Consider the following 144,179-nt stretch of genomic DNA (forward strand, 5'->3'; position numbering starts at 1 on the left):
TGGCATAAACCTGGGAGGCGGAGCTTGCAGTGAGCTGAGATCTGGCCACTGCACTCCAGCCTGGGCGACAGAGCGAGACTCCATGTCAAAATAAAATAAAATAAAATAAAAAATTAGCCAGGCATGGTAGCACATGCCTGTACTCCCAGCTACTTGGGAGGCTGAGGCAGGAGAATTGCTTGAATCTGGGAGGCAGAGGCTGCAGTGAGCCAAGATCACGCCGCTGCACTCTAGCCTGGACATCAGAGCAAGACTCTGTCTCAAAACAAACAAACAAACAAACAAACCGTAGATTGCTTTGGGTAGTGTGGTCATTTTCATGATATTGATTCTTCCAATCCATGAGCAGAAGATGCATTTCCATGTGTTTCTGTCATCTACGATTTCTTTCAGCAGAGTTTTGTAGCTTTCCTTGTAGACATCTGTCACTTTTTTGGTTAAGTATATTCCTGGGTATTTTTTTTTTTTTTTGCAGCTATTGTAAAAGAGATGGAATTATTGATTTAATTATCAGCTTGACAGTTTTCGTTGTATCGCAATGCTACTGTGTACATTGATTTTGTTACCTGAAACTTTGCTGAATTCATTTGCCAAATCTAGGAGTCTTTTGGAGGAGTCTTTAGGGTTGTCTAGGCGTATGGTCACATCATCACAAACAGAGAGAGTCTAACTTTCTCTTTTCCAATGTGGTTGCCCTTTATGTCTCTCTCTTGCCTGATTGCTCTGGCTAGATCTTCCAGACAGAGTTTTTAAAAACAGACAAAATGTTATAGATCTAAATGGAAAATATTGATATATTTGACTAAAATTAAAAACCATTCATTATAAGACATCAAAAGAAAGTCAAAAGATATGCTAAAAGTCTGGGAAGATGATTGCAACACATGAACAATGAGGGTTAAATAAAGAAATCCTATAATCCCCTCTCCCCGCAAAGAGAAATTACCACCTGGAAAAATAGATTTGAAACTTGAACAGACCCTTTAAAGAAAAGAAAATGATGACCAACCACGTTTACAATCAGAGGAATAAAAATTTAAGCAGTGATGTGCTATTTCACCTCATTTCACCTCAATCAGCCACCTGATTGCCAAAATTAAGAAATCTGATAACGTCCAAGTATTGGGCAGGATGTGGAGCAGCCACAGCCCTATACACTGTTTGTAGGAGTGTCTATCACTACAACCACTCCAGAAAACAATCTGGCATCACCTTCTGAGCCAAACTAAACACTGAAGCTCCCCAGCCAACTGAATGGAACCCCTCTTGAGCAATGGGACCCCAGAGAACCTGAAAATTTTAATTCCTGGTCACGATGGGGAGGAAGATTGGACACATCTCATTTTACTACTCTCCTTTTGGAGTTCAGGCACAGCTGACCAGTATTCACATTGAAATAGAGATCGTAGACTGACAGAACAGACCCTTTGGCAATAAGACACCAGATTTCAGCCTGACTCTGTATAACATCACAGGACAGATAGCAGATCCTAAAGGAAATCAAAATATTTTACCCCAAAATATATTTTTTTCACATATTTTAAAATGGTCTTGCAAAGTTATGTTTTGTAGGGTAAATTCGCATCTGTAAAGAATCTCCATTAATGCAACCAGTCCTTTCCTGGATCTGGAAGAGATTAATTAAGAGTCTGACATCTTTTAAGGTCCAAAATGGGACATTTACCATCTATTTATCTGGAGCTTACTACCTGCAGGCTTTATCTGCATAACAAAAACCAAGGCTTCCATAATCCCCCTTATCTTGACTCAAGCATTTCCTTGTTCTTCTGACTTCAGTCCTTTAGCTTAACTGTTTCAACCAATTGCCAATCAGAAAATCTCTGAGTCTGCCTGTGACCTGTAAATGTAAACCCCACTTCCCTTGAGATGTCCTCTCTTTATGGGCTGAACCAATATATACTTTACATGTTTGATTCATGTCTTTGCCTCTAACTTCTGCCTTCTTAAAATGTACAAAACCAAACTGTAACTTGATTGCCTAAGGCACACTTTCTCAGGAGTTCCTGAGACTGTTCCCTGGGCCATGATCACTCATACTGACTCAGAATATACCTCTTTAATATTTCATAGTCTGCTTTTTTGTTAAGCGAATCTGTTAAGATGAAAATGTGTACACTCATTGACCAGGCAGGACCTACATATATGTTCCAGATAAACTTTGCACACGTACCTTAAGGGATTTGTACAAGAAGATGTATAGCAAAAAATTGGAAAGAATCTGAATTATAGACAATAGTAGAATGTATGCTTCAGTAGTGGTCTAATCATTCAGTGGGTTATCATAGAGCAGGGAAAATGAATAAACTACAACTACACATGCAACACACACTGATATAGTTTGGATCTTTGTCTCCATCCAAATCTTACGTTCAATTGTAATCCCCAATGTTGGAGGTGGGGCCTTGTGGGCAGTGACTAGATCATGGGGGTCGATCCTTCATGAATGTTTTAGCACTGTCCCTTTGGTGCTGTTTTCATGATGATAAGTGAGTTCCCACAAGATCTGGTTGTTTAAAAGTATGTGGCACCTCTCTCTCTTCCTCCTGCTCTGGCCAGATAAGATGTGCCTGCTTCCCCTTTACCTTCTGCCATGATTGTAAGTTTCCTGAGGCCTTCCCAGAAGCAGAAGCTGCTATGCTTCCTGTACAGCCTGCAGAACTGTGAGAAACACACACATACATGCTAGGTTTCATCCCATTTACATAAAGTGCAAAAAATGTGCAAACTTATATAACATATTCTTCAGGAATGAAATACTATAAAGAAAGGTAAAGAAATGATTAACACAACATTCATATGAAAGAGGAGGGAAGGGGATGGAATTAAAGGAACTAGAGAGCTTCCAAATCAAAAGGAATATTCTATTTCTTAAACTGGGTTTTGGATACATACGTGTCTATTGTAGTTTTATTCTGTATACCTTACATACGTTAGATTAATTTATATCTACTTGAGATTTAATAAAATATTAAAATATTTTTAAAAAGCAAATTGCAGAATACTACACACACCATAACACCCGTTAAGTAAATACATTCACACAGACAAAACCACATACATCTGTGAATATGTCACTGCATAGCAGAAAGTGTGAAAGGCTCTACACACACTGAAAATGGTAACTGCATCTAAGGAGACAAACTGGTAATGTTGACAGAGCTCAAGAAACATTTGGATATAGTTTTATTTTTGACTTTTCGACAGAGAGATTTTTTATATTAATTTTGTAATTAAAATAGGTTTTATAAAATTGAAGAAAATTTTGAAGAGAATTTGAAAGGAAGGAAGAAAGAGTGGAGAGAGAGAATAAAGAAAGGAAAGGAGGGAAGTAAGAGAGGAGGAGAGAGGCAGAGAGAAAGGGGGGAGAAGGAAGGGAGGGAGGAGAGAGGAAGGAAGGAAGGAGGGAGGGAGGGAGGGAAGGAAGGAAGGATGGAGGGAGGGAAGGAAGGAAGGAAGGATGGAGGGAGGGAAGGAAGGAAGGAAGGAAGGAAGGATGGGAGGGAGGAGAGAGGAAGGAAGGAGGATGGGAGGGAGGGAAGAAGGAAGGATGGGAGGGAGGGAAGGAAGGAAGGATGGGAGGGATGGAAGGAAGGAAGGAAGGATGGGAGGGAGGGAAGGAAGGAAGGAAGGATAGGAGGGAGGGAGGAAAGGAAGGAAGGATGGGAAGGAGGGAGGGAAGGAAGAAAGGAAGGAATACAGGAGAGAGAAAGAACTTCCCTTCAACAAAAAGCAGCCCTAGAAATCACTTCTTTTCTAACAAAGAGCTGCTTGAAATATTGAGCTGCAAGCATAGATAAGGAAGCTGGAAGTTTGCAAGACAGGATGCTGACAGTGGCACAGACAGAAGGGGCTACCTGGGACCAGGCATGTCCACCATGGGGGCTCCTCTTCCCCTCTTTTTTAGCAACATGGGGTAACTGCCCACCTACATAATAAAAGATTGAGGTGGAGGCTGCCAGAAATTCACATCTTATACAGATGACACATCTGGTCCTAACTGGCTTTTTACATCCTGTGTAGATCAGATACCGCTTCCCAACTAGCTTATCTATAAAAACCCTTGCATTTCACTGCGCATCAGCAAACCATTTTTTTTGGGACCTCTCTCTGTAACAAAGAACTATTCTCTTTCTTCCACCTACTAAAATTCTGCTCTAAACCTCACTCTTTGTGTGTGTCCATGTCCTTGATCTCCATGGCTATGATGTCACCCCAGACAACAAGGCTGGTTCAGAAGGAAGGAAAGGAGGAAGGAGAGAAAGAGGAAGGAAGGAAGGAAGGAAGGAGGGAGGGAGGGAGGGAGGGAGGAAGGAGGGAAGGAAGGAAAGAAGGAAGGAAGGAAGGAGGGAAGAGGGAGGAAAGAAGGAAAGAAGAAAGGAAGGAAGGAAAAAAGAAGGAAGGAGGGAGCGAGGGAAGAAGGAAGGATGGAAGGAAGGAAGGAAAAAAGGAAGCAGGGAGGAAGGAAGGAAGGAAAGAAGGAAGGAAGGGAGGAGGGAGAGAGGAGGGAGGGAGGTAGGAAGGAAGGAAAAAAGGAAGAAGGGAGGGAGGAAGGAAAGAAGGAAGGAAGGAGAGAGGGAGGATGGAAGGAAGGAGGGAGGAAGGAAGGAAGGAAGGAAGGAAGGAAGGAAGGAAGGAAGACAAGCAGGCAAACAAGCCATACGTCTGCTGGGCAGGCCTGGAGAACTGCAGAGCTGCTTCAAGTTCCAGCTCTGCCACAGATGACTTCCCCGTAAAGGGAGGATGCTCCAGCCACCTCTTGAAGTGACTGACCTTTTCTGCTTCCAAGGGCAGGGCAGGGTAGGGGTTGAGAGGTGTGTGGAGTATTTGAGTGACACAGATGCTGGGTGAGTCAGCTGGTCCCAGGAAAGGACAAAACCTCCATCAGACTCTAGGTACAGCCACCATTTTTTTGCTTTCAGGGAGTTTGTTCAAAAAGTATGCTAGTAAACTACCATGGTTTTAAAAAAAATGTGGAAACTTCAACTTTCATTATCAATTATCTGTAACATAAATTTTCAGAGCACTGAGCCCTTAAAAAATGGGTGAGATTACATTTTTGTCTAATATTTTCCTGCGATGAGACTTCACTTCTTCCTGAGCGTTAGGATCTGTCTCTTGACTCCTCTCCTTGGCTGGTAAATGTTTTCCCCCAAGACAGTAATCAAAATCACAAACGTCATGATTTTTAAAGGCATTTAAATATGTAATAAAATAAGTCAGTCATTCACTGTTTCCAAGTACAGTTTTGGTTTCAAGGCAGATGAGACATTAATGAAGTTAGAAAGCTAATCTGTAACCCAAACACTTTAATAAATAAAGAGAACAGCTTTAAAAGAGCAGAGAAAATGCACTGACCTTTTTCAAGCCTATCTGTAAATGCAATATTATTTATGACACACAGATTTGTAACCATAATAGAGGATTTCTAACCTTGCAGAGCGTCTATCCTAGGAGCCATGTTCCATTTGGCTGACTTTAAGACAGTGATTTGAAGGGCAAGGAAGAGTCATCTTTGTTTCATTGTCTGGAACAGTCCATCACATCTGTTAGAAAATTATGACAACTGATTGCTGCGTAGATTCTGTTTTAAATTGTTTTATTAGTGCTTTGTAAATGAAGCAATATATAGTAGGCATTTTAAGAATGAAACACTGTGGGGGTGAGGAGAAAAGAAAGGGAGGAGAAATAAAGAACAGAAATTGATGAGCAAATAAGAGATTCTGGTTAAATTTAAAATTGATGCCTCGACATTACAAATACTGAATGATTTTTGCTTATTGTGATGTATCACTATAAAGCAACACTTAAAATTTCCTCCTGCATTCCAACTTGACTTCCGTATTACAGTCCAAGTCGAAGAATTAAAATGTGTGAAACTCTGCCTTATCGTTGGTCACCATTGCAGCTTTCATGGTCTCTTCCCTTGACTCATTCATTCATTCGTTCAGTAAATATTTACCAAACACCTACAATGTGCCACCGTGCAAGATGCTAGGTGTGTAGTGGAGAGCGGGGCTGCTCTCTGGGAGCTGCCAGGGTCTAGAATGTTTCTCTACTTCCCAGTTCACCTCTTCTCCATCTTCATATTAATTGTTTCAAGACCTTGTCAAATGCTACTTCCTCGCCTTTCCTGACATATGTTCCAACCTCCACCTCCATCTACCAACCTATGCACCTGTGGTCTCTCTCACCTTGGAAACCCTACAGCTTTGGTACCATCTTCCATCGCAACCCACGTGATATATTTCCTGTGGCCGAGAACATGGTGATCAGGATGGCCAACTGCTCATCCTGCAGATAGGACAAACAGGCGGCCAGGTGGATCTCAACATGCACTTAGAGTACACAGAGCTGCAGTGTTCATTATGCAGCCATTTCTAGGTTTAAAAGCCATTTCTAGGTTAAAAAGCAAGAGCTGAAAACTATCTGTGGTCAATCCTGAGTGCCCTGAAGTAAGAAGCAGACACTCCAGTGTATGGAGACCACAGGAGAGGAGGTAAACTGATGATGAGCGCCCCGAGGAAGGATTCTGATCACCAGCATGTATATCTTTTATTACTCATTGTGCATAAGGATATGTGTTCTTATAACAGGGCATAGGTTTACTCATTCGCATAAACCCTTTGGCGGGCGCAGTGGCTCATGGCTGTAATCATAGCACTTTGAAAGGTCAAGGCAGAAGGACCGCTTGAGACTAGGAGTTCAAGACCAGCCTAAGCAACATAGCAAAACCCTGTCTCTTTAAAAATTTGAAAATTAGCCAAGTGTGCTGGCATGCACCTGTAGTCCTGTAACCAAGTACATCCATTTTTCTAAGAGGTAGTTTAATTATTTTTTCTTCTCTTCTGTTCTCCTTTCTCTTTTCCCCCTGCTTCCTACTTAGCCCTTTTTAAAATGCAAAATAACCCCTCACCTCCCTCTCACCAGACATTCCCTAGAGGGCAAGCGCATTTATGTGTCTCCTCCAGAGCTGACAGTCGATTTGCAGATCAGAGCATGTCTCCACGGAACTCAGACCTCCAGAAAGTCACCTTAGGAGGACATGTCAAAAGCATGGCCACTCGGCCACTTTTACAACTTATTTCTGCCCAGGAAGGCTCCGACTCAACTGCCCAGTAGAGTTGTGCCCTGGCTCCCTTCCCCTCTAACCTTATAAAAGTGTCCACTTTTTGCTCCTAAGGCAAAGTGGCACATTTAAGTCAGTGCACCTTGTGTCCTGCCCCCAAGCTAGCTTTGGAAATAAATTCACTTTTCTTGTACCAGGCCTCGCTGTCGTTAATCAGACTCTACATGTGGAGAACAACTAACCCGTTTTCCCGTCAGTCTCAGCTACTCAGGAGGCCGAAGTGGGAGGATCACTTGAGCCCAGGAGTTCGAGGCAGCAATAAGCCAAGATGATGCCACGGCACCCCAGACTAGATGAAAGAGCGAGATCCTATCTCAAAAACCAAAACATCCAAACAAAAAACAACCCACTCTTTCATTTTCATGAAGTCCCAAGTTGAAAGAACATTTCTGGCATTAGATAGCTGAACGGGGCGGGCCCTTTGACTATTAGAGTCGGAGTTCTGACGCCCAGAGTGAGCGATTCCAGGTTAGCAATGTCCTTTACGTAATTCTGTCTTACTGAATGGGCGTTCCTGAGGGAACCTTCCATGTGTGGCTTTGTGTTGTAATTACCTGTGTATTTAGTGTATTTCCCCCTGATAAATGCCAACTCCTATGTAGGCAGGGCTGTGCCTATCTCCACTTTCTATCTCCAGTAGTGCTCCGTCCCCTAATAATAGTGATGATGTGGGTGCTGCTGCTGTTGATTGCTAACACAGGCATTATTCTAAGTGTTTTTCACTTATAAACAACCTTAGAAGGTGGATACTATGACTATATCCCATTTTATAGATAAGGAAACTGAGGAATGGAGAGGTTACATAGAATATCCAGATGCTGGTATGTTTTTGGTAAATATTCACTAAATTCAATTAATTGAATTGAATTTTACCTCTTGGAAAGAGGCTCAATGACGTGAGTCTTAATCTGATTTTTTTTTTTTTTTTGAGACAGAGTCTTACTCTGTCGCCCAGGCTGGAGTTCAGTGGCACAATCTTGGCTCACTGCAGCCTCTGCTATCCGGGTTCAAGTGATTCTCCTGCCTCAGCACTCTGCCCCCAAGTCACTGGGACTATAGGCATGCACCACCAAGCCTGGCTAATTTTTTTTTTTTTTTTTTTGAGATGGGGTCTTGCTCATCGCCCAGGCTGGAGTGCAGTGGCGCGATCTCAGCTTACTGCAAGCTCTGCCTCCCAGGTTCATGCCATACTCCTGTCTCAGCCTCCTGAGTAGCTGGGACTATAGGTGCCCGCCACCACGCCTGGCTAATTTCTTGTATTTTTAGCAGAAAGGGGTTTCACCGTGTTAGCCAGGAATTTTCTCGATCTCCTGACCTCATGATCCGCCTGCCTCGGCCTCCCAAAGTGCTGGGATTACAGGCGTGAGCCACTGAATTTTTGTATTTTTAATAGAGGCAGAGTTTCACCATGTTGGCCAGGAGAGTCTTGAACCCCTGACCTCAGATGATCCACCAGCCTTGGCCTCCCAAAGTGCTGGGATTACAGGCTTGAGCCATCACAACCGACCTTGTTTCTTTGTTTGTTTGTTTGTTTGGTGGTGGGGAGACAGAGTTTCATTCTGTCCCCCAGGTTGGAGCGCAGTGGTGCAATCTCAGTTCACTGCAACCGCCGCCTCCTGATTTTAAGCAATTCTCCTACCTCAGCCTTCCAAGTAGCTGGGACTATAGGCATCCGCCACCACACCCAGCTAATTTTTTTTTTTTTTTTTTCATAGAGACAGGGTTTCACTGTGTTGGCCAGGCTGGTCTAGAACTCCTGACCTCAGGTGTTCCACCCACCTCAGCCTCCCAGACTGCTGGGATTACAAGTGTGAGCTACTACACCTGGCCTTAATCCAGTTTTGACATACATAGAAAAATTTTCTATTTTGACTTTTTTTTTCTTTTTTTGAGACAGAGTCTCGCGTCGCCAGGCTGGAGTACAGTGGTGCGATCTCGGCTCACTGCAACCTCCGCCTCCCGGGTTCAAGTGATTCTCCTGCCTCAGCCTCCCAAGCAACTGGGACTACAGGTGCCGGCCACCATGCCTGGCTACTTTTTTGTATTTTTAGTAGAGATGGGGTTTCACCATGTTGGCCAGGATGGTCTCGATCTCTTGACCTCATGATCCGCCCACCTTGGCTTCCCAAAGTGCTGGGATTCCAGGCGTGAGCCACGCGCCCGGCTGCTATTTTGACCTTTTATTTCTTTCAGAAATGGAAGTGTTTTCCACAATGTTTATGTGAAGTCTGCATATGATGGTTTCAAAACAACATGAATAGAACTCTTGTGCTACGTATTTGACGATTTCTAATGTTTTAGTATCTTTTTAGTGGTTTTGTCTCATCATAATTAATAAAGACATTTCTCCGTTGCTTTTCCACATTCTAAGCATAGTCTGTCTAGTGTTCATTGGTCATTGTATTTTAACAAAAGCCATTAGTCTTTTCTCTGGAATCTTCTTTCTTTTCTTTTCCTCGTGGGCTGAGATTGCAAGGTCACTGTTCTTAAAACTGTCTGCTGTGTCACTTCTGAGTGCAACCCCTGGAGACAGGCTCTCAGAGTCACCTGTGAAGGCAGAAACCAGTTTTGGCTGCTCCAGTGGTTTTAGGGATGCCAAGTAGGTGGCTGCTGTGGATGAATCTCTTTTATAAGATAAGTAGGCAATGTCCTGCTTGCTGATATGTGCCTCAGAGAAAATGTTAAACCAGGTGGGGTGTGGGGTGTATGTGTGTGTGTTTATCTCTGCTATTGTGTCTTCTCTGACGTACAAAATTTCTTACAGGACAAGGCACTTAGCCAAATCTCTTCAGCAGATTTTCATAAAGTTTTGTGACTTCTTTGTGGTTAGACCTGTTTGAAAAATGTTTTATCCCCCACTAGCCTTTGCATAAAACACAGAAATAGCATATCAGCAGGCTTTTTATGCAGCTTGGCTATGATTCAACAGTTCAAAATGTCCTTATTTCAAACTAGCCTGAGGGAAGTCTGGCTAAAATCAAGACTTTTGGGAGACAAGTGACATGACACTAAACGAATTCTGAAGCTTGCTGTTTATCTTTTTTTCCATATTGGTTTCCATATGTGTATTTTTTTCCAGGCTGTCTGGAACCAAGATGATGAATTTTTTTTTTCTTTTGCCTTCAAGGAGACTCTGTAACATGGTACTTGGTGACAACAGCCATCAGGAGAGCAAACGGTGGGCAGACAGGAGTGAGGGCTGAGCCGAGCTAGCCCGGTGGGGCTTATTAACCCAGCACACTTTACCATGGCTAGAGGTGCGCCTTGACCTTTATACTAGAAAATTTCCTACAATCCTAGGCATGGAGCAAAAAAAGCCAGACTCCATTTTTAGAAATTGAAATATAAAGAAAATTACTTATTAAAAACTAATCCTAAAACAACCTTTTCTATCATATTTTAATTTCTATTATTCATAGACACAGATGCCACAATGCAGGGGTAAGGTAGCTTTTATTGATTTCAAACAAGGATTATTCTTTCATAGATATCGTCTGTGGCCTATATACATGGCAAACAGGTTTTCACAACCTGAAATGTGACATATAGTGGTATGGGATGGAATTTTTAAAACTGACACTAGCCAGAAAAATCGAAGTAATATGGTCCTTTGATTTGGGTTCCCTCAGAGGCAGATCCTGAGACAATGATCTGTGTACAAATAGTTTATTTGGTAGATGAACCCAGGAAACACTGGTAGGGGAGTGGGGAAGCCAGACAGGGAAGGGAAAATAAAGCCTATAAAGTCCCCCATTCACTGGGAGGCAGCATAGAGCATGCCTCAGAGTTATCCCAATGAGGGGTGAGACATTTGGGGTATATATCCACCAGCTGTTTATCAGCTTTTGAGGGCTGCTTCTAGAAGTTCCTCTTCCTAGCACTTTGACTTGCTTTGTAAGAGAGATAAGAGCTAAGTGTATTCCTGCCATCAGAAAAATAATCCCTCAGGCAGAGTTGCAGGTGTTCACGGTAAGCAGCCTTGTGGTGTGGAGGTGAGGGGTTGGGGGAGCAGGCAAGGCCCCCACTGCAGGGCTGCATATGACTGCTGTGCACAAGATGCAAGTCGTTGGCCAGTTGAAGAGACTGCTTCCTGTGGGCTCTCCTCTTCCACTCACTCACCTTTATGTGTTTTGTGTTTACTACAGAACCCCACAGCTAGACCACACCAGGGACTTAGGAGTTCAAACCAAGTTGATGAATGCATGAATGAATGAGTTAAATTGTATATAAGCTGAGAAGACTTTGCTTCTTTGGTTCTTCCCTTTCCTTCTATGGACAACTCAGGGATAATACTGGGACTCACTTCAGACTGGTCTAACAGCTACTGGGATGAGTATTTCAAAGCTCTCTGGGTCCTGGGGATGAGCGGTGCCCTCTCATCCTGCAGTAATTGTGGACACCACACACTGACGTACAGACATGGTGCCAGCGCCTCCCTTCTTTGGGGTCTTGGGAAACCCGGTGCCACAGCGGGATCTAAGTATCCTTGGATGAATACAGATTCGTGTTTCTCACACCGAAGTTCGGGGTAAGTTATGCTCAGATGTTTATGGGGTTTATAACTGGAGCACGCAGAAATGCTCTTTGGTGGTGACATTCAGGTCTCATCTGAACCCCCACTGAGAACCCACGGTGTGCTGAGCAGTGTTCCGGGTGCCTGCACATTGATGACAGCATTCAGCTTGTGAGGTTGCACAGGAATTTCCGTTCATGGGAAGGAGAACCATTCTCAGGGTCGCTGCTGCTTGCTGGTTGTTTGGAATGAGCTATGAAGACCAATAGGGTCTTAAGATGGGCAGTTAGGAGACATATTTTGATAACACAGAATTATCTTCATTGAATGACATCAGGCAGGGCATACCAGCTCCAGCTGGCCATGCTTCTCCACCTCCCACAGCGGGTGGAAGCCCAGTAACTCCCTTACCAAAGCTTCTCAGCTGGACTACAGGCAACTGGGTTTGCATCCTCTGACCTACAGCCTCCAGCAGTGTATGTCCACAGCAGTCTACAGAGGGATGTGTGTTGTTTTGATCAACTCTCTCGATGTAAACACCCTCGTCCTTTGCTGGGAGTAAAGTGGAGGGAACCTGGGGGATGAGTGGGAAAAGGGCAAAGTGGTGGGAAAAAGAACCTTGTAGCTCGTCATCCTAGCTTGAGGACCAGCCTAAGCACACTATGGGCCCAGATTTCATATTCCTTCTAGGTCTTGCAACTTCCACCCTTCCCCTCCTATCACTCCACACTTACCTAACTCCTAGATACACCTCTCAACCTCTCACTCCTGAAACTCTCCTCTTTGCTCTATCCTGAAATTTAAAACCCAGTCTTTTTTTTTTTTTTTTTTTTTTGAGGCGGAGTCTCTCTCTGTCCCCCAGGCTGGAGTGCAGTGGCCAGATCTCAGCTCACTGCAAGCTCCACCTCCCGTAAAACCCAGTCTTTATTTTGCTCCCGATTAAAACCCAGACCCAACTCTTACCCTGAACTCTACTCCCTGAGCAGCAGGCTTTTAATCACAGGAGTGTACTAGGGATATTTGGAAATAAATAAGTAAATATATATATATATACACACACATATGTAAACACACATGTGTGTATATATGTATATACATAGTGTGTGTATATTATACATATATATGTACATATGTGTGTATATATGTGTACGGCCAGTGGAGGGGCGGGGAGTCAGTTCTGGCCCTGTCTGCAGGGGAGGGGAGACTGTATGGGTCAAGAAAATCTAAGGGACCTCCACCTCTCAGGGATGGAGTGCGTGCCCTTCTTCTCTGTAGAATAAAAACACAACTTGTACCTTAGTTTCTGGATTTTAATATATCCTAACTGAAATGCAACAAGTTGTGCATCTGAGAAATTATAGGCAGCTGATGGGCAGTGGCAGGAACTGGGAAATCAACTGTATGTTTTGTTTTTGTCTGTTTTTAGTGCAGTTGAATGTGAAGAGGGGTATACGATTAATATAGGGATAAAGAATTAAAGAAAGGAAATATTTTGTAAGCATTGTCTGAAAGTAGCAAACAGCCATGCAAGCCTGTGGTGATCTGATCCTAAACAGGGAGTATTATATATGTCTTCACAATATGGAAGAGTTTACTCAACACTTGAAACTTTCCAACCAGCATGAGTTCATCCCCAAATCTGCTAAAGCAGCATTTCCTTTGGAGGGGCACATAAACCCTAGGATGCTATCATCAGGAAAGTGAGGATATTAAAACCCAATCCCCTAAAGACCTGTAGACTACCCTGCATAATTGGGGAAAGTAATCCAAGTGGCACACACGGGTGTCTGAACAAATTACCCAGAAATAAACTGCCTTTTGTGCAAACTAATTTAATCTTCTCAGAATTTAGCCTTTTTGGCTAAGCTATCCTTCCTCAGGGGAGAAAAAGCGAATTAAATAGCAGCTTTCACCAGGTACCCCAGCCTCCTCACTCCAGGAAAGAATCTATGGCTGATCAGCAGAAATAAAGGGATCCGTTTTACTTGTCTGGCAAGGGGCTTGGTGTTTGCGCTAGCTTCCCTAAAGCAGCCGTCAGCAGCAGTTGGCTTTATAGAGATGGTTACTGCAGAGAAAAATGACAACTGGTTGCAGGCAGCCAGCCACCTTTGAGACCTGGAAGGTTGTTCCTGAAACGCTTATTATGCTCCTCCAAACTCTGGCAGCTCCCAGGTCCCCTGAGGCCCTGTGGAAACAGTCACTTGAAGCGAGGTGGACCCTGGTACTACTTGCAATCCCTCCAAGGTGACATCTGCTTTTCTTTTCTTTGTGCACGAAAGACATCCAGAAATTAGCGTTATGCCTTATCATATTCTCCCAGAAACTGACACAAAAATATGAAGTAGCTAAAGAGTACTGGATTGTAGCAGTTGATAATAGATTCCTCGGTAACCCCAAAAGATGAGAAACTAAGAAAGTCAGTTGAAAGTCAACTAGTAGCTGATAAAGAAACGCTGGGCACATAGCTGTTTCAGAAAACATCTGCCCCTATTTTAAATATATTTTAAATATATTTTAAAATCTGCTTTTTAAAATATATCAATTATTTTTAGACAGAGTCTTAACTCTGTTGCTTAGTCTGGCCTTGAACTTCTGGGCTCAAGGGATCCTCCCACCTCAGTAACTGAGATTACAGGTGTGTGCCACCACAACCAACTAATTCTTAAAGATACAGAGTGGCTTTTGTATTTTTTTTATTGTGGTAAAATATACACAACATTAAATTTACCATCTTAACTGTTTTTAAGTGGATAGTCTAGTTGTGTTAAGTGTATTTACATTGTTGTAAAACAGTCCTTCAGAACCTTTTCTTCATGCAAAACTGAAACTCTGTACCTACTAAACAACAGCTCACCATTCCCCATCCCTCAGTACCTGGCATGGTACCATTTTACTTCCCATGAATTTGACGCTACCAGGAACATACCTCATATAAGTATAATCATACCGCATTTGTCTTTTTGTGACTGGCTTATTTTGCTTGGCATAATGTCTACAAGGGTCATCCATGCTGTAGCATGTCCATGCTGTAACATGTGTCAGACCTTCCTTCCTTCTAATGACTGAATAATACTCCATTATATGTAGAGACCACAGTTTGACTGTCCATTTATCTGTCAACAAACATTTAGGTGTTTTCACCTCTGGGATGTTGTGAATAATGCTGCAATGATCACAGGAATGCTAATATCTCTTTGAGCACTCTCTTCAATTTTTTGGATATATACTTGTAAGTGGGATTTCTGGATCATACGATATTTCTATTTTCAGTTTTGGAGGATTTTCCTTACTGTTTTCTATGGCATTTGCACCATTTTACAATCCCACCAACAATGCACAAGGGTTACAATTTTTCCATATCCTCACAAACACTGACTTTCTGTGTTTTAGAATAGCCATGTTAATGGATGTGAGGTGATATCTCATTGTGGTTTGGATTCAAATTTCTCTGATGATTAATGATGTTGCATATGCTTCCATATGCTTGTCAGGTATTTGTATGTCATCTTTGGAGAAATGACTATTCAAGTCCTTTGCCTGTTTTTTGAATTGTGTTTTTTTTTTTAATTGTAGGAATTCTTTATATATACTGCCTATTAACTACTCATCAAATGTATGATTTGCAAATATTTTCTACGATTTGCACAGAATTGTAGGTTGCCTTTCACTCTGTTGATTGTATCCTTTGATATACAAACGTTTAAGTTTGATATAGTTCCGTGTGTCTATTTTTGCTTTTGTTGCCTGTGTTTTTGGCGTCATATCCAAAAAATATTGCCAAATAAAATGCAGAAAAGCTTTCCCCCTATATTTTCTTCTAGGAGTTTCATAGTTTGGGGTCTTATATATATCTTTAATGCACTTTGTTAATCTTTGTATATGGTATAAAATAAGGGTCAAACTTCATTCTTTTGCAATAGTTTTCCCAATATCATTTGTTGAAGGGACTGCTTTTTTCCATTGAGTTGTCTTGACACTCTCATCAAGGATCATTTGACCATATCCATGAGTTTTATTTTGTGGGCTCTCTATTCTATTCTATTGGTCTATGTATCTGTCTTTATGCTGGTACCATACTGTTTCTGTTACTATAGCTTTGTAATATGTTTTGAAACAGAAAATGTGATTCTTCCAACTTCCTTATTTTCCAGAATTTTTTTTAGCTATTTGGGGGTCCTTGGGACTTCATATAAATTTTGGAATAAAAATTTCTATTTCTGCCAAAAGTGCCATGGAGATTTTGATAGGGATTATGTTGAATTTATAGATAATTTTGAATAGCACGAATACATTAACAACTAATGTTAATCTTCCAGTCCATGAGAATGAGACACTGTTCCATTTATTTTTGTTTTCTTTAACTTCTTTAGCAATGTTTTATAGTTTTTACTGTATGAGTCTTTCATCTCCCTGGTGAGGCTTATTCCTAAGTATTTTATTGTTTTTGATGCTATAGTAAATTGAATTGTTTTCTTAATTTCCTTTTCAGATTGCTCATTGTTAGTGTGTAAAAATGTATCTGATTTTTGTGTATTGCTTTTGTATTCTGCAACTTTGCTGAATTTGTTTATTAGTTTTAACAGGTTTTTTGTGAAATCTTTTGAGCTTTCTACATATAAGACCATGTCATTTGTGAACACATCATCAGAGATTATTTTACTTCTTTTGTTTCAATTTGGATGCCCTTAATGTCTTTTTCTTGCCTAATGCCATATCTAGGACTTCTGATACTATGTTGAACGGACGGTGGGAAGGGAGGCTGGACATGGTGGCTCACTCCTGTAATCCCAGAGCTTTGGGAGGCTGAGGAGGGAGGATCACTTGAAGCCAGGAGTTTGAAACCAGCCTGGGCAACATGGCATGACTGTATCTCTACCTTAAAAAAAAAAATAGCTGGGCCCAGTGATGTGCACCTGCAGCTAGCTATTTGGGAGGCTGAGGCAGAAGGATCACTTGATCCCAGGAGCTCAATTACAGTGAACTGTGATTGAACTGTTGCAGCCCAGCCTGGACAACAGAGTGAGATGCTGTCTTAAAAAAAGAAGAAAGAGGAGGAAGAGGAGGAGGAGGAGAAGGGGGAGAAGGAGAAGAGTGGTGCGAGTGGGCGTCTTTGTTACTAATCTTAGAGGAAATGCTTTCAGTTTTGTACCTTAAGTATGATGTTAACTTTGGGCTTTATCATGTTGAGGTTGTTTCCTTCTAGTCCTAGTTTGGGGTGTGTGTGTGTGTGTGTGTGTGTGTGTGTGTGTGAGAGAGAGAGAGAGAGATTGTGTGTGTGTTTGTGTGTGTGTTTCATGAGTGTGCCTTGAATTTAATTTACTAGTTTTTTAAGAGTATTTTTGCATCGATATTCATCGGAGATATTAGCCTGTAGTGTTCTTCTCTTGTAATGTCTTTGTCTGACTTTGATAGAAGGATAACACTGGCCTCATAAAATGAGCTTGAAAGTGGTCCCTGGTTTTCAATATTTTAGAAGAGTTTCTGGAGAATTGGTGTTAATTCTTCTTTTATTTTTATTTTTTACTTTTTGAGACAAGGTCTTAGTCTGCCACCCAGGCTGAAATGCAGTGGTGCAATCATGGCTCACTGCAGCCTCAACCTCCCATGTTTAAGTGATCCTCCCACCTCAGCCTCCCACACAGCTGAGAGCACAGGCATGTGCTACCACACCCAGCTAATTTTTAATTTCTTTGTAGAGATAGAATCTCTCTACATTGCCCACACTGGTCTCAAACTCCTGGGCTCAAGTAACTCCCCGACCTCAGCCTCCCAAAGTGCTGAGATTATAAGTGTGAACCACCACGCTCAGCCTAATTTTAAATGTTTAGTGGAGTTTTCTGCAAAGTATTCTGGTCCTAGGCTTTTGTTCGTTGGGAGGGTTTTGATGACTGATTCAGTCGCCTTCCTAGTTATTAGTTTGTTCAGATTATGTTTCTTCCTGATTCACTCTTGGTAGGTTCTGTGTTTCTAGAAATTTACTCATTTCTTCAGGTTAGCCAGTTTGTTGATACACAATTGATCATAATACTCTCTTGTAATTCCTTTTTATGTTGGTAGCATTCCCTGTAATATCCCATATTTTATTTCTGATTTTAGTTTTCTCATTTTCCCCTCATGATTTAGCTAAAGATTTGTCAATTTTGTTGATCTTTTCAAAAACACAACTTAGTTTGATTGATTTTTAAATTGTTTTCCTACTGTCAATTTTATTTACCTCTGCTTTAATCTTTATTATTTCCTTCTTTCTGTTAGCTTTGGTTTCAGTCTGTTCTTCTTTTACTAGATTCTTGAAGTGTAAAGTTAGGTTTGATTTAAGACCTTTTAATTTTTTGATATAGGTGTTTACAATTATAAATGCCCCTCTTAGCACTGCTTTTGCTATATTTCATACGTTTTTGTGTGTTGTGTTTTTGTTTTCATTTGTCTCAAGGTATTTGCTAATTTATCTTGTTACTTTTTTTGGGACCATTGATTGTTTAAGAGTATGTTTAAAATTCCACATATTTGAGGGTTTTTCTAATTTTCCTTGTGCTTTTGAGTTCTAGTTCCATTGAGATCAGAAAAGACTGTTGAAATTTTTTTCCTGGATTTATTTTTTTCTTTTCTGTTTTTTATTATACTTTAAGTTCTGGGGTACATATGCAAAAAGTTCAGTTTTGTTCCATAGGTATACACGTACCATGGTGGTTTGATGCACCCATCAATCCATCACCTACATTAGGTATTTCTCCTATTGCTATCCCTCCCCCAGCCCCTCAACCCCTGACAGGCCCCTGTATGTGATGATCCCCTCCCTGTGTCCATGTGCTCTCATTGTTCAACTCCCACTTATCAGCAAGAACATGCGGTGTTTGGTTTTCTGTTCCTGTGTTAGTTTGCTGAAAATGATGGTTTCCAGCTTCATCCATGTCCCTGCAAAGGACATGAATTCATCCTTTTTTTATGGCCGCATGGCATTCTATGGTGTATATGTGCCACGTTTTCTGTATCCAGCCTATCACTGATGGGCATTTGGGTTGGTTCTAAGTCTTTGCTATTGTGAATAGTGCCTCAATAAACATACAGGTGCATATGTCTTTATAGTAGAATGATTTATAATGCTTTGGTTATACACCCAGTAATGGGATGGCTGGGTTAAATGGTATTTCTAGTTCTAGATCCTTGAGGAATTGCCACACTGTCTTCCACAATGGTTAAACTAATTTACACTCCCACAAACAGTGTAAAGGCATTCCAATTTCTCCACATCCTCTCCAGCATCTGTTGCTTCCTGACTTTTTAATGATCGCCATTCTAACTGACGTTAAGATGGTATCTCATTATGGTTTTGATTTGCATTTCTCTAATATCCAGTGGTGATGAACATATTTTCATGTGTTTGTTGGCTGCATAAATGTCTTCTTTTGAGAAGTGTCTGTTCATATTCTTTGCCCACTTTTTGATTGGGTTGTTTGTTTTTTTCTTGTAAATTTGTTTAAGTTATTTGTAGATTCTGAATATTAGCCCTTTGTCAGATGGATAGATTGCAAAGATTTTCTCCCATTCTGTAGGTTGCTTGTTCACTCTGATGATAGTTTCTTTTGCTGTGCAGAAGCTCTTTAGTTTAATTAGATCCCATTTGTCAATTTTGGCTTTTGGTGTTTTGGACATTAAGTCTTTACCCATGCCTATATCCTGAAAGGTATTGCCTTGGTTTTCTTCTAGGATTTTTATGGCTTTAGGTCTTACGTTTAAGTCTTTAATCCATCTTGAGTTCATTTTTGTATAAGGTGTAAGGAAGGGATCCAGTTTCAGTTTTCTGCATATGGCTAGCCAGTTTTCCCAACACCATTTATTAAATAGGGAATCCTTTCCCCATTTCTTGAGTTAAGACCTGGTAGAAATTAAGGAATGAGCCAGACACCTGTTTAGGGGAGAGGCTTCCAGGCATGGGAGTAGAAAATGCAGAGCTTCTGCAAGGGGAGCATGCCTGGTGGGTTTGAGGAACAGGGAGAAAGTTAGTGTGGCCAGAGATGGTAGCATAGAATGAGAGCAGTGGGCAGTGATGTCAGAGTCGGGAGCAGATTATATAGGACCTCGTAGGCTACTGCAAAGATACTGGCTTTAACTCTGAATGGGAGTTAGTAGAGGGTTTTATTTATTTATTTTGAGATGGAGTCTCACTCTGTCGCCCAGACTGGAATGCAGTGGTGCGGTCTTGGCTCACTGCAACCTCCGCCTCCCGGGGTCAAGCGATTCTCCTGCCTCAACCTCCTGAGTAGCTGGGATTACAGGCCTGAGCCACCACGCTGGCTAATTTTTTTGTATTTTTAGTAGAGACGGGGTTTCACCATGCTGGTCAGGCTGGTCTTGAACTCCTGACCTCGTGATCTGCCTGCCTCAGCCTCCCAAAGTACTGGGATTACAGGCATGAGCCACCACACCCGGCCTTAGTAGAGGGTTTTAATCAAAGGAATGAGATGTATTAACCATTACGTTGAGAATATAATATAGAAGGCAATGGGGGTAGTGGGTGAGGATGCAAGTAGGGAGACCAGTTAGGAGCCTTGTCCTATAATATAGTGGCAACAGAAGGCAACTTGGACCATCATGGGAACAATGGAAGAGATGAGAGGAGGTGCTTCAAAGAGGACAGAGTGAACCACCATACTCAGTACTGCTGATCAGCCAAGCAAGTTGAGGCCTGAGAATTCACCATTGAATTTGGAAATGTAGACATGATTGCTGACTTTGACAATAGCAATTTTGTTGGAATAATGGGGCTTGAAATCCTAACGGAAAGACAGTTAAGACAGAATGGAAGGAGAGAAATGAGAAAGTGTCATACCACTTTCAGGGAATTTGCTTCAAAAGGAAGGAAAGAACTGAAGCAGTAACTAGAGGAATTATTGGGATCAGGAAAGGTTTTGTTTTGTTTTAAAATGAAATGATTGCTGGCCAGGTGTGGTGGTTCATGCCTCTAATCCCAGCACTTTGGGAGGCTGAGGCAGATGGATCACCTGTCAGGAGTTTGACACCAGCCTGGCCAATATGGCGAAACCCTGTCTCTACTAAACATGCAAAAACTAGCCGGGTGTGGTGGCACACACCTACAGTCCCGGCTACCTGGGAGGCTGAGGCAGGAGAATCACTTGAATGCGGGAGACAGGGGTTGCAGTGAGCCGAGATCGCGCCACCACACTCCAGCCTGGGGGACAGAGTGAGACTCCATCTCAAGAAAAAGATTGCATGTTTATGTTTATAACAATGGGAAGATTCAGTAGAGAGAGAAAAAGATGATAAAGGAGATTATATATTAAGGAAAAGGTTTTCCCAAAACAATACCTTTGGCCATGCCATGCTAGGCGTTCTGATGATTTCAATCCTTTATCAGTCTCTTCTATTGCATTCTATGCTGGTCATGCCATACTACACTGATTTCACAACTCGAGATTTGAAAAAAGCACTGGACCCATTATGCTGCTTAATTTAAGTTCCCTCCTCTTCCTTAGGATAGTCTTTCTTACCATGGAGGAAGCCTTTGCCCAGAAAAGTCAGGGCAGGATGCTTTACAGACACTTGGGAAACTGAAGAATAGTTTCCTTTACAGCCTGACTGTGCTGACAGCCTGAAGCTCAGGAGCTGCAGGATTGTTCAAACAGGACTTTTCAGATGATGAAGTGCTAATGCTGCCTCCACTGACTCCATTTGTCCAAAGCCGGCCATATACATAGGCACTAGCCACATCTAAAAGACCAAGAAAACAAATAAGAATTGATTAAATATTCATCTGCCTGATAATAGTGTTTGTTTTGTGCAGCTTTAGTGTGTGCTTTTGCCTCCCTAATATGAATCTTGGGCATGTTAACACACTAAATTGCGATTTCAAGATGAGTGGTAGGGTGAAGTGTTTTTCCTAAGGGAATGAGATTTTCTTGATTTTTATATGTGTGAGAATGTTAAATTAATTGTTCCTAATGGTAAAACAATAAAGAATAATGCACGCATAAAAACTATAAAATAACAGATATGTTAACAATTATAAGTATTTTTAAAGTATATCCTTCTCATGTACACGCACACGCACCCCAACCAAATTATTTCATAATTGAAGCCTAGCACTCAACAAATACTAAATACATGACGAAATGAATGAATGAATGAATGCGTTACTTACCTCATGAAAGTATAACATTTGACTTAACTTGTTCAGTTTAGGTTTTCTTTATTCCCTCTCACCCGAATCTATATAGAGAAAAGAATATTGACAAATCTCAAATGGGCTGTGATGTGAATATATATTATAAAAATTACTATTAACTTTAAAGAAGGTGTTTTTAGAATGCTAATACCCTTTTGCTACATTTTTGCTTCACCCCAAACCATCTAGTAAGGTGGCTAGTGATAACAGCAATGTGCATGAATTCTTATCTTAGACAAGAAATAAAACATTATTATTTAAATGGAATTGAATTTGGAAATGCAAAGATGTTGAACTTGAGTAAACTGGGTTATTCAAATTTACATCAACACTGTAATTTATTTATTTATTTATTTTGAGACAGAGTCTCACTCTGTTGCTCAGGCTGGAGTGCAGTGGTACGATCTTGGCTCACTGCCATCTCTGCCTTCTGGGTTCAAGCAATTCTCCCTGCCTCAGCCTCCCAAGCAGCTGGGATTATAGGAGCCCACCACCACGCCTGGCTAATTTTTGTATTTTTAGTAGAAACAGGGTTTCACCATGTTGGACAGGCTGGTCTTGAACTTCCATCCTCGGGTGATCTGCCCACCTCGGCCTCCCAAAGTGCTGGGATTACAGGCGTGCGCCGCCACGCCTGGCCAACACTGTCATCTTTGATTTCATTCCTCCTGAGGTTGAGACATCAAGATGACATTGCTTCAGAACAGAAAACCAAGTACACAAATAAGCACCAAAAAGTTTTACTTCCTGGGAGAACGCAAATATGGGAAGGGCTCCTAGGCTTGGACTTCCAGATGGCAGATTGGATTTCCTTCTTGTGTTTAAGGAGGGCTTGAGGTAATGCCACTGGGCCACCTTTGGTTGAACACCTTGAATTAATTTTCCAAGGAGGGATGTGTCTACAACGACCTGTCTTGCCCAGTTGCACTTGGGACAAAACCCACAGATTTCTGACATGACCTGGAGTAGGAAGTTCAGCCTACGGATACTGGGTCGAGTAAAATAAATGGATCAAAGTCGGCATCAAATGCACTCATTAAGCTCCATGAGCACCAACCTATCATCAGCTAAGTTAATTTGGGAGACACTAATCTAATTGTTACCTACACCTACAGGCCTATGACCTGGGAGAAGGCCAAGCCTTGCAGCTGGGAATGCAAGAAGGGAAGCAGGAATAGGAGGGATTTTGGATGAATATGACTGTTATCTTAGTTTATTGTGGCCAAGTGACAACTTTCCAGTTACTGCAGAGAACTGGATAGTGAACAAGGGCACATAAAGTCAAAACCACCATCATGTGGACACCAGACCTCTGGAGGGGGAAACACCAGTCTGCACTGGTCACTATTTTACAGGCAAAGCTTGATTGCCCCATTCAGGAGAATGCCTTTCAAAGGCAAAGTACTTGACTGAATAACTGGGACTTCAGTTCAGCCTAGCCAAGCACACCCATTCCAAAGCCTTCACAGACCTTTATAAGGATCAGCCAGCTTGACTTTTGAAGATGAAAATTGCAGTCGGAATGAGAATTTTATTTCTTTTATTTGTTACAGCGTGCAGCCAGCCCCACACATTTCATAGGGTCAGCAGTGATCCCCAAATTAACATTTTACATCAATACCAGCAATAGTGGGCATACAAGGAGACATAATGGAGAAGGCACAGCCTTCAGATGAAGGGAAAGCATTATTCAAATCTGCCTTGACTGCTTTTAGCAGTGTGACTTTGAACACATTATTACAATTCCTGGTTCTCACTTTTCTCATATGTAAAATAAAGACAGTATCTACCTGGTATGACTGTTGTGAGGAGCAAATAAATCATAAAAACACTGAAACAGCTCATAACTCCTGACTGGAAGCTTAATAATGGCAGGGCTGTTATCATGGTCCTGTATTTGTGAGTATTCCTTCCTCAAAGCGAGGCCTGGGGACTCTCCCACACCATCAATCTGGATCAGTGAGTCTTAGACCTGGCTGTGCGTGAGAATTGCCTGGAAGCTTTTACAAATACCCCTGACAGGTGCCCACTCCAGAATGATAGAATCAGGATCTTTCTGGGTGGGGCCCGCAGAGCTTGCAAAGCTTCCCAGCTGATTCTCATGTGTAGTCAAGATTAAGACCCTCTAGTCTAGGTTAATTAGTAATACTCCCCCCAACACACACAGACACTTATGTCCATTTCTTGAAACTGCTATCCCTAGTTGTCTTAGGTATAGAATCATATCCTCTGTGAAGGGAGATAATTTGACTTCCTCTCTTCCTATTTAGATGCTTTTATTTCTTTCTCTTGCCTGATTGCTCTGGCTAGGACTTCTAGTACTATGTTGAATAGGAGTGGTGAGAGTGGGCAACCTTGTCTGGTTCCATTTCTCAGGGGGAATGCTTCCAGCTTTTGCCCATTCAGTGTGATGTTGGCTATTGGTTTGTCATAGATGGCTTTATTATTTTGAGGTGTATTCCTTCAACGTCTAGCTTGTTTTTAACAAAGTAGGGTTTTGAACTGGGGTTTTTAACCTGAAGAGATGTTGCCTTTTAATCGAAAGTCTTTTCCATTTATGAAGTTATTGATGTGCATATATTTAATCAACGTTGCATCTCAGGAATAAAACCTACTTGATCATGGTAGATTAGCTTTTTAATGTGTTGCTGCATTCAGGAGAGGATTTTGGCATCTATGTTCATCAGAGATATTGGCCTCAAGTTTTCTTTATTCATTATGTCTCTGCCAGGTTTTGGTATCAGAATGATGCTGGTCTCATAGAATGAGTTAGGGAAAAGTCCTTCCTCCTTGCTTTTTTGGAATAATTTTAGTAGGATTGGTACTAGCTCCTTTTTGGTAGTACTAGCTCCTTTCTGATAGAATTTGGCTGTGAATCCGTCTGGTCCACGGCTCTTTCTGGTTGGAAGGCTTTTTATTACTGATTCCATTTCAGAGCTCAGTATTGGTCTGTTCAGGATTTCAGCTTATTCCTGGTTCAATCTTGAGAGGTTTTATGTTTCCAGGAATTTATCAGTTTCTTGTAGGTTTTCTAGTTTGTGTGCATAGAGGTGTTCATAATAGTCTCTGAGCATTTTTTGTACTTCTGTGGAGTCGGGGATAATGTCACCTTTGTCATTTCTGATTCAGTCCATTTGGATCTTCTCTCTTTTTTCCTTTGTTAATCAAGTTAGCAGTCTATCAATATTATTTATTCTTCTAAAAAACCAACCTTTGGTTTCATTGATCTTTTGTACGAATTTTTATGTCTCAGTTGCATTCAGTTCAGCTCTGATTTTGGTTATTTCTTTTCTTCCGCTAACTTTGGGGTTGCTTTGGTCTTGGATGTTTTAGCTTCTCTAGATGTGATAGGTTGTTAATTTGAGAACTTTAACTTCTTGATGTAGGTATTTAGCACTATAAACTTTCCTCTAATGCTGATTTAACTGTGTCCCAGAGATTCTGGTATGCTGTAGTTTTTTTAAAATTTTTCATTCATTTCAAATGATTTTTTTAATTCTGCTTCAATTTTATTATTTATCCAGAAGTCATTCAGGGACAAATTGCTTAATTTCCATGAAATTGTATAGTTTTTAGAGATCTTCTTGGTATTGATTTCTATTTTTATTGTGCTGTGGTCTGAGAGTGTGGTTGGGTACAATTCTGGTTTGTTTGAATTTGTTGAGAATAACTTTATGGCTGAGCATGAGGCCAATCTTAGAGTATATGCCATGTGCAGATGAGAAAAATGTATATTATGTTGTTGGGTGGAATACTCTGTAGATGTGTATTAGGTCTCTTTGGTCAAGTGTCAAGTTTAGGTTTCAAACATCTTTGTTAGTTTTCTGCCTCCATGATCTAACACTGTCAGTGGGGTGTTGAAATCTCCCATTATTATTGTGTGGTTATAGAAGTCTTTTCATAGGTGTCTAAGAACTTGTTTTGTGAATCTGAGTACTCCAGTGTTAAGCACATATATATTTAGGATAGTTAAGTCTCCCTGTGGAACCCTTTATCAGTATGTAATGGTTTGTTCTTATTGAATGTTGTTGGTTTAAAGTCTGTTTTGTCTGAAGTAAAAATAGCAGCCCTGCTCTTTTTTGTTTTCTGTTGCTTGACAGATCTTTCTCCATTCCTTTACATTAAGCCTATGGGTGTCATTGAATGTGAGATGAGTCTCTTGAAGACTAGCTGTCCTTAGCTTCTAAAGCACTCTATGTTGCAATACTTTTTTTTTTTTTTTTTTTTTGAGACAGAATCTGGTCCTGTCACCAAAGCTGGAGTAGTGGCATGATCATTGCTCACTGTAACCTTGAACTCCTGAGCTCAAGAGAACCTCCTGCCTCAGCCTCCAGATTAGCTAGGACTACAGGTCCATGCCACCATGCCCAGGTAATTGTTTTTATTTAGGTTTTTTTTTGGAGATGAGATCTTACTATGTTGCCCAGGCTGGTCTTAAATTCCTGGCCTTAAGCAATCCTCCCACTTTGGCCTCCCAAAGCACTAGGATTACAGGTGTGAACCACTGCACCCAGGCTTCCAATGGTCTTCTTATTTTTAGTAATATTAGTTTCTAGAATTCTCTAAAACAAGAAAAACAAAATTCAACTTGAAATTTTGAAGTTAGCATTCCTTTCGCCTTTTAATGTAATACTAACATAGGTGCTACTTATAGCAATCAAAGGTCATTTTAGAAGTACCTACACTGCTGAAAATTTGATGAGACTAAAAATTATTTTCTAGGCTGGGTACCGTGCCTCATGCCTGCAATCCCAGCACTAGGGGAGGCTGAGGTGAGTGGATCACTTGAGCTCCGGAGTTCGAGACCAGTCTGGGCAACATGGTAAAACTCCGTCTCTATTAAAAATACAAAACTGGCAGGGCATGGTGGCGCATGCTTGTAATTCCAGCTACTCGGAAGGCTGTAGCACAGGAATCACTTGAACCCAGTAGGTAGAGGCTGCAACGAGCTGAGATTGTACCACTGCACTCCATCCTGGGTGACAGAGTAAGAATCTGTCTCAAAAAAAAAAAAAATTCTAATGATGATATTTACATTTTAAAGGCAGGATTTCTTTTAATGTGATTTTTAAATGGAATGTTTTACATTTTTATAAATATCATTTTTTTTTGTACGCTCATAAAAGACGAAATATGTTGAAGAATTTGTACCTGTTTTTAATGGTGGTCTAGCAGTTTATGTACACATGTACCTATATGGAGTAGGTGGGGTGTAGAGAAGGAGAGAATTGATTGGAAAATATATAATTATAAAATATATTAACCTTCATCATAAGGACAAACAATATTACACTATATAGTATCTTCTTTTTATTTGACTCATCCAGTTCTACTTATTAGTACATGATATATTTTCATAATATGAATTTAGAAAAAGACAAAAAAGAAAAAATGATAAAGACAATTGTATCAAGTTGTGTTTGGAAGCATATAGCAGAAGACATGACCAAAAACGTCATAAGCAAGTATGTTAGTTTCCCAGGGCTGCCATAACAATTTACCATACATTTGAGAGCTTAAAACAACAGAAATTTATTCTCTTATAGTTACAGAGGACAGAAATGTGAAATCAATGTGTCTGCAGGGCCATGCTCCCTCTGAAGACTCTAAAGGAGAATCCTTCCTTGCCTCTTTCAGTTTCTGTTGGCTTCGGGTGTTTCTTGGCTTGTGGCTGGATCACTCCAATCTCTACTTTTCGTCTTTACTTGGCCTTTATTGTCCTTGTGATAGAGGCAGGAGGCAGACAAATGCCTAGGCAGATAGGGAAGGGTCCCTGGTGAAAACCCCACCTTCAAGCCTAAAACAGCCTGAAGGCTGAAAGACCAGAGTGCTGGTCCCAGATGAAACCTGCGATCCAGAGGGAGAATGTCTGCCCAAGTTCGCCTGCCCTTTCCCAATTGATTCTTTCTGAATAATGCCTTTTAGCCAACTGAATGTTGCCTTTCCGAAACTACCTATAGCTTGCCTGAGCATGCCCACATGTGCACTGAGGGAATGGGGTGGAGCCACCAGGAATCCACACCTTATGCAGGGAAGAGCCTGGCCTCTTCAGCTTGTGTATGGTGACCCTGATATTCAATTAGAGAGGTGGAAATCTGTTGGTGGGACTCCTTGTCTTTGCGAGAGCTTTGTTTTTGCTTAACAGATTCTGCCCTTTTCACCCTTCAGTGTGTCCACATGCCTAATTTTTCCTGGTTATGAGACAAGAACCCAGATTTAGCTGAACTAAGGAGTAAAAGTCCTGCATCACTTGTGTCTTCTCCTCTTCTGTCTCTTATAAGGGTACTTGTCATTGCATTTAGGGCCCACCTAGATAATTCAGGATGACCTCATCTTGAATTCCTAAATTTATTACATCTGCATGAAAAACCCTTAAAAAATAAGGTCACATTCGTAGGCTCCAGTGTTCAGGATGTGGACTTACCTTCTTGGGGGGCCACCGTTCAACCCACAACAACAAGTAAAAGGTTTATGTATTTCCAGTAACAAGAAGTTCTAGAAGGGCTGCCTCTTTCCTTCTTTCTTCCCTACTGGAGTGCAAAGACCTTCTTCTCAGGTTTTGTAGCCTCATGATTGAATGTCATGTCCTCATGATTGCATGATTGCATGTCCAGCAGAAAAAAATGGGGAAGGAGCAAAAAGTCTAAAGGATACAAGTGAATGGGGTCTGGCCTTTTCATAAAAGATTTCCTGGAAGTATAACCCAGTGACTCCAACTTGCATTTCATCGACTAGAACCAGATCAGGTAGTCACCTCTTGCTACTGACATTCTGGAAAAGTAAACATTTTGTCTTCCGAACTCCTGTAATAAAAGAAAGCAAGAATAAAAGCAATTGTGAATGGCTTTGGGTGATCAATCCTCAGTGTCTGCTGCAGCTGTTCAAAGGGAGAACATAATATTGGCTCAAGACCTAGATCTTTCAGAAATTTCTCAAATGACGTGCTATCTGGGACTGGACTAGACTATCCCCCTTCCATATGTCAACACTATTTAAGTTTGACTCTTGATATGCTTTGGCTCTGTATCCCCAGCCAAATCTCATCTTGTAGCTCCCATAATTCCCTTGTGTTGTGGGAGGGACCCAGTGAGAGATAACTGAATCATGGGGGTGGGTCTTTCTCATGCTGGTCTCGTGATAGTGAATAAGTCTCACGAGATCTGATGGTTTTAAAAATGGGAGTTTCCCACCACAAGCCCTCTCTCTTTGCCTGCTGCCATCCTTGTAAGATGTGACTTGTTCCTCCTTGCCTTCCACCATGATTGTGAGGCCTCCCCAGCCACATGGAAGTGTAAGTCCAATTAGATCTCTTTCTTTTGTAAATTGCCCAGTCTTGGGTAGGCCTTTACCAGTAGCATGAAAATGGATGAATACAACTCTCCTGTATTGATGTTGGATGGTTACATATTTTCTGAATGTTGATGGCACATGTTTTGAGACGTTAGATCAAGAGTGCAATAGTTTCCAGATTTGCAAGTAAAATGCAAGACACCTAGTTAAATTTGAATTTCAGATAAACAATGAATAAATTTTTAGTAGAAGCATGTCCAAAATATTATACTTATATAGAAAAATTATTCATTGTTTATTAAAATTAAAATTTAACTATGCATCTTGTATTTGCTCTGTGACAGGCCAGAGCATTCAGCCATGGGCTAACTCCCCAGAAATGACATTATTGATTATTCTTGTCATTGTAAAGTACAAATCTTAAAGGTGTTAACATTTACCATACCATGCATAAGAATTGTGCTTAGATAGGAAGAGACAACTGATCCCTGTACCAGAAATATTTGGTATTCAGAAATATTCCTTTTAAACTTTAGTCTTGTCCTTTGAGGGACAAGCCACAGCCTATGTAAGAAAGCAAATTCTATAGAGGATGATCTATTTACCCATGACTATTCACAGTCTCAGGCTATGGTGGAAGGTGTAGGTTTATGAGTTTTAGACTGTGAGCCTAGTGTGTAGCTGCTAAAGGCTATAAGAATAGACTGTTATAATTAATCTGTTCTAATTTTGCAACACTTTTAAAAACCTCCTGCTGGAAATTAAGGTCCAACCTTCAGGATAAATAATAGTATCCGGTGGCAGGCCTCCCACTTTAATTGTTGTTATCCTTGGTCTTGGGACTCATTTTATCTTCAATGCATCATTGGCACTTGGGGTCTTTGTTTCTAAAAAAAATGACTTAAAGCCTGGCAGAGAAAGCCTCTGGAAATAAGTGTAGATGAATTTCATCTGCTGCAGGGTTCATTTAACAAATAAGCCACCCTCATTCCCCTCTCCCATGAGTTTTCACAGAGAGAAGGGAGAAAAGTGGGGCAATCAATATTACTGGAAAGAAAAAAAATATATAAAATTAGACAAGACTATTGCCTCACTAATTTGTGTGCTACATCAGGAAAAGGGAGTCATAACTCTTTCTCAGTGATTTTAGAAAGTGTATAATTAAGGCCAAAGTTGATCATGAAATTGACTAGAAACAAACAAACAAAAAAAAATGCACCTGGAAAAAATCACTTGCCTTGAGACTGAACATGGGCAACTGTCAATGCCAGCAGGTCACTGCACTGTTGAAGGCTAGCGAGTGGGCAAAAAATCAGAAACAGAAGTTAGAGATTTGATGTGTGGATCTCAAATGCTACAAAGGAAAGGATCGTTCTATTTTAAAATTACTGGTCCACGAAAGTGACAGTAATTGGAATAGATTTCTGTATTTGCTTCAAAATTCATTTAAATTTCAGAGACAGTTTTATTAGCATATACTTTTTGCTTTCCAAATAATTTCTTTGTATTTTTATTAAATCTTCATATCACCAAGATAGAGCTCCCCAGATTTCTTTCTCAGTGGCTATGTGTGCATTTGCATCTGATGACAATAAGAATTCTATTTGTGCCTGGAGAAGCTTCAACCTAATAATGGCAGAGTCAAGCGATGCATCTGTCATTGCTGTGACCAAAGCTCCCACATCTACCCACGGGAGGGTCATAATACTCCTTCCTTCCCATTGCACGACAACTGAAAACACCCTAGCTACGTAAACTGGGGATTTTTCCACCACACAGAAGAAGTGAATAAAGAGCTCCAAATGCCATTAAATTAAAATAGACTTTAGCTATGAAGTATAATTCACAAAGACTGTCATTGACTCTAACAGGGGGCACCTTTTTTTGTTCATTGCTGTAATATTTTTTCAGTAATTGTAGATCGTTTTGATCACAAGAGACTTCAATTTCATTTTCTTTTCCAAAATTTAAGGCTAAAAATGTAGCCAGCACGGACTGGTCAACCGGAGGCCTACTGAGTGAGCTGCGTCTAGTGAAAACTCTTTAATCCCGCAGTTTAGAAATTCTCCCTTACATAGCAAGCAGGAAAAACATTTTGGCTTAGATATTTTTCCTCCTTCTCTAGTATCACTCTAACTTCCTGGAAAAGGCAACAAAGACCCTAAGTAAGGCAGCCAGTTAGGAGCTTGATTAGCTTCAGGAAAAGCTTTTAGCTGTGGACAAAAACAACCACTGGAACATGAAGGCAGAAATAGTGAAAAACAAAATTTAAAGGTACATTTCCTGAATTGTGAGAGGCCCTATTCCTGGGGCTCAGATGTACCAGGCACAAGGGATAGCCAGCAGCCAGATATGCCTGTCCCCAACCCCCATCTTGGTTGTTTTGGAGCATGGGCTAAAGAAGAAGAAATGGCAAATTCTAGAAGTGAGGCCAGAGGAAGTTGAGGTGAATAATCAATTCTTGTATCAAGGCAGGCTTTTCCTTACAACAACAAGGGTAACAATGGTGGCTACAACATATTTTTAATTTTTTTAGAGACAAGGTCTTGCTCTACCACCCAGGCTGGAGTGCAGTAGTGTGATCACAGCTTGCTGCAGCCTTGAATTCCTGGGCTCAAGCCACAATCTCTCCTCAGTCTTCCAAAGTGCTGGGATTACGGGCATGAGCCACCCACCGCACCCGGCCCGTGGCTACCATTTATTGACTACCTTCTATGGGCCAGCCTTTTTTAGATGGAGAATCTGAGGCTTCGAGAAGTAAAGGAACTTGCCGAAAGCCATGCAGTCATTCAGCTCCTGGCCTCTCTGACTACAGGACTGTTCCAGAGGCATGAATAAAATGTTTCCCAGTTTTAAAATACTGTCCCCGCAATTTCTTCAGTGTTTCTTTGCTGTCCTCTCCCCTACCAAATATGCCTCACAACTTTGTCCCCTTAACTATGGGGATACTGAGAGCACTCCCAATGGCTCCATGAGTGAGTAGCTTGACTTCACTGTCACAAAAGATTGTACTACACCCAGCAGTGTTACAGAAGTAGCATGGTCTTTGGATTTTGGAGATTTGGTTTTGAGTATTGGATATTGCATATTCCTTCCTTCCTTCCTGTATTCAAGAAATATTTATTATTGAGTGTCAAAAGTTAACTTATTACAAAGCTAATGGAAATGATCTTCAAGGCTCTGCACTTGCACAGATCCTTCCCAAAGCCTTGAGAGAGGCTCTATCAATGTACTCATTTGGTCAGACATTTTTGTGAAACTAGTCATAATAAGACCTTTTCCCCAGAATCAGTTAAGACCACTGTCTCTTTCCTCTCAGACTTTCCCTTGTGTTTTCTGGGAATGGAGGACTGAAGGCGTTGCTGGGGTTCTGGCTGAAGGAAAGCTGATTGAGGATGCATTTAGTCTGGGTTTCATGGGTTCTGTGTGTAACCACCCTGGGATAGGAAGGTTTCCAGCAATACTCCTACTGTCTGCTCCATCAATCTACCTAGGGTTTTGCCATGAAATTGCAAGGCCAGAGGTCACAGTGGACTGTGAATATGTCCTACAGTTAACATGGCTTGGCTGTGTCCTCACCCAAAGCTCATCTTGAATTGTAGCTCCCATAATTTCCACGTGTTGTGGGAGGGACCTGGTGGGAGATAATTGAATCATGGGGGGGGGTTCCCCCATATGGTTCTCCTGGTAGTGAATAAGTCTCATGAGATCCTATGGTTTTATAAGGGGTTTCCCCTTTCAATTCATTCTCATTCTTTCTCTTGCCCGCTGCCATGTAAGACGTGCCTTTTGCCTTCCATCATGATTCTGAGGCCTCCCCAGCCAGGTGGAACTGTGAGTCCATTAAACCTCTTTTTCTTTATAAATTACCCAATATTAGGTTTGTCTTTATCAGCAGCATGAAAACAGGCTAATACAACAGTGCTTGATACCATAGGCATGTAGATAGTAGAGGGGAAACTAGCCAGAGGCAGCCTTTGGAGAATTCTTCCAACCACCAGTCATGTAAAACTGAAAGTAGAAAATTCAGCTTTCATTGACTCCTGGTCAAAACAGAAGTTCACTTGAGTAGGAATATGCTGAAAAACACAGCAGATACAATTGTAAAGGCACAAAACAATGTTTTCTTTCTGATGAGAATACATGAAATATGTTTTAAAAGATTTCCTATTTTTGTAGGGCATAAAGTTGTGCCCTAACAGACAGTGAGTTTGTGTGTGAAGCTGCAAGTTTTATCCTTATGAAATACTGTTATTGACAAAGATAATATGAAACTCCTATTGGGCCATTACAATGAGGATGTCAATGACAAACTGTTGAGTGTCATCAGTTCATCGTATTTAAGACTGGTCACTTCACAAAATACTTGAAATGACCTGAATTCCTACAGCTCTGCATGAAAGAAACCTGGTGATCATGTTTCCAAATTAGACAACAATCCTAATAACATATGTGACATTACCAGTAACAAATTGTAAAGCTGAGCTATTAATACAAACTAAGCAATTAATTAATCAATTCCAAAAAAAGCAAAACAAAAAAAATAAAATAAAACTTTCAACTATGCTAGAGGGAAGATTGAGTTGCATTTTAATTCTTTGTATAGAAAAAAACTGTAAAATTATTATCATAGAAAGAAGTGATTAAAGAGGATATAGCCAAAAACGTGGAAAAAAGGGTATTGTAGAAATGAATAGGCAGTTGACTAATGAACATATTATGTCCTTTTTCTGGACTTTGTGTGTGTGGTTTTTTTTTTTTGTTGTTAGTGTTGGCTATTTAAAAAATAATTTGGGGCTGGGCAAGGTGGCTCATGTCTATAACCCTGTCTATACTAAAAATACAAAAATTAGCCAGGCATGGTGGTGGGTGCCTTAAACCCAGCTACTCAGGAGGCTGAAGCATGAAAAATGCTTGAACCTGGGAGGCAGAGGTTGCAATGAGCTGAGATCACACCACTGCACTCCAGCCTGGGTGTCAGAGCAAGAGTCTGTCTCAAAAATAATAAAAATAATAATTTGGACTGGGCATGCTGGCTTATGCCTGTAATCCTAACACTTTGAGGCTTGAGGTAGGAGAATCACTTGAACCCAGGAGTTCACAAGGTCACAGTGAGCTATGATCACACCACTATGCTCCAGCCTGGGCAACAGAGCAAGACTCTGTCTCTAAGAAAATATTTTTTAAATAAAAAAAAAATTATTGTGATTTCTAATTCTAAGTATTCACTTTTATACCTAATTTTGTATTTGTACATTTGTGTTCTCTTTTTCTTTCAGCAGATCCTTCAGAGATGTAAGCTTCCCTCCTCATAAACCTGGATTCAACCCTCTTACCTCTTACAAGGCACCAGTGATAGAGCACTGGGAATACAAAAATTCCCTCCACTTCTGGAAGTTTACATTCTAAGACTGTGAGCTGTTAGACACCTAAATAAGACAGGCAATAAATCTGACGATGATAGATGCTCCAAAGAAAAGCAGAGTAAGGAGAGGGATGAAATAGTGCCGAGAGAGTGGGTTCTGCATCTTACATACCTTGAGAGAAGATAGATACCAAAAGAAAGGAGCAAGGAGGGAATGAGCTATCTGGAGCAAATTGGGTCTCAGGCAGGGGGAAAAACCAGTACAGCCCGTGGGCAAGCCTAGTGTGTTCCAAGTGTCCAGAGTGGGGAGAGAGAGGAGGAAAGCAGGAGAGATGAGTTCGGAGAACCAAGGGAGCAGGAACCCAGTGATAGCACAGGCCTTTTGGCCATTTCAAGGAAGTTGGCTGTTACTGAGCAGGAAGGGAGATATTGGAAGATTTGGGGCAACAGCATGACATGACCTGTCTTAACACTGAAACCAAGTCACTCTAACTGGTGGTGTCTTTTTTTTTGTGGCTTTCTTGTTTTTGTTTTTGAGACAGGTCTCCCTCTGTTGCCCAGGCTGGAGTGCAGTGGTGTGATCATAGTTCACTGCAGCCTCCACCTCCCAGTCTCAAGCAATCCTCCCTCCTCAGCCTCCCAAGTAGCTGAGATCACAGGTGGTGCCACCACACCTGGCTAATTTTTTTTATTATTTTTTATTTTTTGTAGAGACTGGGTCTCGCAACGTTGCCCAAGCTGGTCTTGAACTACTGGTCTCAAGTGATTCTCCTGCCTTGGCCTTCCAAAGTGTTGGGATTAGAGGTGTGAGCCACCACTCCCGGCCCTGACTGGTGTTTTGAAAACAGATCAAAGGACAAAAATTGAGGAAGCGAGTGACCAGTTGGAAGGCTGCTGCAACGAGCCAGGTGACTGTGACACGGGTGGAAAATGGCCGGATTTAGGATCGATTTTAAAGGCAGAGCTGACAAGTTTTGAGGGAAAGAAAGGAATAAAGGATGATTCCAAAGCTTTACACCTGAGCAGTTAGAAGAATGAAGTTGTCATTTGTTAACAATGGGCAGGACTGTGACAAAAGTAGATTGGTCTGTTCTGATTGTGTAAGATTTGAGGTGATGTGGGGGGCAGGGTTGAAGATGAGCTGAGGAGAGACTTGTGGGCTGGAGATACAAAATGGGACTTCTTATGCACATGGAGAGAGAGAGAGGATGTGTGTGTGAGAGAGAGAGAGAGAGAGAGAGAGAGAGAGCGAGAGAGTGCTTTTCTCCAAGGCTGGAGAGGGTGGAAAAAAGAAGGAAAGAAAAGCTAAACAGAACACTAAGGCTTAGTTTCTGCCATTTCTCTAAAATGTTCACAAAGGTTTGTAAAGTTTGAAACATTTTACAACAGTACCTCGACCCTCACATTCTCCTGGTGACAAGTACTCTGCTATTCATGTGCTTTCCTAGGCTTCCAATAAACCAGTGAACTATTAGGAATGTCTCAGACATTGATGATTTCATCGTTCTAAAAGATTTTCAAATATTGTTAGCGTGTGGAACTCTGTGGAAGCCACAACCTGATTTTGTTTTGTTTTTTTTTTTGATTTTCATCTCACCATTTCCTGTACACACTGTAGGTTGGGAGTTTACTTTTTATGACTTTTTCTTTGCACAGTTGGTGAGTGCTGGCATTTAAAAATATTTTTAATAAAAAAAAATGGAGGAAGTTTTTTTTTTAATAAAAAAAAAAGTCGCACTGAATCCTGAATAGGTTTACGCCCTGGTTCTTTAGAACTTTTGCCGTTTTCTGAGAGCTCAATGCTAAATTGATTACTGACTGGCTCCCGAGGAAACCCTAGTCAAGCAATTGGTATATGAAGGGAAATTTTCCAAAGGATACACCTAACATTTGTCACGTTGGATTTTCCAAACTATCTCCTTAAAACAAGCCAGATCACCTGAAAATTATGCATGTATCTAATTGTCATCCCATAGCACAGCCTCCTTTACGTGTCATGAGTAAATACATCACGAAACTTTAAACCTCATCCAAAGCCTTACTTTTTAAAGGATTCAGATGCAGTTTATACAGATCTGCGGAACTGTAGAAATGATTTTGATAATTGTATTACTTTAATTTTCCAAACAGACAAAGGGCCGCATTGTGCGCTGGCCTTCCGTACATGAGAACTTCCTGTTTCTCTAATGAGGACTTAGATGTTTCAGGAGTAAGTCGGGATGTAGTCGGTCTTCACGAAGACTGGAGCAATTGTGTACTTGGAGGTGTCCCTTGTCTGACACAGGCTGCTACGAATGGCTACCTTCCCGTCTGTTCCCAGCCTCGCACACTGCCTGGAGCAGTGGTTCCAGAGCCCTCTCCAGGGGACCGCTTTCCTGTTGCCAATTATTGGGGCTTTCTGTTCTGCACTGAGTCTTGCCCTTTATTGCCTTTGTTTTTTTGGGGCCATCACACACCCAGAGGCAAAAATAAGGAAAGACATTACTCCTGCATTTTTACCTACGTTTGGATGGAATGAAATCTGTGAATGTGATCCCATGAATACATGTTTGAACCAAAGCAAGACACCATCACAATTCAGAACTAAGAGACCAAGAGGCATGAGGGAAGCAGGCCAAGGGGAAAAAGAGCAGAGACAAGGGCATCAGCTATTATGAAGTTGTGATAAGCAATATGAAGTTTAAGGGCTCTAATTTAAAAAAGAAAATAGTTTAAGGGCTCTAATTTTAAAAAAAGAAAAAGGAAAAAAAGCCAGTTTACTGGCTCACGCTTGTAATCTCAGCACTTTTGGAGGCAGAGGTGGACGGATCACTTAAGACAAGGAGTTGGAGAAAGCCAGGCCAAGTGGTGAAACTCCATCTCTACTAAAAATATAAAAACTAGCCGGTCACAGTGGCAGGTACCTGTAATCCCTCTACTCGGGAGGCTGAGGCAGGAGAATCACTTGAACCCAGGAGGCAGAGGTTGCAGTGAGCCGAGGTCGCGCCACTGCACTCCAGCCTGGGAGATAGAGTGAGATTCCATCTCAAAAGAAAAAAAAACAAACAAACAAAACCCAAACCTTAGGCTCCCCTGGCTTATGGCGGCCCCTCATCACATTCTTGTAATTAAGGCAAATAATTGACTTCATTATTTTTTCTAAGTCACATAGTGTTAAAATAAAGTAATTTTTTAAGGATCTGCTTCAATTTAGTATTTTAGTATTCCATCCTAACAAGACTCGCTGTTTAAATAATAGGCAATATGTAACAGAAGAGTCACATGATCCTGACGTTCATGTGTTATTCACGTGCTATTCTTCCCGACACGATTGGCCTGCAAGTACAAGGCTATGCATTGCTCACCAAAACATTTTTAATCTCAAAGCAACTTTGACGTTCTTGTTGGCCCCTTAATAGGTACTAAAGGTTGATCCCAATTTATCTGAGAGGATGTTTTGATGTTAAGAAGCTCCCAGTCTATGACATCTGAAACCAGCAAGCTGGGGAGTGTCTTCGGGATTTTAGTCCTGTTTTATTACAATCTCCAAACATACTGGACAGACTCCCTACCACTGCACTCTGTGTGTCACCTGAACTGCAGTGTTGCCAATCTTTCTCCTCTAGGTTCTAAGCAACTGGGCCAAGAAACTGCTGAGTCTATATTTGAATCTTTTTTGGGACTCTCCAGAAGCTCAATAAATATTATTAAACTGAAATACACTAAATAAGTACTTACAATGCCAAAAACCTTTTCTTTTGATGTGCATATTTTGATTTCTTTTGTCTGAACTTCAAATTTATAAATCATATTATTGTTACCAAAGATGAATGAGAGTTTATCTGTCTTGGAGAGGAACATATGTAAATGAGGATATGAATGACTACTTTTAATTTCATGAAGAAAATGTACATTGCAACCAACAATTTGCATTGTAAATATTATAATTAGAGCAGAGACAATCCCTGGCAATCTTTGAAAAAAGGCTGGTGAAATCTTTTCAGAGAAAGCTTTTATTTTCCTAAGCAGCCTACACAGAGATTTAATCTGATTATTTAGTTAAGTTCGTAAAGATGAGCTTTTACAAAGCCTTAGCAAAACCCATTCATCTTGCTAGTCCCTTACCTGAAGAATAGAAAAATAAAATGTACTTTATTTTATAAATATTTACTTAGATTAGTTTCCTTTTTCCTGCACATCTTGTTTTTATTTATTTTATTTTATTTTTTACGGCCTCTAAGGACCAAATCTTCAGCCTGTTAGAAATGATGCTACGTCATCCTAGCCTTTTACGTAAAACTGCTACTGAAATTACCACTAGATGGCAGTGAATTGGCATAAAAATGTAGGTCTGGCAAGAAGATGCCCACTATTAGTTCAAAAGGTCAACAAGACAGGCTCTTCATAGATGCCCAACACCTTCCTTCCCCTCAGCATCCACGTGGCCCTGGAAATTACGCGAAACCATTGCTCACCATCGAGGCCATGGCTTGACAGGGCCAGTGGATAGGAAAATGATGAGCAGGGTGCAGCTAGCAAGCCCTAGATAGAGTGAAATGAACTTGAGCTTTGGAATGAAGCAGACCTGAGTTTGGGTCTTTGTTCCCTCACTAGCTGGGTATGGGATCTTGGATGAATTGCTTGGGATCTTGGATGAATTTGCCAGGCCTCAGTTTCCTGATTATTAATGCAGCAATAGTAATAATACCTCCTTCATGGATCAGAATGGAATGCGATGCTGTGTGTAGAGCACCTCGGAATGAGATGCTGTGTGTAGAGCACCTTGCATATAAAAGGTGCTTCAAATGACTGCTAGTACAGAATTTTCCAGGTCATCCAGAATTTTTCAAATGTTCAAATAATAAAATAAAACATAAATCAGATACTTGGGCTGAGTGAGTGTGGGGCAGTATACTATAATAAAACACATTTATATTTCTGTAGCAAAATATATTCATACTAAACGGAATACATTATATATCCAAATATCAGTTCAGGTCAAATGTTACCAAATGAGTTAGAAAAATTTTTGGTGTTTAGAGTTTTGGAGATTTGGGGATTGTAGATAAGGGATTGTGGGTCGGAACTCTCTGTCTATAAACCATGTCTACATGGCTCTGTGTGCATGGTCCTGTGTGCATGGTCCTGTATGCCGATAAGCATGAATCCCCCAAGTAGGAGTGGGGAGGACATTGAGCTACCCCCTTTTATTTCCACATCATTCTCATCATCCTGGGTAAACTGCTATGCTGACTACTCCCTCCAGACAATTTTGTTTTCAGAACTTGCGTCTGACAAAATGACTGCATAAAAAGCAGGGGAAAATAGGTAATTTTCTGTACCCAAGCATAACTCTTGATGAAGAAAAAGGCTTATATTAGAGCAGGCATGATGAGCTCAAATTTAGAATAATAGCATTTACCAAGTAAAATCATAGTTAAAATTTTTCTCCCAGGCAATTTTATCTTAAAAGCATTGATAGAGGCGCAATGTTCTAGGAAAGACAACACCAAAAAGATGTGGAAATCTTGTTTTGGGGAACTTGTTTGTTCCAAGTATGTCACCTTCAAATTTCTTCTTAATGTATCTTTAGCAAAGTGTTTTCAATCATTTTATTTATGATTATGCAGCCTCTCCTCCTAGATTGTCAATGCTCAGGGACAGAAATCAACCTTTCTCCTGTTTTTTCTTTCTTCGTAATCTTCATGAAGCTGATGACTTGCATAGTAAGTGCTGTGTTTAAAGATGTTAAAAACATGCAGGCTTTCTTAGCTCTAAATAAGAAAGATTCTTCTATGGTAGTTCAGATATTCTCAGGGAATAGGTTAGACACATTTGGGAGTTGTATGAATTCTTTCAGAAAACAAATACATTGGATATGACCCAAGAAATGAAATTAATCTTGATGGTTTGAAAGAGCTGGAGGCAGGGATTATATAATGAACAAATCTTTCTACGTATAATCTGGTGGAGGATTTCTTCACATTTTGTGCACATAAGTTCTAAAATAAAAATCCATCCTAAAAAGTAATTGCATAAACTAAGATCAACCTCAGCTATATTTCGTCAAAATTAGTAGCATGGGGGAACCATGCCCATAGTGCTCTGTAAAAAGCTGCCTACGTTGTTTCTGAGTGGGAAAAATAGGGTCATGTTGGCAAAGTGGCTGGCAAGAGCAGATGATTAGTCAATGAAGGTCAATCAACTGATCAATCAATCAGCCAATTGAATGGAACAACAAACTCATCATAGACTTCCCTTGTGGAAAAATCTCTGATAGTCTCTAAGAGCCCACAAGACAAATCCCAGTTCTGCAGCAGGGTGGTCCTGGCCCTGTACAGTCTCTTCCCAACCTACCCATTTTCAGTCTCATCTCCCTATCTGTAAACCACTTTGGGATACTCGTTAAATATCATCAGATTTTTCTTGAATTCTGTCTCTCAGTCTTTCCATTGCCTTGAATATCCTTTCTCCCCACCTCATCTTTCTCTGCCATTGTCTGCTGGTTAACAGTCTGCTCATTCTCAAAGGCCCAATATAAATGAACACTACTCCAAGGAGACTTTCTGTGCTGTCCTAACACATTTTACATGAGACCACTTGAATCATTCTGTATTTTTACCATTCTCGTTTGTGAACTCTGATGGGTTTCAGGGAAGGATTATTATCTCTTTTATTATTTTTGTATTTTTTGTAGAGATAGTCTGTCCATGTTGCCCAGGCTGGCCTCCAACTCCTCTCCGCAAGCAATCCCCCTGCCCCAGCCTCCCAAAGTGTTGGGATTACAGGCATGAGCCATCACGCCCAGCCAGAAGGAGTACTTCTTACTTATCTTTGCATCCTAGTACTTTGCATACACAGTACTTGTAAATTCATGGGCATTTAATAAGTGTTTCCCATTATTGATGAAAAATTGAGTCAAGCATGGTTGAACTCACTGGCATAAAACCTGTGGCAAACATTTAAAGAGAAATAACAACTTCGTTTATTACTCTGTTCTTCCACTCCTGGAGTCCTAAGTTTATAAATGAGGCAAGTCAGAACAGCTCAAGGTTGCACAGCTAATAAGTAGTAGACTCTTGGCCTTATATCAAGTACCCAAATGCCAATTCAGTGTGCTTTCCATGGTTCTGCTCTTACAAATGAAAAAAGCATAAAGGCCACTTCACGTGGACAGTCATCATCCCCACATGGTACCACTTAATGGTTTTCCAAGTTACTCTGTGGATGAATGTAAATTGTGGTATGGTATCCTCTTCTTTCTTCTTTCTCATAACTGGGTAAGTTGATATCCCAGGGGGAATTATTGAGGCATGTGGAAGAACTATTAAAAGAAGTTTAGTTTGCCAAATCTCAGTAGTGATGCAGAGAACTGTTTCAGAGGTTTGGCTTTATTAGCTTCATGCACTTCTAATGGCCACTTTTCAAGAGATTGGCTGGCTGACCGAGGCCGGGTGAATCAATGACTCCCTTGTATCTGCAGAAATGCAATAGCTTCTCTTGACTTAGAACACATTTATATCAGGGGTTCATATTTAAATTTCTTTGTGTATTCTCTATTAATTTAAAAGAAAACCGTACAAATAAATGTATCCATTTTTAAAATGTTTGATGGTGCAGATGTAACACAAGACGTCACTTTTTTTTTATCTATTTGAGTGACTAGCTTAATTTTCCAGTGTCAGTTTGGCTACAGTGAAGGTTGTACATCTTCTTTAGGCATGTCTAATCTGGTAAAAGTCCAGCTTCATAGTTTGTCATACATTTTGGCATATTCAATTCTCTAGTTGCTTTGTGAGGATTTTTCTAAATGACTTTTTCAAAAAGGCACATGGTTAACATAAACAAAGATTTCACTGTCTTCCTTAGATGCATAAATCTTGTGCACCATATGGTTTATCACTTCAAAACTCCCATCCTGAAAATCCATCATATTATCCTATCACTATTCTAGGCTCTGTTGTCATTTAGTTAACAATTATTTGTAGTTTATTTTTGGAATGCTTTATGTATGATATTTTGGTTTTGATTTAAAAATTTTTTATGGTAAATTCCAAATGTGTTCAAAAGTTGAAACAATAAACCAATATGTATTCATCTCCTAGCTTCAATAATTATCAACTCATGGCCAATCTTGTTTCCTCTATCCTCCGACACACTACCTGCCTCCTCTCTGAAATATTCTGAAGCAAATTTCAGGTATCCTATCACATTATATTGTCTGTGAATATTAGAGAAATATTTGTGCATCGTATGTGTGCTTATGTATGTTTTTTTAAAAAAGTACTTCCCTTTTTAACATAAGTACAATATCAATAACTACCCCCCCAAAGAGCAATTTCACAGTATTGTCAAACATCTTGTCAGTATTCAGACCTCCCTTATTGTACATATATGTCTTGTATAGTTTGATTGTTCATACATAGCCTCTGATGAATGAGTCACTGAAGTCTCCTTTTGTTTATAGGATCTCACACTCCTCCCCACCTCCACTCCTTCTCTCATAAACTGGATTGTTTGTCCTGTAGTTTCCCACAATGTGGATTTGCTAATTCCATCCCATGGTGTCATTGAACAGACCTGCTACTCCATCTCTTGTACTTCCTGTAAAGTGGTATTTACATCTAAAATCTTGAATAGATTTCAGTTTGTTTTCTCCCCAAGAACTCTTCATAGATAGCACTGTATACATCCATCTGGAGATAAATAATATCTGGTTGACTCTCTATATGATGTTAGCTACATTGATGATTATTGCCTGGATTTTTGAATCTACTAGAGTTTACAAAATGATTATACTTTATCATTCCATCATTATTTATCAGGTGGAATAGTTCTGCAAAAGAGACATTTCTCTCAACAACTATTTGATTCTTTGAGGTAAAGCTGATATTGGAAAGACAGGATAAATTCTTGATTATTTCCCTTTAATTATTAGTTTTCAAAATAAGCAGGTTCCCTAATGTCTTTAAACACAACCAAACACTTAACATACTTGATATGTTTTGATCCAGTGCCTTGTAATTATTGATGCTCAAAGTGTGCTATAGTTAGCCCATAAAGTTTATTTAATTTATAAACTGAGTCCTTTTGGTGTGATCCTAGTAATATTCAATAGATTGTTTGATATTCGGTTTGAAAAAATGTTCTGGCCAGGCACAGTGACTCACGCCTGTAATCCCAACACTTTGGGAGGCTGAGGCAGGTGGATCATGAGGTCAAGAGATCTAGACCATCCTGGCTAATATGGTGAAATCCCATCTCTACTAAAAATATGAAAAATTAGCCGGGCATAGTGGCAGGCTCCTGTAGTCCCAGCTACTTGGGAGGCTGAGGCAGGAGAACGGCATAAACCCGGGAGGCAGAGGTTGCAGTGAGCCAAGATTGCACCACTGCACTCCAGCCTGGGTGACAGAGCAAGACTCCATATCAAAAAAAAAAAAAAGAAAAGAAAAGAAAAGTAAACAAGAGAAAAGATGTTCCAAGCCGTGACTCCTTTCGGTGAGAAGTGATACTTAGAGAACACAATCTGGGATCTATGAGTGTGCATTGTTATTGGATTGATCATTGTTTCTAAGGCTTTCAGCAAGCAGAACTGGGAATATGGTTTCTTTTTCTAAAGATACAATATATCAGGCGTTCATACTGACACTTCCACTTTAAATTTAGCAATTAATCAATCCTATATTTTTACCTTCTGTCTCCCACACCAGAAATCTCAGTATTCAAAAATAGAAATATAATTACTCATTTACCGTGTCTCACATTATACATACAATAACAGAACACCACCACCAACAATCACACCAACAATATGATTACTAGAAAAAGTTTTTAAATTATTATTATATTATTATTATTTTACTTAAAGTAAGGCCTACTAGAATTATTCAAAGAGAAATCATTAAGTATTGTTTTCTGTGTGGTTATGCCATGAACTAGAGTCTTAGTTCATTGTTTAGTATTATATATAACTGTATTAGTCCATTTGCATTGCTACAAAAGAATGTCTGAAACTGGGTAATTTATAAAGAAAAGAGGTTTATTTTGACTCATGGTTATGCAGGCTGAACATAGGTTCAACATGCCGAACAGGAAGCATAGTATCAGCATCAGATCCTGGTGAGGGCCTCAGGAAGCTTCCAGTCATGACAAAAGGAAAAGGGAGAGCAAGCATATCACATGGCAAGACAGGGAGCAAGAGAGAGAAGGGGAAGGTCCCAGGCTCTTTAAACCAGCAGTTTTTGCATGAACTAACTGAGCGTGAAATCACTCACCACTAAGGGTATGGCACTAAGGCATTCATGACGGATCTGCCCCGTGATCCCATACCACCCACTAGGCTCCACCTCCATCATTGGAGTTCACATTTCAACATGAGATTTGTAAAGGACACACATCCAAACCATATAATTCCACTCCTGCCCCTGCTCCCCGACATCTCATGTCCTCACATCACAAAATACAGTAGTCCAAAATCCAAAGTCTTACCTGAGACTTGGTAAGTTCGTTCACCTATGAGCCTGTAAAATCAAAACATGTTATTTTCAAGATACAGTTGTGGTACAGGCATTGGGTAAACATTCCCATTCAAAAAGGGAGAAATCAGCCAAAAGAAAGGAGCAAGTTCAAAACCCACACAAGTCCAAAACCCAGCAGGGCAGACATTAAACTTTAAAGCTCCATAACAATCCTTTTTCCCTGAAAGATTTTATGAAAGAAGAAAGAAGAAAGAAAGAAGAAAGAAAGAAAGAAAGAAAGAAGAAAGAAAGAAAGAGAAAGAAAGAAAGAAAGAAAGAAAAGAAAGGAAGAAGGAAGGAAGGAAGGAAGGAAGGAAGGAAGGAAGGAAGGAAGGAAGGAAGAAGAAAGTAAGAAAGTAAAAAGTAAGAAAGTAAGAAGTAAGAAAGTAAGAAAGTAAGAAAGTAAGAAAGTAAGAAAGTAAGAAAGAAAGAAAGAAAGAAAGAAAGAAAGAAGAAAAGAGAGAGAGGGAGGGAGGGAGGGAGGGAAGAAAGAAGAAAGAAAGAGAGAGAGAGAGAGAAAAAGAAAGAAAGGAAGGAAGGAAGGAAGGAAGGAAGGAAGAAAGAAAAGAAAGAAAGGAAAAGAAAAGAAAGAAAATGCATATGAAAAAAAACCCCCAAAACAAAATAATCTGTGACTCTATGTTCCTTATCCAGGACACACTGGTACAAGGACTGAGCTCTCGAGGCCTTGGGCAGTCTGCCCCTGTGGCCTTTATAGGGTGCACCCCCTGTGGCTGCTTTTGTGGGCTGCAGTTGAGTGCCGACAGTCTTTCCAGGTACAGGCTGCAAGCTACCAGTGGCTCTGCCATTCTTGGGACTGGCAGGCAGTGGCTCCCCGCAACGCTCCACCAGTCAGTGCCCTGGTGAGGACTCTGTGTGGGAGCTGCAGCCTCACACTTGCCCTCAGCACTGCCCTAGTAGAGTCTTTCTGTCCTTGTGGCAGGCTTCTGCCTGGGCTTTCTGATGCAGCCTCTGAAATCTACAAGGAAGCCATCAAGCCTCTTTCAGGCTTGCATTCTGTGCGCCTGCAGACTTGACGCCACGTGGAAGCTGCCAACTCTTATGGCTTGGGCCCTCTGAAGCTGCAGCTTAAGCTATATCTGGGGTCCTTGAGCGAAGGCTAGAACCAGAGCTGCTGGGATGCAGAGAACAGTGTCTCCAGGCTGAGCAGAGCAGCTGAGATGAGGCCTGGCCCCTGAAACCATTCTTTCCTCTTAGGTCTCTGGGCCTGTGATGAGAAGGGCTATCTCTAAGGTCTCTGAATGCTTTCCAGGCCTTTCCCCATTGTCTTCGATATTAGTAGTTGGCTCCTTCTTAGTTATGCTAATCTCTCTAGCAAGTGGTTTTTCCACAGCCTGCTTGAATTCCTTCCCTGAAAATGCTGTTTCCTTCTCTATCATATGGCCAGGCTGTGACTTTTCTAAATTTTTACACTTTGCTTCCCTTTTAAATATAAGTTCCACATTTAAGTCATTTCTTTGCCCCCATATTTGATATTAGGCTGTCAGATGCAGCCAGATTACCTCTTGAATGCTTTGCTGCTTAGACATTTCTTCTGTCAGATACCCTAGGTCATCACTTGTAAGTTCAAACTTCCACAGATCCCTATAGGGGAGGGACACAATACAGCCAAATTATTTGCTAAGGTGTAACATGGGTGATCTTTGCGCCAGTTCCCAGTAAGTTTCTCATTTCTACCTGAGAACTGTCAGCCTGGCCTTCGCTGTCCATATCACTATCATCATTTTGGTCACAACCACTTGACATGTCTCTAAGAAGATTAACATTCCTTCATCTTCCTGTCTTCTTCTGAGCCCTCCAAACTCTTCCAACCTCTGCCTGTTACCCAGTTCCAAACTGCCTCCACATTTTCAGGTATCTTGTAACAACACCCCACTCCTTGGTACCAATTTTCTGTGTCAGTATGTTTGCATTGCTGTAAAGGAATACCTGAGGCTGGATACTCTTATAAAGAAAAGAGGTTTGTTTGGGTTCACAGTTCTGTAGGCTGCACAGGAAGTATGGTGCTGGCATCTGCTTCTGGTGAGGCCTCAGCAAGCTTATAATCATGGCAGACGGTGAAGACGGAGTTGACATGGCAAAAGAGGAAGCAAGAGAGAGAAAAGGAGGAGGTCCCAGACTCTTAAATGACCAGATCTTGTGTGAACTAACTGAGCGAGAACAGGAGAACCCACTTATCACCAAGAGGGTGGCACTAAGCCATGCATGGGAGATCCACCTCCATGACCCAATCACCACCCACTAGGCCTCAGCTCCAACATTGGTGACCACATTTCAACATGAGATTTGGAGGGGACAAACCATCCAAACCATACCATTTACTTTGAGGATTTACATTTTTGCTTTGATTGAGCTAAATTTAGTGTAATAGTATATAAAATATGGCATGATTCCAAAGCATATTTAAGAAATTTAGTATTTATCTCCATCTCCTCCAATTGTTTCTTCCCTCCTCCTATAGGGAACCATTTCAACTGTTTTGTTTTATTTGTATTGGTTTACGTTGTCATTGTTTTTTAAATATAGGAAGACACTATTTACGTACCTTTATTTTTATGTCAAATATAAATATATGTCCTTGACAGTTTATTCTCTCTCTCTCTCTCTCTGGTGTATCTTTTGGTATTTAGAAAGATGTGAATTAAAAAATTTAGTTATCTCTTACTTTAGTCCTTATTTTCACTGTTGGCAAATTCTGAACAAAAAATTTCCCTTAATTTTTGTGGCAGTTGTATTAGTAGTTACTAATTATTTTAGGATTAGTGTAGACTTTTGCAAAATAATCTATCAATCCTTTTAAGACTATCCATGTAGCCACCTGTAAGCAGCGTACCTTTCCTTTCTAATGAGACAAACATTTATTAACAGCAGGAATGAAACTAACAGAAACAGAAAAGCCATCTGGTACTTGGATCTCCATATTATTGAGGATTAAGGAAGAGTTAGCAGACTTAAAGTAAGAGCTACTGGATTTAAAGAAACACTACCAAATTTTTTTCTCTAGCGTCCTAGTCACTGGCATATGTTTTTCCTTATTGAGTGAAAAATATGCTATTGGCAGGATTCTGCGAGGTAGTGTTTTCTTAGTCCCCCACTTATCTTCATAACTTTCACTTTGATAATTTACAAGCCAGAGTTATTTTCTTAATTGGCAAAGTTAGTCACACCACTTTGTAAGGTTTTCAGCAAACCAAGGAAATATTGCCTGAAGAACCACAGCAATTGTGTGAGAACAATATTAACAGGAGTTCACTGACTATCGCATCGGTTTGATGTATCATTTACTACGTTTTGTTTTATTTAAAATTGTTTCCACACTCACATTTTTGACTAGTGATAAAAACACTAGGTAACATTTCTAGAATGTGGTAGAGTTTTCTAATGCTTTCAACAACAGCTACTATATTTTATCTTCACAATGCCTTAACCCTGTAAGGTGACAGAGTAAATGAAGAAGGCTTTGTTATCCAGTGTGACCTGTATGGCTATGGAGTCCCCAAGAGGGTAGGACAGTGGCAGGAGATTTTGAATTCCCCCACTCACAGCTTCATTTTTCTGCTCTTCAGGCATGTATGGGGTGGGTGGCAGTTAAGTTGAAGGGTTAGAAAAGTCTTGCAATTTCATACATAGCAAATTTAATTTAGTTTTTATTCACTATGCAGCACAGAAGAAGCCCTTTCGTATTTAAAGGATCTAGCGTTCTGCATTGTGACTTGCAGAGTCCAATTTAGGCAGGGCACGCGTCTGAGAACAGTGACTCTCAACAGAAGCTATATTGACCCTAGGAGCTGCTTTAGAAATATGGGTGGGGTCATTTTTAGTTGGTACAATTGGGGGTAAACTGACATTTGTGGGACAGAATGGTAGGCATTTGGCCATGTATGGGAAAGTGCCTCATACCAGTGAAATTTTTATTTTCTGTTTTTTAAAAACACTATAGCCATCCTAGGGGGTGCAGAAGAATACATTTTATAAAACGATTTACATTTTAAATTACAGCCTAGTATACACACATGCAAAGAAAATTGAACTCAGGTACTTCACAAAATAATATTGTACTCTGGTATTTTCTATTCTATCTTATTTCAGTTTTCTTTAAAAATTCTCGTTATAATACACTAAATTGATTTCATTATCCACTAAAGGATGGCGGCCCACTCTTTGAAACTCATGGCTCTACATGGATGCACAAATTCTTCTAGGAGCCTTTTCGTGTTTACAAGAAAAATAGTAATAATTTGCCTTTGTGAGTCCTAAAAGATATCCTAGAAGACTCTAAAGCAGATAAAATTTAAAATTAGAATTGACGTTAACAGCAGCGTATTCGGGCGCTGAAGACGTCAGCATTATTGGAAGAGTTGCTGGTCCAAAGGTTAGGACTCAGAAATCTGCTTCCTGTCCATGAACAAATAAGTTATCTTCTCTGAGATTAATTTTCTGCAGTGAGTAGATGCAGATCCCACGATCAGCTCACTCGTTGGAGGGCTGTGATAAGGATTTGAATAGGATAATGGATGTGATTAGAGTTTGAAAATATTGAAATGATACAAACAGTGAATTGTGACTCCGGCATGCTGGCTCATGCCTGTAATCCCAGCACTCTGGGAGGCCGAGGTAAGTGGATCATTTGAGGTCAGGAGTTCAAAACCAGCCTGGCCAATGTGGTGAAACCCCGTCTCTACTAAAAATACAAAAAAAAATTAGCCGGACATGGTGGCATGCACCTGTAATCCCAGCTACTCAGGAGACTGAGATAGGAGAATCATTGGAACTCAGGAGGACGAGGTTGCAGTGAGCCGAAATGGCACCGTTGCACTCCAGCCTAGGCAACAAGAGCGAGACTCTGCCTCAATAAATAAATAAATAAATAAATAAAAACAGTAAATTGTTACTTAAGTGTGTCTACAGGAGCCTGCTTGTAGAGCACATTAGTCAAAAATAATAATAGTAATAGCCTGGACAGCAACATTCATTAGCTACTTACTATGTGCCAGACACTATTCTAAGCTGTTTGTCGATATGAACTCGTTCAATCTTCTACTTATAATAGCCCTATAAGATAAGTACTGTTAATGCTAGCCCCTTTCCAAAAATGAGGGAAAAAAAAGGCACAAGGTAACTTGATAACAAGCAGGTTGGCCAAAATTACATCTTTATCTCTAGTGAATGGCAGAATTAGCTTTGAACCCAGAGTGTCCAGTTCTTGTTCCTAGTTAACCGCTATACTACACTTTCTATTTAAGACTGAAATCAGAGTTTTTTATTAGTGTGTTTGAGCATTTATAAAGCTTCCTGTAGCATTAAGGACTTTTGCAAATTACATGCTTATTTGAGAATAATCAATGGAAAAAAATGTACATTTGTAATACATTTTCAAGGAAACAAGAAGGTGATCAGCAAGCCCCTGCAATGAAAGATCAGATATTAGTTTTGAAGACTGTAGACTAGCAGAGAGTTTTCTGAACGCGTATGTGTACGTGTAGGAGTGTGTGTGTGTACACGCGGGTGTGCAGGCATTTACCCGCCACAGCTTCAAAGAGAGATTGCCAGTTTCCTAGAGGCGTGATTGCTCAGGAACACGAATGAAAACCCTAAGACAGAAGAGACCAGCGGTTTAGCTGCCAGAATGCAGTGGCTTGCCCTCCTGACCCCTTGCTGACTTTAAACAGCCCCCGCCTTGGAATGCCGCTCCTGGCCTGGCATCCTGGGAGCGTGTGTCCAGCCTGCGGGGCAGAGATAAGCATAAACCTAGCCTCTGATTCTGAACAGTAGCTAAGGCTCCCAACAGTTGACGAGATTGATGATTTTCAGCTGGTCTGTCTCCGGAACTGAGGAGGCCGTAGCTTTAATTTATTGGTCAGATCAGTTTGGTTTAAGTGCCCCAGTAAACGAATGCAAATGACTTAAGGAACATTTTAACTCAAAAGCAAGCCATTAATCCACGTCTTTCAGACCAGAAGCTGAATCATGCGAAGGAGGTGCAGTGTGTGGAGACAGGGGTGCTGGTCTCCTCTGTTTTCTCCTTCGGAAGACTTCACTGTTGGAGACCTTTCTTCTGAGTGCTGCTCTGGGGTGCTGTCCAAAATCCATGCGTCTCATGAATTATGCTGCCAGATCTAGAAGGAGCCAGAGTCCTCTTTGGAACTAGGTGAACTGGGCTAATCAGAAACAGGCCCATCTCACCCACCAGCCAGTTTGCACCAGGGCCAGAGGAAAGCCGGGGCCTCTGGCTCCCACATCCCACGTGGCAACCAACCATCCGGTTATGCTTGGCTTTGCAACCATGAGGAAAGGCCTCACGTCTGCCTAACTGCAAAACGATTTGGTTGGCTTATAAATTGCTGCCTCTATCATGTGCTTCTGAATTAAAAGGAACGGATGGTTTTAAAAGGTTTATCTGTTTCATCATTCACGCAGAGTGACTTCCTGCTGACAAATTTCGATTTTTACACGATTTCTTTGCTGACGCAGTATCTCCGCCCCCCACGCTCTAGGGCAGCGTGGAGCCACTTCAGAGCACGCCTTTTGTGACCCAGCACCTAGCAGGGTGTTCTTTTCTGAGTGCAAAAAGAGAATCCACTGACCTCATTTGCTTCCATCCTGTGAACCTCTCTGTGGGTTTCAGAACACCAGGGTCTGAACAGAGAAGCTTCAGAATACTTTCTCCGACTAGAGAAGGTTTTGATTGTGGGAGGAAAAAACGTTGCCAGTCTCACTTCACAGATACCTGGAATTCACGAAGTCTGAGGGCTTCTTTCATTTTACTTTCAACTAAAAGCTCCAGCACGAAACAACAAAGGCTCGCAGAGCTAAAGATCCGGAGGTGGCCCTGTGAGAGGGTATTCGGCCTGGATCCCTGGTGAAACTCCATCACTGAGCGGGTCTGTGATAGCCCATGTGGTCTGCTTTCTGCAGATAACACTCAGAGACTGTGCTGCGTACATTCTCAGATTATTCAAAGATGAACAAACAGTTCAAATGGGCAGATTTCTGTGAGTGTTTCACTCTCAACCCCTTCCTTTTTTCAGTGTCTCCCTATTTTTTTCCTCTCAGGCGTATCTACTTCAGACAACGTGGAAAGAAAAGAGCCTGGTGGGAAAAGTCGATCAAGTGACAACGACGTGCCCTTATGGAAAAAAACTCCGGGGTAAGCAGACTTTGGGTTTTACTCTTAAGCTAACATGAGATGAGATGACTCTATCCCAGCAAGATTTAAGCATCTTATTTTTCTAAATGTTTGGTCATTTGTGTTAAAACAGAGAAAAATAAGACATCGAACCTTTTTTTCCTGAGAAAATAATCACTGTCCTCCATGCTTTGCCAACAACAATCCTTTTCCCCCCATTGATTGTAGGAGCTGCAATATCTGCAATTTGGCAAAACCACTCCCCTCGCTGGGGTGTTTGATTTTCCCTTTTGTATTTGAGCTCTTGGTGTGCGCGTGTATGTGCGTGGGTGTGTGTGTGTGTATGAACGTGGATGCATGTCTGTGTAGGTGTGTGCTGTCTGTGTATTTGTGTTAAGGTAAGGACGCTCTCCGAGATGTAAGAAAGCACTACAACTATTTTTAGGGGATGAGTTCTTCATTTTTATTCCCCAAGACCTTTTATAATTTTGTTTTTTTCAAGTTTGCATTACAGAATACCATACTACTTTTTAAGTTTGTGTAGATGTGTTCACTAGAAAGATCAGATCTCTTAGTACATGCCATTAACCAGTTTTCTCTTAAGTTTATCATCCACATATAACTCTCTAAAGAATAGATTTACTTTAGTTGTGATTTTTTCAAAGGCTGTTTTTGCTTTGTCTGTTAAAAACGAATAGAAAGAAAAAAGGAAGGAGGAGATGAGAGAGAATCCTGCCCTTTTAGCATATAGAGTTCTGAAATAAAAGACTGAGCTGTACAGAAAAGCCGCCAACACCATCATTTGTTTTCTGTGGTTTCTGATGATTCTTTGTGGAGCAGTTTTCAAATGGAACATTTTCTTGCTATCACAGGAAAACAGCACACTCCAGGGTGGATTCTGATTTCTGTGGCTAAAATCACTATCTCCTATTTCCAGAAGCAGAAACACAAATGCGGTCTGATTTTCTTTTGGTTGAAAACTTAATGGAAGAAAAAAATAGAACATTTATGCATAGAAATATACACACACACACAAAGGAATACAGGAAAAACTGGGAAATCTGAATAAGATCAGTGGATTACATTAGTGTCAATTTCCTGGCTCTGATATTGTACCACAGTTTTACAAGATGTTATCACTGGGAGAAACTAGGTTAAAAAGTGCATGAGATACCTCTGTATTATTTATTGTAATTGCTTGTGAATCTACAATTATCTCAAAATAAAAAAATTAATTTTTAAAAAATGGAAAAGTAACAAAAGGAAAACTAAATAGTACCTTAAAAATAAAAAAATATTTAACTTTGTCTTTTGAAAATAGTGAAAAACACTTGAAAGAGATTGCGGCTTTTCTTGTTCATTCTTTTATAAATTATTGGCAACTTATCATAGTACTTAAAACATGAAAGGAAACAGGTATAGTATACTTCAATCTGTAAGTTCAGGGGCTATTTTAGATGGATTAAACCAATAACCTAAATTATCCTGAGAATTACGAAGCCAAGTTTTTACCTATTTTGTGATAATTTAGGTTGAAGACACATTATACTCTGACTGGCAACATCTAGGCAGAATTAAAACTTTATAACTTTGGTTAGTAAAAACGATGGAATTAGATAAATCCATTATCTTTTATGGCTATAATAAAGACCTTTGCCAAAACAAAGAATATGAGTATGTTTGCTTTTCAGGGATGGGAAAAGGAGGATTCTAGGAATAGCCATGAATATTCCGAATGAAATGTGAGTTGAGATGAAAGGATAATACTTACCCTTTTAACAAACCATGTAGGCTATTACAGTGGATGAAGAGGTTTAAAAAAGCAAAATCTCTATCTATCATCTATTTATCTATTAACTCTTTTTTTTTTTTTCTTTTGAGACAGAGTTTTCCTCTTGTTGCCCAGGCTGGAGTGCCATGGTGCGATCTTGGCTCACTGCAACCTCTGCCTCCCAGGTTCAAGCAATTCTCCTGCCTCAGCCTCCGAAGCAGCTGGGATTGCAGGTGCTCGTCACCTTGCCCAGCAATTTTTTTTTTTTTTTAGTAGAGATGGGGTTTCACCATGTTGACCAGGCTGATCTTGAACTCCTGACCTCAGGTGATCCACCCGCCTCCACCTCCCAAAGTGCTGGGATTACAGGCATAAGCTACCGCACCCAGCCTGTTTTAGATACTTTCTGATATACATTTATGTCGTTATAAAACTGAGAGACAGAGTATTTGTAGCAAAAATTTTAGAGACAGACTTCACAGAAAAGGAGTAACTAAATCCCTTCTGAAAGATAGCTTACTATCTAACCACGTGTCAAAGCCTGTGAGATTTACTAAATCCCTGCTACAGCACAACAAAGCTCTACAGACAACTTGAACTTGAGATTTGGTTTTGATGTGTGATTTTGTCATGTTTGGAGAAAGTGATGATGTTGAAAGAAAAGTGTCTCCCCTTTAAAATATTTTCCTTAAGTGACTGTCGTGGAGCGGGAGATTAGGTCTCATTTCCATTCAATTGAAATTGAACTTAAAATGTAATTCCAGGCCCTGGCAGCTACCCCAGGATGATATGCTCCGCCAGTGAGAAAAAACTTGGCACTTGAAACTGTTGAGGAGGCTGGGTGTGGTGACTTACGCTTGTAAATCCCAGCATTTTGGGAGACCGAGGCTGGAGGATTACCTGAGGCCAGGAGTTCAAGATGAGCCTGAGAAACATAGCTAGACCCTGTCTCTACAAAATATTTTAAAATTAGCTGGGTTTGTTGGCACACGCCTGTAGTCCCTGCTATTCAGGAGGCTGAGGTGGGAGGACTGCTTGAGCCCAGCAGTTTGAGGCTGCAGCAAGCCATGACTGTGCAACTGCATTCTAGCCTGGGCAACAGAGTGAGACTCTGTCAAAAAACAAAAACAAACAAAACAGAGATCTTTATGTTTCTTATTTGCAAAAGTAGGATTAGCTCAGGCCACTGCGGTGGGGCTGAGCCCACAGATACGGATTATGTCAGCTTGGCCTCTAAGGTTGAGGAGTTAAAAGGAGATTGAGCAAGAGATTTACAGCTGGCTGCCAGAGGAACACTTCAGGTCACCGAAGCTTATGGAACTACTCGAGTCACGGTATGTGAAATGCAAACAGCTGTCTGCCTTACTGAAGCCAAACCTGAGTGAAAACGCATGGCTGTGGAGTGCAGGGCCAGGATCTTCAACACACACGCAAAGTGAGGGAGGGCCTGCAGAGAGCCTCATGAGCGGCCAGCCACTTCTCTGTTAGCTAAAAACTTCAAACACCCTTTTCCTATTTCTGATACTGCTTGGGGAGAATAACCAGGCAGTTGGTCTGTGTCCAGGCTACTGGAATAACAGGATTACCATTCACTTGGCACCTGATTACCACATGCCAGCCATTTCATGGGGCTTATCTCAATGTATGCTTACACAACCCATAGGCCATAGGTACTGCCATTATTTCCATTTCACAGATGAGTAAGCTAAGGCTTACAGAGGTTAAGGAACTCGTCTCAAGTCACATTCTTTGGAGTAATAGAACCAGCACTGAAACTCAAGCAGCTGGCCTCAGCGCATGCGCTCACTACACTCACTACAGTGTACAGCGCTCTCTCTCATTCTCTCTCTCTCTCTCTCTCTCTCTCTCTCTCTCTCTGTGGCAGCTGATGAGGCAGGAGCTGCTGGTGGAAATTCTTCATGGGTCTCTCGTGTTTCTGAATATCTGCATTTTGCTAAAAGAGGCACTAGCCATCTGCGTTCTGGGCTATATCTTCAAGAATGCTTATACAGCAAATAGTCCTGGAAGACAGAGATGACACTCTCTCTGAAGCAAAGGGCAGGCATACTTACTGCCTAGTTTAAAAAGTCCGAATTCCCTACATTCAAGTTTCCTCTACCACATCGTGACTACTGTGTCTGCACACGTCTTCTGGCCCTCTTTACATTGTCCTGTGGGAACTGGGGAATGGAGAACCAACAGAAATGCAGATGTCCCAGCTATTGTATTGCTGTGAAAAATAAACCATCCTTTTGTCTCTCCCAGTAGTCTCATGTCTTCTACCAGCTCCCCCGGGATGTGGCCTGCTAACTTAGTTTGCATTTGTTCTACTTCATGACAGTAGGAGGGACTAGATTAGAAAAGGGGCTAAAATAGGCCGGGCACAGTGGCTCACGCCTATAATCCCAAGACTTTGGGAGGCTGAGGTGAGCAGATCACTTGAGGTCAGGAGTTTGAGACCAGCCTGGCCAACATGGTGAAACCCTGTCTCTACTGAAAAATACAAATATTAGCTGGGCATGGTGGTGCACACTTGGAATCCCAGCTATTTGGGAGGCTGAGGCAGGAGTATCATTTGAACCCAGAAGGCAGAGGCTGCAGTGAGCCAAGACAGTGCCAGTGCAGGCCAGCCTGCGCAACAGAGTGAGACTCTGTCTCAGAAAAAAAAAAAAAGGGCTAAAGGAAGGCAGAAAAGAGTTTAATGCAGCGCAGTGAATCTCCTGGGCTTATGAACCAAACCACTTGTCTACCCAGTTGTTTTCCTTTGAATGTTAGCGTGGAGACTGGGGTGCTCCATTCAGATGTTACCTTCAGAGCTGGGACTCATTTCCCAGCTGCTGGGAGCATTGGCAGTCAACGATTCTCGTCTGAGTCCTTCTCCGTGAATTATCTTAGGCTGCCTTGCCCAAGGATGGCCTCCTTCTACGCGTCTACGGGACAGGGCTGTGGGTGGGTTGGGGGAAGTGAGGGAGTGCAGAATGTTCTGCCCTTGCTTCAAAGCAGGACAGTTCTGATCTTAGCTCCAGAGCTTCCTTTGGGAGAGGTTCCGTTTTCTGCCTTGTTTTTTGTGCATTGTGCAGACATCACAGTTCAGCTCCTTCCTCTGCTAAAATGTACTCCCCTCACTCACTGCGCTGACTTACAGGAGCCTCCGGAAGAAATTTCCAGGGCACAATCTCAGTGCACAAATCTCGGAGAATGTTTCCCAGGGAAGTGACCAAAGACAGATCTCTTATAAATCATGATTTAAAAGTGCTTCCCAAGATATTGTGTGCTTTTAGTCACCATTTTTTGGTATCCATAGGCTTAAATAAGCCATTCGACTATTACCTAGAAGCTTGACAAAATAATGTAGTTAACTCAAATTCTGATAGTTGCATTAAAGAAATTGTGTTTTTTAAGCATTAAAATTTTGATAATTTTGTAGTATATTCACCGAATTGCTATTTCTGACACACTATTATACTAATAAGTAAAAAATAATAGAAAGATCTTTAACTTATTATAAAATGCCCTGATGGAAATTTTGGTATAATTGAATTTCTGTTTTCACTTGAGATACAAATACTTTGAATGCTTCATAGATTATGTAAATGGAACAGTGGGAAGCAAGTCACACCATTTAATGTGTCCGGGAAAAATAGAATAACCTCCTTTCCTACAGAGGGGGGCAAAAAGACCGTAAGCCTTGTTGGAATGGAAAAGTTGGAGCTTTGCACAACCTCTAAAGCATAGATTTGGAGGGGAAAGTGGTCATGAATACACTGAAACAACTTCTTTGCTTTGGAATTGACAAGAATAGACCAGTAAGAGCAAGGACAAGATACAGGGCAAGCAGGTCAGTACCAGGCTGATGTGATGTCAGTAACATGAAGGAACCCAACCTTTTGTTAAATGATGTCATTGGCTTTTTTTTTTTTTTTTTTTTTTTGAGACAGAGTCTCGCTCTGTCGCCCGGGCTGGAGTGCAGTGGCTGGATCTCAGCTCACTGCAAGCTCCGCCTCCCGGGTTTAGGCCATTCTCCTGCCTCAGCCTCCCAAGTAGCTGGGACTACAGGCGCCCGCCACCTCACCCGGCTAGTTTTTTGTATTTTTTAGTAGAGACGGGGTTTCACGGTGTTAGCCAGGATGGTCTCGATCTCCTGACCTCGTGATCCACCTGTCTCGGCCTCCCAAAGTGCTGGGATTACAGGCTTTTTTTTTTTTTTTGAAACAGAGTCTCACTCTATTGCCCAGGCTGAAGTGCAGTGTTACTATCTGGGATCACTGCAACTTCCACCTCCCAGGTTCGAGGGTTTCTCATGCCTCAGCCTCCCAAGTAGCTGTGATTACAGGTGTGCACCACCACACCCGGCTAATTTTTGCATTTTTACTAGAGATGGGGTTTCACCATGTTGGCCAGGGTGGTCTCAAACTCCTGACCTCAAGTGATCTGCCCACCTCGGCCTCTCAAAGTGCTGGGATTACAGGCGTGAGCCACTGTGCCCAGCCAAATGATGTCATCAGCTTTATTCTACCTGCTCGAGGTTGTACAAATACCACATCTAAATCATGACTTTCCAAGGGCTAAGGGTAGGTTAGCATAGTTATTGGTTGTTTCTGACTCCAAAACTAAGTGTGGAAATAAGACCTCCCCAACTCCTGCAGTTATAAGCTTTGTCCCATTTGATGCACAAATCAGACTTTTTTCATGCTGGGAGTAGTTTAATTTTCAAACTCTGTTGCAGGGGAGACTATTTCTTCATTATATAAAGGTAAAAGCAGCACTGAACTATTTTAAAGTTTTATTTTTTTAAAAAAAATTTTATATGAAACATGAACATTTCTCATGAATAAATGCATTATATTTACAAGTTTCATTCTTGTCATGCAACAAGTTGAACCAGTTACTTTTAATCAAAATAATGTTATGCAAGATTTTATAGTCCAGTACTCAACTCAGTTATGTAAATAGACAAGGCAAGCTAAATGCTTTGTAGTCTGCTAGACATTTCGCTTAGTTAGAATGGATCTCTCACATAAGGCACAATCTTTACATTGAAAAAGGAAGTCCTAGCGATAACAAATATACAAACAAAAAGGAGTGTTAGTTTAAATCCTTGTTTAGTTTATCTGAAGTTGCATACAAGAAACAGAGTTGCATTGTGTTCCAAACAACTCACATATTGCTTCATAATCCTGGTATCTTATTATTCTAGACTTCAGACCAAAAATGAGGTAACAGATTGAGCAAGTTTCTGTTTCATCCCTAGAGATACTTAAGGTGACACTACAAAGAAATTTAGGGCTGGGTACGGTGGCTCACACCTGCAATCCCTGCACTTTGGGAAGCTGAGGCCGGATGTCGCTTAAGTCCAGGAGTCTGAGATCAGCTTAGCCAACGTGGTGAGAACCTGTCTCTACTAAAAATACAAAAAGTAGCCATGTGTGGTGGCATGATCCTGTAATCCCAGCTACTTGGGAGGCTGAGGCATGAGAATCACTTGAACCCAGGAGGCAACGGCTGCAGTGAGCTGAGATCGCTCCACTGCACTCCAGCCTGGGTGACAGAGCAAGACTCTGTCTCAAAGAAAAGAAAAGAAAGGAATTTTGTTCTACAAAGGTGATGTTACAAAGAATACACAATTTTAAGGGAATCATCTTCCCCATGGGTATGAATAGTTTTTAAATTTTTGGAATTAGAGATATACAGATTCCTTTTAAATTGTTATCTAAAATCATTATTGCTCAATAATTTTCTAGCAAGGGAAACAGACACAAAGTTTAACCAATTGAAATCTGGGTGGTAAAAATGCAGACAAGGGGTTATCTCGAGATCAGCATTCAACTCAAAGGCAGTCCAGTCCAGTCAGTGCCTTTTGTGTGTGTTTGTGCGTGTGAGTATGCATGCATGTGGGTAAATGATCAAAGACTCTTAATGAGACCTAAGATTTCAAAGTTCTCCTAAGCAAGCAAATGTACATGAAGTGCCTAATGCAATGTCTGGAATACGAAAAGTCCTCAATGTATGTCAGTCTATGACTCTGCATGGATGGAAATATTGTCTGTATGTCTGGATACCTCAGATAGATTTACTCAAGTCAGGCTTGCATTGCAGCTATAGAAAATTCCAAGCAGTTTTTTTATTCCTACCTGATTGCTCTTCTAGTCAATACCCCTTACTGACAAATGCTTCAGAAGTCACTCTTTCTGGCAGTTCTGGGCTATGCTCAGGGATCACTTGGGGGTCTTAAAAGCTGGGCAGAATCTCCCCAAAGCTAAACCATTAAAAACAATGTAGGAAAACATGGAGGAGAATGGGTATGGGCTTATTCCACATGGGCGAAACAAGACAGTCAAGACAGTCATGAATCAAATTTTAAAATCAGGTCTACCAGATTTCGATGTCTTTATGACACATTCTATTACTCAACTTTGGAAAAGAATATCTTGAGTCATGTGAATAAGCCTAGTACTTGCATTTTGAATGGGTCCTTCCTTTGGTGTTTACAGTTCAGAAACAATGGAGATACCAAACAAGATAAGACTAAGCCACAGAGATATCTGAAAAGCTGCCATCAATCAAACCTCTTTGTGAAGCCGGTTAGTTCAGCTTCCATTGTGCTAAGCAGCAGGCAAAAGGAACAAATAAAATCCAGCTGTTTCTTCACTCTTGCACCAGGTGAGTCCCAGTATCAATACTTTATTCATTGTGGATTAAGGGGAAAGTGGCCTTCATTTCCTTTCTCATTCCACTTTGAAACCTCAGATTTCTTTCTTTCTACCAGTGATACCCAGTTGGTGAGTCATAGCCACCTGAGCTCTAGTTCTGGCATTGCTTGCAATGTAATCATGAGAACCTGATAGATGGTGTTAATAGCAGAGTTAATCAGGGATCAAGAAAAAATACTTTTAGATTGCTTACCTTTGGAGGGCTTTGCTATGTTTAAAGAAAGTCAGTTTTTGACTCAAATTTAATTTGCTGTCCTATACAGCGGTCTTTTCACATGATAATTTTTTTTCACAAAATAAAGGAATTTAGTGCGCTATAAGTTTCCTGAATGGTGGGATGTTAATAAAAGTAAAGCTATGAACTGGGGAGTCATGTGAACCAGAATTTAATTGCATTTGTGCCACTTGGTGTTAGACCCTTTCTCTACTCATATTAACTCTACCTCTGTTGCTCATAGTTTCCTTACTTCAAATTAAAATTAGAATACATTGGTCTCTAGAACTGTATGATTTTTGTGAACTCTAGAAAAACATCTTTTGGGATGGATTTCTAGATTTAGAAATGCTTTTTGCATTTATTAACATCCATAACCCAGGAAATGAAAATAATAAGAAAAATATTTTGGTAAGACAGAAAATCTGTTTTCATTTCTCCTTTTTGATATTTGTAATTGGTCGGAGCAGAAAGTTCTTGTGTGTTCTTGTGTGGGCATATATGTGCTAATGAATTTGAGATAAGGAGCCAATGTCTTTAAGGAAACTCTCCCTTATGATGTTTTGCATACATGTATATTCTCTTTCCCTCTAGATTCAACTTTGAATAAACACTGTGCTCTCAGCCAAGGAAGAGTAAATCTAGCATTAGTCATGACTGTCTTGTTTCGCCCACGTGGAAGAAGCTCACTTCCATTCTTCTCCATGTTTCCCTATATTGTTTTCAATCTTTCACCTTTGAGAGATTCTTCCCAGCTTCTAGAACTCCCAAGTGATCCCTGAGCATAGCCCAGAACTACCAGAAAGAGCATTTCTCCAACAAGTTTCCAAAGTATTTTTTGGTATGGGGTATTGACTACAAGAGCAATCAGTAACTGTGCTGGGAGTTTTCTATAGCTGCAATGCAAGCCTGCCTGTAATAAATCCATCTGAGGCACCCAGACAGGCAATATTTTCATCCATGTGCTGAGGCCTTTGCATATTCTGGACACTGTGGGTTAGGCACTTCATGTACCTTTCCTTGCTCAGTCTTCATTAACAGCTTGGTGAATTAGGCAATAATATCGTAGTCTCCACTTTGTTGAGAGTTTAGGTAACTTGCTCAAACATTTGCCCCTGGTTCCAAATGCTGCAGTCTTAACTATTTAAAACATTGTTGGCCAGGCAAGGTGGCTCACGCCTGTAATCCCAGCATTTTGGGAGGCTGAGGCAGATGGATCACCTGAGGTCAGGAGTTTGAGACCAGCCTGGTCAACAGGGTGAAACCCCATTTCTACTAAAAAGACAAAAATTAGCTGGGTGTGTTGGTGCACACCTGTAATCCAGTTGCTCGGGAGACTGAGGTGGGAGAATTGCTTGAACCCAGGAGGCAGAGGTTGCAGTGAGCCAAGATCATGCCACTGCATTGCAGGCTGGGTGACAGAACGAGACTCCATCTCAAAAAAAAAAAAAAAAAAAAAATTATCATCTGTACTGACAGCCCAATGGCCTGAGAGATGACTAATTAAGAGTATTTTAACCCCTTTTACGTAAGAAGAAGATTTGAATTCTTCTCCTGATGTGCTTATGTCATGTGTTTTCCAGATAAATACCTCCAAAACCCCCCAAGGTGAACCTCTCAACAACCAAAACCAAGACATGAGCCAGAGCCTAAACAGAGGAAAGAAAACAGAAGAGAGGATTCTAGTGACATATCTGGTCATCATTCCAAGCAACCTAGCTGAACTTTTGCATTGCCAAACAATTTTCTCCAGAGCATGTTTAAATTTACAAGTTGGTTTGCAACAAAGCTTTTCAAAAAGAAGTCTTTATGATGGTAAATCTTGAAAAGAAATGTGTTCTAGACCAAGAAAGGCAAACCTTTCATGTCTTGTTTAGTCTCTAGCATGCTTGTTTGCAAAACACAAGCTCCAGTCTGGATGTTTCCGCAGTCAACTGACTGTCTTAGAGAATATCTCAAAATCAGTCTGTCCCCGTGCTTGCTTATGATTCTGCGGTAATCCTCTGTTTGTAGTCACAAGTTGTCAGGAGAATGTCATGTAAGGCATGGTATGAAGACTTAAGAAATCTTGAAATCAGAAACCTCAATTTTCTTTCTCTTGAAGTGTTTCTAAGGGATGAAAAAGGACAAAGGAAATTAGCAACTACTGTTACCTCATTTAATTCCTTCAACAATCTTAAGGGTATTATTGTCTCCATTCCTCAAGAAAAGAAACCAAGGCTCAGAGAAAAGGACTCACCTGCCCTGTGACCGATGACTGGGGGTCCCGGGTTGGGACCCAGAATTCTGACTCGCACCAGTGCTGGCTCCTTTGTGTCCCAGGGATGGGCAGGACAAGAACATCTTCTTTAAAACTTTCTGTTTGTTGGGCACCTCCAAAAACCCTTATAAATTATTGCTTAAGTTATTTTCACATAATAATTTCACAAAGTCCATTGAAAATTAAAATTTTAGAATCTCTGTTATATGGCTAGATCAGTACTATACTACCCAAGTCCCTGGAAAAAGTGAAATGATAAGTTTTGACTACATGGGAGAGCTTTGGTGCCTCATACACTTGCATTAAATGCAGTATCCTGTAAAATAATAGAATATGTATTTGTGAGAGTAAAAATTATACATGCAGCCGTCCATAAGAGAATTAGACCCAGAAACTATAATTTGAAAGAGTTCTAAACCCTTAGAACAAATTGATTTAAATTTGAATAATACTTACTAAATATGAATTGATGGAAAGTGAATATTTATAACCCCCTTTTGTGAATTGCAGTAAGTTGACATTTGTTAGCTCCTGACGCAGTAGCTTTTCTGAGTCAAGAGCTAAAGGTCCCTTGAATTACCTGACAGTTAATCATACATAGATGTGAAGTCAAACGTCATATTCCACTAAGTCTAATTTGCAGTTGCAGGAAGGGTGGACAATTTTGCCTAAACATTTGACAGATTTGGAATGTCTCTTGCCATAGGCATTTAGCATGAACCAGCTTCATTGTCCTAGTATCTGTCACACAGAAATGGTCCCTTGCGTGGCTTCTAATGGATTTACTGCAAAGGCTGTGAGGAATGAGTCACACTCAGGGGCACGATGACACAGGAGCAGCTTCTACAACACAATCCTCTGCAATAGAGAAAGCTGTGCCTCTCCCCAGGAACCTGCCTATAAAGTTGGTCTCCTTTCCACTAAGGAGGCATTCCTGAGAGCCCCGCATAGATTAAGGACAACTTCTCTAGGTAACTACTAAAAAATAGGGCCAACAAACGAAATCTTTGGGATATGAAATATTAATGTGATGGGAATTACCATAATAAGAAACAATTGAGTATACACTGTATTACATAAGTGAGGCTTAAAAAAATAACACTTGAGTTCCAGGCCTTTTTTTCTTCCTTGGAAAATGCCTTGAAATATTTTCCATCAATACAGTCTAACTGTACAGGTTATGGGGGACAAACAGTTTCAAGGTAAATTGCAACTTAGTTGGTCAAACTGTTTCAGTAGGAAAAAAAATGACAATTTGAAAGAGTTCTGGAAGAGCTAATGCTAAACAGTTCCATCTTGACCTCAAACCAATGCAATCTGCAAACAAGTCAATATGTGAACCCAAAGGAAGAAGTCCACGCCAGCCTAAGAAAGAGACAACTTTTCCTTCTCTGGAATCAAAATGCTCCATGAAATTAAATCACTGATTAAACGTTGGGGAGGCAAAGACTGTTGAAATGTCAGTTAAGATTCTTTAACTGCAAATTTCATTCACCATGGCTTCAATGATAAGAAATGGTATCTGCCCAGCTGGAAGTCCAGTGTGGAATGGCTTCAAGGTTGGCTCTATTCAGGGACCGTCTCTCAATTTTCTGTTTAGTGGGTGTTGCCCGAGGCTGGCTTCACTCAAGGGGGTAAAAATAAGTATGTTCATTCCAGGCCTCATATCCATTTACACAACATCCTGGGGAAGAGGTTTCTGGAACCTCTAGTACTAATCCATATACCATGGGAATGACAGGTACTGATTGGCTTCAACCTGAATTCCTTAAATTAATCTTTGTGCAGAGGAGGCTGGGATGACCTTGATTGAGTTAAAATAGTCCGGGCTCTACCTGTGGAGTGGAGGATGAGATCAGTTTCCTACAACCCACATCCTACACAATGGGTGAGGGATGGAAGGAATGCTGGAGACTATCACATGCCCGCCGATATTCATGAAATCTTGGTCTTTTGTGTTTCACAATAAACTCTTAGGAACATTGTGAATATTTTATGTATGTGAAGGTTTTTCAGAGAAATTTATTGTAGGGAAAACAAAAAGATGAGTGAGTTTAAGCTTTCAGGATAACTAAGAACAAGTACTCTCTGTTCCCCTGCATTACACTTTTATTCTTGTGCTGTGACAGCAGACCGTCCTCCCCTATTGGCCACTCCCTGTGCCCCTGCTAGTCCTTTGGGGGGTCTGTCATTCCCACTGTGGCCACTGTTGAAGTGACTTGCTTCCTACAGGGACTGACCAGCTTTGAGCAGGTGGCACCTGCCAGCCCCTTTGCTGCAGGCCACTCCCTGTGCTTCTGGCTTCCTGCTGTAGGGTTCACTGTGGATGCCTAAGGAAACCTGCCAGGCAGTGTAGGAAAGTTCACACCTACAGAGCCCCAGAGGCATCTTGTATCAACTTCCCTTCCTTTCTTCTTCCACTCCCTCTGCCCCTCATCCCAATCCCTCCTTTACCAAATAAATGCCTGCCTCCAGGGTTGGAATCAGACTGTGCTTTCGGGGATGCTCTGGACGGCCTTACCTCTTAGGTAACATTTGTGTAGCATACGTCTATGGCGGCGAATGTAAATGTTTCCTTGCAAACACATACGTGAGCCAGCTCCCAAACTTCTGAAGACTAAAGCAAACTCAAGTCTTGAATTCTGTGCAAAAAGACAGATTCCCTATTCATTGGAATGTCCTATGTAACACCCTTCTCTCTCCACATCCCATCATCTTTCTCCCTAGACAGTAGCTGTCTCGTCATTTTTATCATGTCTGGCCCACAAGTTACCTATATATGTGCATTCTCAGAGGGTTAAAGTGGCTCAGAAGAAGTTTAAAATGAAAGTGGAGGTCAGATACAGTGGCTCATGTCTGTAATCCTGGCACTTTGGGATGCAGAGGAGGGCAGGTCACTTGAGGTCAGGAGTTCAAGACCAGCCTGGTCAACATGGTGAAACGCCATCTCTACTAAAAATACAAAAATTCTCCAGGTGTGGTAGCAGGTGCCTGTAATCCCAGCTACTTGGGAGGCTGAGGCAGGAGAATCGCTTGAACCCAGAAGGCAGAGGTTGCAGTGAACCAAGACGACACCATTGTACTCCAGCCTAGGTAACAAGAGCAAAACTCATCTCAATAAATAAATAAATAAATAAAGTGAAGGTAGAGATGAAGCTATACTGAAGGAACAACCAAAGTGAAGGAACTGGAGAGACAAGCTCACGCCAGGGATGACCCATGTGAAAGGAGACGACCGCTGGAAGGCTCGCATTGTTACACCCAGACTCAGCCCTGTGAAGATTTAGCTTTCGTCACTGGATAGTGATAGGTATCACTATCCAGTAGGTAGTAATATCACCTGAAGGGAGGTAGTAATATCAAGATAGGTAGTAATATCACCTGAAGGGAGGTAGGTAGTAATATCAAGATAGGTAGTAATATCACCTGAAGGGAGGCTATGGGAATCAGATAAAATAATGTATTTAAAGTCCTTATTGAGCAGACACTGTACAAATAGTTCCTATGCTTATTTGGTTGCTTTCTTTCTTTCTTTCTTTCTTTTGTCTTTTGAGACAGAGTTTTGCTCTTGTTGCCCAGGCTGGAGTGCATTGGTGCAATCTCGGCTCACTGCAGCCTTTGCTTCCCAGGTTTAAGTGATTCTCCTATCTCAGCCTCCCAAGTACCTGAGACTACAGGCTTGCACCACCAGGCCTGGCTAATTTTGTAATTTTAGTAGAGACAGGGTTCCACCATGTTGGCCAGACTGGTCTCAAACTCCTGACCTCAGGTGATTCGCCCGCCTCAGCCTCCCAAATTGTTGGGATTACAGGCGTGAGCCACTGCGCCTGGCCTATATTTGGTTGTTTTCTTACTTGGGTCTCTCTTACTCCCCGAAGAGTTTAAAGCATCTCTCCTTGAGAATCTCTCAGCAGTCTTACACTCCAGGCTGATATTATTGCATGTGAAGCTGGACAAATACCTGCAGTGATCAGAACCTCAGCTGGAGCTTTAGGTGCAGAAAGGTAATTTTTACTTCCTTTATCTAAGAAAATTTAAGGAAAGTACAAGCCACCGAGCAAACGCTTAGTTGCTCCTGAGCACACAGCACTGCCTGTGTGCTGGACGGTGGAGGGGAAAGAGAGGGAGGGAACAAAGAACAAAAGCAGCTCTACCCGCAACTGGGAGAGTTGTTCTGGTTGCTATAGATGCTATAGAGGCAACATTCAAAGTCATTGACAGTCTCTCTAAAGTCTTCTTGTGATTTTTCCAAAGGTTTTAACTCATGACTTCAATGGTATACTACACACCAGGGAATATGAGAACACTACATACTAACCAATGCTTTCTCCCCGAGAGGCAAATATTGAAAAACCACAGTGAGACATCAGGTATCCAGAAGTATTTTTTGCAAACGTTTGTTTCTACTGAGGGTCATTTGAGCTCAAGTTTGACCAAAAGTATTTTAGATGATTTTACATTTTATTGATTTTTTTCAGATCTTAAGCCACATAAATATGTTTTTAATTTGAAGAGAAAAGTTATTCATTAGGCTTGCATGTACTTTCTGCTAAACTAATTGTCGTGTTTAGTGATTGTGTTTATAACATTCATAGAAATAAGTGATGCATGCATTTCTTATGATGTAGTAAATTTTAGCTGAAGGCCTTCAAAATCTGACAGACACCACTGGCAAAACCTGAGGTGCTGCAATTACAGGCCCAAGAAAGACCCATTCTATTTTATCTGTATAGCAAAAATTGTAGGGAGAATTTCTATTTATTTAGCTACGCATTTGTTTTCAAAGCCTCTCTGTGGTTTAAAAATCCCTTGAGTGGAGAAGGAAGTTGTATGGAAAAGCTCCTTATCTTGGGTGGTCGTTAATGGGATCAAAACAATGCCCAAAGTCTGCTTTGTTAGGGGGGAAAAAAAGACAGTCATGAGCCGCACACAGATGACATGGAACTTCAGCATTGTTAGTCAATCCTTGATGTTTCTCACTCTTAAACCTTAGTAGGAAAGGTGAGTTAGTAAATACATGAAAGGAAGTAATGATTCGTTGTTTTTGTTTCTATCATTCAAGGAGAAAACTACTAATGTTAGTGTTTCAGATACTTTTCTCTTATTTTTCCTTTAATAAATTATCTAGGGGTAAGCTTGAAAGAGTAAGCAGGAGGCTCTCCACAGCACAAAGTCACCCAGCAGAATGGGAGCAGCTTTGCAGAGAGAGCAGGGCTCCTTTCAGAGGCACCTGGGTGGACTGGCTCACTCCTGTTGGTGGCAGCCAGGAAAAGGGGCCACTAGTGCTCGGGGTTGTTGGATCATGTAACCTTCCTGGTCACCATCACCAGTCCTAAGCTGGAACTGTAACTTAGGGTGTGGCATAGGAGTATAGAAACTTGAGCTTTACAACTGGGCAGGAAGACATTCCAGGAACCAAAATTGTATAAATCAAAAAGAAAAATGTTTTGGTATGACAAAGCAAAGTCATATGTAGTACACTCTTTACAATTAAATGTCAAATGTCAACAAAATGTGGAACCAATGGTAAAAACAAATGGATATACCTCAGCATATACTGTGACATATTGCACATTTATTTGGGCCTTTCTCCGCTGCACAGCTGTTGGTTTGGTTTGGTTTGGTTTGTGATCTGATTCTTAAGTCTCTGTCCTCTCTCTCTCTCTCTCTCTCTCTCTCTCTCTCTCTCTCTCTCTCTCTCTCTCTCTCTCTCCCCCTCTCTCTCTCTCTCTCTCCTTCTGATTGTTGAATTGTGGAAATACCAAAACCTATCCATAGTTCTAGAATTCCAGGATAATTGCTTCTCATCTATTCATGCAGATCATCTATTCGCACAACTTATTATTAACATACATGTAGTGAAAAATATTTCTGATTTACTACTTTCTGACACTCAGCCTTCTGTTCCTGAAATAATCAAGCTAATCATTTCTTTTGAAGCATCCCCTATTCCCTTCTTCCCTAAATCACTGTGTGTTTACGTTACCTTTCCTAGGCCAGTGCCTCTGCCTGGAAGTCCCCAGGCAGCCTGGATTCCACACCATAGTAGTAGCACTGCAAGTTACTAATGCTCCCTAGGCCTGGGTCTCCTGGTCTTTGAAATGGAGAGAACAATAACAGTAACAGTAAAAGCTACCTCATGAGTTACTAGGATTGACAGATATATAATAGCTAATATCTATCATGTTAGGCATAGTCCTAAGTGCTGCTCATATATTGTCTAGTTCCTTCCTCATAGCTATCTTATTTACCTCCAAATGGGATACTGTTATTATCCCATCAAACACACGGCAAAATTAACATTTAGAGAAGTGAGCTAACTTACCCAACTACACCCAGCTATTAATAGTAAATGTGGGCCAGGTGTGGTGGCTCATGCCTATAATCCCAACACTTTGGGAGGTCAAGGCGGGTGGATCACCTGAGGGCAGGAGTTCAAGACCAGCCCGACCAACATAGCGGAACCCTGTCTCTACTAAAAATACAAAATTAGCCGGGTGTGGTGGCAGGTGCCTGTAATCCCAGCTACTTGGGAGGCTGAGGCAGGAGAATCGCTTGAACCCGGGAGACAGAGGTTGCAGTGAGCCAAGATCACGCCACTGCACTCCAGGTTGAGCAACAGAATGAGATTCTATCTCCAAAAAAAAAAATTAAATGCACAGCTAGGTATGAACTCTGGAAGTCTGCATCTCAGGTCTGTCCTAATATCCGTGTATTCCTATCATGAAACTATATTAATTATATTTGTAGCAGAGTATGTGATGCATGGTACTTGCTAAGTCAATGTTTATTAATTTATCTTTTTCATAACTTTATCTTATTCCTTAGAATTCAACCCTGTCAGCCAGACGGAGGGTCTCCCACATGCTGCAATCTGCTCCGTACTCTGTGCTGCTCTGCTGGGCTGTCACTGCTCCCTGTGTGTTTCTGCAGGCGAGGTCTTCTCCCAGGTAATTGCTAGTTTCCTTGTCTCTCCCACTAGCCTGTAAGTCTACTGAGAACTTATTAAGAATGGCATCTCTCTCAGCTCTGTGCCCTAAATGCCTAACACATTTTAGGGATTCCATAGAAATCTGGCGAACAAACGAGAGGACATGTGAATGTCTCCCTTTGATCTTTCCCCTGGAGCAAGCAGTTTTCCCCACAGCTCTCCCTGAAGCGAGGCTTCTGTCTGAGCATTGGCCTGCTGCCATCTCCTGGAGATCAATGGTGATTTTAGAGATAATAAAGATAATAGAGCTCTGGGATAGTATTTTTTTCTAACCAACTACAAACAAACTCAACATTTTACTAGCAAAGCTCTGCATGTTTTTTTGTTGTTAAAGAACCAAACCATTTTAATGATTTTTTAAATAATGTTAAGGAAAACAAAATAGATCTCTTTAAATGTTTTATCTAAAATGAATCAATTTCTGAAAGTTCACAATCTTCATCCATGCTACAATGTCATCAGGATATTAGTTATATTGTGTGTTTTGTGGTTTCTGGTTATAACCCTCCCATGTTCTAGTGGTCTATTTTTACAATATATCTTACAAAAAGAGGGAGAACTGTATGTTTCTAGCAGGCAGAGTTGAATAGTGTCATATTCCCTAAAAATTTTTCATTCTGTTGAAACAGTTCTGAGGTACGCACTATTAGATAGATTTATTCTTAGCTCAACTGTTAGTCATTTGGAGGCATGACACCATTGAGCTTAGTGGGAGTGGGATGGCCAAAAATGACTCAGAATGAATTTGGATGCAGCCAATCACAAGCCAGGTCTCAAGAGCACTGTTGCCTGCTCTCAGTCTGCCAGCCTGAACCACATCGCCTCAGTCATCCCTCAACTCTGGGATCCCTGTCCTACTCAGTGGCATGCAAAGTCAGCTGCCCAGATCCCAGCAGGAATGCAAGAAAGAAAATACTAGAACTTCTATTTATGGTTATTTTAATACTTCATCAAAGAACAAAATTTCAGCAAACTGAGTTTTAAAGATCAAATTGGCTTCTGTCAGTGATTCATGAACTGGGCAGCATTTGGTCTACGGAATAGGCAGGCACTTTGCTGGGTGTGGCATAGCAGTCATGTTTTGTGTGGTAGTTTGAACAGAAACAAGGAAACAGCAAGTACAAAAAGCGGAATGGTTAACGTCAGGTTACGTTTCTTGAATAAGTTAAAGCAGAGGGGACTGCATCATAAAATGAGTGAGTCCATTTTGGGCTGGTTCACTGGGGCCTAATGCAGGAACTCAGTCCAAATCGATGGCTGTATTAGGCTATTTTCTGTTGCTTATAACACAATACCCAAAACTGGATAATTTGTGTAAAAAAAGGAACTTGCTTCCTACAGTTATGGAGGCTGAGAAGTCCAAGGTCAAGAGGCTGCATCTGGTGACAGTCTTCTTGCTGGTAAGGTCTCTTTGCAAAGTCCCCAGGTGGTGCAGGGTATCACATGACATGGAGCTGAGCATGGTGATGTGCTGGCTCAGGTCTCCCTTCCCCTTCTTATAAAGCCACCACTTCTCTCCCTGTGATAACCCATTAATCCATGAATAAATTAATCGCTTCTTGAAGGAAGAGCTCTTATGATATAATCACCACTTAAATGCCCCATGTTTCTTTTTTCTTTTTTTTTTTTTTTGTAGAGATAGGGTCTTGCCACATTGCCCAGGCTGGTCTCAAACTCCTGGGCTCAAGCAATCCTCCTGCCTCAGCTTCCCAAAGTGCTGGGATTATAGGCATGAACCGCTGCAACTGACCCCATGTTTCAATCCTACCACATTGGGGAATAAGTTTCATGAAATATAGGGAACACATTCAAACCATAGCAGTGACCTTTCATAAATTTTTTTTAACAACTTTTGTTTTGTTTTTTTTTGTTTTTTTTTTTTTTGTTTTTTTTTAGATGAATCTTGTTCTCTCTCCCAGGCTGGAGTGCAGTGGCATGATCTCGGCTCCCTGCAACCTCCGCCTCCCAGGTTCAAGCAATTCTCCTGACTCAGCCTCCCAAGTAGCTGGGATTACAGGCACCTGCCACCACACCTGGCTAATTTTTGCATTTTTTAGTAGAGATGGGGTTTCTCCATGTTGGCCAGACTGGTCTCGAACTCCTGACCTCAGGTGATCCACCCACCTTGGCCTCCCGAAGTGCTGGAATCACAGGCGTGAGCCACCACGCCAGGCCTAACAACTTTTAAAGTTCTATTTTTGTGTGTATTTTTAAATATACACAATATATTCAGAGAGTAATATATATTTATAGTTTATAAATGAATATACATGCATTAGAGATTCTCAAAGCATTTCTATAAGTAGGGTGCATCCCCAATAGAAGAAAAAAGCAGGTTTCAAGCAATAAAGAATGTATGAAAAGCTAGAGGTCAACCAGAGAGCCCAATGCATTTTATTGGTTAGGTGTGATGTGTGTAATTTTTTCGCCACAGGCTCAGGCAGAGTGTGAGACATTTGCAAGTGGAACAGCAGGAAATGATGGGGTTCAAGTGACTAGGGGAGCAGGGGACTGGGCACTTTGAGAAGTAAGAAGACTACCTAGGCAAGGCAACTAGGAATCCACCCAAGTTAGTCTTTCTGAAAGAGAATTCTGCTTCAATTTAATTTCCTTTGAAAAAAGAAGAAAGGTTTTCTTGGAAAATCACAGCAGATTATCTATGGAATTAGTAAATCTTTGTCTTGAGTCCTATCTCTTTAAGTAAATTCCGAAGTGGTTTAAATTCCCAGCTTAATCTTTCAAGACGATCTCCTGTACTGTCATCACACTGCAGAATGTGTCTGTAAGGGGAAGAAATGAACTTGAAAAAACAAATCCTTTTGTTTTTTTTTTTGTTTTTTTTTTTATTTTTTATTTTTTATTATACTTTAAGTTCTAGGGTACATGTGCATAACGTTTATATCATGTATAACTCCCCAATGCAATCCCTCCCTCCTCCCCCCTCCCCATGATAGGCCCCAGTGTGTGATGTTCCCCTTCCCGAGTCCAAGTGATCTCACTGTTCAGTTCCCACCTATGAGTGAGAACATGCGGTGTTTGGTTTTCTCTTCTTGTGATAGTTTGCTAAGAATGATGGTTTCCAGCTGCATCCATGTCCCTACAAAGGACGCAAACTCATCCTTTTTGATGGCTGCATAGTATTCCATGGTGTATATGTGCCACATTTTCTTAATCCAGTCTGTCACAGATGGACATTTGGGTTGATTCCAAGTCTTTGCTATTGTGAATAGTGCCGCAATAAACATACGTGTGCATGTGTCTTTGTAGTAGAGTAATTTACAATCCTTTGGGTATATACCCAGTAGTGGGATGGCTGGGTCATATGGTACATCTAGTTCTAGATCCTTGAGGAATCGCCATACTGTTTTCCATAATGGTTGAACTAGTTTACAATCCCACCAACAGTGTAAAAGTGTTCCTATTTCTCCACATCCTCTCCAACACCTGTTGTTTCCTGACTTCTTAATGATTGCCATTCTAACTGGTGTGAGATGGTATCTCATTGTGGTTTTGATTTGCATTTCTCTGATGGCCAGTGATGACGAGCATTTTTTCATGTGTCTGTTGGCTGTATGGATGTCTTCTTTTGAGAAATGTCTGTTCATATCCTTTCCCCACTTTTTGATGGGGTTGTTTGTTTTTTTCTTGTATATTTGTTTGAGTTCTTTGTAGATTCTGGATATTAGCCCTTTGTCAGATGAGTAGGTTGCAAAAATTTTCTCCCATTCTGTAGGTTGCCTGTTCACTCTGATGGTAGTTTCTTTTGCTGTGCAAAAGCTCTTTAGTTTAATGAGATCCCATTTGTCAATTTTGGCTTTTGCTGCCGTTGCTTTTGGTGTTTTAGACAGGAAGTCCTTGCCCATGCCTATGTCCTGAATGGTACTACCTAGATTTTCTTCTAGGGTTTTTATGGTATTAGGTCTAACATTTAAGTCTCTAATCCATCTTGAATTAATTTTCGTATAAGGGGTAAGGAAAGGATCCAGTTTCAGCTTTCTACTTATGGCTAGCCAATTTTCCCAGCACCATTTATTAAATAGGGAATCCTTTCCCCATTTCTTGTTTTTGTCAGGTTTGTCAAAGATCAGATGGCTGTAGATGTGTGGTATTATTTCTGAGGACTCTGTTCTGTTCCACTGGTCTATTTCTCTGTTGTGGTACCAGTACCATGCTGTTTTGGTTACTGTAGCCTTGTAGTATAGTTTGAAGTCAGGTAGCGTGATGCCTCCAGCTTTGTCCTTTTGACCTAGGATTGTCTTGGCAATGCGGGCTCTTTTTTGGTTCCATATGAACTTTCAAGCAGTTTTTTCCAATTCTGTGAAGAACTCATTGGTAGCTTGATGGGGATGGCATTGAATCTATAAATCACCTTGGCAGTATGGCCATTTTCACGATATTGATTCTTCCTATCCATGAGCATGGTATGTTCTTCCATTTGTTTGTGTCCTCTTTGATTTCACTGAGCAGTGGTTTGTAGTTCTCCTTGAAGAGGTCCTTGACATCCCTTGTAAGCTGGATTCCTAGGTATTTTATTCTCTTTGAAGCAATTGTGAATGGAAGTTCATTCCTGATTTGGCTCTCTGCTTGTCTGTTACTGGTGTATAAGAATGCTTGTGATTTTTGCACATTAATTTTGTATCCTGAGACTTTGCTGAAGTTGCTTATCAGCTTAAGGAGATTTTGGGCTGAGACGATGGGGTTTTCTAAATATACAATCATGTCATCTGCAAACAGGGACAATTTGACTTCTTCTTTTCCTAACTGGATACCCTTGATTTCTTTCTCTTGCCTGATTGCCCTAGCCAGAACTTCCAACACGATGTTGAATAGGAGTGGTGAGAGAGGGCATCCCTGTCTTGTGCCAGTTTTCAAAGGGAATTTTTCCAGTTTTTGCCCATTCAGTATGATATTAGCTGTGGGTTTGTCATAAATAGCTCTTATTATTTTGAGGTACGTTCCATCAATACCGAATTTATTGAGCGTTTTTAGCATAAAGGGCTGTTGAATTTTGTCAAAAGCCTTTTCTGCATCTATTGAGATAATCATGTGGTTCTTGTCTTTGGTTCTGTTTATATGCTGGATTACGTTTATTGATTTGCGAATGTTGAACCAGCCTTGCATCCCAGGATGAAGCCCACTTGATCATGGTGGATAAGCTTTTTGATGTGCTGCTGAATCCGGTTTGCCAGTATTTTATTGAGAATTTTTGCATCGATGTTCATCAGGGATATTGGTCTAAAATTCTCTTTTTTTGTTGTGTCTCTGCCAGGCTTTGGTATCAGGATGATGTTGGCCTCATAAAATGAGTTAGGGAGGATTCCCTCTTTTTCTATTGATTGGAATAGTTTCAGAAGGAATGGTACCAGCTCCTCCTTGTACCTCTGGTAGAATTCAGCTGTGAATCCATCTGGTCCTGGACTTTTTTTCGTGGGTAGGCTATTAATTGTTGCCTCAATTTCAGAGCCTGTTATTGGCCTATTCAGGGATTCAACTTCTTCCTGGTTCAGTCTTGGGAGAGTGTAAGTGTCCAGGAAATTATCCATTTCTTCTAGATTTTCTAGTTGATTTGCGTAGAGGCATTTATAGTATTCTCTGATGGTTGTTTGTATTTCTGTGGGGTCGGTGGTGATATCCCCTTTATCATTTTTTATTGCGTCTATTTGATTCCTCTCTCTTTTCTTCTTTATTAGTCTTGCTAGCGGTCTGTCAATTTTGTTGATCTTTTCAAAAAACCAACTCCTGGATTCATTGATTTTTTGGAGGGTTTTTTGTGTCTCTATCTCCTTCATTTCTGCTCTGATCTTAGTTATTTCTTGCCTTCTGCTAGCTTTTGAATGTGTTTGCTCTTGCCTCTCTAGTTCTTTTAATTGTGATGTTAAAGTGTCAATTTTAGATCTTTCCTGCTTTCTCTTGTGGGCATTTAGTGCTATAATTTCCCTCTACACACTGCTTTAAATGTGTCCCAGAGATTCTGGTATGTTGTATCTTTGTTCTCATTGGTTTCAAAGAACATCTTTATTTCTGCTTTCATTTCGTTATGTACCCAGTAGTCATTCAGGAGCAGGTTATTCAGTTTCCATGTAGTTGAGGGTTTTGATTGAGTTTCTTAGTCCTGAGTTCTAGTTTGATTGCACTGTGGTCTGAGAGACAGTTTGTTATAATTTCTGTTCTTGTACATTTGCTGAGGAGTGCTTTACTTCCAATTATGTGGTCAATTTTGGAATAAGTGTGATGTGGTGCTGAGAAGAATGTATATTCTGTTGATTTGGGGTGGAGAGTTCTATAGATGTCTATTAGGTCCGCTTGGTGCAGAGATGAGTTCAATTCCTGGATATCCTTGTTAACTTTCTGTCTCGTTGATCTGTCTAATGTTGACAGTGGAGTGTTGAAATCTCCCATTATTATTGTACGGGAGTCTAAGTCTCTTTGTAGGTCTCTAAGGACTTGCTTTATGAATCTGGGTGCTCCTGTATTGGGTGCATATATATTTAGGAGAGTTAGCTCTTCCTGTTGAATTGATCCCTTTACCATTATGTAATGGCCTTCTTTGTCTCTTTTGATCTTTGATGGTTTAAAGTCTGTTTTATCAGAGACTAGGATTGCAACCCCTGCTTTTTTTTGTTCTCCATTTGCTTGGTAGATCTTTCTCCATCCCTTTATTTTGAGCCTATGTATGTCTCTGCATGTGAGATGGGTCTCCTGAATACAGCAGACTGATGGGTCTTGACTCTTTATCCAGTTTGCCAGTCTGTGTCTTTTAATTGGAGCATTTAGTCCATTTACATTTAAGGTTAATATTGTTATGTGTGAACTTGATCCTGCCATTATGATATTAACTGGTTATTTTGCTCATTAGTTGATGCAGTTTCTTCCTAGCCTCGATGGTCTTTACATTTTGGCATGTTTTTGCAATGGCTGGTACCGGTTGTTCCTTTCCATGTTTAGGGCTTCCTTCAGGGTCTCTTGTAAGGCAGGCCTGGTGGTGACAAAATCTCTAAGCATTTGCTTATCTGTAAAGGATTTTCTTTCTCCTTCACTGATGAAACTTAGTTTGGCTGGATATGAAATTCTGGGTTGAAAATTCTTTTCTTTAAGAACGTTGAATATTGGCCCCCACTCTCTTCTGGCTTGTAGAGTTTCTGCCGAGAGATCTGCTGTCAGTCTGATGGGCTTCCCTTTGTGGGTAACCCGACCTTTCTCTCTGGCTGCCCTTAAGATTTTTTCCTTCATTTCAACTTTGGTGAATCTGGCAATTATGTGTCTTGGAGTTGCTCTTCTGGAGGAGTATCTTTGTGGCGTTCTCTGTATTTCCTGAATTTGAATGTTGGCCTGCCCTACTAGGTTGGGGAAGTTCTCCTGGATGATATCCTGAAGAGTGTTTTCCAACTTGGTTCCATTTTCCCCCTCACTTTCAGGCACCCCAATCAGACGTAGATTTGGTCTTTTTACATAATCCCATACTTCTTGCAGGCTTTGTTCATTTCTTTTTCTTCTTTTTTCTTTTCGTTTCTCTTCTCGCTTCATTTCATTCATTTGATCCTCAATCGCTGATACTCTTTCTTCCAGTTGATCGAGTCGGTTACTGAAGCTTGTGCATTTGTCACGTATTTCTCGTGTCATGGTTTTCATCTCTGTCATTTCGTTTATGATCTTCTCTGCATTAATTAGTCTAGCTGTCAATTCTTCCACTTTTTTTTCAAGATTTTTAGTTTCTTTGCGCTGGGTACGTAATTCCTCTTTTAGCTCTGAGAAGTTTGATGGACTGAAGCCTTCTTCTCTCATCTCGTCAAAGTCATTCTCTGACCAGCTTTGATCCGTTGCTGGCGATGGGCTGCGCTCCTTTGCAGGGGGAGATGCGCTCTTATTTTTTGAATTTCCAGCTTTTCTGCCCTGCTTTTTCCCCATCTTTGTGGTTTTATCTGTCTCTGGACTTTGATGATGGTGACGTACTGATGGGGTTTTGGTATAGGTGTCCTTCCTGTTTGATAGTTTTCCGTCTGACAGTCAGAAGGACTGTCTGTTGGTCTGTTGGAGATTGCTTGAGGTCCACTCCAGACCCTGTTTGCCTGGGTATCAGCAGCAGAGGTTGCCAAAGATAGAATATTGCTGAGCAGCGAGTGTACCTGTCTGATTCTTCCTTTGGAAGTTTCCTCTCAGGGATGACTCCACCCTGTGAGGTGTGGGGTGTCAGACTGCCCCTAGTGGGGGATGTCTCCCAGCTAGGCTACTCAGGGGTCAGGGACCCACCTGAGCAGGCAGTCTGTCCGTTCTCGGATCTCAACCTCCGTGTTGGGAGATCCACGGCTCTCCCCAAAGCTGTCAGACAGAGTCGTTCGCCTCTGCACCGCCCCCGCTGCTTTGCCTATTGGACCTCAGCTGTGGGCTGTCCCCAGAGGTGGAGTCTACAGAGACAGGCAGGCTTCCTTGAACTGCTGTGAGCTCCACCCAGTTCGAGCTTCCCAGCGGCTTTGTTTACCTACCTAAGCCTCAGCAATGGCGGGCGCCCCTCCCCCAGCCTCGCTGCTCCCTTGCGGATAGATCGCGGCAGACTGCTGTGTTAGCAGTGAGGGAGGCTCCGTGGGCGTGGGACCCTCCCGGCCAGGTGTGGGATATATTCTCCTGGTGTGCCTGTTTCCTTAAAGCGCAGTATTGGGGTGGGAGTTACGCGATTTTCCAGGTGTTATGTGTCTCAGTTCCCCTGGCTAGGAAAACGGATTTCCTTCCCCCTTGCTTCCAGGTGAGGCGATGCCTCGCCCTGCTTCAGCTCACGCTGGTCAGGCTGCAGCAGCTGACCAGCACCGATTGTCCGGCACTCCCTAGAGAGATGACCCCAGTACCTCAGTTGAAAATGCAGAAATCACCGGTCTTCTGTGTTACTCGCGCTGGGAGTTGGAGACTGGAGCTGCTCCTATTCGGCCATCTTGCTCCGCCCTCAAAACAAATCCTTTTGTAACAATAATCTTGAAACTCTTTATCTCCATTTGATGCCAAGGAGAGAGGGGGTGACTGCTTCCCAGGAACCTTAGGGAGACGAGAACTCACAGGTTGTTTTCGGGTTCATGTCTGCTGACCGTACCTGAAGACCTAGCTCTCTAATCCTGCCTGTGTGGGGGTGGGGGAGGGAGGTGTGCTGCAGAGAACGGGATGAAGTGAACCGGATCAGAATGTCACTGGATAGATTGGCTTCCCATTTTCTTTAGAAATAATCATTTGGAAAGCTAGTTAATTGATGTATCAAATATTTTCCCCCGAGACTCAGACTCTCAGCCACTTATGTATTTCCTTCCTTTTATGCAATCACTTACCTTGCCTGAAATTCTATGACCCAAGGCAAAATTATTGAATAATAATTACTTACTCAATCCTTACTTTTCAAATAAAATAAGAAAACCTGAAGGCAATTGTTTTCATTTAAGGTTTCTGTTCGAAGTGGAAATTGCCTAGGTATATGAAACTAGGTATATTTTTTATTTTAAAATTGTGTGGTTTATTTTTAAAGGATGGTTCAGTGTCCCAAGGCCAGATATTTTGAACCTGGTTTCCCGTATTAAGCAGGAAGGAAATCTGCAGTTTAACCTCAAGTTATGCAGCCTCAGAGGTTTAAATTGAAATCAGGGCTAAAATAATACATATTATAAATGACAGAAACACCTCAATTGTCAGGGAATAAATCTCAGGGAAAGAGGAGAGAAACAGGGGGCCGAATCAACTGAAGAACAATTTCCTCCCAATCTGTTGGGCTATCAAAGCTATTTAAAGTGAAATGGCTAGGGACCTGATCATAATTAGAGCTATTCACTGCTAGGAAGCTTGCATCATAGTTTAGGACATGAATAAATGAGTCTTGGTATAATACCATGCAAAGAAAAATTTTAAAACCCAGACAGCATTTCCAGACAATTAAATTTACATTTTACAAATGGACAAAGAGGAAAATGTTAATACAGAAAAGGCCATGGCTGTGCATTCACATTTGGGTCCACTTAGCATTCTACTCATCAAGACACTTTTCTTTGGAAGATGGATGACTGGTTGATATGACTTCAAATAAAATAAGATTTACTGCTGGAAAAACCACTATTTTATTTGTCTGTTTTCTCATACTTAAACAATATAGTTAAACAACAAAAGCCTGCTATGATAGGATGAGAAGGAAACAAACAGAGTCTGTTGAAACTTTCAAGTTAAACATTCTGCCTTTAAGAGGGTAAGAGTGTTTAATGGTCTTCCAAACACAGGGGCTACAAGGAGAATTGGCTAGAAATGATTAAACTGGATGTCTCTACTTTTCAGTCTTAAGAAGAGACCATCCACACATACTTTCCCTGATTTATAAATTTTATTTTACCTTCCTCCATTTCCTAAGGCTTTGATCTGTCCTCTACACCTCCCAAAAATCATTTAATATGTATTGAGGAGCATGCAGGTACAAAAACGAACTGGCTGAGTGGCAGAGAGATGATAGCAGCTCCCAGGAGAAATGGCTCTATGCTTTCTGAGATCAACATTTAACACACGAATAAGAAGGCTACAACCCATGACAGGATGAGTCTAGAGGGAAGAGAGGCTTTCACTTACCCTGTTCCATCATGCATGGGCAATTTTATAGCCACAGACTGTGTTTAAAACTTCTAAGCTTATCTCCACATCAGTAGTTAGAAGATCCATTATTTGGCTGCTTCTAAAAATAGGTGTTTTGTTGTCCCTTAACTATAAACAGGTTAGCCTTTACAGGGGAAAGCACTGTGATGGAATGACCCTCTCTGAACTTCGCTGGTGTAGAACTAGAGCAGCTGAAATAGAAGAAAGCACCGCTTAAAAGCACATGCCAGGAGCACGTCAACATTCTCTCCATATTTTCAGAAATGCAGCTTGCCCTCTGACAAGCTAAGGAACTCAGCTGCGTGTTTTTACTTAAACTCTGTCCTGCAAGCCATCTTTGTTCCCTCTTTCTTCCTCTCTGAACAAAGATTTATTGAGGGTATATTATATCCCAAACAATGTGCCAGGGGCAAGAAAGGTCATATGCACTAATGCCAAGTGAATGGGAGCATATTACAGGTCGTTCTTATTGCCATCTGATGCTCCACATCACTGGGGGATAGGTGTGTTCGTCCTTGTTTACATGAAAGGACATAGTTCCAGCCTTATTGCTGAAGTTATAGAATAGGAAAGCATTCTGATGCCTGGGCTCTTACTACCCACACCTCCTACTTTATCCCCTCCTCCTATCAAGTCAGGCATCAAAGGCTGCCTATTCACATCCCTTAAGTCTCCCTCCAATCCATTCTCTCTTCCCTGCCAGTCTTGAGTTTCATTTCTTATTATTGATTCTGGAGACTGAGTATCTCCAGTTCCATCTCCTCTCTCTCCTTTCATCAGCCTTGCATATGACCACCACAGTAATATCCCATCAGCAGTGATGGAGGAGGCATTTCTTTTCCGGTTGTCTAGATTCTCCTTGATGTGGCCTAATTTATCATTCCAGTAGAAACTCTGACTACCCTCTAAGAAGCAACACAATGCTTTAATCTTTAATCACATTGTCTTTTTTCCATTTTCCATGCCTTTCTCCATTGGATTCCTATCTTCCCGTGACTTGCCCATCCAAGTAAGGGTATGGCTTCTGGTCTCCCAGAATCCTTCGTACAGGCCTCTCTTACAGCACTTAGCACAAGGAATTATAAATGTTGCTCGTGTTTCTGTCTCCCTATTAATGCAATATCAGATTCTTATGAATAAGAACTTTCTATTATCAGCCAATGACAGAGTCCCTGGTTTAGAGCGGCATTCAGCATATGTGAAGAAATCCCCCAATAAACTAACTGAGGAGTCAGAACTACAGTCAAAACAGCATTGTTTTTGTAACAATGGATGCTTTAAAAAATACCATTTCTGAGGACAGGGGACAAGATGGCCAACGAGATGCAGCCAGGAAGTGATGTTCCCACCGAGAGAGACCAAATTATTGAGTAAACCACCATAATTTGGGCAGATCTTTGGAGAAAGATATTGAGAGTGGATGGGAAGGCAACGCTGAAGGTGAGGCTAAAAAGGAAGGAAGCTGGGAACTCTGCACGAGGTACCTGGATGCCAGGGCCAGTTCCCGACTCCGAATGGATCCTGGGTAATGGGAGGAGTGAGGGAACTGAAGGATGACTCACTCTCATCACAGATCTTTGGGATCCTAGCTACAGGTGACCCTGCACCCCCTATGGATGTGTAAGCTGGAAGGGGTTTCTCCCAGGAAGCAGGCAGAGACAGGCCTTTGGGTGGCATGGGACCTGGAAGCTTTTGTGCACTGGGAAACTCCAGGGGAGAGTGGCCATAGATGCTCATCCCCTAGGGTTCCCCACTCCCCTCAGGGAGTCATGGACCCCAGCTGACCTCAGAGCCAGGAGACAGTGGGGCCAGCTTCCCTGTGGGACTGGAGTACATCTGCTCTGAAGGCCTCCTGCCTGCCGGCCCCTCCCAGGGTTCATACCTAGCCACCTTGCAGAAGCAGATGCACAGTGCAGCTCCTGCAGCTCAGCCTGAATGTGTTGCTGCACTTGAGTACTTTCCTGGTGGCCCAGAAGCACGTCAGATTCCCTAGTGCAGCCAGAACCCAAACCCAAGCTACAGGACATCCTGGTGCCTCCAGGGCTGCAACTCACAACGTGGGAGTACAAAGAAGAGATCTGTGGCTGGCACTTGAGCGAGAGAGGAGCTCCCCACCTTCAGAGCACTGACAGGAGTGAGATCCATCGGTTCCTGGGCCGGGGCAGGAGCAGGGCATGCCTATCTCCACATGGTGGTCCAGAAAGAGTGCTGCATATCTCCCTGCTGCAGCCTCTGCCTAAGGGGGGCCTGTGGCCCAGAACACCTAACAAAAGAAACAGAGGCATAGTGTCAGAGATCAGAGGGGCTCCCCAAAGGCTCAGGAATGGACCTGGTGAGCACATCTGTGAAGGTAAAAAGGACAAAAGAGCTGCATGGCTGGGTATTAACCTGGCTACTGGCCACTATTCTTAAGCTCCATCGACTAGATCACAGGCCAAACTACAACACGAAAAACTTATCTTGCTAATATATACAGCTATGAAACCAAGTGCAAGAATTTACACATACATGAAGATCCTGTACAGAGCCATGATCCTCTGAAAGCATCCAGAAATGAAGCCAACAGACTATACTCAACTTACACCACAATTAAAGGAACACCAATACCCTCCACCCCAGATAATAAAGAATCAGCACAAGAACTCTGACAACCCAAAAAGCCAGAGTGTCCCCTTACCTTCAAGTGAGTCCACTGGCTCCCTAGTAATGGTTCTTAACCAGTCTGAAATGACTGAAATGACAGATGTAGAAGTCAAAATCTGGATGGCAAGGAAACTTACTGAGATTCAGGAGACAGTTGAAACCCAATTCAAGGATTCCAAAGAACCCATTAAAACAATCCAAAAGCTGAAAGATGAAATAGCCATTGTGAGAAAGAACCAATCTGAACTTCTAAAGCTGAAAAACTCACTATAAGAATTTTCTGGCCGGGCGCGGTGGCTCAAGCCTGTAATCCCAGCACTTTGGGAGGCCGAGGCGGGCGGATCACAAGGTCAGGAGATCGAGACCATCCTGGCTAACACGGTGAAACCCCGTCTCTACTAAAAAATACAAAAAAAAAAAACTAGCCAGGCGAGGTGGTGGCGGCGCCTGTAGTCCCAGCTACTCGGGAGGCTGAGGCAGGAGAATGGCGTGAACCTGGGAGGCGGAGCTTGCCGTGAGCTGAGATCTGGCCAGTGTACTCCAGCTTGGGTGACAGAGCGAGACTCCGTCTCAAAAAAAAAAAAAAAAAAAAGAATTTTCTAACACAATCAGAAGTATTAATAGCAGAATATACAATCTGAGAAAAGAATCTCAGAGCTCAAAGACGAGTTATTTGAATCAATTCAGTCAGACAAAAAGAAAAAAGAATTAAGAGAAATATGGGATTGTGTAAAAAGATCAAACCTATGATTCACTGGCATAACTGAGAGAGGAAAGGGAATAGGCAACGTGGAAAATATACCTTAGGATATAGTCCATGAAAATTTCCTTAATCTCACTACAGAGGTTGATATGCAAACCCAAGAAATACAGAGAACCCCAGCCAGATACTATAAAAGATGACCATCCCCAAGGCACGTAGTCATCAGATTCACCAAGGTTAATGCAAAAGAAAAAATCTTCAAGGAAGCTGTAGAGAAGGGTCAGGTCACATACAGAGGGAATTTCATCAAGCCAGCAGCAAACCTCTCAGCAGAAACCTTACAAGCCAGAAGAGATTGGGGGCCTATTTTCAACATCCTTAAAGAAAAGAAATTTCAGCCTTAAGAAGTCCATATTCTGTCAAACTAAGCTTCGTAAGTGAAAGAAAAATAAAATTATTCTCAGACAAGTGAATGCTGAGGGAGTATATCTTAACTAGACCAGCCTTACACGCGGTCCTTAAGGAAGCACTAAACATGGAATCCAAAAAAGAAATACCTGCTACCACAAAAACACACTTAAGCACACAGCCCACAGGCACTACAAAGCAACTATGTGATCAAGTCTACATAACAACAAGCTAACAACACAATGACAAGACCAAAATCACAGATATAAATACTAACCTTGAATCTAAATGGGCAAAATTCCTCACTTAAAAGACAAAGTGTGACAGATTGGGTAAAAAAAACAAGACCCAATCATCTGTTGTCTTTAAGAGACCCATCTCACATGTAATGGCACCCACAGGCTCAAAGTAAAAGGATGAAGAAAGACTTACCATGCAAGCAGAAAACAAAACAAAAAAAAGAGCAGGCATGCATTGCTATTCCTGTATTAGATAAAACAGACTTTAAAACAACAAAAATTAAGGACAAGGAAAGGCATTCCATAATGATAAAGGGCACAATTCAATAAGAAGCCTTAACTATCCTAAATATATATGTCCCCAATATTGGAACACCCAGATTCATAAAACAAGCTCTTCTTAGCCTACAAAAAAGACTTAGACAACCACACAACAATAGTGGGAGACCTCAACACCCTACTGGCAGCGTTAGACAGATCATCGAGGCAGAAAACTAACAACAAAAAAAATGGGACTTGAACTTGACACTTGACCAATTAGACCTAATAGACATCCACAGAACATTCCACCCAACAACCACATACATTCTTCTCATCTGCACACAGAACGTAGTCTAAGATTGGCCGCATGCTAAGTCACAAAGCAAGCTCAATACATTCAAAACAGTTGAAATCATACCAAGCACACTCTCAGACCACAGTGTGATAAAAATAGAAGCTGATATCAAGACTATTTCTCAAAACTATAAAAATACATGGAAATTAAACAACATGCTCCTGAATAATTCCTGGATGAACATTGAAATTAAGGCAAAAACAAAGTTATTTGAAATTAATGAAAATAGATACACAACTTACCAAAATCTCCAGGATGCAGCCAAAGCAGAGTTAAGAGGAAAGTTTATAGTCTTAAACACCTTTATCAGAGAGTTTTGTGCACCTGAAGGAACTGAAACAAAAAGAATAAACCAACTTCTAAGCTAGAGAAGAAAATAACTAAAATTAAAGAACTTAATAAAATTGAAATGCAAAAATTTCTGCAAAAGATCAATGAAACCAAAGTTGATTATACTGAAAAAGGTTGATAGACTGTTAGCTAGATTAACAAAGAAAAAAAGATAAGATCCAAATAAGTACAATCAGAAATGACAAAGATAACATTACAACTGATTCTACAGATATTCAAAAGATCCTCAGAGAATACTGTGAACTCTATGCACACAGACTAGAACATTTGCAGGACATGGATACATTCCTAGAAACACACAATCTCCCAAGATTGAATCAGGAAGAGATTAAATATCATATAGATCAATATTAAGCTCTGAAGTTGAGTCAGTAATTTTTAAAAAACCTACCAACCAAAAAAAAAAAAAAAAACTGTGAACCAGACAGATTCACAGCCTAATTCTACCAAATATATAAAGAAGAAGTAGTAACAATCCTCTTGAAACTATTCCAAAAAATCAAGGAGGAGGGACTCCTCTCTAACTCATTTTATGGAGCCAGCATCAGCCTACTACTACCAAAATATGGCTGACATGACAAAGAAAGAAAACTTCAGGCCAACATCCCTGATGAACATAGATGCAAAAATCCTCAACAAAGTGCCAAAATGCTAGCAAATTGAATCCAGTAGCACATCAAAAATTAATTTGCCATGATCTAGTAGCTTTATTACTGGAATGAGAGGTTGGTTCAACATACACAAATCAATAAATATGATTCACCACATAACAGAATTAAAAGCAAAAACCATTCAATCATCTCAATAGATGCACAAAAAGCTATCAATAAAATCCAATATCCCTTCATTGTAGAAACCCTCAACAGACTGGCTACAGAAGGAATGTACCTCAAAATAATAGCAGTCATCTATGCCAAACACACAGCCAACATCATACTGAACAGGCAAAAGCTGGAACCATTCGCCTTGAGAACTGGAGTAAGGCAAGGAGCCCACTCTCCCCACTTCTATTCAACATTGCACTGGAAGTCGTAGCCAGAGCAATCAGATAAGAGAAAGAAACAAAAGGCATCCAAATGGCAAAAGAAGTCAAACTATCTGATATGGTTCTATACTTAGAAAACCCTAAAGACTATCAAAAGACTACTAGAACCAATACATGACATTAGCAAGGTTTCAGGTTTCAGGATACGAAGTCAATGTACAAATATCAGTAGCATTTCTGTACACCAAAATGTCCAGGCTGAGTCAAATCAAAAACACGATTCCATTTATAATAGCCACACAGAAAATGAAATATCTAGGAATACAACTAACGAAGGAGGTGAAAGATCTATACAAGGAGAACTACAAAACACAACAGAAAGAAATCAGAGATGAAACAAAAATATGGAAAAATATCCCATTCTCATGGATAAGAAGAATCCATATCTTTAAAATGGCCGTAATACTCACAGCAATGTACAGATTCAATGCTATTCTTATCAAACTACTAACGTCATTCTTCACAGAATAAGAAAAATCTATTCTAAAATTCATATGGAACCAAAAGAAGAGCCTGAATAGCCAAAACAATCCTAAGCAAAAAGAACAAAGCTGGAGGCATCACACTACCTGAGTTTACTCAAGGCTTTAGTAACCAAAATATCATGATATTGGCATAGAAACAGACACATGGACCAATGGAACAAAGTAAACAACTCAGAAATAAAGCCACACACCTACAACCATCTGACCTTTGACAAGACCGACAAAAAGAAGCAATGGGGAAAGGACACCCTATTCAATAAATGGTGCTGGGATAACCAGCTAGCAATATGCAGAAGAATGAAACTAAACCCTTACTTTTCACCATATACAGAAATTAACTTAAGATCGATCAGACTGGGCATGGTGGCTCACACCTGTAATCCCAGCACTTTGGGAGGCCGAGGTCAAGAGATCGAGACCATCCTGGCCAAACCTGGCGAAAACCCATCTCTAAAAATACAAAGATCAGCCAGGCATGGCGGCACGCACCTGTAGTCCCAGCTACTTGGGAGTCTGAGGCAGGAGAATCGCTTGAACCCAGGAGAGGAGGAGGTTGCAGTGAGCCGAGATCGCACCACTGTACTCCAGCCTGGGCGACAGAGAGACTTGGTCTCAAAAAAAAAAAAAAAAAAAAAAAAAACAAAGATTCAAATTAAATGTAAGACCTCAAATTATAAGAATTCTAGAGGAAAACCTAGGAAATACCCTTGTTAACATTGGCCTTGGTTATGAATTTATGGCCTTATGGCCAAGTGCCCAAACGCGATTGTTACAAAAACAAAACTTGACAAGTGGGACCTAATTAAACTACAGAGTTTCTGCACAGCAAAATAAACCATCAACAGAGTAAACAGACAATCTATAGAAAGGGATAAAATATTCACAAACTATGCATCTGACAAAGGTTAACATCCAGAATCTATAAGAAATTTAAACAAATCAACAAGCAAAAGACAAAGAACTCCATTAAAAAGTGCTCAAAAGACGAGAAAAGACACTTCTCAAAAGAAGACATACTAGCAAAGAGCAAATGTATGAAAAATGCTCATCATCACTAGTAATCAGAGAAGTGCAAATAAAAACCACAGTGAGATTTTATCTCACACCAGTCAGAATGGCTATTATTAAAAAGACAAAAAAACAACAGATGCTGGCAAGGCTACAGAGAAAAGGGAAGGTTTATACACTATTGGTGGGAATGTAAGTTGGTTCAACCACTGTGGAAAGTAGTGTGGAGATTTCCCAAAGAACTTAAAACAGAGCTACCATTTGACCCTGCAATCCCATTACTGGGTCTATACTCAAAGGAGTATATATAGATCATTAAACCAAAAAGACGTGTGTACTTGTATGTTAATTGCTGTGATACTCGCAATGGCAAAGACATGAAATCAACCCAGGTGCCCATTGATGGTGGACTGGATAAAGAAAATGTGGTACATATACATCATGGAATACTATGCAGCCATAAAAAAGACTAAAATCATGTCCTTTGCAGCAACCTGGATGGGTCTGGAGGCCACAATCCTAAGTGAATTAATGCAGAAATGGAAAACCAAATACCATATGCTCTTACTTATAAGAGGGAGCTAAACATTGAGCACATGTGGATGTAAACATGGGAACAGTAGACACTGTGACTCTCAAAAGTGGGGGGAGGGAGGAGGGCATGGATTGAAAAACTGCCTATTGGGTACTAGGTTCAGAACCTGGATCCAATATACTCAGTAGCAATCCTACACGTGTACCCTCTGTATCTATAAGTAAAAACTGAAATTTAATTTTAAAAACATTTCTTTTAATAGACTTACCCATTCATAAGAACTCACAGGAAGTGTGGTATCATATGGTACAGAAAATCAATAGTATATTTCCTGAAAACATAGAATTATTCATCGTAGCTCCTAGACTAAATATCACTTGAGTTTTGGCTCAAATAAATTTCTCTTTAATCAATAACAAGCTATTGGAAAGAAAAAATGGATAAATGAACGTGTGGAATTTAATTGATTGAGATGTTTACTTTCCTCAAATTAGAAGCGAAACAATGAACAGGACGGTAGTGAATTCATTGGCCAGACCCTCAAACTGTTGGTGAGTATCACCACCAAAGGTCTGCAGGCAGTGTGTATTGGGGAGTGTTTAATAACCAGCTCTCCAGGATAAAACAAGAAAGCCCATTTTGTGGTATTTGCCAATTTCCAAAGTGTAAATACTCCTATTATGCTACCAATGCAAAGTCACTGAACATGGAGTTGGGAACTGGATCCAGTTGACTCCAGCATACCAGGTCTAGTACTGCAATGGCCAGTATTGCTACAGTCTGCCATGCACTTATAGGAAGTTCCAGAAATCCTGTTTCTCTGTGTGTTGTCATTGTCATTATTTGTTTGTTTTGGTTAAGAGGATGGAATTTAATGTCAGACCAATCTGGCAGGAGCATGGGCTCTGCCATAGAGGTTTGATGCTGGGTAACTTGCTTAAACGCTCTAAACCTAGGCCTCCTCATCTGCAGATAAGACTGGTAAGTCTAGTGGCAACCTTATGAGGTTGTTAGAGAAATACATAATATATGCAAAGGGTTCTACTAGGACCTGGCACTTAGTGAGTGTTTAGCGAATATTATCTGTTGATGATGATGATGCTAATAATAATATTCCTTAGTTCTCATGTAGGTGAAGAGGAATGTTTCCTTGGAATTAAGGTACTTAGTTTTGGTGTTAGTGTCATTTGTAGCTTCCTGGCTTGTTCCTTTTGGCCTCTCCATGCTGCCTGTTCCTCCTGTTCGTCAGACTAATTCTGAGATCCCTTTTGTCTCATTCTTCATCTCTACCTTCTGTGGATCTCTGGACACTGATTTGTTGCACCGATTTTGTACAATAAACTTTTGCTGTATGTTTTCTTAGTTTTGATTTTCATTCACTTGGCTAGTCTCATCACTGCCCAAATCCCTTGATTTGGAAGAGTACTCTAAACATTTTGTCAAAAATATACAGTTGATCATTTTTTACTGAAAAAAAAATCATTCTCGGTAGTTATCATCATTTTCCATTTTTATCAATTCTAATCTTTAGAGTTTGTATGTTTTCTCATTTAATCTCTAGGTAGGTATGACTATTCTCAATATATAGATGAAGACACTGAGGCACACACATGTTAAGTACTCTGCAGTAGGTCACACAGCTTGTGGGAAGTTGAAGTGTTTAAAATGAGATCAGAATCTTGGAGTACTTGCCTCTGCAGCCTGCACCTACTTCATCTGAGCTCTATTCAGCCCCCATTTATAACTATGTTAAAATAATTCTGTTCTGAAATATGCTTAACATTATATGGATTCAATTAACTGCAACTGATGTAATGCTAAAATCTTCTATTATGATATTATCCACTTAGAGCTTGTTCTCTAGCATTTTAGTACAGTAAGAATCATCAAGCAGCTTATTAATGATATAATGAGTGACTAAGTGGTGAAGGAATGGTGAATAGAAAGTAAAAAGAAATTGAAACCATGTTCCCATCAGTAGACATCAAAGGTCTGTATCTTATCCATAAATTGAGCTGAAGATGCAATAAGAGTATTAGCCACAGTAGACATTAGTTAGACTGAATTTAAGATGTTCTTGTGCTAGGTAAAACATGCTTCCTTTCAAAACTCAAAAATTGCCTAATGAAAAACATAACCAATAAGAGGTGGGGAAAGTCCATTTCTATTATTGGAGAGGAACAGAATACAACTATTAGCAATATTCTTGTTTTCTTTGCAGCTGCTGCTAAGTAAACGTGAAGGTACAGGGCAGCTGAATGTCTGTATGGATCCTGCAAATGGAGAGGCTCTGCTGTGGAAACAGAATGGAACTTAACCTCAGCTAAAACAGTGGTGGAGAGCAGAGTGATTTTCTAAATAATAAAGTTTTTTTCTTTTACATACATTAAGCCATACACACAGCCTGAGGCACTGACATTTTAATCATCTTAATCAGTCTTTGATGACCTCCTAGGGTTTGAGCTTTTTTTTGAGATGGAGTCTAGCTCTGTAGCCCAGGCTGGAGTGCAGTGGCACAATCTCGGCTCACTGCAACCTCCGCCTCCCGGGTTCAAGCAATTCTCCTGCCACAGCCTCCCAAGTAGCTGGGCCTACAGGCATACACCACCACGCCTGGCTAGTTTTTTGTAGTTTTAGTAGAGACAGGGTTTCACTGTGTTAGCCAGGATGGTCTCGATCTCCTGACCTCATGATCCACCCACGTCGGTTTGAGATTTTTTGAGGAAACCAGTCATAAGCTCCAACTGCTCATCTTCACCTGACCCTCCAGTCAAGGGCTTGCTGTGCTAGTTCTTTTCCCTCTACGCTTTCCCCATAAGACTCAGAGCCTACCGTGTAGCAGCACTGAACCAGGCACTTTGCTGTTTCCTCATTAAATCTTCTCAATAACCCTGTGAGGGAGGTCTCCTTTCACAGTAGAGACAGCAGAGGTGCCAAGAGATTAAGGAGGTTGCTTAAGGCCAAAGGCCAAAGAGCAAGGACCTGGCGAACTTGAGATGGCTCTCTGGATCTGTACATCTGTGCACTTGTCTTTGCAAAAATGTTCACTCCCACCACCAATTGTCCTGCCTGACTATAGGCCAAAGAATGCACCTTTTGCATGTTCTGCATAGAATTTGCATTCGATTTCTTTTCCAAATTTGTTTTTTAAAGACTTTAGGGAGACATCACAAATTGTATTTCTTTTACTCTTTTCTCAAAATCGAATCTCTTTCTTTCTCTCTTTGACAGCTTTATTGCACAGATTTTAGTAGTCTCACTACCTGTGAGAATTTGATAAGAAATCAGAGAGAATAAATCTCAAATTGAGAAAGCATTCATGGCCCATTAGTCATTTTCTAAGTAAATAGTTACTCTTGGAAATGCCATCATTCTGGAACCTACTTCTTCACAGATGAGACGCATGTGAGTGCATCCATAAAAGCATTTTTGGCCCTGAACACTCAGAGGAGAAGTATGATGGGGTCTTGCAGAAATGTTTTTAGAACTATCAACATTTGTTACTGTACAATAGCCATTGTTTTCTACATTGGGAATACTCATGAGTCAGAAGAAAAAGAGTGGTTATTCTTGTGTGCAACACAAGAAAGATATTTAAAATAGAAGGGGATCCGACCATGTCTTCTATACATTATCTTGGCTACTAATGCAACTTCATGGTTGGGTTGTGAGAAGTATGCTTGGTCTCGGTCTTTAATATTTAATAGAACTCTGATTTTTAAAACTGAAGAGTTAAAATGGGTCCAAGTAAAATAAAATCAAATAGAGTAACATCTTTATTGCAAAAGATTATTTGTAGTGTAGTCGCATGCTCATGCACGCATACACACACACACTCACACACACACACAAATATACATTTTTACAGCTTTATAAGAGGGAAATGTTATCAAGGCATGACTAGATCCTTGTTGTGACTCTTTTCATTTTAATCTTACACTGTTAAACTCACAAGAATCTCTCTCTATGCCCCCATTTTAAAGGAGGGGCAGTGGTAAAGGTGAGAGGGGTTGATAGTCAGGGAATGCTAACTGGCAAAGTTGCTCGGATTCTCTTTGTTTACATTTTCTAAATGCCAGCAGTGTGCCCAATTCCCTGTTCTGAATGCTGCTCCCAACTGGCTGCTCTGCAAGCACAGGGTGTACATGAGTAACAGAGACAATCTCAGAAAACCTTGGGAAGTCCAGTTCCTCCAGCTGGCCCTCAGGGCCATTGAAAGTGAAGGCTATAGAGCCAAGGGCAGAAGGCAAGGGATGGAGAAGGTTGATGCAATGCACCCTGGGAAATTCACTGGGGTGACTTATTAACTGTGGTACTCTGTCTTGTAGGTGCCTTACCAAAAAACTTAAGTAAATCCAATCCCCGCCACCTCCAAGGTCACCAGCTTATTGTAATGCCAGTCGCCTGTACCTGTGTTTATTTACTTCCTTTTTTCAAGTGTTCCCATGTTGAACAGTGTACATATCTTGACCATGCATTTCCTCAATGGTTTAACAAGCAGGTGTTGGGAACCAGGGGCTACATGCCTTTTATTAGGTTGGTGCAAAATTAATTGTGCTTCTTGCCGTCACATTTAATGTCAAAAATCACAAAATTACTTTTGCACCAACCTAATACAATCTTGCAGTGTAAGTCCAAGGTAGCTCATGTTCCCGTGTGTGTGTGTGTGCATGTGTGTGTGTTGGGGGTGCATGTGTGTTTACCTACAAATATAAGAGTATGCTAGTACAGCTTTGGAACAACCAAAGAGAGTTCTCAAGGCCATTTGAATCTCAGGGAAGTGAATTTCCTCTGCAAACAGGTAACCAAAACAAATCTGAACTTCCAGAGCTGCAAATGTGCAGAGTGGGAGGCAGCAATTTAGTTAAAAATTCAAGCCATTACCTTGTGTTTCTGTTTCCTAAGGAATGTGTGCTCCGGAAGAGAAAACATTAGTATCCTATCCATCAAAGTAGGGAACACATTGTTTTATCTCTTTCCCTAGAAGTTTCAGGAATTTCCATTATATCCTGTGGGAATTGAAATACCCTTCAGAGATAATCTGCTGTGTGTTTCATCCTCTATCTTATCGACCATACATTCTTTATGCATTTGATTGTATCATGAAAGACATCTTTATTTAAAATTGATACTGTTTAGAAATGAATAGTTGGACATCAGTTGACATCTCTTCTCTCACTTAAAATATTTATAGCCAGAAAAACTTGTGTTTCATAACATCTGCTTGGACTTCTGATTCATAATGATTTAAATGTATGATTACTACAAGATTAGCTGCAGAAACTAATGGCTTATCCATCTGATTTGATGTATTTTAGGCATGAATGGCTCCCCTCCCCCAGTCATGTGTACATCTGACTTATACCCTTTTATACTTGATGAGACAGATCTTATGTGTGTGTTAAAAGTGTGGGTTTGGGGGATGCTGGTGTGAGGACTGCAAATGCTAGTCAGTGAAGAGTGGATTAACAATAGGCAGAAAAGGGATGGGACCCTCATACTGTGGTCACATGGGACTGGGTGGTCAGGAGAAGGAACCAGAGTCAGTGTGAGTACAGAGCAGAGAGAATCTGGAGTTAATCAGAGTAGAAATTATCTGGGTAGTCTGTGGATATCTACCTTGCTGGGGGCAGTGTTGGGGGTGTTATACTCAGGGAGACAAAGAGTCCAAAAATTCTGGTTGTGGATTACTTTCCTTTGTCTTGTGCCTGCTGGTATCATCTTTGGCTGACAATATTATGTATTAGTCCATTCTTGCATTGCTATAGAGAGCTACCTGAAATTGGGTAATTTATGAAGAAAAGAGATTTAACAGACTCACAGTTCCACAGGCTATACAGGATGCACGGTTGGAGAGGCCTCAGGAAACTTACAATCATGGCAGAAGGCAAAGGGGAAGCAGGCACATCTTACATGGGTGGAGAATGAGGAAGAGAAAGAAGGGAGAAGTGCTACATACTTTTAAAACAACCAGATCTTGTGGGAACTCACTATCATAAGAAGAGCAAGGGGGAAATCCATCCCCATGACCAACTCACCTTCCACCAGGACTCTCCTCCAACATTGAGGATTATAATTTGACATGAGATTTGAGTAGGGAAACAGAGCCAAACTATATCATTCACTGGAGATCGCTAGTTTCAAAACAAGCAACTCCCTTAAAAAATAAGTATCTGTCTTAGTCTGTTTGTGCTGCTATAACAATATATCTGAGACGGGGTCATTTATAAATAATACGTATTTATTTCACTGATCTGGAGGCCGGGCAGGCCGAGATCAAGGCATTGGCAGACTTCATGTCTGGTGTGGGCTGCTCTCTGCTTCCAAGATGGCTCCTTCTGGTTGTGTCTTTGTGTGGCGGGGTGGGGGGTGGATGCTGTGCCTTCACATGGCAGAAGGGGCGAACGCTATACCCTCACATGGGGGAGGCAGAAGGGCAAAAGGAGCCAGTTAGTTAAGGGTACCAATCCCATTCGTGAAGCTGGAGTCCCCATAACTTAATCACCTCCTAAAAGCCCCTCCTCTTAGTACTACCGTATGGGGCCTTAGGTTCCAACCTATGAATTTTGGTGGGACACACACATTCAAACCGTAGAAGTGTCCATGCTCAACATTTTCAAATCTGTATAATGCATTGTTGAAGAGTTTAAATATTCTAGATTCATTTTCTTTTCAAAACCTGGAAAAATTGCTCAACATACTATTGGGTGTTTTGCCATTTCTATTATCCAGAATGATAAATTCAATGAATATGCCTCAGTATATTGTTTTGGTATCACAGGCTAAGAAACACTAACTGAGGAAATCTATCTTTCAAAAAAAAAATCATGTTCACTTATAGGATGGTCTCCAGACAAAATATGGCCCATAACATTTGGCAACGTTTGTTCTTTGACCACTTGGTGGTTTCTTTCTAGACATTGACTATGAATGTCTCTAGGCAAGGCATGTTTTCTCCATTGTCGCAAATGTTCCTCTGCTTCCAGTCAGTTTAATCTTTGCGGAGTCACACATATCTATATCTATATATCCAAATCTATCTCTCTAACTCATCTATGATGTATGTATCTATATATCTATCTATCTATTATCTATCTATCTATCTATCTATCTATCTCTATATCTTAACTCTCTGGCTCCAGGACTTATAAATGTTCAGTAAATGTATAAAAACAGCTAACAGGTATTGAAGGCTTACCATGCTGCAGACACAGCCCTAGGATGCAAGTACTATTTTTACTTGCATTCTAATATACAGAGGAAATCTAAGAAAATTGCCCAAGGTAACACAGATGGTAAATGGCAGAGTCTGGGACACAAATTCAGGGGGTCGGCTCCAGAGTTGTTACTCTCCACAACCTTCTCAGCACAGTAAATAGCCAGTGGCGAACTCTCCTTTCACTGTGTCAAATGCTTCCACATCCAGGCTGTGATCCCAGGACGGCCCAAGCTTTATCTACTTCTGAAGATCAGATGCAGAAACATCTGAAAACCCCACATGTGCGTGTGGGGGCACAAGGACTGAGTGTTCTGGGATCTGAGGGACTGACAGGAAAAGACCGTCGCTAATAAGCCAGTCTCTATAGCCAGCACCAGCTAACAGATCTGCAGGGACCAATGCAAATGGAAAAGGTAGGGCTTTTGTTCAAAAGGCAGAAACAAAGTGCCGTTAAAATGCAGAAATATGCAATGTTTTCCTTTCTTCCCAGCCACTCTTCATCTGTGATGGCACTTTTTGTTTGCTATGAAATGTGCTCCCTCATGGGCTCAGAGCCATCCAGAAGCCAGCACAGGCTGCTGGTGCCCATGGCCCTGCCTTGCAAGGCTTGCTCATATCTATGTCTATACACAGGTGTGTTATGTTCATTTCCTCTGCCTCAGTTCCTTCTTTATCACATCAGGTTGGAGTAGAACAATCTCAAAATGTTATTGTGAGGATTAAATAAGTAGACATACATAAGAATGCTCACGGTAGTTTCTGACACGTAGTAAACAATGTTCAAGGGCTAGGCATTTTTACATTTATTATTTATTATTATTTTTTAACCCAAACTAACACTTGGATGTCTAGTCAATATTTAGTAATCAGGAACTAATTCAAGGATTTCAAGATGTCTGAGACTTTGCAAGGCAAATAAGAGTGTTGACTCAATACTGTGTCTATCCTGTGTAAGGCATGGGGCTAGGAGCTGCGAGGGCATCCAGGATTCCACCAAGTGGTCTTTAGGATGATGGTCTATTGGGGAGGTAATGCAGAAACAAAGATGCTAGGATGAAGCCATGGACCTAAAGTGTTGTAGGGACAGTAAGAGCTTCTGGGACTCAGTGAATGAAACCGAGGAGGCTCCTTCCAAGAAGTTCGTGTGAGCCAAGCTCTGCAGGGTAGGAGGTCTCTAACGTCGAAGGAAATTTTTTTTTTTTTTTCAGACAGAGTCTCGCTCTGTCGTCCAAGCTAGAGTACAGTGGTGTGATCTCAGCTCACTGCAACCTCCGCCTCTCAGGTTCAAGTGATTCTTCTGCCTCGACCTCTTGAGTAGCTAGGATTACAGATGTGTGCCACCACCTCCAGCTAATTTTTGTGTTTTTAGTAGAGACGGGGTTTCACCATGTTGGCCAGGCTGGTCTCCAAGTCCTGACCTCAAGTGATCCATCTACCTCGGGCTCCCAAAGTGGTGGGATTACAGGCGTGAGCCACCCCACCCGGCAAAGGATAAACAACTTTTTGAAAAGGTAAAATCATAACTATCTTAAAGATATTTAATGAACACATGTCCAAGATTTTATTCCACTCATTAACTAATGATAGAATCATTACAATATTTTTAAATGATTCCAAAGAAGATCCAAAGGATATATTTAGGCAACCGGGAATGTTAATATAGGTTTGCCAATGGATGCAAAAGCAGCCTCTCCCCCAGGTGGGAGTTAATTGCCCCTGCACCCGGACGAGATTCATTTGCATCATCTCTATTGATGAGAATCACTGGAATTACTATGAGTTTTCTACAATTTACAGAGGTATAAAGTAACTCAAAGACAAGGAGAGCACAGACTGTATACAGTCGAATAATCTCGTAGAGTGCATCTAGCATTTCATTGAAAAACCTTTCTTAGTAATCTTTTATGCCCATTTCAAAGTTTTGCACAAATTTTCTGGACACCTCTGCAGTAATGAATGGTGGGAGTATGGGGGAGAACTGCATAGAGGCCGTTTGTCATCAGAGATGCAGAGGGAACAGGGATCTCAGAGGTGAAGCTGGCGGCATCACCTCTCCTGGGATTCTCTTTCAGACAGCTGGTAGGTCCCAGCAGGGCTTGGAGCAGCTCAGGGCCTGCCTGGTGCTTCAGGGCTTCAGGGAAAGAGAGCCAACTCTTTCTGCTAAGGGGTCTTAACAGCCTCTGGCTATTCAAACACATTAAGCTTTATCACTTATTTGCACCTTGCTGAAGGTCAAACGGGGGCTGTGAGTTCTTTTATCACAGTCATTTCCTACTTAATAATAACCGAAGGCAAGACAATGAAGACGTGGGATTTGGTGGAGGAGGGGAGGCGCTGCCTGGTATTTATCTACAAAGTCATAGGAAATTCTCTCATTTCATTTCTTGTGGACAGCAGCACAGCAGCCTTACAAGGTTGGTAGCATTATTCCCAATTTTTCAAAAGAGGAAACTGAGAGATGAAGGAATTTTCCCAGGGTGAAGCTTGGAGAGGCAGAGATTGAACTCTGTGCTTTGTCCTTGGACAAGGAGCCAGAAAAGGAGGGCAGTGTTGGGCCTCAGGCCAAGGACCCTGATCGGGGCTCTGGGGGCTTGGGGCTGGAGGTGGAGAAAGATGAGGAAAGGTGGTAGAACCTGAAGGCTATGCCTCTCCTTGGCTTTCAAGCAAAGATACCTTATACCTAAGTGTGGCCTCAACCTTGGGTGACAGATGGGGTTAATATATTCATCAGAAGGCCCATGGACCATTCCTAACTATCGTCACTTGCAGGCCACAGAGTGAGTGCTTCACATTGCTGAGCTTCTGTTTATCTACAGGACAAGGGGTTTGGGGAAGAATCCGTCTCAGGTCTTCTCCAGCACCAGTGCTATGTGACTAAATAGTAACATGCGAGGGGAAACAGCTTGTTACAAGCACTAGAGAGGGAAAAAGAAAAAACAAGTTCTACCCAAAGAGAAATTCAACTCAAATGTAGGTAAATCTACCAAATAACTCTGCCTGTTAAATGCAGTCTTTCTGGCCTCTACTACCCCTGGTCAGTAAACATCCAACATTGTGATGCTGTCGGGCTGCAACTCTTTCCTAAGCTTTTTAAGGACATTGGCTTTGGTCCTTTGCATGACTGAGAGATGAAAGGGTGAAAGGGTTATGCCCTGGTTCTGTGGATGCCGCAAACCTAGGGGTTATTGACTGTTCTGCTGTCTTGTGTGGTTACTGGGACCTTCTGTATCCTGGGTGCCATTAGCCTGCCTTCCTCTGTCCCTGCAGGTTTGCTCAGGCTTTTCACCTTCTCTGTTGATTACAAAACCTCAGCTGGATGCTGCTGAATGTAAACCTACAGCTCAGCCTAAAATAAAAGGAAAGTCAGTTCAGGAGATGGGGTGAGCACTTGAAACACCTGGGGCTGGATTGGGGCTGCCTTTTAACCACATTTCTAGGAGTAAACCCTCCAGCCAGCCCTGGCCAGTGTCACACAGTGTGACTGTTCCAGTCATCCTGCCCCACCCCGATCAGCTCTGGGTCTCCATTCCTGCACTCTTGTGCTTAGGCCGTTGGGGAAGGATGGAAGATAAATGCATCAATTGACAAGCCCAAAGCTCCAAGGCAATCCCTACTGTTAAAAGCCCTCTCCCAAGTCACAGTCTACTCAGGGCATGTTATCTAATAATCCCAAGGCTTTTACCAAACAGAGTTAGTCTTATAAAGTGAACACAATACTCAATGAGAAACTGGAGATTCGTTTTTCCATTCAGTAAATATTTAAGGAGCACCTATATGTGTCAGGCACTATTCTAACAGCATTAACACAATAGCAAAAGTCCCTGACCTCATGGAACTTACGTTCTAATGAGCAGAGAGTAGCAATAAACAAATAAGTATATGATATAAGGAAATATGCAGAAAATAAGATAAGGAAAAGGGATAGAGAGTAACGGAGGGATATTATTTTACTTAGAATGTCATGAAAGGTCTCTCCTATAAAGATGTCATTTGAACAGGCCTGAATGAAGCGAAAGAATAAGTTGTCCATATCTGGGGAAGAGGTTCCAGGCAACGAGGGCAAAGATCTGAGGTTTGTGCATTTTCTATCTAGTAGGTGGGATAGCGGAGGTGTCATGGAGGCCACCATGGCTGAAGTGAAGTGATCAAGGGGAAGACTAGTAGGAAATGAGGTCAGAAGGTAGGGACATGGATTCAAGCAAAGCTTAGGGGCCATTAAGAGCATTAGCATCCCGCCTGCCCCCCTACCCCCCACCCACCCCCAGAAAGGAAAAGCCACTGGAGAGCTTGGGGCAAAAGAGTGACATCCTCCAACATATATGTATATATATTTTTGTTATTGTTGTTTGTTTGTTTGTTAGTTTTGAGACAGAGTCTCACTCTGTCACCCAGGCTGGAGTGCAATGGTATGATCTCGGCTCACTGCAACCTCTGCCTCCTGGATTCAAGCACTTCTTATGTCTCAGCCTCCCAAGTAGCTGGGATCGCAGGCTCGCATCACCACACCCAGCCAATTTTTGTATTTTTAGTAGAGATGGGATTTTGCCATGTTGGCCAGGATGGTCTCGATCTCCTGACCTCGTGATCTGCGCACCTTGTCCTCCCAAAGTGTTGGGATTACAGGCGTGAGCCACGGCACCTGTCCCCTGACTTATACTTTTTAAAGATTGCTCTAACTTAGAAAAACTATTTTTCTAAGTATCAGTCAGAAAAATAGAATAAAGAGTGGCAAGGACAGAAGACAATCGCAGACTGTCACAGTAGTTTAGGTCAGAGTACATCTAACTGTAACATACACATGAACCACCTGGGCATCAAGAGAAAATGTCATTCTGGTTCATTCTGTTGGAGGTGAGACTGAGATCTCGCATTTCCAACAAGCACCCAGGCAAGCTGGAGCTGCTGGGCCACAGACCACCCTTTGGCAAGGGTATAAGTGGCATAGAACAGTGGCTTGCAAGACAGTGGTGAAATGCATGAGAAATCCTCAGATTTTGAATCTACTTTGAAGGAAGAGCCAACAGGATTGTTGGTGAATTGCAGGTGAGGTATGAGATAAATCAATGAGGTTTGGGACCAAGCACTGAAACACACAGAAGCACCATTTTATGAAGATATGATCTCAGAAAGAACTTGCTTAGGAGTTAAAAAGAAAAGAAAAGAAAACAACCAAAAGTTTAATTCTGGATATTGTAAGTTAGAGATGCCTGACAGAAATCCCAGTGATGGCCTTGAGTAATCATCTGGGAATATGATTCCAGAATTCAGAGGTGAAGTCTGGGCTTGAGATATAAATTTGAAAATTGCTAGCTTGTAGTTTATTTGTAAAGCTCTGGAGCTGGACGGTGTTACAGAAGGCATGAGGGTAGTTGGAAGACAGCACTGAGTCCTGGAGTTCCAGTGTTGGAAATTGGGAAGATGGCCAGGTGCAGCAGGAGTCAGAGAAGCAGCCCCAGTCAGAGAAGACAGGAAAAGAGAGAGTCCTCTGGAAGTCAAATGAACAAAGCATTTCAAGAAAGAGGTTGATCACTTACAATCAATGCTGCCAGGAGATCAATATGATGAAGACTGAGAACAGAACATTGGATCTGGCAACATGGAGGCCACCATGGCCTCAATGAGAGCAGTGTCCGTGGAGTGATGGTGATGAGAATCTGTCCAAGAGAGAATGGGAAGAGGGGAAGTGTAGACAGAGTACACATTCTTTAAAGCAAGTTTGCAGTAAAATGCAACAGAAATTGGACAGTAGTGGGAGATAGATTTTTTTTAGTGAGATGGGTGAAGTGTTATTAGTATTCTATTATTCTGATGGAGATAAGGAGAGAACCTGATGATTCATAGGCAGGGGTGATTTTGGAAATGTCATCCTGTAGTAGATGAGAGGGTGTGGCCATAGATAAGCCCATGCTTTCAAAGTATTGGGAGAAAAGGCAGAATACAGTTGCAGGTGGGTAGTTTAAGTTTGGTCAAAGAAGCATGTATGAGTTCTGCTGGGCATAGTGGCACATGTCTGTAGTCCCAGCTACTTGGGAGACTGAAGCCCGAGACGGGTTTGAATCCAGGAGCCCTGGGCCGTAGTGTGCTATGCCAGTCAAGTGTCTACACTAGGTTTGGCATCAATATGGTGACCTCTCAGGAGCAGAAACCATAAGTTGCCTAAGGAGGGGTGAACCAGCCCATGTCAAAACCAGAGCAAGTCAAAACTCTCACACTGATGGATCCTGCCTGTGAATAGGCACTGCACTCCAGACTGAGCAACATAGCCAGACGCTATCTCTCTCTCTCTCTGTCTCTCTTTTTTTTTCTTTTGAGATGGAGTTTTGCTCTTGTGACCTAGGCTGGAGTGCAGCGGTACAATCTCGGCTCACTGCAACCTCCGACTCCCAAGTTCAAGCGATTCTCCTGCCTCAGACTTCCAAGTAGCTGTGATTACAGACATGCACCACCGTACCTGGCTAAGTTTTGTATCCATAGTACAGATGAGGTTTTGCTATGTTGGCCAGGCTGATCGGGAACTCCTGACCTCAGGTGATCTGCCCGCCTTGGTCTCCCAAAGTGCTGGGATTACAAGTGTGGGCCACTGTGCCCGGCCTGGACCCTATCTCTTAAAAATTTTTTCAGAAGCATCTATAAGCTCTGTCCTAACTGTTTTTGTTGTTTCCAGTAAGAAACAAGATCATCAGCTGAAAGTGACAGAACCAGTATTAAGTAGAGTAACATCTCTGTCCTCACAGGATCACTGTCAGACACATGAGGCAAACCTGCAAATAGACTCCCTATTGGAATAGAAAGTGCCGTGGGCTGAGGTAGAGGGAAGCGGAGGACTGCATGGGAGGCCCACTAAAACCAGGGGAGGCACTCTGGGCAGAGCCTCCAGCAGCAATGACTCTGGAGTTGAGGCAATGAGAGTTGGCTGAGTGTGGGTGTGGTGTTCCTGGAAGAGAGACCTGCTGAGGCTGAGAGAATGCAGCACTTCCAGAACTCAATCTGTCTTCTGGAGTAATGTTTCCCACTAAAGTGAGAGAAGCCAGGGCTGCCACCCAGGGGGATGCAGTTTCTGTGCTGCAAAAGGTACCAGCAGAAGAGAAGCTGGGGCTGGAGTCCAGCACATGGACATTAGGCTGATGTGCATCCAAGAGGCTGCATACACCCACCCCAAATGGAGCACAGGTGTCTAATTCATTTACCCAGACGGAGCCTTTTGCTTTTTCTAATATAAAGTTGCCTGATAGGCCAGGAGAACCCAGTTACATGTCATTAGCCCTTCAGTATACTTTAGGTTATTTCCTGTAAGAGATACAAACAGTTGTACTGAGTACTGTATAAAAGAAAGCATTTCTTAAGCCAGTTTAACTTAGCTAGCATAGGTCAGAAGTCAGCCTGCTCGATCTTGGGCTTAGTGTTTAGTGTAGCTAGGAGCTGGGTTCTGAACTGGAAACTGGAAGGCTACCTGGCTCCTATGGCACTGGAGGCCATGCCAGCTTCTCTTGGTCCCTGCCTGGTCCGTGGCCCTGAGGTTGGGAAGTCGAGAGCCAGGGAGAGAACACAGGTTTGCAGCTGGAGGTATTTCAGGGTATTTCAGGCTCAAAGCAGCAATACAAAATCATCAGTTCTCCACTTGACCTTTGCAGTGTCCCTCAGACCTGGTAATGGACACAGGAAGAGGAAGCTGAGCAGCCACCAGACTGGATGACTTAAGAGGACCTGCATTGCATTGTAAACTCCACAGAGTCAGAGACCAGGGAGTTGGCATGTGGTAGATGCTCAGTAAATGTCTATTAAGTGAATGTGTAAGTGAATGAATGAATGGTGGAGCAGATAGCAAATGGTGTCCAAAGAGAAGGCCAGAACCTCCACAGGATACAGTAAGAGGGAAGAGTGTAGGGTTGGGGATGGAGGACAAAGAACTCCTACTCAGGGTGGGAAGTTTAAAGTTCCAAAAATTCTGCAGGACTGTTTTTATTGTTGTTATAATCACCTGCACATCTTCCCTCAGGGGAGTATTTCTTAGAAAGCAATTCTTTTTTTTTTTTTTTTTTTTTTTTTTTTTTTTTTTTTTTGAGACGGAGTCTTGCTCTGTCGCCCAGGCTGGAGTGCAGTGGCCGGATCTCAGCTCACTGCAAGCTCCACCTCCCGGGTTTAGGCCATTCTCCTGCCTCAGCCTCCGGAGTAGCTGGGACTACAGGCGCCCGCCACCTCGCCCGGCTAGTTTTTTTTTTTGTATTTTTAGTAGAGACGGGGTTTCACCGTGTTAGCCAGGATGGTCTCGATCTCCTGACCTCGTGATCCGCCCGTCTCGGCCTCCCAAAGTGTTGGGATTACAGGCTTGAGCCACCGCGCCTGGCCAGAAAGCAATTCTTATACTGATAGCCAGCATATAATTAAGTTGTTCAGAGCTTGAAAAGTTTGTTCTCTGACTAATTAAACTTTATGTATCTAGCTGTTCATTGAACATTATTCTAACATTGCGCTATGAATATTACCACGTTATGGACCTTAGGTTCCATTAGATTGCCATTAGTACCACTCAGGAACATTTTATGATGTGTGCTGGTAAACCCCCAAGACAAATGAACCTAAGACATATGTAAGCATCTCATAAAACAACCCCTGTTGGACTTTGATTTTGAATGTTTTGTGTTCACAGCTAACATGATAGCATAGCACCCTTTTGCCCAGAATGTAAAACTTGACAAATAGCCTATGGGAATGCCATCCATTTATCAGCATGTGATGCTCTGGAAAAATGTAGCTATAATATATACAGTGTGGCAGCTGAACGTAAATAGGTTTTATAGCTGCAGCTGTGACACATGCTTCAGCTGAAATCCTTTGACAATTCTGAAAACTTCAAACGTCAGTTTGTCAGTGTCATTTAAGAAAGGGTCTTTGAGAATTTACATTTATTTAGAGAACTGATAGTCAGATAATATATGAGTAATGATTCTTTAAAAAAATAAACAGGCTGGGTACTATGGCTCACACTTGTAATCCCAGCACTTTGGGAGGCTGAGGTGGGCGGATCACCAGGTCAACAGATCAAGACTGTCTTGGCCAACATGGTGAAACCCTGTCTCTACCAAAAATACAAAAACTGGCTGGGCATGATGGTGTGCACCTGTAGTCCCAGCTACTTGGGAGGCTGAGGTAGGAGAATCACTTGAACCTGGAGGGCGGAGGTTGCAGTGAGCCGAGATCACGCCAGTGGGCAGCTGAGTGAGACTCCATCTCAAAAAAAAGAAAGAAAGAAAGAAAAGAAAATAAACAAAATGTGCTATGCACTTTCAAATGTCAAGCATATACTGTAAAATAGAATAATATCTATACAACATATGTACAAATGTCATATACTTTCAGAGCCAGTCGAGAGGACAAGCTGTTTTCCTATCCTTTCTGTTAGAGCTGGCTGATAATGCATGTCATTTTAGCAACTTTCTTCTGCATTCAAGCATTTCCTGCATCCTTGGAAGGCTGCCCAAATACCCTTACCTGACCGCCAGCGCAGCCCAACAATCTCTTAAGGCAAAAAGACTCATTTGTCGTATTTCAACCTGTCAAATTTCCTGTCCTGGGTTATTTTTAAACAATTGAGGGTGGGTGCAGGTGCAGTGGCTCATGGCTGTAATCCAAGTGTTTTGAGAGGCCAAGGGAGGAGGATTGGTTGAGGCCAAAAGCTTGAGACCCTTCTGAATTACATAGTCAGATCCTGTCTCTACAAAAAAATTACAAAATAGCTGGGCATGGTGGTGCACGCCTGTAGTCCCAGCTACTAGGGAGGCTAAGCTGAGAGGATACCTTGAACCCATGAGTTCAAGGCTGCAGTGAGCTATCATTGTGCTACTGCATTACAGCCTAGGCAACAGAGCAAGACCCTGTCTCTAAAATAATAATAATAATTTTTAAAGGATGAGATTGGTGGAGGTTACCAAGGAATTTTGAATAATTGAATCATAATGTACTTTATAAAATATAATGAGGAGTCACCAGAAATATTTGTTATATTTCCACCTAAGGGTTTGAAATTAAAGAAGCTTCCTTGGCACGGGCTATCACCTTGAGAGTTGCAGTGTGACAGTCAGGTGGTGGCCAGTGCACTGGACATCCCTTGGCAGCGTGGAAGGGTGGGGCAGAGTGGTGGGCCTGCAATCCTTGCCCATACGTCACCCACATCTATGTCTCTGAAATCTACACAGTAGCTATATATTTCCCGAGAGCAAGATTTATTTTTCAGATGTCAGAACTGTAGTTTAAAAAATAGATTTTTGGATGCATAAATCATAATATAGTAGTTAGAGTTGGCTAGAATCTTGCCTTCCTATTAAAAAAAAAAGTCAATTCTGAAATACAAGCTAACATAAAAATATACAACGCTGTGTAAACATGGTGTACTGAAATCTGGGTAACTGGATCTCTTGGCTGCCTGCAAAGCACAGAAACAACTTCTCTCTGAATCATCCAGTGCCTCATGAATGTGTGTGCTGTAGACAAGCCAGAGTCATTTGGGGCAACCGGCGTTTTAAAACTCGAACGGGAAAAGCTGTAGCTGCCACAAGCCAATCTCCCACGAAGGGGTAAGCGGAACTGAGGATGGAAAGGGATTGCCAGCGAGAATGACGGGGGAAGAGAAGGAACACAGACTGAGCGCTTAGTGCTCAGAGGCTTTAAATACCTTATCTCATTTCTCTCCCCTGATAACCCTACAGGCTAAGTTCTGTTATTCCTAACTTACATATTAGAAAACTTTGCCTCGGAAAAGTTGAATGGGTTGCCCAAAGTTATTCTCACAGCTGAACTGGGCACCTAGGTTTGAAGATCTCTCTTATTAACGACTCCGGAGTGTAGTCCATTTGGCCGTCCTATGTCGACAGAGAAGAGGAATCTCTGTACATTTGGGGTTAGCCAGCACTTCCTCAGGACCAAGCTTTGTGTTAGACAGCAGAATTTACATGAGAGATAAGGCTCAGTCCCTGAAGAGGCCAAGAGATTGCTGCAGCAGTTCTTCATCCTAGCCAGAAACCTCCAAGTCAGACCCATCCTTCTTCCTATAGCTATAACCATTGTCCAAAGACATCTAAAGTCACAGCTTAGATGACTGTGTAGTCATAGACTTAGCTGCCATGGAGTCAGTGTTTAATTTGTGCCAAGTGTTAGGTTCTTTAGAGACCCCAAAGGAAATAAGGACGAATATATCCAAAAATTGAACTACGGGGCATTTTGGAATTTACTGCAGTATAATCGGAAACATGTTTTTATTTTCTAATGATAGTTTGGTGAATTTCCTTCTGCCCGAATATGCAGCATCTAGACAATGAACATCTTCGATTGATCTACACCACCAGGACATAACTTCCTGCCCAGCGTGGGGCTTGGGAAAACCAAAAACCCCCAAAAGAGGCACCATGGAGAGCTTTTTATCTACCTACTACAGAGAAAAGAAAACAGCTTCTGGAGTTACCATGGATATGGCCCAGTCGCTGTTTTGGATAGCAGATGAGGTTGATAACAGATATACTGAACACAATTGTCAATGATTTCTGGAGTTTTCTGCTGGCTACCCTTCAAACTCTGATTTCAAGGGGAAAAGTAATTTCACCTTTTCAATTTTGTTTATTCAACCAGGCCGGGCAAAGGGATTAGGAGGCAACTTGATATTTACATTCTAACTGCTCATTGTGTTAACAGTTCCCCCGTGTGTTCTGGAGCTACTGCAACTGCTTACTTTCTAATCAATGTTTTTCCTCTAGGACTGTTTTCTCTTCCTATCTACTGAGAAATGATATTGGTTTCTCTCAATAAGATTCTGTTACCTCAAAGTCACCAAAGGCAAGCCAAAGTTGTACTTTCATGAAGCCTTTAAAAATATTCTGAGGATATTTCAAAAGACTGAAGAGATGGGGTTGAGAAAGTGAAGTAAATATAAGATTGAAACATGAACAGAAACACTTGTGCCTGTGAGAAGGGGGGCTTTGCCGGACAGGGCCCCACACCGGTGGATATTCCTTCTATTAGCTGAAGAAGGTCCTTATCATAAGACCTCCGCCTTCTAGCCTGCTTGGTTAACTGAGATGTCATTAATCCACCCAAGAAATGATCACCAAGAGTGTCAGCAACCAACCTTCCTGTAGACAATGAGAAATGCCGGGGAGGAAGAGGCTCCTTAAATATACAGCCTTTCTGTGGGTGCCACGTCCTCTCCTTCCCAGGACCCCACCTGGCACAGACACTACCTGGCAGCCCTCCTGTGCAGCTGCTTGGCCACCTGGTAGCTGAAGGCTTAACCAGCAACCATTTGTTCCCACTACATCCCGAGGTAACAAGGACAGCAATGCCCAAGGGCTCAGTGCCAACACAGAAACAACACAGAGAGAAAGAGAACTGCCAATCTGTCAGAAATGGAAGGCCTCCCTGGAACTCCTGAACTCCGTCGGCACCTCCTGAGCAGCACTGAGCCCATTCTCCTCTGTTATTTGAATTATTTGTTGAGTTTATAAATTCTTGTCTTACCCCACCCCTGGTGCCCCTTGTTGAACAACTACTTATTAACATTTTTTCCTTATGCCAGTCCCTCTACTGGGCTAGTGACAGAGGAATGAGAAATAGTCCTTGTCTTGGAAGATATTCCAGTTGATGAAACAGATGCTATAAGCCAGCAAACAATACAATATGATGGCAATTGGGGTGAGTATGAAGTGCTTAGAATCAGAGAGGAGGACGGGAATAATTGTTCATTGGATTTCATGGAAGCCTGAGCAAGGATGGGAGGTTGCTCTCCCACTGGTGTGTAACGATGGCTTTCCTGGGATGATAAGCAGGCCAGCTATGCCTTAATATGAAGGCTAGGTATATCATAGATTAGTCAGAGTTCTCCAGAGAAACAGAACCAATAAGGTATCCACGAAGAGAGTTATTATAAGGTATTTGCTCACACAATTATCGAAGCTGAGAAATCCCATGATTGGCAAGCTAGAGAACCAGAAAAGCTGGTGGGGTCGGCCTGAGGAGTTTGAAGGCCTGAGAGCCAGAGAGCCAGTGGTGTAGATTCTAGTCTGGCTTGAAGGACTGAGAACCAGGAGTACTGAGGGTAGGAGATCAATGTCCCAGCTCGAGCAGTCAGGCACCTGCTCCACCTTTTTGTCCTGTTCTGGCCCTCAGTGGATTAGATCATGCCCATACACACTGGCACAGACAATGCATTTCCTTGGTCTACCCATTCACATGCCAATGTCTTCTGGAAACAGCCCCACAGACACAACCAGAAATAATGTTTAACCAAATATCTGGCCATATCGGGATCCAGTCAAGTTGACACATAAAATTAACCATCTTACTAGCAAAGCTCAAGTTCTTACCTTAGCGTTGCCACTGTGTAGTGTTAAAAAAACACAAAGTGGCAAACAGGCTTCAAGAAATCCCCTTGCACGTGAAGCCAGTTAGACCTGGAAAGCTTGACCTGCAAACACAACTGCAACTTAACGTGGGCTAGTTCTTATAATGCGCATCTCAGAGAAAAGTGAAACTTAAGCTCAATCAGTTGGAAGTCATCAGCTAACCTATAATTATCCAACTTGGGATTTCCCAATGAGATAGACCAAACAAGACAACTATACATATATATATATATATATATTTTTTTTTTTTTTTTTTTGAGACGGAGTCTCGCTCTGTCGCCCGGGCTGGAGTGTAGTGGCCGGATCTCAGCTCACTGCAAGCTCCGCCTCCCGGGTTTACGCCATTCTCCTGCCTCAGCCTCCGAGTAGCTGGGACTACAGGCGCCGCCACCTCGCCCGGCTAGTTTTTTTTTTTTTTGTATTTTTTAGTAGAGATGGGGTTTCACCGTGTTAGCCAGGATGGTCTCGATCTCCTGACCTCGTGATCCGCCCGTCTTGGCCTCCCAAAGTGCTGGGATTACAGGCTTGAGCCACCGTGCCCAGCCAACTATACATATATAACCAATCAAATATTTTCTTTGGCTTACTTCTGTGTTCACCCTATAACAACCTTCTCCCCACTCCTTCAATGGGGCCCTAACCACTTTCTGTTTGGTGCTGCCTGATTCATCAATCAATGTTTGCTCAAATAAACTCTTAAAAATTTTATTGTGACTCAGTTTATTTTTTAACAGTGACCTTGCATTACATTCAACGTCTCAGCCTCCGCTCTCTTCCATCACAGAAGCATTGGACACAATAATCCTCTGATCCCTCCCAGCTAAAAATGTTATGCTTTCATCAAACATTTGTATTTGTCTGATATGTGCAGATAATGTTGACAATTGTGTGGCTGTAGTGGGCGCCTCTGCTCTGAAAGGGTCACAGGTCTTACCCTGAGATAGGAACCGCACTAAACACACTTTGCTTACATGAAACACCTTTAATTCTCGAAGGATCCTACAGGAAAGGCACTGTTACGATAATCTTCTATCTTCAAATGAAGACACAGAGACGCGAAGAGGTCAGTTCACTTGCCCACGGTCACACAGTCACAGGGGAACAGAGCTGAGAACAGAGCCGGTCAGCCCCCGGGCCTGTTATTGACCATTACTTTACATGGCTTCCTCAGGTTCACCGTAACTGGCCACGGATGGGCGCTGTTAGCTCCCTGCAAAGATGTGGCCCAATAGGAAGCTTCACTCTAAAACACCCATAAGGAGAAAGTAGGAAGACTATTAGCTGATAGGGTTGCCTGGGAATATTTTATAGGAGCTGGAATAAAACCTAAAGAAAAGATGGAATCAGAGATAAAAAGAGTGTTGGAGTGCATGAAGTAGAAACACCAGGAGAGAGAACTGGTGGAGCAGGCCTAGAACTGAAATATGGTGTCAGATGTCAATTTGAAAGTGCCAGCTTGGTAGCTATGGGACCTTAGTTTCAGGAACGGGATAGCAACCTGCACCCGGCTGTCTCTGATGTTGGAGTGACTAGAGGAGGGGAATCCACCTGGGCTGCAGCAGGGAAATGAAGTCCCCTCACTGTAAAGAGAGCGTTCTAGAAAGGGCAGGTTCAGCGGAGCTAAGATGACCCTATTTTCTACTGACTTTTGAAAAGCGCTTAAGAAGCTTTCCCTTTCCCAGTGGTAAGTGACAAAATCAAGCCTGATGCCCAGGTCTGTGTGATTCCAAAACCCACATTCTCCTTCAAGCTCAAGAGTAGCAGAGATTTGTCAGTTTTCGCCAATTTGACAATTTTGATGCAGCCATGTTAGAGCATACAACAAGGAACTTGGAAGCTTATGGCATTTATTTTCAAAATTCCAACAAGCTCTTCTATTTCTGTAGACTGTATTCATTTTAAAAGTCATGTGGATGATCATGGAGTTATTTTGCTATGTGTGTACAATAAGACTTGCAATCGTGACTACTTAGGAGGGCAATACGGTCCTGTGAGCTGACAGTGAGCCTGAAGGAGACTCAAATCTCATGCCAGCTTAAGATTTTTTAAATCAGAGACAGCGAACTAAATTCAGGTATTTTAGCAACACACTGTTCAGTAATACTCACCAAAAAGTATAGAACAAATTTGAGGAGGAAAATATTGGCGTTTCATTTTGTCAGAGTCCTAACATAGCATGAAGTTTCAGCACAAAGCTTGGTGACACTGACATCCTTTGCATCGTAATTCGCAGAGACAGGTCCTGACACATCCTTCCCAATAAAGAAGTCCTGGGTCCAGGCTGTCTTCCAACATTAATGAGGTTCGTCACCACATAGCCGCAGGAGACAAAAGCAGATGTTGCATCTGGTGGGAATTGAGGGAGGGCATCCACCATCAGGACATGTGGAACACCAAGATCATTGTGCTTGTCTTCTGAAATGGTCTCAATCCTTCAGGAAAGAAAAATTATCTTGCTGCACCATCTGAGAAACAATCTTTGGCAAACCAAAAGGACTAAGTCTAAGCAGAACTTCTTAACCTTGGCTGCACCTCAGAATAACTTGAGAAGCTTTAAAAACTGCCAATGCCTGAGTTTCACCCCTAGGGCCTCAGTTATCTGTCAGGTGTGACTGTGAACTTGCACTCAGAAGCTCCATGTATAATTGACCTCTGGGGGAAGTCACTGTCAAAATTTTCAGGGAAGAGCTTTGTGGAAATTCACCAGTCTGAGACACAAATGAAAGAAGTATTGGTGTCTGGGTGAAGTGATCTGCCTGGACCCCTTCTGTCAATGCACATTGAGATCACAATCATGGTTAATGTCTTTAAAAAATGACGGACACAAGCAGCTTTTTTTTTTTTTTTTTTTTTTTTTTGAGATGGAGTCTTGCTCCGTCATCCAGGCTGGAGTGCAATGGCGCGATCTAGGCTCACACCTCAGGGTTGCGTGCATCCTCACCAAGTCAATCTTGTGTTGGATTTTATAGCTTTCTCTCTATCTTTTCCACTGTCATGTAGAAAAGGCACCAATGTGGGCCAGATGGTTCTGGGCTGAGTTTCTCCTCTACCACTCATTACCTTGGTGACCTGTCATGCATTTCCTCACTTGTAAGTTTTGATGCCACAGTCTGACTCTTCCAGGATGGGATCAACCTAAGCTGAGTATTGGGGAGTGTTCTCTGTAATTCTAGCTTGCCTCTCATTCCCTTCTCTTTGCTTCTCTCCAAGCCAGAGCTCGTTCTGAGACACCCCGGTCATTGTACGTATAAGGTCTTTTGGGTATAGTTTCTCCAGCTTCACCTAAAAGTCCCACTGCAATACATGCCAGGCAGTGCTGTCAGCCTTACTGGTAATACACTTGATTTGCGTTTGCAGAAAATCACTCCAAATTCGCCCATTCCCTACACTGGTGGCCCTCCTCACATTCTTTAAGCTCTTCCAACTGAAATGTGCTCTCTTGGGCACAGCATGTCCTGTGGAGCTGCATGCATTCTTACCATTCCAACCCAAAGCAAATATCCCATTTTATAAGCCCTACTGTGCAACTCCCCAGATTCCCCATTCTTGCCTTTCCTCCCTTCCCTTTCCCTAGCATGATAAGAAGTGTGTATTATTTTCTCACACATACTTCTCTCCCTGTCCCCATGCCTGCCCCTTTCCCCACAGAGAGCTACACCAAGACTGTCCTTCCCTGAGGGACCTTGCATGCTGGGCCCCTATCGCAGGCACATGGAGGAAGAGGCTCTAGGAGAGGCCTGCATGGAAGAAGACAAAAGAACTCCCCCAGTGCTTTCTCCATCCTTAGTTGTGGTACAATATCTGCTTCTCTTCCCAGCAGAAAAGATAAGGAACATCAAAGTAGACAAACTCAATCTCATAGCAATTGATTTTGTTGAACTCACTTTATCCTTGGTCTTACTATATCATCTATTAAAAGATTTTACCATTTTATATCAAAAGATCTAGTGACTTTCAGGCAATTATTTGGGCTTAGGTATTTCTTCTATGGTAAAGACAATAGCACATTCAATAGTGCAAACCAAAACAATCATAATACCATTTCACTTGTCAGCTACAAGGTCATCATCTTAATCTATATGCTTTTCACGTATGTAAATAATGACAAGAAAACATTAGGAGCAGGGTGGATAGCAACAGATTTTAAGCACTTTCCTCAAGCAATTTTTCATAAGGAATATTCAGTTAGATTTCCAAAGGAAATGAGAAAATAGGATTCTTGCTCTTCAAAACTAATGGCATTACACAATGGTTTACTTCTTAATGTTTTTCATGATGATTTATATCTCTCTTCTTAGGAAATATGCAAGCTCCCCAAGAAGAAAGGCATAGAACAAAAAAGAGCTCATATGGATGACTCTTTCAGTCAGATTTCATGATTTCCCAGCAGGCAATATTTGGTTGCAGGCTTCCTGTCCTCTACACAGCTCAAATTACTTTTCCGTGTTCCCAAACCTCTAGTAGCACTAACTTACTGAGCAAACCCCTTGACCTTTCCTTTTCCTTGACTTTAGACTCCCTTCATTCTCACCCTCCCATGCCATTCATCCCTACTTATGAGCTCCCATCAGAAGCACTTATCTCCCAATCAACATTTCTTGAGCATAACGAGGGCCATGACAGTGATGTCATTCTTTGGACTCTTGGGGTACTCCCCTAAACAGACCCTAAGACCACCATTTGAATGCAAGTAGTTCATTTGGGAGGAAATCCCAGGAAACACAGTAGGGGAGTAGAGACATAAAACAGGAAAGCAAAAGAACCAAAAAATAACATTCATTATCAAGCAAATTACCACTCTGAGTAACTGGAGCATAAATCCTTCTGTTGGAGTACTCTAGGAGCTACGTTACACAGTTGTTATATCTGAAGGATGAGGGAGGTGGGGTATTTATACACCCAATTCTCACAAGCCATTCAACCTTTTTATTATTAATCCCCTAGCATTTCTAGATTACTGTGTAGAGATGGCAAAGTGGATTCCTTTAGCTGTTGAAGACCCTCAAGCAGAGAAGCTCAGGGACTTGTAGATGGAAATCTAGCAAGTGTGTACTGACACTGTAAGAACAGGGGCATCTGGGCAGGACGTTGCAGGATCTGCTGCTGCCACTGCAGGCTTACTTGCATGAATGGGTTCCTCCAAAGGCTTTGCTTAAGCCCAGCTAGTGATGGCAAATATATTTCATTTGGTGTGTCAATTTCAATTAGATTACTAGAGGCTTGGCTGGGAAAGATTCTAAGGTTATGTTAAAGGTTAGCAGGAGAGAGGATCTATGGTTGATCAGAGATCTCTGTGAAAAGACAGTTGGATGAAGACTGGCAATATCTTGCCAAATATTTGGCATCCCAACTCTGGAATTACTCCCGAAAGCAGTGGGCAGAACCAGGTGTGCTGAGGGTCTAAAGAAAAATGAAAATGCCAAAGGAGAAATGGGTCAGTGATCAGGCTTGTCTTAATCCATTTGAGTTGCTACAACAAAAATACCATGATCTGGGTGATTTATAAACAATGAACATTTATATCTTGTAGTTCTGGAGGCTGGGAAGTCCAAGATCCAGACACTGGCAGATTTGGTGTTTGATGAGGGCTTGTTCCTCATAGATGGCACCTTCTCACTGTGTCTTCACATGGCACTAATCCCATTCATGAGGGCTCTGTCCCCATGACCTAACTGCCTCCTAAAGGCTCCGCCTCCTAATACTGTCTCAATGGAGGAGTTGGGGGAGGTTTCAACATATGAATTTTGGGAGGACACAAACATTCTACTGACAATAGAAAATACTCATAACTTGTTGGAAGTATGAGACCAGATTAGGAGGAGTAGAACAACAGCAAAGACTCTGTTGAACTCCCACCCCCAGCCCCACAAAGCAAAGTCCCTGCTCTCCTTCAGAGAGATCAGAGGGAGCTTTGTCCCTGTTCCCCCATTATTATGCTGGCTGAGCTTCATCGTCTGGGCTTCTGAATACCAAGTCTGGGCAGAAGTGGGAAAGCTTGCCTGGGGGAAAAAGAAAATGAATCAGCCTGAGCAATAGAATATTTGATATGAAGACTGAATATTTCATGTGATTTTGAAAAGTTCAACCTAGGATTTTCCCAGGTTGAATATTAATGTATTCATTTAAGCAATACTTAGTGATCATCTGTTATAAGCCCCCCATTATTGCACACTCTTGAAAACTAAAAAGATGAACAAGGTATCAAGGCATAGTCCAAGCTAGGGGAAAAAGGCAATAAAAACCTTACCAAGAAGGCGAAGGAAGGGTAGTCTTTTTTTTTTTTTTTTTTGGAGACGGTCTTGCACTGTCGCCCGGGCTGGAGTGCAGTGGCACCATCTCGGCTCACTGCAACCTCACCTCCCGGGTTCAAGCGATTCTCCTTCCTCAGCCTCCCAAGTAGTTGAGATTACAGCTGCGTGCCACCATACCCAGCTAATTTTTTGTATTTTTAGTAGAGACAGGGTTGCACCATATTGGCCAGGCTGGTCTCAAGCTCCTGACCTCATGATTCACCCACCCCGGCCTCCCAAAGTGTTGGGATTACAGGCGTGAGCCGCCACCCTCGGCCTGTGAAGGGTAGTCATTATGGGCCCAGACTCTCTGGGCATTAATCCTAAACCCACCATTTACCAGCTAGGCCTGGAGGCATTTATTTCATTTCTTTATGCCTCGGTGTCCTCCTTGGCTCCTCTCTCGGTGCCCTCCTTGGCTCCTCTCTCATGGAGTTGTTTTGGAAATTATATCTGTGAACATATCTGAAACTAGAATAGTGCCTGATGTGTAGTCAAACTCAATACATTTGATCTTTTTGCTTTTCCTATGAGAGAATGGATTAGGAACATCTCATTTCCTAGCTGAAGGTTATCAGGGAGGCGACGAAGAGTTACTGTGTTTAAAATGGGCACTGGAAGACAAACGTTTAACCAAACAAAAATGGGAGGAAGGCTCCTCGGGGCAAATAGCAGGCCATGTGCAAAGAGACAGAGGAGGGGAGGCGGGGACGCCCAGGGAGCAGCATCTGGCTGACTGCCACATGTAGGAGAAGTGAGTCTCACACTTGCTTTTTCAGAGATGGAAAATAACCAAGGATTTTCAGCTGGACAATGGACATGACCAAAACTGTAATTTTTTTTTTTTTTTTTTTTTTTAAGATGGAGTTTCACTTCTGTTGCCAGGTTGGTATGCAATGGCACAATCTTGGCTCACCACAACCTCTGCCTCCTGGGTTCAAGCAATTCTCCTGCCTCAGCCTCCTGAGTAGCTGGGACTATAGGCATGCGCCACCATGCCCAGCTAAGTTTGTATTTTTAGTAGAGATGGGGTTTCGCCACGTTGGTCAGGCGTGTCTCGAACTTCCGACCTGAAGTGATCCACCCACCTCGGCCTCCTAAACTGCTAGGATTACAGGCGTGAACCACTGCCGCCGGCCAAAACTATATTTTTAAAGTATGATTGTGGCAAGAGAATCCATGAGTATGTATGAATTGCTATAAAATCCTCTCACCTGTTTCTTTCTTTCTAGGTTTATCAAAAAGTACTGAATCTACAATGAAAGCATACTAACTCGTACTGCCTAATTGAGTCAATTCAATCTGAATCCATGCAGCATCTATCCCATAATATCTCTGACATGGCTGGGAGCCACTCTGGACCCCAGCTTTTTCTCTAGGCTGCAGCATGACAGTCACCTGGGTGGATGGAGCAGAAGGCCACATACATGGATTCCACCCTCTCTTTGTCTGCGGACACATGCAGAAAAATCAGCACTTTCATGTACAAAGTTAGTGAATTAGTTTCACTAAAGCCCTGACACTCTTTAAGGTCATGAAGTCAGGGATGACTTTTCTGAGGTTGTAATTGCTAAGCCCAAGCTTGAAGGAAAAGAAGCCAATCATAGGAGGAGCCAGACAGGGGAAAGCCCTTCAGCATGAGCAAAGGACCTCAAGGAAAACACCAGAAAACAAGCCAATGTGGCTGGAGTGAAATGAGGGGAGGGCCCTGTGGTTTTCTTCTCTGCTTGTTTACATGTTAGAGAGAATGAGAATATTCCCCGCATTGTTCATTTCTCTGCCGAAAATAGAAAATACTCATGATTTCATGGAAGTATGAGACCAGATTCGGAGGGGCGGAACAATGGCACAAGGTCGCGGGCAATTCTAAAATAGAGTGGAGAGCCCAGCCCACCCCAAGGCCAAGGCTATCCTTCAAAAGCATGACGGGTCTGAACATAAACAAACTGAACATCAATCACTCAGGCCTATTTTGGGGCATGGCTCCCTCTTCCTAGGAGGACCCCCACCCCATCATTCAGCATAGCCTAAGACACCAGAAGAGAAATATCCTTAGGGCTGCATGAGAAATTACCCCCTAGATCTCTGCTCATATTAGTGTGGAATCTTCTGACCTTAGGACCAGAAAAGGCCATAGGCAAACTTCTAGGGGTCACTTATCATTAGGAAAACCACAATAAAATCATTTCAGAGAAATGAGTTGTCTTAACCACCAGAGAAGAGAGCAGGGAAATACGAACAGACTTCCATCCACCCTTTTAGGCTCTTTGGCGGGTTATGAAGTAAATTAACGTGAGGCAAATAAACAAGAGGAAAAAGACAATTTTAATTACATATCCCTGCTCAGGAGACCCAAAAAATATGAGACTCAAAGAAGGGTCAGATGATTGAAGCTCATACTGCATCCTGAGCTATAGAAAAGAATAGGAGCTTGAGGCTCCTCCTGGTTTTTGGGGGGCAGGGGTAGGGTTGACAAGTTATGGGGAAGCTATGGGAGGGTAAGAGGAGGAGTTGTATAGTGATTAAGGTAGTCCTGTTATTCAGATAAAAATATATCTCAGGTAATAACTGTTGTCTCAGAGCAGCCTTTGGAAGAATAAGTGACTGCCTAGGCATAGTGTCAACCTCTGGCCAAGCTTAGGCTTCTTTAGCATCTATTATCAGCTTTGGGAAATGTCCTCTTGCTCCTTCCCACGCTGCTGATCAGACTGGTAATCAGAGAAGAGGTGGGGACTAACATTGGTTGGACATCTACTACTGTGCCAAGGACTTTACTTGTATTATTTCATTTATATTTTATATCACCTTTATTAATTTAATTTTATTTTATGGCTAAAGAAACTCAAGTTCATAGAGCTTTAGTAACTTGCCAAAGCATGCACAACTGATAAGAAGCAGAGTCAAAACTGGATCCAGATCTGTGTAACCCACCAAGTCAAGCTCTTTCCAAAAATGTGCACAGGTTTTCTGCCAATTTAAAAACATGGTGTTGGAACTAATAACAAACTCAGTAAAGTCATAGGATACAAAATCAACATTTTTCACAGAAACAGAAGAACAATCTTAAAATTTGTATGGAACCACAAAAGACCCCAAATAGCCAAAGCAATCCTTAGCGAAAAGAACAAACCTGGAAGCATCATATTACATGTATTAAAAATATACTACAAAGCTATGTTAGCCAAAACAGCATGGTGATGGCATAAAAACAGATACATAAACCAGTGGGATGGAATAGACAGCCCAGAAATAAATCCACGTACTCATGGCCAATTGATTTTTATGAAGATGGCAATAAGAACATACAATTGGGCAAAAGACAGTCTCTTCAATAAATATTCCTGGGAAAACTGGATATTCACATGCAGAAGAGTGAAATTAGATCCTAATCTCACACCATATACAGAAATCAATTCAAAGTGAATTGAAGACTTAAATGTAAAAGGGGAAACTGTAAAACTACTAGAAGAAAACATATGGGGAAAGCTCCATCACAAAGGTCTAGGCGAAGATTTTTTGGATATGATACCAGAAGCATAGGCAACAAAGGCAAAAATAGACAAATAGGATCAAATCAAACTAGAAAGCTTCCACACAACAAAGGAAACCACCAACAGAGTGAAGAAATAACCCATAGAATAGGAGAATATGTTTGCAAACCATGCATCTGATAAGGCACTAATATCCAAAACATATAGGAACTCAGACAACTCAACAGTAAGAAGACAAATAACATGATATTAAAATAGACAAAGAGCTTAAATAGACATTTCTCAAAAACACGTGTAAATGGCCAACAGGTATATGAAAAAAATGCTCAGCATCACTAATGAACAGGAAAATGCACATTAAAACCACAATGAGGGCCAGGCACAGTGGCTCACGCCTATAATCCCAGCACTTTGGGGAGCCCAAGCCCTGTGGATCATGAGGTCAGGATATCAAGACCAGCCTGGCCAACACAGTGAAACTCCATTTCTACTAAAATACAAAAAAAAAAAAAAAAAAAAAAAAAGGGCGTGGTGGTGTGCATCTGTAGTCTCAACTACTCAGGAGGCTGAGGCAAGGGAATAGCTTGAACCCGGGAGGCAGACGTTACAGTGAGCTGAGATTACACCACTGCACTCCAGCCTGGCAACAGAGCGAGACTCCATCTCAAAAAAAAAAAAACACCACAATGAGATGTCACCTCACATCTGTTAGAATGGCCGTTATCAAATAGATGGAAGGTGACAAATGTTGGAGAGAATGTGGAGAGAAAGGAACCCTGTACACTGTTGGTGAAAATGTAAATTAGTAGAGCCATTATGGAAAACCGCGTGGAAGTTCCTCAAAAAAGTAAAAATAGAATTACCATACTAACCAGCAATCCACCTACTTGGGTATTTATCCAAAGGAAAGGAAATCAGTATATCAAAGAGATGCCTGCACTCCCACATTCATTGCAGCACTATTTACAATAGCCCGGATATAGAATTAACTTAAGTGTCCATCAGTGGATGAATGGACATAGAAAATGTGCTGTATATACACAATGGAATACTATTCAACCTTTAAAAAGAAAGACATTTTGTCATTTGTGACAACATGGATAAACCTGGAGGTATCATGTTAAGTAACATAAGCCTGGCACTGAAAGACAAATGCCACATATCCCCACTTATACATGGAGTATAAAAAAGTCAAACTCATAAGAAGAGAGGACAAAAATGATAGTTACCAGAGGTTTGGGGTGGGGAAGTTGGGAGATGTTGATCTAAGGACACAAAATTTCCGGTAGGCAGGAGGAATAAGTTCAAGAAGTCTGTTGCACCTCATTTGACTGTAAAAAATAAGAACACATTATGTATTATTACCTTGAATATTTCTGAAGAGAAGACATTAAGTGTTCTTACTGCAAAAAAAAAAAAAAAAAAGAACTGATAAGCATCTGAGGTAATGTTCATATCCAATGGCTTGAGTTAACCATTCCACAACATGTACATCTATCAAAATGTCATGTTGTACTCCATAAATATATATATAATATTTACTTATCAATTGAAAAATAATATAGAATAAAAGAAAAACATGGTGGTAAGAACACAAACTATGGAGCCAGGCAGCGTAAGTTTGGGTCCCTACTCTGTCATCTGTTAGCTGAATAGACTTGGGCAAATAACTCAGCCTCTGTGTCTCAGAGGTGTTATCTATGCGTATCGATATAGGGCTGTAAATAGGGCTTTCCTTAAATAGGGGGGGATAAAATGAATGAGCTAATATTGTAAAGCACTTAGACTACTGCCAAACACATAGTAGATGATCAGTAAATAAAGCTGTTTGTAATTTCTAGTAACTTATGAAAGAAAAACAGTAGTTACCATAGAAGGATTCCATGGTTTTATTTTCATAAGCATTTCTGCACTGGCTGTCTAGCATAGCTAACAAAAAAGTTTTTGGTTTCTACCTTAAAGTCACAATGTTTTTTTTTAATGTCACAAATATTATTAATCAAAATTTGCCTCACCACTTAATTTCCAATAATAGAATAGTTAAGAAAAATATGTAGCTACTTAATGCTATATTAAGCATTTTTAAATGATAGCATGAGGACTATGTAGCCAAATGGAACCACACTTTCAACATAATAAGTGAAAAAAGGAGAAGTGTAAAATTATGCAAATACTATGATGACATGTATATGAAAAAAATAGACTGGAAGGAAAAGACCAAAATTATAACAGTCTTTATATTAGTAACTTGAAGTTATTAATATTTCCCTTATTTTCCAACATTTATTGTTATGTGACATGGCTATATCATAATAAAATAACGCACCATCCCAAGACATTGCTTACTACACATTAAAACAAACAAAACACCCATCTATAATCTGTTATAACAATTTCAGTTTCACATGTATGCGAGAGGGTGAGCTTTGTATAAAATAAAAGGCTAAGCATGTTCGGGAATATCACAAAAGATGAACAAAAACCTTTAGAAAGAATAAGAATCCAAGTCCTTCCATTAAAAAAAAATACATTTTCCTTAACAGCTAAAATTGGCAGTCTGTGTTAAGAAAACACTAGAGAAGACAGGAGGAAACCTGAGGCTGCTTACAGTTCCACTGTGGAAGCGTTTCTGACAGATGGAGGCTTCCTTTCCCCTCTATTTCAGGCCTGCAGGAACTCTGAGCAAATCAGGGCCAAGGTGCCAATGTGAACCTCAGCCTGCTCCCTTCCCATGGCTGGGTCCCATGATTCTACTTGACCCTTACACTGAACAGGGCCCCAGCAGATCCCAAGATACCTGCAGTCTCTCACTCCAGCTATTCTTGTCTCATCCTTGTCATGCCTTCTGCCGTCCCCATCCTTCCATCTCCTCCTCTGTCTTCCTGTCTTTGGACATCAGTAGGTCAGTTCATGGATGTCACTGGACATAGACAAAAATGGCCACCTACCATTGGTGGGCCAACCAGTTGCAGAGGGACTGAAGGCACTTTGGGGTGGCCGATCATTGTCCAGCATGGCAGCAGGGTAGCCGAGAGCTCAGACATCTGCTTGTCTGATTTGAATTCACAGCTTCACCATTTATGAGCAGACTGACTTTAGACATGCCAGTTCAACTCATGAAGCCTCCATTTCTCCATATGGAAAGCTGGGATGATCACGACAATATCTATTGCATCGTGTTCCTGTGAGGAATCAATGAACTACTCTATGAAGTATTGGCATGGTCAGTGCTCGATGGAAACTTTTAACGGCAATTTCAGCTCAAGCTTCACCCCTGAGGTATTATTCTCTACAAGTCTTTTCTGAATCCTTTCATAGCCTTTGAGCCAGTTCCTTCCCTCCTACTCATCCTCCGCTTCCACTGAACAGTATGTGATTCTATAACAGCAGAAAAAAAGAGAGCCTGATAAACTTCTCTATTTTCATATGTAGAGAATGACACAGCCTTTATCAGGAGCCTGGTGAGAACCACCATTCCGTCCCGTCTCAGCCTGAGTCTTTATTTTCATCCAAAGTGATTAGGCAACTGTACAAAGTCTTTGCTACAAGTGGTGGATCAGAAATACAAACCGTATTTGTCAATAACACCAAAGTCCACATATATTCCAAATATTTATGTTAATACATTTTTTTGTTTCCTTTTCTTTTTAAGAGGATTGATTGAAACCTCAAGGAATGAATGAGGCACCAGCAGAAGAGGAACGAAAGTCACATAGGCTGCTCCTAAATTCTGGGGCCTCTCAAATCACACCACCGAAGAGAACTTTGAGACATGGAGGGGCAGAGTGTTCTGTCTTCCTTTGTCCCGTGTGCAGCCCTGCACCTCCAGGGTACAAAGTGGAAGGCACACCCACTGTGGGAGGGCAGGAGCAGGCCAGAGAAAAAGCCCAGGCATCTCTTGGCCACCTTGACTAATGCAAATAAAATTTCTGTGGAAATCTAGTATAAATCTTTGTAAATTGGATCATACTGTCCATTGACATTTAATTTCAACAGTGTGTTCCACGAAGAGAAAATAAATTGGCCCTGAGATCACAAAGGAATTCAGTAAACCACTTACAATTGTAAATTTAGCCAAAAAGTATTAGAAAATGTTTTAACACATTCAATTGAGTAAAATAATGATAAAAAATAGAGCAGAGCAGAAACCACCAGAAACTGTAAATGAAAAGGAATAAGACCTCATTTCACTGGAACAGCTCCTGGGATTTAAGGGTGTAGATTTTTTCTTTTAATGAAAATTACTCTCAAAGTTCTATTCTTTGAACAACTCTTCTCTACCCGCAGTTCTCAGTGGATCTCTCTCATCCATCAGGCTCTAGAAACATCAGCTCCTCCGGCGTCAAACTCTTTTCCCTCCTGTGTGATCACAACTTATTTTTTTAAACAGTTATTTAACCTGCCACCCATTAGTAGATAAGTATAACTAAAGATGTGCATTTAGCCATGCTGATTTAAGTCAGTGTCGCTGAAATATTTTTGCCGAAGTCATCAGAAAAGCATCTCTAAGCAAACCCCCTGAACATTATTCTCATTCTTGCAGCCTGTGTTCTATTAGAGAAAGTGCAATTTCCTCATTCCACTTGAAAATATAACCATTGTGCTTTTTGTTACAGAAACATTTTAAGTTACAAGTTATATTGCTTTAATTTCTCCCCCACCCTCCCACATTTTTGAGGAAAATTGATGCCATTTATCCTATGGACTGCTTCATATCCCAGAGGTCATGTAACTGAATTTGAGACGTACACACTACGGAAATGAAAACAGGACAATAGGCAGCGAGTTCAGTGTCAGGAACGTCCAGCACAGAGGATCCTATCCTTCCAGCTATGTTCTAACAGTCCGTTGAAGAGTGGAGACTTATTTATTTATTTTGAGACAGTTTCGCTCTTGTTGCCCAGGCTACAGTGCAATAGCACGATCTCGGTTTACCGCAACCTCCACCTCCCCTGTTCGAGCAATTCTCCTGCCTCAGCCTCCTGAGTAGCTGGGACTACAGGCATGCGCCACGACCCCTGGCTAATTTTTTGTATTTTTAGTAGAAATGGGGTTTCTGCATGTTGGTCAGGCTGGTCTCAAATTCCTGACCTCAGGTGATCCACCCGCCTCAGCCTCCCAAAGTGCTGGGATTACAGATGTGAGCCACCATGCCTGGCCAGTGGAGACTTATTTTAAAGGGGGTAAATGTAAAGGGACATGCTTTAGATGTGCCACCTGCAACAGCATCAGGTATAAAGGTGCAGGTCCTGAAGCACTGTGGCTGTGCCCACAGCGACAACACAGGGGAGGAGCAGTGTCCCCGTTCCACGAGAAGATCGTGGGAATGTCACCAGGACAGAACTGCTGAGGAAGGTATCTCACTTTGTCTACCTTGGCCTCCTCGCGGCTCAAAGCAAAGAATGAGCATTATGCAAATGAGGACAAGGAATGATTAATCCTCAAAGCTCGACTGCCTTTTTCCGAAATTGTCTCATTTCTTGGATATTTGCCCATTAGACCTCTGTCTTTTTTTTTTTTTTTTTTTTAAGGGTTTTCCATCTTCCCTCCTTCATCTCTCCCTTTTCTGTGGGAGCTCTTCCCATGCTAGCCAAACACACAGAAAACGCACTGGAGAAGGAGAACGTTATGTCCTTCTAGAAGGATCCATGAATTTGTCTCTTTTTGAATCTCAAATACTGCAGCTAGATTTGCAAACCTTTTCAAGGTCATGGAGTTCTATTGGCAATATTTGATCAGCGTGTGGAAACACCCAGTAGGAGCAAATGGTATCAACCGAATGGAATTCCAGCGACGATGATATTTCAGCTCTGACGAATGAAGAGGTGGGGGACGGCAGAGCGGGGAAGAGTTCTTTGGGGTCAGTAATTACATGATAAGCCTGGGAAAAGGCTTACTCACATCTAAGAATCATTCAAGGGAGAGCTATAGTTTTGGCCAAGAGCTATAAAGATTTGAAAAAAGATATTAACTTGAAATCCTTTACTTAAAATGAAATCAACTGTACTTGACATTTGGAAACTGCTGCTCCAGCAAAGATAAAGGCACTAAGGTTTCCAATGGAAGGTTGAGATAGAATGTGGAGGCTTCCTGAGATTCTGAAGTATCATTTAGAAACTAGGAGCAAAAACTCAGATTCTTGGAAGATGTTCAGTAAAGGAAATATTTTACTTGGCACAATGTGCTTCATTTTTCTTAGAGAAAAATTAGAAAAAAGAACAGGCCGAGGAAGGCCAGTTTGCATAAATGAGGCAGAGGCTGTAATAAAAAATAAACAGTCCAAACTCATTTCTTTTGGGCCTCAACAAAGCAGGAGACAGCAAACAAATAAAAATGAAGAAAGGTCATTTGATCGGAAAATATTTGTTTATTTTAAATCAAAAGCTGTATGAATACTTTTTAGATATTAAAAAATTATTTCTTTTTAGAGTCACAGGGCACATGTGCATTTCTATCTCATGGGTGTATTGCATTGGTGGGGATTAGGCTTGTTACATATCTGTTACTCTAATAGTGAACACTGTATCCAAGAGGTAATTTATCAGCCTTCACCCTCCCACCCAACTTCCTCCCTTTGGAGTCCCAGTGTCTGTTATTTCCATCTTTATGTCCATGTGTACTTTCCAGTGAGAACATGTGGTATCTGGTTTTCTGTTTCTGAGTTAATGCACTTAGGCTAATGTCCTCCAGCTCCATCCATGTTTCTGCAGAGGACATGATTTCAGTTCTTTTTTATGGCTACAAAAGCTGTCTGAATTCTAATCAAAGGAATTATGAGAAGGCTTAAATGTAGAGTGACCAGCAGCAGCAGTAGCATGTACACAATACTGACCCTGGTAAGACACCCAAATCCTAATCTCCCCAAATCCTGAAATGGAGAATAGGAAGTGTTTAACTGGAGAGAGACAGAGCCCATCTCTAAATCAGCCAAAGGGCTCTGAGAAACACATCAGCCTCGAAATCCTCCATCTCTGATTTATGGAATGTTCTTCACCACAGGCTGCTCTGGATGGAGATGGTGGACGGGAATCATGTGTGTGACATGTCTGCTTGCCTGCATGTAAACACAAGTATCCCAGTGTTCCTAGACAGACACTCTGTGTTTCTGCAATCTCTAGCATTGTTTTGGTTTGGTTTGGTTTTAGCATGAAAATGTGTACTAAATCACGACTGGCTGATTCTCCTTCACATTTTCAGTTTACACATAATGGGGAACCTGTTGGTCAGGTTTGGGTCAGAACAGGACTCTAGAACAAAATTGTAAACCTAACAGTGGAAATTAATAACAGAAACTCTGCCAGAAATTCAACTCCAATGTTTGGAACCACCAGTTCTGGTAACACTTGCGGACAGTTTCAAGATATAGTCTTGTTTTTAAAATCTTTTTATTTGACTTGAGACAGAATTTTCATAGACTCCTTATGAAACCGAAAAGTGAAATGATATCACAGAGCAGAATTATAGATATCATAGGGTGTTGAGTTTTCTCAGACAAACTTCTCTCTTCAGCCTAAATTTGAATCCCAACATGCTTATTACTTTAATTTGGGAGTTTCCAAATTCCAGTGATTCTCTGAGCCACACTTAAACTACCACACCCTTCTGAGGAGATTGAAGAGCGATGTCTGACTCCACCATCAATCCAGTCTCTCCTTTCCCTGCTTAATAAACATGCTTTTGATGTTACTAAACACATAGCCATCAAGTAAAGCACCATGTAACAGGGTACCTGATGTCTATCTTTCCAGACAGATATATGAAACTTTAATTATCTAGAGTCTCAGTGACAAGAAAGTTCAAATAACTGAGTATTTTTCTGTTTACAGAGTAAAAAGCCAAGGGTGACAAAACACAAGAACTTGAGATGTCATCAAGAGAACATTTCTAGTTTATGTTTCAGACTCTGCAAACATTCAGGTCATCTCCTAGGTCTTCTGTGTAGACATGGGTTTCAATTCTCACTCACCTGTATTTCCTAGTGTGGTGTTGGATAGTAAATGGAAGCACGTATATTGAGTTTTCACGGCTGTCAGACCCCAGCACCGTGTGTTTTCCCAAATGCTTTCTCAGCTGCCACTCTCAAACAACTCAGAGGCAGGTACCATCATCGCGGTATCAAACTCCAGATAGCTTCTCCCTGGGTCATGGTTCTTTACCATGGGCGCCTCTGCCTCCCAAGTAATATGCACTTTGAGCGGCCAATAAAATGAGGATATGCACCACATCAAGGTTTCTCATTCAATCTTTCTTTGGACAAATGTAGTAAAGTCACTATCATCTCCACATATCTCTTGAGCTACATTGTCAGAAATCATATGGAAATAATATAAAATTATACACTGATGCATCCAACGTTAGAAAAGAAAAAGATATTCAATGTAAAGCAAATTCAGTATTAGAATTTTATGTTAAAAAAATTAAAATCATACCCATTATGATCGTACCCCGAGCCCCCAGAAGAGAGACAAGCAGTCTTCAACCAGCCAAGAAATAATCAAAAAAGAAAAAAAGAAAAGAAAAGAAAGGAAAATAAATGTGTAATAAAGTAGAAAGCATTTACAGATCCCCTCTTGTCAAAACATTCAAGTACTCATTTCTGTGGGAATATATCAGCTAGTAACCCCTACAGTTCCTATAGATTCCCTTGTGAAGCATTTGAGGTCAAATACTTACATGACAAGTTAGAAGTATGTTGTCCTGTCTAAGATTTTTCACCCTGACTCATTGATTTGAGAACTGGGACTCTAGCAACAAGAAACAGAATGTCAGCAGATATTCCAATGGACCTCGGCACATTCCTTCCAGAAGCTTCCAGCTGCCAGCAGAGGAGCATGGCAGAGATAGCTGAGGACACGGGGGGTTTCCAGTGGCATAGTTACCACGAGTGCAGCCGGACAAAAGTAGATGGAGAGGTGGCAGGGCAAGTGATCTGAAATCTCCTCAGGACTGCTCTGTGACTAGGGGAATTTTTCATAGCATCTATTCTGAACTCCATCTGCCACTGTTTGACTGTTAGAAACAAGGCATTCCTCTACTCAGAACATTATGTCAACTGGCCATGATGAGCTGGGTCCTTTGCAGGTTCTGGGCTATATCCTGTGGCTCTCTGAGTTATCAGGATGCCCTGCTTTTATCACTTATGTGCCATTTTATTAAAGGTCATGCAGAAAAAACCTTTGCTTAAATTTTTTGGCCGGGCGCGGTGGCTCAAGCCTGTAATCCCAGCACTTTGGGAGGCCGAGACGGGCGGATCACGAGGTCAGGAGATCGAGACCATCCTGTCTAACACGGTGAAACCCCGTCTCTACTAAAAATACAAAAAATTAGCCGGGTGAGGTGGCGGGCGCCTGTAGTCCCAGCTACTCGGGAGGCTGAGGCAGGAGAATGGCCTAAACCCGGGAGGCGGAGCTTGCAGTGAGCTGAGATCCGGCCACAGCACTCCAGCCCGGGCAACAGAGCGAGACTCCGTCTCAAAAAAAATAAAAATAAAAATAAAAATAAAAAATAAATAAATAAAAATAAAAAATAAAAAAAATTTAAAAAAAAAATTTTTTTTAATATTTAATTATTAATGAGATCTGACCTTGAGAGCAGCTATTCCTCCCCGGAGTGTTGGGGAAAACAGGCGAAGTGTTTGCTGTCATTCTGCCAGGCTCTGGGTGTTCTTTCCCAGCCAGCACACTGTGGGAGTTATATGCTGAGCCATGGAGGGTGCTGTTTACTTGAGCGGTGTTAGAATGTAAGATGGGGGTTGAGGGTCTCAGTGTGAGAACGTGCTTGTAGCTATGATAATTCAAGAGAGCCAAGTTTTTGAAACTACTTTGGTCTTACAGTCAAATTCGATTCCAAATGCTTGAAAAGTTTGTCCTGAATCAGGCCATGAGTTGATGGTAAATTGTCTTTTCTTTAATCTTTGGAAATAATTCCTGATAAACATATTAAGAACCATGCTCATATGTCAACTTTTCTCAAAATCCTTCCATGAATTTAGCAATTGTCTTTACACTAGAGCATGTGCGTGTGTGTATGTGTGTGTGTGTGTGAGACAGAGAGAGAGAGACAGAGAGACAGAGAAGCAAAGAGAGACAGAGACAAAGAGAAAATGAGATTTGGCAAGTGTCATGATTAATACCATTTTAGTAAGATGATCCCTACAACCAAAATCACTCTATGTAAAACCATGATGAGAACTTGACTCCTAGCTTTAACACCACTAAATTTCAACTGAAACTGCCTCCATTTTCTTTGCTATTGGGACACTTCTATTTTATTTTTTACTTTTTTAGAAATAGGGTCTCACTATGTTGCTCAGGCTGGACTCGAACTTCTGGGCTCAAGTGATCCCCCAACCTTAGCTTCCCGAGTAGCTGGGACTACAGGTATGAGCCACTGAGCCCAGCTGGGGCAATTCTATTGGTATTTCACATTGTTGAAGAAAGTCTCAATAGAGCTGACAAGACCCTGTTAAAACAGTGTTCTTTTCAGCAGGGAACACTGCTGATCGAAGTACTCATCCAGCATGACTAAAATTCCACCTTTCTTTTATATCACCTCAAATTTGTCCTACAGAAGTACTGCCATCTTTATTTGAGAAATAGAAAAACATTTATATCATGTATAACTCCCCAATGCAATCCCTCCCTCCTCCCCCCTCCCCATGATAGGCCCCAGTGAGTGATGTTCCCCTTCCCGAGTCCAAGTGATCTCATTGTTCAGTTCCCATCTATGAGTGAGAACATGCGGTGTTTGGTTTTCTCTTCTTGTGATAGTTTGCTAAGAATGATGGTTTCTAGCTGCATCCATGTCCCTACAAAGGACGCAAACTCATCCTTTTTTATGGCTGCATAGTATTCCATGGTGTATATGTGCCACATTTTCTTAATCCAGTCTGCCACAGATGGACATTTGGGTTGATTCCAAGTCTTTGCTATTGTGAATAGTGCCGCAATAAACATACGTGTGCATGTGTCTTTGTAGTAGAGTAATTTATAATCCTTTGGGTATATACCCAGTAGTGGGATGGCTGGGTCATATGGTACATCTAGTTCTAGATCCTTGAGGAATCGCCATACTGTTTTCCATAATGGTTGAACTAGTTTACAATCCCACCAACAGTGTAAAAGTGTTCCTATTTCTCCACATCCTCTCCAACACCTGTTGTTTCCTGACTTCTTAATGATCGCCATTCTAACTGGTGTGAGATGGTATCTCATTGTGGTTTTGATTTGCATTTCTCTGATGGCGAGTGATGATGAGCATTTTTTCATGTGTCTGTTGGCTGTATGAATGTCTTCTTTTGAGAAATGTCTTATACATGATATAAATGATGACTTGATGGGTGCTAACGAGTTGATGGGTGCAGCACACCAACATGGCATAAGTATACATATGTAACAAACCTGCACGTTATGTACATGTACCCTAGAACTTAAAGTATAATAAAAAATATTTAAAAAAAGAGAGAGAAATAGAAAAACAAACCAAACTAAGATGAATTGAGTACCTTCTATGCACCAGATATTTTATTTTCTTCCTCTCTGTAATCCTCCCACAAAAGCTATGAGTTATTACTGCCAATTTACAGAATATGAACATGAAAGAAGTTATAATGCTAGGTTTTTCTAATCCCATTTTCCAGCATATTGTGCTTTTAAAGTAGTAAAATATGGTATGGGATGACAAAAAACCATTATTTTTGTGAATTATTCTAAATTCAGAATCACATCATTATATGAATTTATACCCCCCCCAAAAAAGACTATATGCTGTGCAAGTTGAGATAGGACTGAGGCTGCATGAGCCCCAGAGCATTGTCTGATACGATGTGCCAAAGCTTCTGCTGCAAGCCTCAACCTCACTGTAGTTCAAAGACTTCCAAAGAATTGAATCATCAATGAGGCAATGTTGAAAGTGCTGCAGCTGACAATATATTGGAAATGCCATCCCTAGTTGATGGAATTAAATCAATCAAAGATGAATCAGAGATGGACTGCAGTTTCCAACTCATGAGAATATCGCAGTCTCTGCTACCAAAAAAAAAAAAGTTGTTGCAAAATGTCTCCTCTATGTTAACAAGATAGAAGTGTTTGAAGTTGATGGTGTCGACAGAAGATATCTGGAATGCTGTTTGCTCACCATCCCAAGACTGGTGTGAGGTCAGAAAGAGCTTTCTCAGCAGCTGAACACATTTGCTCAATATACCACTGATGACTCAACAGTGGTGCTGTGATTCACTTTCTTTCTTAAGATCATACATGAAAAGATTCAATAATATATTTGCATTAAAATGCTTTCAAGATTAATTACATGCTTCTAATTTTAATGTTATTTAATTTCTTGAATAACACTTTACAATTTTAGCTGTACCTAATATGACTTTACATTAGAGTAATCACCTATGTCTAAGTACATATTTACGTTTTGGAGGGACATTTTTATTTATTTTTGAAATTTATAAATTATTGTTTTAAATGTATTTAAGTTTCAGTTAAAAATGAGCTTCACCTTGTCTTTTAAAAATACAAGCCACAATGCAATTTTAATTAGCATTTATTTCATGATGAGTGAGGCTGAGAATCTTCTGGTGTGTTTAAATGCTATTTGCATTTTTTTCCTGTGAACTTTTTGTTTATAACTTTTGCCTGTTTTCTATTGTGCTGTTGGTTTTTTTCTTACTGATTTTCAGCTCTTTGAGATATATATTACACATTTTTACAATTTGTATCTTCCTTTTGCCTTGTAGAAGTTTACAAATATTATGCATGTTTGTCAGGGTAAGAAATGCTAACTGCTGTTGGCCAGGGGCAGTGGCTCATGCCTGTAATCCCAGCACTTTGGGAGGCCAAGGCAGGCGGATCACAAGGTCAGGAGTTCGAGACCAACCTGGCCAACATGGTGAAACCCTGTCTCTACTAAAAATACAAAAAAAAAAAAAAAAAAAGCTGGGCATGATGGCTCCCACCTGTAATCGCAGGTACTCAGGAGGCTGAGGCAAAAGAACTGCTTGAACCTGGGAGGCAGTGGTTGCAGTGAGCTGAGATCACACCACTGCACTCCAGCCTGGACAACAGAGCAAGACTTTGTCTCAGGAAAAAGAAAAAAAATGCTAGCTGCTGTTAACCTACAATCTGAATAGTTCACTTAGCTTAGTGCAATAAAATGTATTACTTACTCTCATTATAGTCGATACTGTTTGCCGGGAGGGGACGGGGGCACTGATAGGGACTCTGAACCTTGTAGTCATTTAAAAGCCATGCTCTTTCCATCTGTGACACTGCCATTATCAACAGAAACCTCCAAGTTGATTGTAAAAGGAGAAAGAGGAGAGGACTGTGATCATGCGTGGGAGACTCTTATGGGCCGGTCCTAGAAGTGGTCTATGTGAATTCAGTCCATATTCCCCTAGCCACAGCTAACGAAATCTCTTTGCCTAAACTGTCAGAGAGGTGGGAACCACAGTCTTCTTCACACCCAGGAGAAAAATGAAACCATTTGCAAACATGGTATCATTTTCACAGAACTGAGTATTTTCAAAATTTTTAATCTTTTTTTTAATGGTTTCTGAATTTCATGTCATACTTAGAAAGGCCTTTTCTATTTCAAAGTTCTAAGAAATTCTTCCATGTCTCCTTTCAATGCTGATATAGCTATCTCTGCTTTTAAGATTTTTTTTTCTTTACCACTGATTTTCAGTCATTTGATTATGAAATGACTTGGGGTGTATGTGTGTTACAGGTAGAGAGAGAAACAGAAAGAGAGAGAAAGGGCACTGTTTTTAATCTATTTGAGACAAATTGGATCTATGGGTTTAAACTTTTCAACAAATCTGGAAAATTTCTGGCCGTTGTTTCCTCAAACTTTTTTCTGCTTCCTCTTCTTTTCTATTTTTGGAACACCAGGTATACATGGTTAGACTGTTAAATATTGTCTCCTAGGTCATTGAGGTTCTTCTCATTTTTTATTTCAGAATTTTCCCCACTCTGTGCGTCACATTCTGGATAGATTCTATCACTATTCTTTCAAGTTCATTGATCTTTTCTTCTTCAGTGTCTAATCTGCTGTTAATGTTATCCAGCTACTTTGTTGTTTCGGATATTGCAGTGTTCATCTCCAGAAAGTCCATTCTGTTCTACTTTATGTCTCTCATTTCTCTCTTTGATGTGAGCATATTTCTTTTAAATACTTGTACATAGTTATAAAATCTATTTCAATGTCCTTGTATGGTAACTCGATCAATGCAATAATTTCTGGGTCTGTTTCTATTTTCTGATTTTTCTTCTGGTAGTGTGTTGCATTTTCCTGCTTCTTGGCATATCAAGTAACTCTAGAGGTTGCACATTTTTATTAAGTCTCCGAATTGTATTGTTTTCCTTTTAAGAGAGCTGAACTGTGTTTTGGCATGCAGTTAACTTCCATGCATGGCACTTGATCCTTTAGGGACTGTTTTTTACGTTTTTGGTAGCAAGAGCGTGCTTTTTATTCCTTTACTCCAGGAATAGTGCAGCCTTTCTGCTACTGCCAACAAGTGACCCATCTGAGGCCTTTGCTAAATGTCCTGAGTGATCACTGAGTACTCTCTATTCTGGTCTTTCTGATCTAGAATGTCTCTGCTGTGAGATCTTGGAAATGTTCAGCTCACCTAAGTCATTTTTTGCGCTGCTTTATAGAGAGATACTCTTTGCAGGCATGGCCCAGTAGTCAGCAAAGACTCTGGAGCATAACTGCACAGATTTCTGAAATTTCACTTTGGTATCACTGTATTCTTTCCTGTGTCTCTGCCCTTCAAACTCTGACTACCTCAACCTCTCCTAACCCTGATCTCTGTCTCCTCAACCCACTGAGGCCACTGGGCCCTGTTGGGAATTCCCCTACCTATGCCTTCATTTGGGAAATTGCTTACAGCCAGAAATACGGGACTATCAAAGGGCTTCCTTTGTTTTCCCTTTTTTAGAGATCATAGTGCTGGGCTGCCTGCTGGTCAGTGTCTGAAACAATTATTTCACACCTTTTTGTCTAGTTTTTTTGTGGTGGGAAGTTAAGTTTTATCCTTTTTATTTTGTCACATCTGGCTGTGGACGTTTAAGTTTGTAAAGCTGAGATTGTGTTTTGTAATTAGAACTTCCAGACTTGGTCTGAAGGTTGAATCTTAAAAAAAAAAAAAAAAAAAAAAAAAAAATGCATAAGCAAACCAAATAAATGTTATTTATCACATTAAAAAGTCATGCAAACTTTATTCACTATAGAATTAGAATGTGGTTCCATCCATAAGCCAGATAGAATGAAATGTAAATGTAATGCTATGCAACTTAAACTCTGCTGGTCAAGGGGGTGTCTTCCAACCATCTCATAGCAATTCCATTTTATTTTCTTTCCAATGTTATACATTTCTCCTGGTCATATTCAACTGTAACTAATTTTTACATAAGTGTATCCTGTATTGTCCTCTTTCTTGGATTAGTCCTTTATCTTGCTAGAATATTGTTGCAGGGGTGGGAGGCAATTCTCCATGTGTTATCCAGGACTCTCTTTTCAAGGACATTTGTACAGCAAGATTAGTGTCTTCCTCCGCGGCAGAGAGCAAGTTTGATTCCTGACCAGGATAATGAAGACAGCTTCTTCCTCCATAGGAAAAGGTGGCTGGGTTTACTGGCAGCCTCCGTAAGATTGGGGGTTTCCTAAACTCAGGGTTACTTGGCTGTGATGCAGACCCACTGTCAACACAGCACCGACCTGGGCAGCCCTGTGTCTCCCCTATGGAGGCACAAAGGTACCAGTGCAAACAGGAAGCTCACGCTGCCTGCTGTGCGGTGAATAATGAAGTTGTTTGTCTCTGACCGGGAGTCTCATTTCTTCTGCCAGCATCTCTGAAATCGGTAGACTAACTTAGCTTGCAAGTAGGGTAAACTCTCAGACCTTCATTGTTCCTAACAAGTACTGTAGAGCAATATTTTCACCCATGTGCCCAAGATGATAATTTTCATGTGTCTGAATGTGTTTTGTTTTGCCTTCACATTTGATTGTTATTTTCACTGAATGAAGATATTCTAGAATCAAAATAAATTTTCCCTCAGAACTTTGAATTTTTTTTAACGTATAATACCTAGGGTTTCTGGTTAGAAGTTTGATGCTAGTCTGTTATCATTCCTTTGTAAGAGACCTTGCTTTCTCTCTAGAGTTCTCTGTCCAAGAAGGTTTTTGTTGTTTTCGTTAGCCTGTCTTAGTATTCGCAATTCCAGTCGGAAGATTCCTGTTCTGTTTTTTAATCTCCAAGAGTTTTCTTTCTGTTACTTCCTTATTTCTTCTCATCTTTTCCCTGTTCTTCCTTGCCGAAAATTCCTATTGGATATATTTTTAATCCCCTGCATCTATCCTCTATGGCTTTTAAAGTTTTTTAAAAATTTTAATCTTTTTGTCTTTTGGGTATTACAATGGATGTTTCCTTAACTTCACCTTCTAGATTAATAATTTCATCTCTGTTTTTTTTTTTCCATTCTGAATAGTGTGATGAATTGTCCAGTTTTTAAATTCAGCCTATTGACTGATGTATGTATAAATGAATGTATACATGTATGTTTCAGGAAATCACATATTTTTATTTCTAAGCACACTTTATTCAAACTTCCACCTAGCCAGAATTCAGTTACTTCTCACCAAGTTTATTTATCTATAATGTCCAGATCTAAGGCACATCACTCCTCAACTAGACTATGTTTTAATTTTTATCTATTTATTTTTTGATACAGAGTCTCGCTCTGTCGCTCAGGCTGGAGTGCAGTGGCACGATCTCAGCTCACTGCAGACTCTGCCTCCTGGGTTCAAGTGATTCTCCTGCCTCAGCCTCCTGAGTAGCTGGGATTACAGGTACGCACCACCACACCCGGCTAATTTTTGTGTTTTTAGTAGCAATGGGGTTTCGCCATGTTGGCCAGGATGATCTCGAACTCCTGAGCTTGTGATCCACCTGCCTCAGCCTCCCAAAGTGCTCAGATTACAGGCACAAGCCACCACACCTGGCCTTCAACTGGACTATGAAAATAACCTAACTCATCATATCGCTTGCCCCCCCCCCGTCCCCAATATCTGTTCTCCACATAGAAGAAGTTCAGAGTGATTTTTTTTTTAATGTAAGTAACGTCATTGCATTCCTCTGCTTAAAATACTCCAATGGCTTCCCATCTCATTCAGAATAAAATTTGAAGTCTTTGCCATGGCCTACTAAGTCATGTTTGATAGGGACCCCCGCTAATTCTTTTATTACCTCTTCCACACATCACCTTCTCCCTCACTCTATTTCAACCACACTCACCCCAGGACATTTGCACTGCTCCCTTACACCTGGAATACCCTTCCTCCAGATATGTGTGTGACTCGCTTCCCCAATTCATTCAGATCTCAGCGATGTCTTTTGTGGTCCTTCTATTTAAGATTCCAACCCCACCGATCACTCTCTTACTCCATTATCTGCTTTATTTTTCTCCCTAATATTTTAGGTACTGATGATATACCACATCTTATTAATTAATTAGTGGATATCATGCCCTTGTTTAATTTTAAAGAGGGCAGAAATTTTTTTTCTGCTTTAGTTACTCCCTTATCCCTCATATCTAGAATGGTGCCTGGCACGTGGTAGACACTAATAGACATTTGTCAAATTGGTGAATACATAAATAAGCAAATAACCTTTTCTCACGTTTCCCATGATATCCTCTAGATCAGTCTCTCTGAAACACTGTGACCGTTTTTAAGGTTCTATTCTGTTTATTGAGCAAATTCTATTTTCTCTGAAATTAGTAATGAGGATTTTTCAGCTTGGTCTTTCTATTACTTATTCTCCGTTTTCCTCAAACATTTGCTTCTTCTTGGTAATGTTATTTCTTTAATTACAGAAACTTTAGCTACAGTTTCCTCTTCTTTTTGCATTAAATTTATCCATCCATTTCTATCTTCTAGATATTCCTTAATGTTTCTGGGCCACTAACAACACAGGTATGGTTGTACACTTTTCAAAATATCTTTTTGGTAATCTCCAGAGAGACCTGGGGTTCAGGTCTCTGAAATCTGAAATCTGATCAATTTTTTTCCTAAATGTCTCAGAGTTGTCAACTTGGCTCTTTCATCAAGGATATCTTAAGGTAATAAAGGTTGTTAAGAGATATTTGGGTAGGATCTGTTTCCTTTCATAAATATTCTTGTCTTCTTTCCTGAGCCTTCAGGATGAAACAGAACCAAAAAACCAAAACAATAAAGGACAACTTTTGTTAACTGCACATCTGTCTCGAGGCACATGTCTTTTTTAAACTCTGCCACATCAGCGTTCTGTTGTAGTCTTCTGCTTTTAAATATCATTGAAACTTAACTACTTGAGTTTGTTTTCTGCTTTTGTCGTATCTTTTCATCCTAAATATGAAAAAGACACCAAGTGACATTTGAAAAGAACCATGACCAGTTTATAGGAGGAAACTACGGCATCATTTTATGTTCATTTTTTTTCCATTTCCTCTTGTTTATCTTATTTTTTTATATTCTTTGAAGTTGGATTAACTGTGTCCTCCGAATTCCAGGATTTCTACCAGATGAGTTATTTAATTAACCCACAATCCTTTATAGAACATTGTCAATGAATAGATCATCCTTGAAATTAATCTGGCACATTGAAAGAGATTTCTGGTTTCAAGAATTTTTGGCCTAAAATTATTTTCAGCTGATAAATAATATTCTAAAATAGTTAAATCTGCAGTTGTGTGAGTCTTCATAATCTCCTAAAGTAGCTGGGGCAAATATGATCCATAAAGGAAGCCAAAGACTAGAGAAAAACCTAAAGCTTAATAAGCAGTATTTGGAATAACTTTGTACCCTTTTAAGTGACTCAAAGTCAAAGCTAAGTAAACTCACTCTGTGAATACATTTGGACAGTTATTTAGTACAAAACAGAATATATTGTAAAGAACATATTTTACTTCCAATACATATTTTTTCCTTGAATCTCTATAGGTCTAAATGAGTTGATGCATTCTGAATTAGAATGAACCACTTTGGATTAATATCAAATATATGAAGAAGCCAAAACTTCTTCATCTCTTTAAGTGATGGCATGGAACAGAATTCCACTAAAGAGATATCATACTTTAAAAACCATTTCCGTTTCTCTTTCTTTTATCTTTGTGAATTCTTAATTCTTTTCCTGTATGAACATATTATTCCCTAATGAGGACATTACCATTTTTCTCTTTTCTTACCCACAGGCTGTTAAAATCAACTGAGCTCTTAATGATTTAGTTAAGAGAAAACACCCTAATTGGAAACCATCCTCCCTCTGCAGCCAGTTTTAGAATTTTTAGCTTCACAGCTATAGCTTAAGAGAAACTTAGCAAAGAACCTCAAGATGCTAATTATGTGGTTATATAATTTACATAGATTTATATCACGTTAACATATACATTTCAATTTTTTGAAAATTAATCTAGGCCAAACTGATGAGGGCAATTACTGGGGGTATTCTAGGATTTTCCCTTGTGATCCACTCAGCACATCATTTATTTTTTAAAATGTTTATTAGCTTGTTCTAATGAAGAGTATCACAAATAGACATAAATATTATTGGTTAGCATTCATGAGGCTGCATGGAATAATTCTCTAATGGTGAGAATTATAGTCCAGCAGTCCTACACTCCCTCTGGTCACAGAATCACAGAGCAGGGTAGACAGATCTTTGGAAAATGTAGAGGCCTGCCTGGTGCTTACCCTCTGTGAGGGTTTAGTTATTCTGGCAGAGGTAGTGGAGTACCTGGGTGTTCTTTCAAAGGCCCCCGAGACATTCTTTTCTTTTTCCTTTTTTTTTTTTTTTTTTTTGACACAAGGTCTCATTTTGTCACCCAGGCTAGAGTGCAGTGGCACCACTTTGGCTCACTACGACCTCTGCCTCCCAGGATCAGGCAATTCTCCTGCCTCAGCCTCCCAGGTAGCTGGCACCACAGGCACGCGTTAGCACACCAGGCTCATTTTTTGCAATTTTTGGTAGAGTTGGGCTTTCACCATGTTACCCAGGCTGGTGTTGAACTCCTGAGTTGAAGTGATCTGCCTGACTATGCCTCCCAAAGTGTTGGAATTACAGGTATGAGCCATGACTTCCAGTCCTGCTGGGCCATTCCAATGAGCAACCAGAGTAGAGTCTGCATACAGTAGGGCACCAATGTAAAGCATATTACACATTTCAAAATCACTTCAACCACAAAATAGTGATTGAGTAATTATAAACACATTTCAGTGGAGGCAATACTGTAAGCATTTTTTAAAATTAATGAACCCCTTTGAAAATCCTCTTACCCCTAGCATGAAGTCCAAATTGCCAATTCTTTCCTTTCTTCCAGTCATCCATTGATAGCATTGAAAACGATATGGCCTTCTCAGCTATTCTAAATGATATGGAAGAAATGTCCATAATTTTTGATATGTGTTTTGTGTCTGTTATGGCTTCATGCAAAATCTAAGTAAATTTTTATACATCCTCATATACACTGGATAGAAGTGATATTATTTCTACACATAATGGATAAGGGGTATAGGCCTTAATGTCTACTCAGTAAAACTGTGGACTATTAAGAGCTTCCAAACTCTGAGTTTTTTTACTCTTTTCTCGTTCAGTTGACTTTTTCTTTCTCATTGGAATTGTCCGAGGTCTGTGGTAATGCCTAGTGTTGGTCATAATCACATAGTCAGTTTTTCTAATATTAATGTTTCTAATCAAATTCAAGGTTGCACCTGGCTTAGTCCCAGAACAGCTGGGAATTCTGAGTGCCACTGGGGAACGTAAACAGTTGCCTGTAACTTTGAAAAGCATATTTTGGCCGCTTTTGCATGGTTATGTAAATACAGACATATCCAGATCTAAGAAAGAAAGACATACCAAGACTACACTTGAACTCATTAAATATTTATATTCAGGTCATCCTAGCATTGTTCCTTTATTGCCTTAACAGGCATGTGCTTTCCAAAGCCACTGGCAGGAATCAATCAATGATTGTAATGAACTGATCTTAAAATTAAAGACGTAAAGACAAAAATAAATCATGGAACACCTGTAAGTGCCCCTCAACAAGGTTAAATATCTAACCCTTTCAGATAAATATGGAGAAACTATATATTCTTCTGATAAGGAAAACCAAAATTATGGAATGAACATGCTATAGCAAATATGTTGTTTGCACGTTTTTAAAATGGCTTAGGCCAAAACAAGTTTCTGCCAGTCATTAAATTACTTTAGGGCAAGATGGTTCACGCCTGTAATCCCAACACTTTGGAATGCCGAGGAAGGAGGATCGCTTGAGCTCAGGAGTTTGAGACCAGCCTGAAAAACATGGCAAAACCCCATCTTTACAATAAAATACGAAAATTAGCCAGGCATGGTGCTCTTGCTTGTAGTCCCAGCTACTTGGGGGGCTGAGGCAGGAGAATCACCTGAGCCCAGGAGGTCAAGGCTGCAGTGAGCTGTGTTCCCACCACTGCACTCCAGCCTGGATGACCAAGCAATTACTTTTGGGAGATTTCATATGTTTTCCTAATGTTCCTATTTTTGCCCTAAAAATTATGTCTAAAAAATTTTCTCCACAAATGGTATCAGGGAGGAAACAGAGTGAAATAGTTCCAGCCTCCACTTGTAAGCCAGCCAGTTAGTCAACTGCACTTATTGAATGCCAGGTGGCTAATTATACCCAGAGTAGTTTATTTTGCCAGCATCGGACTGCTTTCCTACATGATCATTTTGGTACCAAATTTTGCATCTGCAAAAGACAAATTATGAATGTAAATTAGAAATTTATACGGTGTAAAATTAACCCTACATGTAGAAACTAATTTTTGTATTTGAATGTGCACCCACATCTTACCTTCATAGAAATACAATGATTGAATTAAGGTAAAATGCATATATAAGACCTATCAGCATGTCATCACTTCATGCATATGACACCAATACAGCAGTGACCTTTGGAAAGTACATCTGTAGTGATTTAATCAACTTTTCATTTTATGTGGTATGTCCTAAAGTACATTTCATGGAATTGTAAAATGTCCTATGTGAGAAACAAAAGGTAGGGGAGAAAAAGGGGGTTCTGATCATAAGGCTTTGGGAAATATTTTCTTTGAGTTTTAAAATATAGCGTTCTTCAATTCCTTTCATGTGCAAATATTCCCTGTGAATCTGCAAGAGGACATTAGAATATGTAGCTTTTCCCAGATGCATTTGACCTTCTAGGACCTAGTCAAGTGTGGGGCCTGGGGAAAAACTGATTTAATGAGACAACACCACGCAGTTAAGATCATTTCCATTCCCATCCCCATGTTGCCGTCATTGTTGCTTTTAACCTATACCACAAGCTCATCTGCACTTCAATAGTGATAGAGATTTTACTCATCTCCTAAGAATATATGCAAAGAGAGACGCAGTGGTATAAAGCAGAGAGCTCATTTCTTTTTTTCTTTTTTTTTTTTTTTTTGAGACGGAGTCTTGCTCTATTGCCCAGGCTGGAGTGCGGTGGCCGGATCTCAGCTCACTGCAAGCTCCGCCTCCCAGGTTCATGCCATTCTCCTGCCTCAGCCTCCCGAGTAGCTGGGACTACAGGCGCCCGCCACCACGCCCGGCTAATTTTTTGTATTTTTAGTAGAGACGGGGTTTCACCGTGTTAGCCAGGATGGTCTCGATCTCCTGACCTCGTGATCCGCCCGTCTCGGCCTCCCAAAGTGCTGGGATTACAGGCTTGAGCCACCGCGCCCGGCCGAGAGCTCATTTCTTTAGAGTTTTTCTGGAATTGGTACAACCCCCACTTGGACACGAGGTTGAGGACCTGGGAGTAAGCAGTTCACATGAGGCTCTCATTAAGCTTGAGGAGTCATCCTGGCCCCAGAGTTTAGCCCATTTGCATACCCTGCATCAAGTAGTCCCTTCTATGCTCAACATTTGACAATCTTGTCATTAATGACTCTTCCTAGATACAGGTTAAGGAAACAGTTATGATCATGCACACAGGCCTTTGGGTGGTGTCCACTCAGAAATTAATTTTCAGGCAGCCCCTGGCTCAATTCCCATTACATCAGCTAAAGGATTTGTCTCGTTGACTACTCTCAAATATACGCTGTAGTAGTTGGCAAGGGTTACCATAGTAAAATACCACAGACTGGGTAGCTTAAACAACATCAGTTTGTTGTCTCACAGTTTGGGAGGCTAGAAGTCCAAGATCAAAGTGTCAGCACGGTAGATTTCTTTTGCGACCTCTCTGTGGCTTGTAGATGGCTGCCTTCTCCCTGTGATCTTAAGTCATCCTCCTGCTTTGTGCATTTCACTGGTGTCTCTTGTGTCTTAATATTTTTTTTCTATAGGGGCATAAGTCAGCTTGGATTAGGACACAATCCAATGGCCTCATTTTAGCTTAATCGCCTGTTAAAAGACCCTTTCACCAAATATAGTCACATTCTGGGGCACTGTGGTTTAGGGCTTCAATATATGGGGACACAATATAAGGAACACAATTCGGTCCCTGACACACACTTAGCACCTTGGGGTACTACCTGCACTGCTCCCAGCTCCTGGGGAAAGTGGGGTTCTTCTCTGCAGTCCAGGTTCCCTGAGTTAATAGGGGTCATGTGGTTCCAGTGTGGACACCAAGGGACTTGTTATGACTGGCTATTTGGGGGCAAGTGGGTAACTTCTTTTGAGGAGTATCCTGATGCTGCTTTTGAAAATCAACTTGATTGATGTATAACTTACAAGCAATAAATTACTCCCACCACTTCAATGAATTTTGACAAGTAATATACTCATATAATTACCACCACAATTAAGATTTAAACATTCTTATTACACTGTCATCAGTCTCCTCAACCCTTGGCCCACTGTCACAAATGATCTGCTCTCTCTTGCAATAATTCTGCCTTTTCCAGAATGCTCTGTAAGTGGAAGAATACAGTGTGTACTCTTGTGTCTAGTTTCTTTTGCCTAGTATATTTTAACATTTTTGAGATTCACCAGTGTCATTGCATATGGCAGAAGTTCAACCCTTTTTAGTGTTGAGTAATATTCCTTTCTGTGACTATTATACAATTTGTTTATCCATTCACCTGTTGATGCACATTCACCTGCTGACACACACCTGTTGCTTCTAGTTTAAGGCTGCTATGGACACTGGTGTTCAAGACTTTGTGTGGACAATTGTTTTCAGTTCTTTGGAGCCAATGCCTAGAAGTAGAATTTGGGGGTAATATGGTAAGCGTGAGTTTAATCTTTTAAAACCACCAGTCAGGTTTCCAAAATGGCTGTACAATTTTATCTCTCCACCAGCAATGACATGGGTTCCAATTGCTCCCCTAGACAACTATAAATAAACAATCTTTAAAAATACCATAGTCAGTATTTTTCATCGTAGCCAGTTCAGTAGGTATGTAATGGTATCTCATTAAAGTTTCCATTTCCTAATGACTAATGATACTTTACATTTTTTGTTGCTTCAAGTAACTTTCTTCTTATTTCACATTAGTCAAAATTTACTTTTAAATGTTCAATGCTTAACAAGAAACTTCATGGCAAAAAAAAAAAATCGCATGAGTTCAACTGTATTTTAGTTTTTACAAAGTCTCCCTTAAATTTACAGAACGATTGGGAAGTCCTGTTGCTGTCTTTTGGCAGATATATTGGCCCTGTCATGAGAAAGAATTTCTCTGCAGAGAACAGGGCCCCTCCCCAATTAGGAAGAGAGAAGTGTTTTGAGGAGAAACAGCATTTTATTTCACCAAACCCTAGCTATCTCGCGTGGGCCGATGTGAAAGATTAACAGGTGCCTAACCAATATTCAGTCCCCTTTTTGTGCTTTGTAAGAGAACGCAGCTTTTATTCAGGCCAGGGGGAAAGTATCCAGCTGAAAGACTGTATTTCCCAGACTTCCTTGTAGCAAGGTGTAGCCATTTAACTAAGTTCTGGCCAACAAGTATGATGGCACATCCCATAACGTCCAACAAATGTTGGACGAGACATCCAGGAATGCTGTATAGAAAGTTGTTCTAGGCCGGGCGCGGTGGCTCAAGC

At 41.2% G+C, this 144,179-nt stretch overlaps 1 long non-coding RNA gene across 1 annotated transcript; it reads left to right on the forward strand.

The window, feature by feature from the left end:
• Nucleotides 1–66,960: 66,960 nt before the first annotated feature.
• LOC117063867 lies at nucleotides 66,961–70,040 on the forward strand. Its single transcript, XR_004429134.1, has 3 exons — nucleotides 66,961–67,100; nucleotides 67,351–67,466; nucleotides 69,925–70,040. It is a non-coding gene; the product is annotated as an uncharacterized LOC117063867 (long non-coding RNA).
• The last annotated feature ends 74,139 nt before the right edge of the window (nucleotides 70,041–144,179 follow it).

This window comes from Trachypithecus francoisi, unplaced genomic scaffold (genome assembly GCF_009764315.1).
Source record: "Trachypithecus francoisi isolate TF-2019V2 unplaced genomic scaffold, Tfra_2.0 Lachesis_group19, whole genome shotgun sequence".
NCBI classification, from domain to species: Eukaryota; Metazoa; Chordata; class Mammalia; order Primates; family Cercopithecidae; genus Trachypithecus; species Trachypithecus francoisi.